The 143,585-nt window shown below is 47.3% G+C and overlaps 3 protein-coding genes across 13 annotated transcripts in view; all 3 read right to left on the bottom strand.

Annotated features, from left to right (window-relative positions):
- Positions 1-39,850, bottom strand: part of NDRG3 (NDRG family member 3) — a 69,977-nt gene extending 30,127 nt beyond the window's left edge. The window contains exons 1-5 of one of the 10 annotated variants that reach the window (XM_057701294.1): positions 30,133-30,180; positions 25,907-25,952; positions 20,932-21,033; positions 17,981-18,085; positions 12,397-12,432 (exon numbers count right to left, since the gene is read on the bottom strand). In XM_057701294.1, coding sequence (XP_057557277.1) covers positions 12,397-12,432; positions 17,981-18,085; positions 20,932-20,988 — 198 coding nt within the window. In that variant the 5' untranslated portion in view covers positions 20,989-21,033; positions 25,907-25,952; positions 30,133-30,180. Of the gene's footprint in view, positions 1-10,116; positions 10,190-12,396; positions 12,433-17,966; positions 18,086-20,931; positions 21,034-25,906; positions 25,953-30,132; positions 30,181-39,633 lie in introns of those variants that run through there. The other 9 variants (XM_057701292.1, XM_057701295.1, XM_057701297.1 and 6 more) reach the window with 9 other exon arrangements.
- A 7,992-nt stretch (positions 39,851-47,842) lies between these two features.
- On the bottom strand, positions 47,843-62,394 carry DSN1 (DSN1 component of MIS12 kinetochore complex). Of its 2 annotated transcripts, none has more exons than XM_057701303.1 (11): positions 62,278-62,394; positions 60,606-60,648; positions 60,049-60,375; positions 57,971-58,044; positions 56,875-56,947; positions 54,886-54,973; positions 52,860-52,919; positions 52,386-52,460; positions 49,900-50,047; positions 48,900-48,987; positions 47,843-48,328 (listed from the first exon to the last, which is right to left on the bottom strand). In XM_057701303.1, the coding sequence occupies exons 2-11, from the start codon at positions 60,631-60,633 to the stop codon at positions 48,225-48,227; spliced, it is 1,065 nt and encodes a 354-aa protein (XP_057557286.1). In that variant the 5' UTR covers positions 60,634-60,648; positions 62,278-62,394; the 3' UTR covers positions 47,843-48,224. The 2 variants fall into 2 exon arrangements, with proteins under 2 accessions (XP_057557286.1, XP_057557289.1); XM_057701306.1 differs by having other exon boundaries at positions 60,049-60,148; positions 62,278-62,362.
- A 3,172-nt stretch (positions 62,395-65,566) lies between these two features.
- SOGA1 (suppressor of glucose, autophagy associated 1) lies at positions 65,567-142,560 on the bottom strand. The gene is made up of 15 exons (XM_057702270.1): positions 141,608-142,560; positions 122,918-123,142; positions 116,763-116,921; positions 104,943-105,005; positions 103,093-104,277; positions 100,969-101,115; positions 98,664-98,789; positions 97,260-97,490; positions 90,768-90,872; positions 89,610-89,777; positions 87,788-88,039; positions 86,671-86,742; positions 85,604-85,674; positions 82,946-84,296; positions 65,567-73,660 (listed from the first exon to the last, which is right to left on the bottom strand). Exons 1-15 carry the CDS (start codon positions 142,280-142,282, stop codon positions 73,508-73,510), a joined length of 4,983 nt encoding a protein of 1,660 aa, XP_057558253.1. The 5' UTR covers positions 142,283-142,560; the 3' UTR covers positions 65,567-73,507.
- Positions 142,561-143,585: the final 1,025 nt, after the last annotated feature.

The following is a 143,585-nucleotide window of genomic DNA, read 5'->3' as shown; positions in this document are numbered from 1 at the left end:
GAGAATATATTTGCAACTGGCTACAGCAAGGAGATCAGCAAGTTGAGTAAGGAGCCAGATAAGACCTGGGGAAAGGAAAGTTAAGGAAGCAGAAGATATGAAGAAGTTGCTGGGTAAAAAAGGTAGAGGCTTCAGAGCCTCTAAATGCATGTTCAGCATTTAGATAAGTTCAGTAGCACCTATGGGTGTATCTGCCTAAAATATCTCCCCTTTCCTGGGAGCTGCCCTTCTGTGTCATCCATACAGTACAGGAGTGGCTCCTGGCTGCCTTGTTTGTAGACTGTAACTTTATGGCCATGGCTCACTGGAGTTAGGTGGGCATTTGGTCCACACTAGGTCAGCATCCTTCCCTGAGAATTTGTAATTGGGACTAAGAGATTCCATCCTCAGCTTGGTTCTTCTCTTGAAAGTGAAGTAAACTTGGGGCCTTATACTAGGCATTTCCACTGCTCTAATTCCTGGTTCCAGCTGTGTGTGCTATTACGTTCTGAGCCATCCCTGGAGTGCCTCTGGTTTAAGCTATTTGGGTGGGTTGGTTCCCTGCATCCTAAAGGATCCTAACCAAGGCAATGAGTAAAATTTAAGATGTAGCCAGAGCAGAGCTCAGGAACTGAATAAAGCTGGGACAAGATGCATTCAGAGCTACTGGGACCAGCACTAAGAGTGGTTGCATGGAAAAGAAAGAAACTGTAAAAAAGTAGCTGAGATTTATTCTAGTCTTCTTCAATGTCTATATTTCTTAAAAATAAATTATCACACCTAGCCTAGTGAACTTTTGCTGACAAAGTCCGTACCTATCTCAGGAAGTCTTACAGTAGATAAGACAAGATAACTCTGTCAATAAGAATCCCAACAAAGACAAAGGGCTTCCAACTTAATTTCCTGTCTAATAATGAACCTCATCGGAGACTTGGCTTCTTCTCTCATGTGGGGCACAGAACAATCTTACACGAATTGAACGTTAGTGTATCTCAAATCATAGGGCCCAAACTGGAGCAGATGTCTCTATCAAATCAGACCATAAGTGACTCAATATTTCTGCTGTTCTCTATTACAGATTGCTACCTCCTTTTCAAGCCTATTCAAAGACTTGAAAAGGGAGAATAAGAAATGAAGGAAACAGGTACTGTGAACTGGCTATGTAATAAAGTACAGGGTTTAGATGGGAGGAATATAAAGACATAAACTCCTGTTGCTGTGTGAGCATTTCTCGTGTGGTAATGTCAGACTTACTGAGGAACCCCCTCCACCACCACCATCAGGCTCATTCACTGAACAACTACGTATCTACTGAACCCCTACCACCAGACCCTGGACTAAGCTCTGGGCACAAAACAGTGAACAAGAAGATGTGATCCCTGCTCTCACAGGGCTTATGTTCTACACAGGGAGGCAGGCAATAAACACACAAATCAACCAACCCATAACAGCAGCTTGTGGTCAGGGCTATAAAAGAAATAAATAGGATGCTGTGACAGAAAATTGAGGAGGAAGACATTAACTCTATTAGCAGTCAGGAAAGTACAAATTAAATTCAATGAGATGCAATTCCATACATACCAGAACGGCAAAAATTTTTAAGTCAGATAACGACAAAAAGATATGCACAGATACATATACATATATACATATACACTGCAGCCTTATTTACAGTGTCAAAAAATTGAAAGTAGTATAAATAGTCATCAATAAGCAAATTGATAAACAAATTAAGACATTCATATAATGAGATGCAGATAAAAATGAATGAACTACAACTATAAGCATTAATATACAGAGAAAATCCTAAAAAAACAATGCTGAGTAGAAACACAGAAGGAACTGTATGTGATATATAACTTATGTATGTAGATTTTTTAAAAAAGCAACACTAAATGAATTGTATATGTTTACATACATATATTTAAAGTGTAAAAACTTGGAGAAGGAATATACACTAACTTTAGGACTTGATTCCTTCTAGGAGGTGATATATTCTGAAAGTGAACTTAAGGAGGCTTCGATCTCTCTTATGTTTTACTTCTTGAGAGAAAGAATAAAGAGGGAGAGAGAGAAAGAGGGAGAAGCCAGCCCCTGCCAGATGAGTGACAATACAGGAGAACCCAAACTGAAGAGAATGCACAATCTGTCATCTTGACAATCTAGCTGCCGGATCCTTCCTTTTGTCATATCTAAGCCTTCAGTAGTCTTGTGTAAATATCCTGGCTTGGTCTCAGCTGTGCTACTGAGAACTGAGGAAAAAAACAATTCACACTTTCGCCCTAGGGTTAGCAGGACCTCCTAATACCTGGTGATTGATGGGGATAGTGTATGGGGGAAAAGGGGGGATGCAGGGGGCGGCAGTGAGCTCTCAGAGAAGTTCAGAAGGACGATGCAAAGGGAGATATAACAGATGGGGCAAAAGAGAACACATTAAAAGCAGCCAAGGCAATAGGGCAAAGTAACTACTTTGTCATCATTTCATAACCTGGACGAAATTCAGAGTTAAAATTGGCTTACAAAATTTCAACTGTAGGGAGATCTCAGCCCCTACCTCCCCATAACATGCCCTCAAATTGTATAGCGACCAAGGTATCAAAAGGCCAAGAGTCCTGGGCCCTATCTGTCAACCCTCTTGCCCTATTTGGAGCAACCTTTGGTTGTCAGTATCTCATACAGTTTCTCTTCATTTTCAAAGTAATATGAAAAGAAAGGAGACACTCACCTCCATGTGGACTTGTAAATATATCCTTTGTGACCTTGTGTGTGAATGGCTTGGACAAGTCTCTATCTGGAGATGAGTGTGCAGAGACCTTGGCTATGGACTGATTCAATAGTCAGGCCCCTGCAGGGGTGATGCTGCTGTGCTGCTGCCACTTTTCTGCTTTAGTCAACTAACACCTGCTGCACAGGCTGTTTCTCCAGTTACCTCACCTTCCCCCCAGCATTCTAAAGGCTGTGACTGCACAATGAAAGTGTCTACCAGGCTCTCATCACGGATCTTTCCCAGCACTCTCTGATTACTTACCACCTCCAAGGCTATGTACTTCTTAAACAGGATCCCTTACTCTCCAGGCTTATAAAACAACCTGAAATCATACTGGTTCCCAACACACTTCTCCATCCTGGACTGCCTCTCCCTCTTAATCAAAGATACAGTTTGTCTTTTTAAGACTTTAAGAGATTAGGATATTACCATTAATTGATAATCATCAATGCTCACCTTTTTTTCTGAGTCCTTTTCCTTCAGCTAAATGTGCTATCACCAACGTTGCTACACTATCTGACTCGTCATACCTCTCTGAATTTAGTTAAACTCTGACCACATCATGTCTGTTAGTGCTTCTTCCTCTCCCTGGCCAGTCTGAAACAGTTTAGGTAAACTTGTAGGACAACATACTCTTGGAAAACTCAACATTCTTATTAGTATGAATTTTATTCTGTTTCTAATAAACAGGCTACTGTCTGAGACTTGGGTATCGTTTTCATTATTTATTACACAGGAAATTTTAATATAATACCCCCACTACCTTACCCCTGTGTAGTGGTATAAAATTCACTTGCATGACTTCATTTAATCTCACAGAAAAAGAATCTGCCTCCACAATTACTCAGCCTTCTGCCTACAAGCAAATCACATTTTCCTTTTTAAGGAAAGGAAAGTTCTAGAATACATTTTCCCTGACTCTAGCCTCAGCTCTCTCCCCTCTTCTTACATCTTTCAGCCTAGTTAAATCAATATTCTTTCAGATATCTACTTTTACTTTTCAACTATCCACACTCTCAGACTTCCTATAAATCATGCTCTTCATCTGAAAGCTTCTTTTGCAATATGTCAACACAAAATCTATCTTTTCCTATCTATCTTTTTCAAAGCCAACTCCAATATCTTCACACAGCCTTAGCTAACAATGAGGAGAAAAAGGGTGAATGACTATTTAACCCACATGCAACAGCCCAGAACATCTTCTGAACATGGATTCTCTAGTCCAGGTAGGAAGGGGTCCAGGTTTGGCCAATTCAAACACCCCAATCTCTGGCCACAGCAAACGGTCCGGGGATGTGCATGTGACCCCCACACACGTGACCCATGCTAAGCCAACAAGATTCCCCTGGCCTTTTCCCTCAAGTTACAGGTAAAGACCTTCTCTTAGCAATGAGGCTGCTAAGTTGGAAGGATATGAATTTTGGGCAGTTGGCAGCTGTCATGCCCATGCTGTGACAGAGCTTGTCAGAGAAATAAACCCTCTAGTGACAGGGGAAAAGGGAACTGAGATTGGGGGTGGTGATAAAAAAAGTCTTAGCTTTTTCTATAAGATTCTTTTTTTCTCCCCAAATGAGAATAAAGTGACCGATATCCTTAGAACTTAATAATCTCCCTCTTCACCACCCCCCAAAAAAACCCCTAAGAAAATCAAATCAAAAGGGGTGGGTGTGCATCTCAAAGGTGGGGGGGGACCTGTGAACAAAGGCCATCAGAAAGGAAAAGCGGAAGTATGGGTAGGTAAGCAATAATACTAGCTTTCCTGGGGGTGAGTGGAGTATACAATGGATAGCAGTGGGACATGAGGCTGAAAGGGGGACTGAGGCCATATTCACATCCTTTGAGGCAAGGGGAGGTGCATGGAACTGGTCAAGCTCTCTAACAGACTGAAGCAGGTGGCTGAATACCAGCTCTTTCCAAACAACTCTTTTCTGTGGAAAAAATGTTCAGTTATTTACTTCACTTAATTCTTATTTTGTAATAGTGCCCATTCACCAAGTGATCTGTAAGAGTTTAAAGCTGTTCAAACCCTTGAGAAGAGGCAGTCACATCCATACATTTGAACTGTGGTACTAAAACCCAATCCTCACAGTACGGTTCTATAAATCAGTCCTCTAAAGAGCTACTGCAATTAAACAGCCAGTGTGAAATTGCCCAGCTCTTGGCCAGGCCTGGAGTTCTTTATCCTAGGAGCAAGAACTCCATTCTTGTGAGTTCACTCCATTATCAGCATATTCTACAGGAATGATATATTCTGGCAGACAGCAGCTTTTCATTCTCCATTAATATTTATTGAGTACCCCTCTGGTGAAAGTGGAAGGCAATTTGATAAGATATGCCAAGAGCCTTAAGTGTGTTCATTCCAAGAATCCACCTAAGGAAATAGAAGCACATATACAACGTGTATATAAAATTTATGCAGGAAAATGATCAGTGAACTGAAAATATTATAAGCAATCTAATTTCCAAAAATAATGGAACAGTTAAGTCATGGGCTAGCCATATGATGAAATAACAGGCAGCCATTAGAGGTATTTTTTTTTTTTTTTGGGCTGTGCCACGTGGCTTGCAGGATCTTAGTTCCCTGGCCAGGGACTGAACTCAAGCCCCAGCAGTGAAAATGCCAAGTCCTAACCACTGGACCGCTAGGGAATTCCCCATTCGAGATTATTTTTATATGAGTTTTAAAATGACATGTAAAGGAGATTGTGTTCTAATATTAAGTCAGAAAAGGAGATATATAATTGTACATCCAGTGTGACCAATCATATAAACTTTAAAAATTATTAAAAAAAAATTAGATACACACACAAACATACACATCTATCTCAACACAATATATTAACATGGTTGTCCCTGGGTTCTAGGATTATGAGCTTTTCTCTAGCTACTTTATAATTCTCTGTGCTCTCCAAATATTCAACTATGAGCATGTACTCTTTTGATAACCATAATATAGAAGTAAAAACTGTAAAGAAATATAATAAAATACGGTTATCTTTAGGTAGTCAGATTATAGGCAACCTTTATAATTTTCTGAATTTTCTAAATTTGATTATACACAAGTGCTATTTTTTAACATATAGCATATTTACTCAGATGATATGCACACATTAAACACTGCACATGAAGTTTTAGAAATATGTGAGACAGAACAATGATGATACTTACACAAACGTAGTGATTACAGCTTCATAATAAGTGTGTGTGCATGTGAAGAAGCATGGGAAATGTCCATAGAGAGAGTTGTTTGAAAATGAAAAGCAGTTTTTGTGATTAAAAATCTTCCAACAAACAAAAGTCCAGGATCAGATGGCTTCACAGGCGAATTCTATCAAACATTTAGAGAAGAGCTAAATAACACTCATCCTTCTCAAACTCTTCCAAAAAATTGCAGAGGAAGGAACACTTACAAACTCATTCTATGAGGCCACCATTACCCTGATACCAAAACCAGACAAAGATACTACAAAAAGAGAAAATTACAGACCAATATCACTGATGAATTTAGATGTAAAAATCCTCAACAAAATACTAGCAAACAGAATCCAACAACACATTAAAAGGATCATACACCATGATCCCTGGAATGCAAGGATTCTTCAGTATACACAAATCAATCAATGTGATACACCATATTAACAAATTGAAGGATAAAAACCACATGATCATCTCAATAGATGCAGAAAAAGCTTCTGACAAAATTCAACACCCATTTATGATAAAAACTCTCCAGAAGGTGGGCACAGAGGGAACCTACCTCAACATAATAAAGGCCACATATGACAAACCCACAGCAAACATCATTCTCAGTGGTGAACAACTGCAAGCATTCCCTCTAAGATCAGGAACAAGACAAGGATGTCCACTCTCGCCACTACTATTCAACGTAGGTTTGGAAGTCCTTGCCACAGCAATCAGAGAAGAAAAAGAAATCAAAGGAATCCAAATTGGAAAAGAAGAAGTAAAACTCTCACTGTTCGCAGATGACATGATACTATACATAGAAAATCCTAAAGATGCCACAAGAAAACTACTTGAGCTAATCAATGAATCTGGTAAAGCTGCAGGATATAAAATTAACACACAGAAATCTCTTGCATTTCTATACACTAACAATGAAAGATCAGAAAGAGAAATTAAGGAAACAATCCCAATCCCATTCACAATTGCGACAAAAAGAATAAAATACCTAGGAATAAATCTAACTAATGAGGTAAAAGACCTGTACTCAGAAAACTATAAGACACTAATGAAAGAAACCAAAGATGACACAAACAGATGGAGAGATATACCATGTTCTTAGATTGGAAGAATCAACATTGTGAAAATGACTATACCACCCAAAGCAATCTACAGATTCTATGCAATCCCTATCAAACTACCAATGGCATTTTTTACAGAACTAGAACAAAAAATCCTAAACTTTGTATGGAGACACAAAAGACCCCGAATAGCCAAAGCAATCTTGAGGGAAAAAAATGGAGCTGGAGGAATCAGACTCCCTGACTTCAGACTATACTACAAAAATATACTAATCAAGACAATATGGTACCAGCACAAAAACAGAAATACAGATCAACGGAACAGGATAGAAAGCCCAGAGATAAACTATGGTCAACTAATCTATGACAAAGGAGCCAAGGATATACAGTGGAGAAAAGGCAGCCTCTTCAATAAGTGGTGCTGGGAAAACTGGACTGCTACATGAAAAAAGAATGAAATTAGAACACTCCCTAACACCATACACAAAAATAAACTCAATATGGATTAAAGACCTAAACGTAAGGCTATCACTATAAAACTCTTAGAGGAAACACAGGAAGAACACTCTTTGACATAAACCACAGCAAGATCTTTTTTGACCCACCTCCTAGAGTAATGGAAATAAAAACAAAAATAAATAAGTAGGATCTAATGAAACTTAAAAGCTTCTGCACAGCAAAGGAAACAATAAGCAAGAAGAAAAGACAGCCCTCAGAACAGAAGAAAATATTTGCAAATGAATCAACAGACAAAGGATTAATCTCCAAAATATATAAACAGTTCACCCAGCTCAATATCAAAAAAAAAAAACAACCCAATCAAAAAATGGGCAGAAGACCTAAACAGGCATTTCTCCAAAGAAGACATACGGAGGGCCAAGAGGCACATGAAAAGCTGCTCAACATCACTAATTTTTAGAGAAATGCAAATCAAAACTACAATGAGGTATCACCTCACACCGGTTAGAATGGGCATCATCAGAAAGTGTACAAAGAGTAAATGCTGGAGAAGGTGTGGAGAAAAGGGAACACTCTTGCACTGTTGGTGGGAATGTAAATTGATACAGCATGGAGAACACTATGGAGGTTCCTTGAAAAACTAAAAACAGAGTTACCATATGACCCAGCACTCTCACTACTGGCATATATCCAGAGAACATCATAATTTAAAAAGACACATGCACCCCAATGTTCACTGCAGCACTGTTTACAATAGCAAGGTCATGGAAGCAACCTAAACGCCCATCAACAGATGAATGGATAAAGAAGATGTGGTACATATATACAACGGAATATTACTCAGCCGTAAAAAGGAACAAAATTGGGACATTTGTAGAGACATGGATGGACCTAGAGACTGTCATACAAGGTGAAGTGAGTGAGAAAGAGAAAAACAAATATCGTATATTAATACATATATGCAGAATCTAGAAAAATGGTACAGATCAGCTGGTTTGCAAGGCAGAAACAGAGACACAGATGTAGAGAACAAACACAGGGACACCAAGTGGGGAAAGTGTGTGGGGGGGCAGAATTGGGAGATTGGGATTGCCACATATACATTACTTATTAGAAAAAAAAATCAAATTGTACACTTTAAATGTATGTAGTTTATTGTATGTCAATGATATCTCAATAAAAGTTCTTTAAAAAAAAAAAGAAAATTGGGCTTCCTAGGTGGCGCAGTGGTCAAGAATCCGCCTGCCAATGCAGGCGACACGGGTTCACCCCTGCTCCAAGAAGATCCCACATGCCGTGGAGCAACTAAGCCCGTGAGCCACAACTACTTAGCCCATGTGCCACAACTACTGTAGCCTGCGCGCCCAGAGCCTCTGCTCTGCAACAAGAGAAGCCACTACAACGAGGAGCCCGCGCACCACAATGAAGAGTAGCCCCCTGCTCGTCGCAACTAGAGAAAGACTGCATGCAGCAGTGAAGACCCAACACACCCAATAAATAAGTTAATTTTAAAAAAAAGGAAGAAAATTAAAAGCAGTTTTGTGTACTTTTGTAAAATTAAACACTGGTTCCCCCCCACAACATTTTATCATGAAAACTTTCAACCATACAACTAAGTTGAAAGAATTTACAGTGAACATCTGTATAACCACCTGGATTCTACCATTAATATTTCACTATACTTAACTATCATACATCTATCCATCCCTCTATCCATCTTATTGCTCCACCTTTTTTTTTAAGTTGAGGTACAGTTAATTTACAATATTATATTAGTTTCAGATACACAACATAGTGATCCAAAATTTCTGCAGATTATACTCCATTTAAAGTTTCTATAAAATACTGGCTGTATTTCCTGTGCTGTACAATATATCCTTGTAACATTTATCATATATAGTAGTTTGTACCTCTTAATCCCCTAGTATAATTATTTTTAAAGCAATATATCACATACACAAAAAAGCTATAGCATTTGTCTCAGCTCTAATTCCAAATTTTTAAACAATCTCATAAGTAGAAGAAAATTAAGCAGCACTGAAGTAGATAAATGGACAATGAGTCTGCTGATTCACTGTTTCAACTGGCAACAGGCTTTCTCCTTCCACATCAGTTCTAAGCATATCACCTCTAAGCACCCCTTCCCTCATTACTCTTATATCCCAATATAACTGCTACTTGCCTCAGGGGAGCTATAAAGTGGTGAAGTCACTAGGACAATCAAAGAACCAAGAGAAACATTACAATTTTAATTATATTTTCAATTATTGGGAGGAAAAAAGCATGTAGTTGATTAGTAAAGAAAACAGAGGGGGAAAAGGCAGTTCAGGCTGAAGTTATGATCTCTCATGGTTGTGATGTTAAGATTGCTTCCTGGAATATCACCAAAGATTCCTTAGAGATTCTTCTGAGGCAAGACAGAGACCAGGAGAAGCACGGATTAACTGGCTTCAGTTAGCCTCGTGCAACAGTTATGCTAATGAACACCACCAATGCCAAGGCTGAATGCCTTTCCATTAGGTGACAATGCGGGGAGGCTTTACATTTGTTCTTCTTTGTCTCCTAAGAATCCCCAGTAGTCTCCGGGAGGCCTTCAGGCAAACCGGGCTACTCTAGACTACTCTAGACAAATCATGTCACAGTTCCTACCTCGTAGGCCTTCTATCATCTGTCGCTAGACTCCTGACCCAGACGCCCACAGTGTCCAGAACACCACATAAACCTTTAACAAAGAGACAGATGAGAATGAAGAGCATTCATGAGTGTTGAGAGGAGAAAAAAAGAAGGGCCTATGATATTTTCTTCTTTAGAACACAGAGAACCTGTACATTCACAAACAGTGACAGACATGTGACAGTGATAAATACTTGCCAACATTCTATTTGTATCAGAACTGAACTAAAAGTTATATTTAATGAGGCCAGAACATGTTAAAAAATTAGAGCATCACTCAAAAATAGAGAATTGTTGCCAGACTATTTTCAAGCCTTAATGTTAAAAAGTCATTGGTAATTATATTTCTAAAACTCAACTTCATTTATATCTAAGTATTTTATGTGTGAAAAAAAATCCTAAAGGATATGTACCAAAATATTAACACTGGGGAAATAAGTGATTTTTACTTATTTCCTTTTGGGTATTTTCTTATCTATTTTGCAGTAAGCATATAATTTTTTAATATTCCAATTTTTTGATGAGGGGCGCTCAATTTGATGAAAATAAATGCTTCCACACTTTTAGGTAGGAATACACATACTATTTCTGGAATCCCTCACCTTGAATTTTACTGTCACCCTCTCTCAAATGATCTCCTTCTAGGTAAATTATATCAAATATTAACAGCAATCAAGTTCAACTGGTTCAATCTAGGATCCAAACCATAACTGAAGTTAGATCACATTAAAAACAACTAAACCTAGACTTGATTGCCACCATTTACCAAAAAACGACTCCTTGGGTTTTTGTTTCTGTGGGTTTTTAATGTTTTTTTGGCTGTGTTACGCAGCATGAAGGGATCTTAGCTCCCGGACCAGGGATCGAACTCGAGTCCTCTACAAGTGGCAGCGCTGGTCGTAACCACTGGACCAGCAGGGAAGTCCTGACTTCTTCTTTTTGAGTAAAGGGTCTATAGCAAATGATTCCCTAACAGCACTAGGCTGATTATGCTGTATATGTAAAGTATACCAAATAGTCACACCAAGAGGGGTCTGGCACTGGGATTAAAAAGTCTGCAATAATACTATGAGCCTGCCCCTCTAAAATGAGTCTCAGTCTCATCTGTCCTACCAAGGAACCTCAGCTTTACACACAACTCAACTCCTTGCCACATCTCAGCTCTGGACATTTCTAGGTGAGAAAGAACAGTCAGTGGAATCAGGACGAAGGGGGTTTTTCAACTCCAATTCTACCCAATGGCAAGTTACGAAACCTGATTCTCAATTTCCTCATCCGTAATAAAAACCACCTTGTGATAATACTCCAAGGATTAGAGAGATGTATGTTTAGTATCTATAGTAGGTACCCAGTAATTATGATATAACTGGTTTGCCTATGAGGCAGATATTAGTTCTTCCTTTTGATGCCAATGCTATATGGGGAGATTCCACTGTACTTAACATAAAATGCATATCTGAAAATAACTATTTGCCTGTGGGTGTACAAGTTGGCTGAATCCTGGACACAAGGAAGTTGGTTTCCCTGTACCTTCCTTTCCTGCCAGTGCCCTCTGAGTCTACTTCATGTTGCTTCTGATAGCCACTCTCACGACATCTACCCCAAAAGTAGGAGAGTCAGGCTGCACGGGCTTATAAGGTACTCATTTCCATGCACGCATTCCTTCTTCCCATTTCTTTCAGGGCCAGTCAACAGATAAAGTAGGGAGATGGAGAGTTGCCGGTTCACTTTATTTTCAAATTGGCAATAGAGCTACAGGCAAAAGCAGACGAAGACAAACAATATCATTTGGCAAAATACTAATGTCAGGTTGAGTTTTGCGTTTCCAAAGATAAAGCCAAGAGATATCTGCATTTTGTATTAATAAAACTTAATCCTGTCTTTTTCTTTTAGGAAAAGATTTTGTCGTTGGTTAAGTCTCCCCTCCAAATTGTCCCTCCCCCACCTTCCCTGCAGTGAGGTGACAACCATTTCACACCTGGGACTAGAGTTTCCAATATCATTTGGGGAAAGGAGATCTTCATTACAAAAAGACAGCTCCACCCAATAACCTACAACCATAGAACAGGCAGCTGGCACCTTTTTGAACACAACAGCAAGTCATTTTAAATAAACTTGATCCAATGACCAAAAGAACATGAAGGAGTCATGATTAGCTTTGAAGAGAGATCCACCTCTTTAAGACCACCAGCACGGGGAGGGAAGCAATGCAGAGATCCTGTACACAGCCCTCCTTAGTGCTTGTACAGTCCTTACCTGACAGTCAAAGTCCTGGAAGTTTCGTGTACCATTCTGTCAACAGAAGGCAGAAAACACAGTCAGTTTCCCCATGTGGCTTCCCCAAATGTGCAGCAAATTCAGTTCACAGTGACAGCAGTGCAGGTGCATCCTCCTGGTTGCCATAAAACTAAAATGGTTCTAATCAATAGACTTCAGAGGTGGCTGGGTGGGTTCCTAACACATGTTAGTAAAAAGTGTGTCTTTAGAGGTGGGGTTACACTTTGGCAGGCTTCCTGTGAAGATGAAGGAAAGGAGCATGGTTTCCCAGTAAAGTCTGTAACTTCTTTGTGTCTCCCTACCTAAGGAGAGCAGTGAGAGCTTGTGGGAAGAGAGAAAAACATGGGTCAGACTCTGAGAGCACATTCACAACCCACATGGGAGGAACCTGGGAGGAAAGGAGCTAGAGCCCAACCCTGAGAGGTGCAAAGGAAGGCAAGAGCCAGAGTACCCACGACAGGGAAGCAAAGAAAGGATTAAAAAGAGAACAAAGATATAGATGGATCAGAAATGGAAGATCTGAAATTTAACAAGGAAGAAAGGCAGTGTCACTGAAGGAGGGAAAGAGAGATAAAACAGAGTTCCTAATACACTGGTATATCCCAGGAAACTGCTAATAGGAAAAAGGACAAATCACTGAATCGTTTAAAAAGTAGAACACAGTCAAAAGATCCAAGGAGAATTCACCAAGCTTCTAAAAAGAGATTATATCATCCTAGTAATGTTTGATTGCAAAAAAAAAAAAAACCAATGGCAATGACTCAGAGGCATTTTTGTAGCATTTCAGATGCCAGAGTTGCAAGAGTATGACGTAAGAGTATAAAAAGGGTAATGAGTGATGTATTTGGGCGGAAAATAATCTTCTGACTTGATTTTTCATAAAGTAAAAGCTCCTCCCCTCTCATTATTCAGAAACTGTGTTATAACATATCTGTCTGCAACAGCTTCCAGAAGGTGTGGAGCTGTAATAATAATAAGCACCTTCCCAAAGCTGCTCTTTCAGAGAAGATCTAGGCATCTGATGCCAAGGGAGTGCTAAGCAATCCCACCCCCTTCAAGAAGATCCTCTTAAAAACAGTTCTGAATCCTACCACCCACACTGCTGGCAGGACAAAACAGAGGTTAAAGGCACAGCCCAGCATCGTTTCAAAAAAAAAAAAAAGGCCAAAGAAACAAACCGTCCTCCCCATGAGAGGAACTAGTAAAGTCAGCTGGGATGATGCAGAGTGGCATTATCCAGTACAGCAGCCACTAGCCACACATGTCAATTTAAACTAAAATTCAAAATTCAGTCTCGCTGTCACATTAGCCACATTTCAAATGCTCAACAGATACACATGGCCAATGGCTACTGTATTACTGGGCAGTGCAGATACAGAACATTTCCATTTATTGGACAGCACTGATCTAGAGACAAAAAACTTTCATGGTGGGGGTATAGCTCAGTGGTAGAGTGGTAGAGCAGTAGAGACAGAAAGCTTTTGAAGGAATAAGGTTATGGATGAGCAGCCCTTATTTCTGTAAAGTCACAACACATTACCAATCACAGAGAGACTTAGGTGACACTGAGAACAGGAGAGACAGTGGTGGAGGCAGCTAGTCTGAGGTATTAGTCCTGGCATGAAACCAAGTTCACAAAATAAAATCTGATGCAGTCACAGCATAGAACGATAACTAAGATGCCATGCAGATGGGACTGTGTAGCATATTTCCAAGGGATGCTGCCACTGGTAAAAAGGATCATAGTGTTCCATGGTTCCCACTAGCCCCATACAATTCCTGAGAACTCCTTCAGAGAAGTCATTGTGTTTAATTTCTAGTGAGACTATGAGAAGCAGAAGGAAGGGCCTTCTCATGGACTAAGGTAGATCACTGTAGTCGGATATACATGACCAGCTAGTGAGTCCCTGGTCGCTGATTCAACTTGCACCTTCTACCACACATAGCACAGGGCTGGGTGTAAGTCAGGTACGTGATATACATTTATAAAATGAATAAACCAATGTAACAAAATTAAATGCTGCAATATTTCTGTTAAGACTTTGAGTCGAAGACAACAAAAAATTCCACTGCATTCCAGTTTAAGTCATGATACGGTCATTAAATGAAAATAAAATAGGCTACAAAATGGTCTTCAAAGTTTGACCTCAACTACGTTAAAATATGCACTAAAAAGACTATAAGAAAAATACCAAAACATTAACAACAGCAGCTACTTCTGAATAGACAGATCATGGGTGATTGTAGTTTTCTTTATAATTTTCCACAATGAGCATGTACTTTGCCTTTTGTAATTAAAAAACTAGAAAAAAGGACTTGTATGGCACAAAAAATATGTTTGTAACTTAGTATTTTGTAATATACAATTTAAAGATTCATTTACTCTTTTTAGAAATAATTTATAATGATGTCAAAACAGACCATATTAGAGCGTCACTCTTACCAGGCTCCCAGAGATTATTTAGAAAGATTAGGGAAAATCACTCTAGTCTGAACTAAAATCTTGGTCCTGGAACACAGAGACACAAATTCTGATGAGCAATCTGAGAAGCAGCTGTCCCTGTATGCATGTTCTCTTCCTCACGATCAAGTGATCACAGTCATGAAGCATTTTGTGAGGCCCTGAAGCCTGAGATGAGCACAAAGGGAAATGCCAAAGGCAGAAAGATGCAATTCTCTCCAGAAACCAAAGTGATCTTTGTTGAGAGCCTAGCAAATAAACAGCTGCAAGCTCTGTATGCAATATACACAGCTAGACTCCCAAAGAAAAGGTATTAACAACCAGAGGAAGACTAACACTTGTAGTCTTGGCTTTTTCTTCTTTTTTTTTTGTAAAGGATGCCAGATCTTCTTGTAGAATGGCTTCAGGCTTCACAAATGATTGATCATCCTGGAGATACGATATGACTGGGTCAGTCTGACCGTGTTTGGCGTCCAGAACTTCCGAATGAAGATCATTAGCTGGTCCCCACTTGAGTGTGGTCAACTGAAGCCAATTCTCTGAACTCATTAAAAATTCAATACTACTCATTAGGTAGATTCTGAAAGGAGAAAGACCTCCCTGGGGCATTTCCTTGGGGACTTATTTGTCTCTGATATTTGTGGTACATGATTCCATTCCAACAAAACTTCCAGAAGTTTCAGGCTCTAGGTGCTTTCTTTTTATTTTCTGTCTATTTTGAATATACCTTTAGTTCCATGTTCAGAGAGATTCTTGCACTAAGCAGACTTAAATAGCAGAAATGGATTCAAGAAAAAAAAAAAAAGAATAATGTGGAGGAAGAGAAAAAAAAGAACAAATCAAGGAAAAAGAGAAATCATTACTGAAAGTTGCAGTCAAGGTAGAAGCCAGCTAAGGGGAGTGCTTCCTGGTGGAGGCTCAGTGCCAAATGCAGAAGGTAAATGAAGCAGCTCAAGAAAGTAAACTAAAAACAAGTAATTCTGTAAATCAACTATACGTCAACAACAATAATAAGAAGGATAAGAACAACAATGAAAAACAAAACCAAAAACAAAACAAGTAATTCTCTCAGTTCAAGCCTGGAGAACAAGCAAAAAGCAACCAAGAATATGTCAATGTATGAAGAGAAGTATGAAAAAAGGGAGGAAGGCAAGGAGGAAAGTTAAAAAAAACAAGTAGCTGCTAGAGAGAAAAGAAATGTAATTTCCCAACATAATATCTAGTTAAGAGCCACATATAGTTTCAAAACACAGAAAGCAACAGATACAGTGGAAAGAAAGACAAGATACGTTAAGACCTTAGAACCAACTAACAACAGGAAGAGATTTGGGGCAAATCTACCTGTTCTGTGAACTTGATGTGGGGGGCTGTGTCTGATTCACCACTCTATTCCCAATTCTGACACCAAGTAAATGCAATGAACATCATTTTGGAAGAGTTTACGAGTATCTCAAAATAGAGATCCTCAATTTGAGTGAAAAATGAATACCAAACAGGAAGGGTTACATCCAAATGATGAGCTCAGAACTACAGTGAGGAGTTGTTGTTAAAAAAGTAAAAGTTTTAGAAACAAGATAATTAAAAACAGTCAAAGAGAAAAGAATATGGCATTTCTACTTAAAAAAGGACAATAATTCTTACAAACAGAAAGTAGAAAGATGGGGAATTGTACAAGCAATATTGCACTTCACAAATACTCTTTAATGAAAATGTCAATAAACCTGTATTGTCTTTTTAAAAAGACCTTAGCATAAACCCCTTGGCCTGTCTCTTTGCCCCGGAGGTTACAAAAATGCTCATCCCTGGGTTCTCCCTGCTTCCTCTTATAATATCCTCCCTAGAGGGTCTACCTCACTTTCTACTGTAACAAACAAAGCAAATAACTTGTTTCTGTTCCCCCCACTAAATATTTATTCCCCTTCTTGATAGGTCCTCAATTCTGCTGAAGCCAATTGTGGTCTACCATTTATTTTCTTAAGCCTGGTCTTTGGCTTTCACAGGCTTGGCAGTATCTGAACTAACAGTAGGTAGAGGAGGGCAGGGAAAATGAAGCACAAACCAGTCAGCTCTCCTGCTTATACAGGGTCTGTTGGGTAAAAAGGTTGGAACAACCAGCTACGAGACGCAGCATATGGTGGGAAGAGCCCTAGGCCTGATCCAGGCTGAAGTCAACAGCTGTGGGGTCTAGTCCCGGCCTCACGACCTCACTGGACACCAATGTTGGACAAGTCATATAACCTTTCTGAGCTTCATCTGTAAAATGGAGTTAAAAATACCTTTAACTACTGACTTCACAAGAGGTTAGGAGATTCAAATTAGATAGTATTTGTGAAAATGCTCTGAAAATGGTTAAATGCTATTTTTAAAAAAATCATTTCATACTCCTGTGCAATTTCTGTCTCCAAAAAAACAAACACAAGTGCTGGCAGGTGCTTCTTTTCATCACTGGAGCCAAAACAAGTATGGCAAAATAACCCACTTCTTCACAATTCTGAGCTGTAGACAAAATCACAGGCATACTAAAATTAAACGGGAAAAGTACCAACAAATGACAAGAGAAAAGTTAACATAAGCCTCGCTTAAAGCTATTTTGAGAATGCTTCCTTATAGTCAGCTCAGGACAAATTTCTGCATTATAGGTTGGGTCTAGACTTCCTTTAGCTCCCTGGAAGGGCACAGCGATGTCTCTGGCTAAGAGTGTCTATGAGGAGAATGGACAGAAAGATGAAGTGAAATAATACTCTAGGCTTCTCCTTAAAGAGAGAGGGCAAGCCTCAAAGGTGATGCCAAAACATCTATAGGGTGAACATAGTGGAAAGGCCTCAGGTTGTGAAACAGGAAAGATCTGGGTTTCAATCCTGGCTTTGCCACTTACTGACTGGGCAAGCCCGTCTTTCAGTCAGATTTTCATCTGTTAAGTGAGGAATACTATCTACTTCAAAGGGATATTTTGATGATTAAGAGAGAAGGTATGTAAAGCACCTGGCACATAAAAGGTGCTTAATAAATAATAGCAGGATAGGCTATTAGGCAAAAATAAAACCTCCCCGAAAACAAAAAATTTCAAGATCTCTCCTCCTATTCAAACCTGGAGGCTTATACCCTAATAGCAGTGGTTCTCAACTGCGGAGAGTCTGCCCGCCAGGAGACATCTGACAACGTCTGGAGACATCTTTGGTTGTCATGACTCAGGGGTGCTACTGGCATCTAAAGGGTAGAGGACAAGGATGCTGTTAAACACCTTGCAATGCACAGAACAGTCTCCAACAACAAATAATTATCTAGCCCAAAACATTTATAGTGCCAAGACTGAGAAATCCTGCCCTATAGCAGGCATTCTTGGGTACGCAATCTGAGTAAGCTACTTTAGCTTTCTTAGCCCTAGTTCCCTCGTCAGCAATATGCAAATAAATTGATCTGTGTGTCCTACATCGCCAGGCCTTTGGGAGGATCAAATGAAATAATGGATGAGAAGCATTATCATCATTATACTTTTCAAAATGTACGCAATAGCACCCACTTACTGGGCAAAGATAGAAGCACTGATACACCGGGGGAGTGTGGGGTGTGATGGGGTAAAATTCTTTGGGAATGATACATCTGAAGGGGGCCTCTTGCCAATCTACTTCTATAAGGCTTGGCTGGAGTAGGGGAGTGCTCATGCTCATGAACTGTGATGGGCTAGGAGCACTTCCCAGGGAGAGAAGGGAGTGAGATGGAGCGTGGGAAGTGGGTAGGAACAGCACAGGCATATCAATGAAGAGCTAACAGATGCTAGGAAGTGAGACAGTGCTTGCTATCTTAGACTGCTCAGGCTGCCTGAGTGGCTTAAACAACAGAAATTTATCTTCCCACAGTTCTGGAGGCTGGAAGTCCAAGATCAAGGTTCCAGCAGGGTTCAGTTTTTGGTGAGCGCTCCCTTCTTGGCTTGCAGATGTGTTCTCACCTGGCTGCGTGTGGGGGTGGAGGTGTACCTCTCTCTTTTCCTCTCCCCCACTCTTCTTCTAGGGCCACTAGTTCCACCGGATTAGGGCTCTACTGTATGACCTCATTTAACCTGAGTCACCTCCTTAAAGGCCTTATCTCCAATAGTCACATGAGGAGCTAGGACTTCAACATATGAATTTTAGAGGGGGATGCAATTCTGCTCATAGCACTTGGGCACACATTAGGCATAGCCAAGGAATCACTATGGCCTCAGAGATGAGGACCCAGATGTTAATTCAATGCTTTTCTATGGTTATGGTCACTGAATCTTTTCTTTTCCAGCTGCCTTCTCTATGAGATATCCAGTCAATTAACTCCTGCAACTCTTTTTTTTTTTTTTTTTGGCTGTGCTGAGAAGCATGCAGTATCTTAGTTCCCAGACCTGAGATTGAACTCGCACCCCCTGCAGTGGAAGCACAGTCTTAACCACTGGACCACCAGGGAAGTCCCTCCTGCAACTCTTCATGTAGGTGCCTCAGGCATCCTGTGGACTTCCAGGGTCAGGGAAGAATCCTCCTCTTATTTGTGCCCCAGTCCTCAAATGTCTGAGATCCACCAGGTCATGGGTTTCCAACACTGTCTAACCAGAATCGCTTTAGGCTTTAGGCATGGCCCTCAATTTCGGAAGCTTTTCAAAAAGTTCACCCTGGACCAATTCAATTAGAACCTCTGGAGGTAGGACCTAGGCATGGGTCATTTTTAAATCTCCCAAAGTAATTCCAGTAAGCAGCCAAGGTTGAGGACCACTGATTATAGACAGGTGTGTGAGTCCTGTTCCCCTCCCCTCAGATCTCAATTTAGTTGTTCTAGAGTGGCACCCAGGAACCTGTGTTTTTAAACAGTTCCCCAGCTGATTCTGATGATCAGCCAGGTTTAGGACAGGCTACTACCTTCCTGAAGCTAAACTGCCTACCCCCACCTGCCTTTATTCATTTCTTTGGTTATACATAAACTTTACAGATGCAGACTTTATTTCCTTCTTCCTCTTTGTGGCATATCATTTTGGGGACAGCCCTTCACATGCACCAAATGACAGTGTTTAAAGGAAAAAGTTTTCTGAAAACATGAAGGGAAACAGCAGAGGAAAGCAAATGGGGGTTTAAAAAAATGTGTGCAGCTTGCCAAAAGAGAGAGCAAGAAATCTGGTGAAAGATAAAGGAAGGAGTGGGAGTGGGGATGGAAATGAAGTCACAGGGATGAGAATGGGGTTGGTAGGTTTCAATAGCAAATTAATGAACACATAGTAAGCCAACACCCCAGAAGTTGTAGGTGAAGGTCCTTGCTTTGGGCAAAAAAGATAACAGGCCCCTATCCCGACCTCATCCATCTTTACCCTTACTCTCCATTAATACTTCCCCCAGAAAAGGATTCAATGGACTCATCCACACCAAGCTAGAAGAGTATTTTAATAGGGGACAATAGCAATTAACCAAAAGAATAGGGCTTAAAAGAAGGAATTTCAGGCACATTTACTGAACGGAGGGGGAGAAGAGAGAGGATAAGCCCTTCTTAGCTTTTTGGTAACTCCTAGTATCACAGCACTGGTTACCTGCTGAATCCTAATGACTCTTAACTCTGATGCTCACTGTGTAGTCCTCTGACAAAAACATAAAAATGAGGAATAGTATCAACATCCAGGCACCCCTGATGAAAACCTCAACTAGACAGAAAGGTCACATCACAGACTTGACAAATTCTAAAGCAAGCACTGCAGCCTGTGTAAATCACCAGCCACGGATATTAAGTTTTCCTTACAGAAACTGAAAGTCAAGACACTTGGATTCTAAGTCAAACCCACTCTCATACTTTCTGCTTAACATCTCTGTCTGTAAAACAGGAAAATTCCAAGGATAAATTGATTGAATTTGGCCTGTGGAAACAAAAGTAGGAAGAAAGAAAGGGAGGCAAGACATCAAGAAGAAGGTTAAGAAATACACTTTTAAAAGAATTCTATCCATAGAAAGTCAAGTTAAATACATTTTGAGTTAGTTACTATTCAGATAATGTAGAAAAAGAACTAATCACAGAAGACTTACATATATTTTAGTGACAACAGCAGTCTTTACCTTATCATTTAGAAGTGGTTTGATCTCTGTGAGTTGAACATCCTGAAGTTCATCCATGAGGACAGATGAGAGTAGAGGATTCTCGAAAATAAATTAGTAACTCTGAAACAGAAGAGAAGTGAAGCAAAGGCTTAAATAAGGGTTTGGAAACATAACAGTCACACTACATCCATTCACTCAAATATTAGAGCTTACCATGTGTCATGCACTTGCTCAAGATGCTGAAGACACAGTAGACTCTAAACAGACTCTACGGCAAACAGACTCTAAAGTGGCCTCTGTGATCTCTGTGCCTCCTGGCATTCACACCCATGCATAATTCCCCACTCTGCTGAGTGTGGGTGGGACCCACGCCTTGCTTTTAACCATTAGAATATGGCAAAAGTGATAGAATGTACATGGGCATCTGTATATTGTTACATTACAAAATATTTTAACATCTGTCTTGTAGAGATATTAGCTTTGAAGAAGCAAGCTGGCATATTGTGAGAAGGCCATGTGGCAAGGAACAGCCTCCAGGCAAGAGCAAGAAACTAGGACCCTCAGTCCAATCACCTGCAAGGAACAGAGGGCTGCCAACAACCATATGGGCCTGGAAGCTGATTCTTCCCCAGTCGAGCCTCAGATGAGAAGCTAGCTCTGACCGGCACCTTGACTGCAGCCTTGCAGAGGACCCAGTCAACCCAGCCAGACTCCCAACCCCCTGAAACTGAGATGATAAATGTGTGTTGTTTTAAACCATTGAGTTTGCAGTAATATTTTTATGCAGCAACAGATACTCAATAGTCTTTGCCCTCATGGAGAATCCATTTTAGTTACCAAAGATGTATAAGTAAGAGAACAACATGCTCAGAGTTGACACTTCAGAAAGCAACAGTTTGGAGAGTGGAACAAAAACTGAAGGTTAATGCTGTAGCCTAGGATAAACAGAGAGAGGAACCAAGGCTAAGCTCACTAGCCTTCACCTGGGGAATCACAGCAGTAGAGGGAGAGTATGGTAGGCAGCCTCCACCACGGCCTCCAATGAGCACAATGATCCTTGACTCCTGATATCTGCACTCATATGTAATCTCCCACTCAAATAAATCAGGGGTGGCCTGCCTAAGTAACAGAATAGGGCAGAAGCAACAACATGTGACTTCTGAGGGGACAACATAAAAGCGATTATAGGGACTTCCCTGGTTAACACTCCGAGCTCCCAATGCAGGGCGCCCGGGTTTGATCCCTGGTCAGGGAACTAGATCCCACATGCATGCCATAACTAAGAGTTCGAATACCACAAGTAAGGAGCCAGCAAGTCACATAAGGAGCCTGCCTACCGCAGCTAAGACCCAGCACAACCAAATTAATAAAGTAATTTAAACAACAACAACATAAAATTTTTTAAAAAGGCATTATAGTTTCTGCATTAAGACACTGTAGTCTTAAGTCATTAGCTCTGGGGGAAAACAGTCACCATATTGTGAGGACATTCAAATAGCCCTCTGGGTAGAGGAATCAACTTGTCAGTACCAACCTACCAGCCATGTCAGGGAGCCACCTTGTAAACGGATTCTCCAGCCCCAATCAAGACTTCAAATGACTGCAGCCCTGGAGACGTCAGACTGCAACCACACGAGAGATCCTGAGCTTGCCCTTTGTAAGCCTGCTCCCCAGTTCCTGACCCAGGACCATGAGACACAATAAATAACTTTGTTCTGGAGTGATCTGTTACATAGCAATACATAACTAATACAGAGAGGGAGAAGTCAGGGAAAGTTGGAGTGAAGAGGCAGAGCCTCCATCCTACTGTACAGGAAGCCATGGGGAGAGGCTGCAAATACTGGACACTGCATGCAAGTGATTCCCACCCAGACTTCAAAGCTCTTGGCTTCATCTCCTCTGCCTCAGCCCTGCAGGAAAAATGCTAATTCAATGATTTGGGAATTTAGACATTCAACAACCACTTAATGAGTACTCATTATGCAAAGAATTATGGATGTTATGAAGAAGGTCCCTGCTTTCCAGGAGCTTACTAAAGAGTAGAGATGACAGCTATCTGTAAATCTAACTACAAAATGAGAAATAAAGAGGACCAGAGGAGGGACTTCCCTGGTGGTCCATTGGTTAAGAACCTGCCTTCCAATGCAGGGGACTCGAGTCCAATACCTGGTCAGGGAACTAAGATCCCGCATGCCGTGGGGCAACTAAGCCTGAGCACCACAACTACTGAGCCCATGTGGGCCATAACTAGAGAGCCCACGTGCCACAATTACAGAGCCCATGCCCTCTGTAGCCCTCACGCCACAACTGGAGAGAAGCCCATGCACCACAGCAGAGGATCCAGCACACTGCAACGCAGATCCCGTGTGCCACAACTAAGACCCGATGCAGCCAAAAAAAATAAATAAATAATTAAAGGAGCAGAGGAGAAAAATTATTTCTGATTGGTGGGAATCCTTCACAAGACATTAGTTTATTATATTAATCCATTTTTCTGTTTTTCCCTCCAGAGACAGGATGTATGGCTTTGACTTAGCTATGGACAGGGTATGTGTTCCAGGCAAGCTCTTAGCTATTAATGACCAATACGCCAAAATAAATCCTGCTCTCAACTATGACTGTGTTAAGGCTGACTAACGAAAGCTCTTCTACCATTACTTCGAAGAACTCAGAGGGTGCTCAAACTACGAACCCCACATGCCAACCACGAGGACCCCAAACATCTGTGCCACTCAGAGAGCATAAGCCCGATATTTAATCTCCTTACAGGACGTGGTTCTTTTCTCAGATCCCAGGCACCCTCTAAACTTGACTGAGCTACTGAATACCCAGAAACTGAATTTTTATTTTATTTTATTTTATTTTTGTATCGGTCACACTTCAAAAGGGGATGAGATGGCTTAGAACGTTTTATCACAAATTTCAGTCAGCATCTAAAATTTCTCTTTTATAGCCCCCACTTCGACGCAGTTAATTCCCAAAATATTGGCCTAACTGGGATCAACTCGCCATGTTCGTTAATCACACTATAAACTGTGGCTACTTTTCATCTGGACTTCACTATTCATCAGTAATTTTAAATGACAATTTTAAAGTTCTTTCTCCTATTATAAAGGTAATATGTGCTCACTTCAGAAAATGTGGAAACCACGGAATAACGAAAAGATATTTTACTCACAGTCCTTCCTTCTAAAAACAACCACTGTTAACATTTTTGTCCATTTCCATGTAAAATGGTGATTTCCTGAAACTGTTTTTCCAATCTGCCTATTTTATTCCCTACTTTAATTCACTCACTTGGAAGCAGGGCACTGCAAGATGTTAATTATTCAAATGTGACTCCGTGTGGAGAGGCCTGTCAAGGAGCCTCAGGGACAGAGGGAAGCCCAAGGTGCCTCCAAAGTGACGCATTCACTTAGTGTTCCCGTGCATTTTTTTAAAGATGAAGAAAAATGCAGTTTCTGCTAGGACAAATACTTAAACAAGGGCACAAATTAAATAAGAAGCCTGTCCCTATCAGCCAGGCCCAATGAAGTCAATGCAGGACACTGTGACTTAGGAACTGGCAACAAGACAGATGTTCACCTTCCACATTACAGGGGACCCAACACGTTCTTCCAGAGACTCAATTTTTGCTCAGTGTTCACTGCCCTGAACCCTTGCCAATGAGCAGTTTTATAAAACCTATAAGAAAACTAAGATCACATGGTGGAAAACTCCATCTCCAGATCCCTCAGCTACACAGACTGGCTCCCTCCTGGGGATCTAAGGCCTGCAGTGCCCTCATCTGCACAAATGATATGGCTGCCAGATTCCATCTTGGTACTAAGGGCTATTAATATTTTTAAAAGGCTAGTAGGGATTTTATAAACTGTAGCAGATAAGAACTCTTTTCCAGTTTTATGAGATACAGGAGAGAGTGACAAGTAAAAAACAGCCATCCTCAAACTGAGGAAGCAAGCCTTGTATCAAAAGGCTAGAAAGGGAAAGGGGAAAAGTATAATTCCTACTCTGGTCCTTATAATCTAAGGACCTTATGTTTAATCCTCCTTGTCCTCCCAGGAGTTATGTTTAACACTCCTCTGAGGTAGATATCTTCATTTCTTACTTTACAGGCAAGAAACTTAGGCTTAGAGAAGTTAAGTGACTTTTCCAATATTCACATCTAAGTAAGTAACAAGGCAAGGATTTTAAAAACCTTTGCTTTTCCCTCTATACCATAATGTCAATGCCAGACCCCCATCTACTGGTTATAGGACCCGGGGCAAGTCTCTTCCACTCTACCCACAGAGACACCTCCTTGAAATAAAGGTAATAGAAGCTTAGAGCAATCCTGTACTGCCATTGACTAAGATGCCTCAGAATGAAGGTTTGAGTTATCACACCAGGACAAGAACCCTCACTATCTCAGTAGCTAGCTGAGGACAAAGAGCACATGAAATGAGTAGGGAAACGTGAAGCAAAATCCCAGCTACTACTGGCACCCATTTTCACAAACGAGGGCTATTTTCTTGCTTGTTGTCAGAACAGTGACCCTAAAACTTTCATGTATAGTCTCACCTGGGCATCCTGTTTAGGATCTTAGGTATAATCAGCATTGAGCAGTGAGAGTCTAACACATGACCTCGTCAGCTGAGGAGGAGTGGGGATCATTTGAGGTGAAGGTGAAGAAATGAAGGGCTTGATCATTAGCAACAATCCCTAATAGAAGTGCTTCCCTGGTTAGGCGCAGTGGTTAAGGATCCGCCTGCCAATGCAGGGACACAGGTTCGAGTCCTGGTCCAGGAAGATCCCACATGCTGCAAAGCAACTAAGCCTGTGCGCCACAACTACTGAGCCTGCGCTCTAGAACCCATAAGCAACAACTATGAGCCCATCCCAACTATGAGCTGCAACTACTGAAGCCCACGTGCCTAGAGCCCATGTTCTGCAACAAGAGAAGCCACCTCACTGAGAAGCCCACGCACCACAACGAAGAGTAGCCCCCACTCACCACAATCAGAAGAAGCCCACGAGCAGCAATGAAGACCCAATGCAACCTAAATAAATAAATAAATTTATTAATTAAATTAAATAAAAATCCTTAACAGAGATGATGGGGATGGGGTAGACATAGACTCTTTTAATCTAATTTCAGCCTGCCTTCTAAAACGGATTTCAGTAAATTAGATCAGATTTTTAAAAGATTCAAAAGGCCAGATCAACTACAGGGGGAATACACTGGAGGAAGAGAGAAGATTCACCTTCTAGCTGAAAGGTGACAAGAGTCCAACCATGCTATTGGAATCACAGATATAAAGAAAAACGGAGATCTGGGGTATACAGTTGGTAAAAAATACCCTGAGATCAGAGAAGAGTCAGATTTTGCCAGGGTTTCTTGGGATAAAAGAATGATGGCACAATTAACAGAAATGGGAGAACTGAGAAACAATAATACAGAAATTGGTGAAAAAAACTATTTTGAACTAGAGCTGAAATTTGGGCATCCAAAAGATACACAGGTAGGAGTGAGAATTAGTGAGGAAAATCTGTAGGCACTTACCAAATCAGAGACAAGGAGGAGCTGCAGGCTCTTGGTTCTACCAACTCAGCGATAGAAGAGAAAGTAGAACCAGTAAGAAACAAAGAAAAAAGGGCTTCCTAGGTGACACAGTGGTTAAGAATCCGCCTGCCAATGCAGGGGAAACGAGTTCGATCTCTGCTCCAGGAAGATCCCACATGCCGCAGAGCAACTAAGCCCATGCGCCACAACTACTGAGCCTGCGCTTTAGAGCCCGTGAGCCACAACTATTGAGCCCATGTGCTGCAACTACTGAAGCTCACATACCTTGAGCCCGTGCTCTGCAACAAGAGAAGCCACAGCAATGAGGAGCCTGCGCACCACAATGAAAAGTAGCCCCCACTCACTGCAACTAAAGAAAACCTGCGCACAGCAAAAAAAGGCCCAACACAGCCAATTAAATAAATAAATAAATAAATAAATATTTAAATAAATAAATAAATATTTTTAAAAAAAGAAAGAAAAAGAAAGCTCAGAGATGCAAGAGGAAAAATAGAAATACAATGTCAGGGCTTCCCTAATGGCGCAGCAGTTAAGAGTCTGCCTGCCAATGCAGGGATTACGAGTTTGAGCCCGGGTCCTGAAGGTCCCACATGCCACTGAGCAACTAAGCCCGTGTGCCACAACTAGTGAGCCTGTGCTCTAGAGCCTGTGAGCTACAACTAATGAGCCCATGTGCCACAACTACTGAAGCCCATGCTCCACGACAAGAGAAGCCACCATACTGAGAAGCTGGCACACCACAACAAAGAGTATCCCCCACTCACTGCAACTAGAGAAAGTCCACGTGCAGTAACGAAGACCCAACATAGCCAAAATAAAAAAAATTTAAAAATAAAAAAAAAAAAAGAAATACGATGTCAAAGAAGCCAAGGAAGAAGACAGATTCATATGGGAGGGGAGGGAAACTGTCAAATGCTAAAGCGAAAAAGAGGAGGAGGAGGACTGAGAAATGGCCATTATTACGAATTCTCCAGCGGTCCAGTGGTTAGGACTCCGAGCTCTCACTGCTGAGGGCCCACGTGGGTTCAATCCCTGGTCTGGGAACTAAGATCCACAAGCTACGTGGCATGGCCAAAAAAAGAAGAAAAAAGGGGGCCCGTTATCTTTTTTTCTTATTTTTAAAAATATTTATTTATTCATTTATTTATTTTATTTTATTTTTGGCTGCATCAGATCTTAGTTGCAGCATGTGAGATCTTTTTGTTGCAGCACACATGCTTCTCTGTAGTTGTGGCCCACGTGCTCAGTAGCTGCAGCACGTGGGCTCAGTTGCCCCACGGCATGTGGGATCTTAGTTCCCCCACCAGGGATGAAACCGGCATCCGCTGCATTGGAAGGTGGATTCTTAACCACTGGACTGCCAGGGAAGTCTTGGGCCATTATCTTTTGACAAGAAAAGTCAATGGCATCAAAATCTAGGAAAAATAAGATTTAGTTCTCCATGCTAAAAAGTCCATGACTGTGACTTGTTAAACATCTAGAAAATGACATTTCTGAATTTAAATGCAAGCAAAAATGACCAAGAGAGGCACCAGTGTTCTTTGATACTGAGTCAGCACTGAGAGTGCCTTTAAAGATCATCAAGGTTAACTACTGCACCAAAACCCTGATTCTTCTAGTCATGGAAAGAGCACATCAGATGTGGACTCTAGATCTAGGTGGGCCGCTACCTAGCTGAGTGGCACTGGGCAAAGCATTTTCCCTTTCTGGACCTCAGTTTCCCCATCTGTCAGGAGGAGAGGTTGGGCAGGATGACATTTTAGACCCCTGATAAGACTGATATTCTGTGACCCAAAAGCTCCCTGTAAATGTAGTACTTTACATATTTCCCAGGGTAAGCACTCCCCTATCCTCCGCCTCATAGGGCTCTTACTATAATCCTAAAAGGTCACCCAGTTATCAACCTAATAAGGTTTCAACGATTAGCTGAAGGTCACTCAGCAAATCAGTGGGAGGGCGCAACTGGCCCGACTCCAGGGACACGAGGGTCGCAGGCATTTATCGCACCCTACGCTTACTCAGAAAAAGCTCACTGAGATTTTCAGGGCTTAAAAACACTGCTTTGTTACTTTAAAAAGACAATAAAGGACTATTCATAGTATTGGCTTTCTAAACTAGCTGTCTTATTTTGTTGCTTTTCCCTATGACCAAAGTAATTTGTTTGGTCTTCACCATGCTTTGCCAGAATGTACTGACACCAGGCCACTAGTCTGTATTCTAAGGGCAGAATCAGTCACTTTTGGTTTTGGCAAGATTGCAGACAGACAACCGAAACAGAATGAAGGCAGCAAACAAGGGAGGCACACTAAGGAGACTGAGCTGGAAGGGGTCAGCTGGAGCTGGTGCTGAAGCAGTTATGACTGGAAAGCTGCCAGAAGTGGCCAGAAGACTGGCTGGGAAAGTAGACAGTGGTGCTCCTACAGCAAGCTGACTCATGTCCTCTCTTTTTGCCTATAAACCACTGGCTGAATAATTATCACAGCACTTTACAATTTACAAAGCACCTTTACATCTAACATCTCATTAGATTATCACAATGGCACTGTGAGGTAAAACCCTGGGGCACCGCATCATTTCTATTACAGAAATGAGGAAACTGAGGCTTAAAGAGGTGAAATGGACTGACCAAAAAACACAACTAATAAATGCAACAGCTCGAACCGAAACCCAATTTTCTTCTGATCCCAAATGCTTACGCTATGCCCTGTACCACACTTCCTCCCAAGTTATCACAGATGAAAAGACCTGGGGGTAAAAAGGAGAGAAATTCAGCTGACTGCCTCACTGCGCCCATCCCACACTAAGGACTTCTTTATCTCTGGTCCTAAATTATACTGTGCAGTTAGGATCTGGACACAGGCTCTAGGATTAAACCTTAATATGAAGTTAATAACAAGAAAGCCCAGATTTGGAACTGGAGTCTGCCTTCACCCATTAATTCAATTGAGCAGGGGAGATTAAGACTATAAACAAATCACTGCAGTTCAAGGCAGGATAAACGTAAGCCTATGAATTGGACAAACTCTAAGGCATTTTCTCAACCTCAGCACTACTGATCTTCTGGGCCAGATAATTCTTTGTCCTGGGGGCTGTCCTGTGCATTGTAGAATGTTTAGAAACATCCCTGGCCTCTACCCACTAAATGCTAGTAGCACCCTCCTCCAACAGGTGTGACACCCAAAAGTATCTCCAGATATTGCCAAATGTCCTCTGGGGGGCAAAACTGCCACCAGTTGAGAACCACTGCTCTAAGGGTTACAGAGGTTTAGGGCAAATGTCAGTTAATGCAGGATGTGGGTGCTAAGAAAAAGTTTCATGGAGGAGGTAATATTTGAACTGGACCTTGAAGAGTAGGTAAAATTCCTATAGGTCAGGATGAGAGAATAAAAGAAGGAATTTCAGAAATGGAGGAGAATGAAAAAGCAAGACGATGAAAAACATTGCTGGAAAATGTTCCAGTGTGGCAAGAGCAGAAGTTTGCTGTTAGTAATAGGTGATAAAGCTAAAAACGTCCATTGGAGTCATGTCACAGATTGCTATCCATCAACTAACAGTTACAAGATACACACACATAATGAAATAGCCAACAATACAAGATACTACATAGATGTTTAACAGTATACAAGTCAAACCAGTAGTATTTCCATGTGTCTCACCTTCCCAGGAGGACATAATGTTGCCTGAGTATCATGTCCTACACTCCATCTAGTGTTCACTGCACTTAGAGTTAAATGAAGCTCGGAACCAGTGCAGGTGGGAGAAGTAACTAAGCACTGGGATGGTCAGGACTTTCCCAGAGGAATTGAGTGGTGGGCCTTGAATGGATATGTTCTGGATAGCTGGAAGGGAGGAGAGGACATTCCAGGTGAGGACATTCGACCTGGTAAAGAAATAAAAGTACACAACAAAACCAAGAGACACCAGGAAGAACAATGCAGCTGGGAAAGAAGACAAGGCTGGTCAGAACACAGAGCATATGAATCAGACTTTACTGTGTGGACAACCACTGAGGGTTCCTGAGAAGCAAAATGACACAGCTGTTTAAAATGTGACATCTTGTCCAGTAACTTTCTTAGCTACACATTAGAAAGACCTAGTGAACTTTGAAGATTGTCAATACTCAAGACTCAACCCTAAGGATACAACTGGGCTAAGACAGGGCCCAGGAATTGTTTTTAAAGCTCTACAGGTGATTCTTACATGCAGCCAGGGTTGAGAACCACTGGTCTACAGTCATGCCGTCATTCTCAGATGAGAAAAGAGGCCTAGAAATTTAAGTGGTTTGCCTAAATTCACATAGTCGGTTGGGTATGGGGCTGGGACCGGCATCTAGACTCCCATTCCAGACTCTGAAAGATATTGCAGAGTCCTGGGCTAAATTCCATACTTCGGTCTTTAAGAAGCACAATCTGATGACCTGACTCTCAAGTTTTGCCAGGGTTAAAGCCTGAATTAATCGAATCACAAAACTATTGACTTAAGCATCCTCTCAAGTGTCTAGGGTAATGGATGTTGGTTTCATTGCTGTCTCCTGAGGGCCCTTAGGAAAGGGTCTCAGGAGACTCCCCAGAAAGCCAGATAAACAAACCAAACCACCCAGCTCTGTGGAAGAAACAATGACTTTTTAAAGTACAGCTCACTAAGCATTTGCACCACATAAGGGAAGTCTGGGTTACTCTTCATCAGAAAAATACTCTCAGAGATGCTATGCCATAAGCAAAGGTGTGGGGTGGGGGGGACTGATTCAAGGCAGCTGCTGAAGCATGCTCCTAGACCCTCCAGGCCTCAGCCCCGGATAAGGGCTATCCACACACCTTGTGCTTTTCTGAAAGGAAAAGAGCCGCACCCCTCACAACAGGCCCACCTTCCTGTTGTGTCACTCCTGGATTCTGGCAGCAGGTGGTAAACGGGAGGTTTGCAGAGACTGCCAAGCTGGAAATCTGAGTCTGCTTGTATAATCATTCTATTCATTCCAGGGCACTGGTACAGATAACTATTAGAACAAAGCAACACACACCTAGCGGCATTCTTGTTAATCCCAGAGACCCATCAACCAGTTGAAGCTGCAACGAGGGGCTCATACTCAAGTCACTCTAGAAGCAGAAGCACTACCCTTTCCCTTCAACTCTTGAAGGCTGAGGCTCAGGACAACCAGAAAGCTACTGCTGGCAAGGCTCTGGATGTGCTCTTGGGATGGATTCCAGGTTCCTGCCAGCTATATGACAGAATCCCTGAAAACAATTTGTTCTTTAAGACAGCCTGATAGGAGGTAAAGGACAAATAAGAGCCCTAAAAGGCAATACTCATATTAACTTGATGTTCATAATATACTGATCACTTGCTCTAAGCCAGATACCATAATAAGCACTTTATTTATCCATTCCTTATTTCATTTTATTTCCCAACACATTTATAAGATAGTACTGTAATCCTTCCCATTTTACAGATGAAGAAACCGAGGCTTGGAGAGGTTTTGTAATATACCAAAGGTCACACAGCTAGCAAGTGCCAGAGTAAGGATTTGAACCTGAACAGCCTGCAGCTAGAGCTTGGGCAGGCCTCTATAAACAACTTTTCCCACTTGATGCCAACTGACCATTAATTCTTCTACTTATTTTTTTCAGGTTTGGCTACTGGAGTCTATCAGAATCGTAATGATCAAAGAATTTCTGAAAATTGAGAAGCACCATACAAAGTCTAGGTATTATTATTATTACCATCATTATTACTTTAATGAATAGGAGAGATCTGCACCTATCTGGGGGTATTTGAAAAGCAATTACCCTGTGGACTGTCTATAATCACCCAAAGTTACATTTTAGTCAATACCCTGCTTAAAACTGTGTCCCAACAGAAAGGTTTAAAAGAATCAACATCTTCAAAAGTTGAACAAGGTCAGGAGAGGCCTGGTCCCCAGAGCTTTCACAACTGCAGGGATAAAGAGATAATAGTCTGATTCCTCTCTTCTCCTTTCTCTGCTAATTATTAGGGTTTCACATAAAATAGTTTTCGAGCTAAAAAATTTCACAATTTCCAAAAGCATTCAATTTTTATATGTAAGTTGAAAGTTCACACTTTAAAGTGTAGAAGCACTGTAAGGATAAAACTGTCCTTTCTTATAAACAACTGTGTTGAAAGCAAATAGTATTTCTGGAAAGATTACCATATGACAATTACCAATTAAATGAAAAGCTGTCGTGTCTTCTCCTCTTAAGTTATTAGAAGTGGCAAGCATGTTTTTATGAGCTAAATTTTCCTTATCCTGATTTATGAGTTTTGGGGCCATCACACTTACAAACTAACTACTGGCTCCAAACCTGAAGGCATTAACTTTAAAAAGATACTACAAAACTTATAACAACAACAACAACCAAAAAAAACCTTAATACCCCAATGTTCATTGCAGCACTATTTACAATAGCCAGGTTATGGAAGCAACCTAAATGTCTGTCAACACACGAATGGATAAAGTAGATGTGGTACATATATACAATGGAATATTACTCAACCATAGAAAGGAACGAAATTGGGTCATTTGTAGAGACATGGATGGACCTAGAGACTGTCATACAGAGTGAAGTAAGTCAGAAAGAAAAAAACAAATATCGTATATTAACGCATATATGCGTAATCTAGAAAAATGGTACAGTTGAACTGGTTTGCAAGGCAGAAATAGAGACACAGATGTAGAGAACAGACATTTGGACACCAAGGGGGGAAAGCGGGGGCAGGGTTGGGGTGGGATGAGTTGGGAGATTGGGATTGCCATATAAACACTAATATGTATAAACAGATGACTAATAAGAAAAAATATCAAATTGTACACTTTAAATATATATAGTTTATTGCATGTCAATTATATTCATAATAAAATTCTTTTTAAAAGTAAAAAAAAAACACTTTAAAATAATTAGTAATAAAATCAAGTATGAAGAGTGGCTGTATCAGAAATTTATACTTGGTCAATTGAAAACTCAAACTGTAGACTGTGGGCATTTTTAGGTGGTAAAGGGATGACAATCAAATGATATAGCTAAACCCCTCTATTCAGGAAATTAGTTTTCATTTTCTATATTAAATCTCTATATTAAATCTCTTCTATATTAAATCTAAAAAGTAGCAACTCCAAACAAAAAGTGCAGGAAAAAGCTGGCTCCATATCACATTCTCTACCAAGTTTAATAGCATGGCCTATTAGGGACTTTCCTGGTGGTGCAGTGGTTAAGAATCTGCCTGCCAATGCAGGGGACATGGGTTTGAGCCCTGTTGTGGAAGGATCTCACATGCCATGGAGCAACTAAGCCCAAGTGCCACAACTACTGAGCCCACGTGCCACAACTACTGAAGCCCACACTCAGAGAGCCCATGTTCCACAACAAGAAAAGCCACCGCAATAAGCCCGCGCACCACAACGAAGAGTAGCCCCCGCTCACCGCAACTAGAGAAAGCCCACGTGCAGCAACAAAGACCCAAAGCAGCCAATAAATAAATTAACTAATTTTTAAAAATAGCATGGCCTGTTAGTATTTTAATTAGTGTCTACCTAGAATTCAACTTAGAATGCAATAAAGCCATATTTCTTTCAAAATACACCCCACTCAGCCATCAACCACGGGTATTTATTTAGGATGGATAATATGTCAAACTCTGTGAGGCACTATGGGAACATGACAGAATTTTGAGTTGACTGTACCAACCTTTCGCAGAAGAGATAAGATCAAAAGACATAATACCCACTTTTGTATGGCATTTAAAAATGTCCTCCAGTTCCCTGGTGGCCTAATGGTTAGGATTACGGGCTTTCACTGCTGTGGCCTGGGTTCAGTCTCTGGTCGGGGAACTTAGATCCCATGAGCCACGCAGCACAGCCAAAAGAAAGAAAAAAAAAAAAGTCCTCCATACATCTCAGTTAATTTCATGTCAATAAGTAAGAGAATAATTAATGGCAAAACTGTAGGTAAGTATAAATACAATAGAATTAACACTGTGGTTAAAGAAAAAAAGTTCATTTACCAAAGAAAGCCCTGGTAAATACTCATACTAGATCTAAGTTAAGTTTTTGTGTGCTATTTTCAAACAGTCTCTTAAAAAAAAAAAAAGGGTCTTCCCTGCTCGCTGGTGGTCCAGTGGGTAAGACTCTTTGATCCCAATGCAGGGGGGCCCTGGTTCCATCCCTGGTCAGGGAACTAGATGCCACACGCATGCCGCAACTAAGAGTCCATATTCCGCAACTAAAAGATCCTGTGGGCCCCAACTAAGACCTCACTTGGCCAAAATAAATATAAATAAATAAATATTTAAAGAAAGAAAGAAAACTCTCATTAAAAAAAAAAAAGTGGGTTGGGGGGATGGTTTATAAAGGTCTTTCAGAATAGATGACTAGACATCCAGTTCTGCAGTAAACCCAAATGTTATCTTTGAACTTGAAAGTCCGCGACACAGCCCTTCCTTTCATCATCTCTATTCAGCCTTGTCAATTTTTCTTCCAGAATCTCCCGTTTGCCCTTTCCTTTTCTTTCTGACTGTCCTCACTTCTTGCCTGGATTTGCTCATTCATTCATCATTTACCAAGTGCCTATTATCTGCCATGCACAGAGCTAGGCCCTTGTCCTTGATCTTAGGAAGCTCATATGATACTCAGCAGAGCTGCTATCTGCCCATCTCGATCACCAGACTGCAAGCTTTAGCAAAGACTTTGTATTTCCAGAACCAGCAGCATCTGGCATACAGCAGACACTCTAAAAATGTTTGTTGTATGACACGAGATTCCTTTAGCAAGTTCTTTTTTTAATCCATAAATGTTTTGGTACGTATCTTCAAAAAAGACTTACTTTTCTTTCCTTTTTAAAACACAAAAGCAGTACGTGCACAATGCAAAGACAGTATAGAAAGGTATGGATTGAAAAGTGAATTCTCCAACCTCCTAAATCCCACTCCCAGAAATGACTACTATTACAGTCTGAAATGTGTCTTTCCAGAACTTTCCTATGCTGGTATATAACACACACGCACGCACACTCTTTTGGGAACAAGTTCTTTGACAGCTTCCGCCTCTAGCTTCTCAACTTTCTAATCCAGCTCAAGTTCTCAAAGTGCTGTCCCTGGATCAGAATCGTCAGCATCATCTGGGAGCTTGTAAGAAATATAAGTTCTCAGGCCCCACGCCAGACCTACTAAAGAAGAAACTCTGGAGAGAGCCCCACAATCTGGGTTTTAATTCACTCTCCAGATAATTCTCATGCACACTAACGGTTGAGAATCACTGCTCTAATAGTCAAGCCACCCTGGTCAAGCCGGTTTTTTTTTATTGTCCCTTAAACAGTTTATTGTCAGGCATTACAATCTTGCTTTGGTTTTACCACCCCACTTCAAAATGCATTCCTTGTCCTTTTGATTAATTCTGATCATACCAATCAAAGCCCAGAAAGCCCTCGATCCTCCCCAAAGTGCTCTCAGTATCACAGCTCTTACTGATCCCTCTTGCTCCTCCCACTCCCATGACATACCTAGTTCCTATATCATACAATCTCACAATCAGCTACGCACTGTCTCCAATGTTGGAGAACAGTTCTTTACTCTTCTTCAACAGACCATAAGCTCCTTGAAGACAGGAATCGTATTTTTGTCACCCCACCTTACCCCTGTTCTAAGCACAAATTTTAATAAAGTTGCTGGTCTTTAAGCATGAATTCACTGAGAGAAACACTGATAAACTTTTAATGGATAAAAAGTCTACATTCAAGTTGTAGCACCAGTTCTGTGACCTTGGACAAGTTCGTCTCTTAGGATGAAGTCTGTAAAAGCAAGACAGCTGCACTCAATGACTTGATGCTTCCTGTCAGCCTTGAGCAATGTATGACTTTACGAAATGTCCCACGTTGGAATATCTTATCCATTATACTTGAGTATACCATTATACTCACATTGCTTTGCTAGTAACCTCTTTGAACAAAAACTGAGAATCTTAACACCATATCCAGCACCATGCCTTATGTATAATAACAGCTCAATCTGTTTGCAGATGACTATTTTTAAAGTTTGATTTATGTAGAGAACCTAATGCATAGATCTACTGCCTCCCAAAGGGCCCTTTCAAATATTTATTGTTATAATTATTATGAAATGATTTATGGTAAAAATTGTGATTACGCTGATAACACTGGGGCAGTCAGCCACCTAAAGCAAAGGAATGTAAAAATGAATCTTACATTATTTAGGGACAGACGAAAAAGCTATAAGCCTCAGGCAACCTTAGTGCAACACGCAAATAAAAACTGCCCTGTACACTTAGGTGACATATACACAACTCCACGTTGGGAATAAAGAGGCTTCTCGATGCAGGACCTTTTTCTGCAAAATTTCAGACACAAGAGGGTGGACTAGAGACCTCTGAGTGGCCAGTGATGACCAGAAGCTGAATCTAAAGACAAGGACAAGATGGCCAACAAGCACATGAAAAGATGCTCAACATCACTCATCATCAGAGAAATGCAAGTCAAAGCCACAATGAGGTATCACCTCACACCAGTCAGAATGGCCATCATCACAAAATCTGGAAACAACAAATGTTGAAGAGGGTGTGGAGAAAAGGGAATTCTCCTGCACTGTTGGTGGGAATGTAAGTTGGTACAGCCACTATGGAAAACAATTTGGAGGTTCCTTAAAAAACTACAAATAGAACTACCATATGATCCAGTCATCCCACTACTGGGCATATACCCAAAGAAAACCATAATCCCAAAAGAAACTTGTACCATAATGTTTATTGCAGCACTATTTACAATAGCCAGGACATGGAAGCAACCTAAATGCCCATCAACAGATGAATGGATACAGAAGATGTGGCATATATATACAATGCAATACTACTCAGCTATAAAAAGGGATGAGATGGAGCTATATGTAATGAGGTGGATAGACCTAGAGTCTGTCATACAGAGTGAAGTAAGTCAGAAAGAGAAAGACAAATATTGTATGCTAACTCACATATACGGAATCTAAAAATGGTACTGATGAACTCAGTGACAAGACAAGAACAAGGATGCAGATGCAGAGAATGGACTGGAGAACTCGAGGTTTGGGGGGGGCGGGGGGTGAAGGGGAAGCTGAGATGAAGCGAGAGAGTAGCACAGACATATATATACTACCAACTGTAAAATAGATAGCCAGTGGGAAGTTGTTGTATAACAAAGGGAGTTCCACTCGAGGATGGAAGATGCCTTAGAGGACTGGGACGGGGAGGGTGGGGGGGGGAGTCGAGGGAGGGAGAGAATACAGGGATATGTGTATAAAAACAGATGATCGAATTTGGTGTACCCCCCCCCCCCCAAAAAAAAAGACAAGGACAGCAAAGGGAAATTGAAGGGCAAGAAGGAGGAACAGAAGGGCAGCAGGAAAGCATCACTCTCTGAGTAATGAAAAAGAGCAGTGGAAATTCAGTGAGTCTTTACCAAGGGCCTACTGTGAGCCAATCACTTGAGCCTGCAAAGATGGTCCCTGGCCTCAAGGGGCTAATAGTCCTAAGAGTAAGAATGAAGCCTGCCTGCCTATCTATCTATCTATCTATCTATCTATCTATCTATCTATCTATCTATCTAATATATGTATGTGTGTTTATGTAGGCTGCAAAAACAGCATTTTCTTGCTTTTGGAGTACAACTGAGGTGTTACCGTAATAATGGTAATAGTAATGTTGTTAATAAGAGCTCATGTAATTTTACTTGGGAAAATCAAGCAAGGAAGGCTTCATGGAAAAGGTGGTAAGTTAATGGAGCTTTGAAGTGTGGAAGAGGATTTGCTAAAGAAGAAAAAAAAAAAGTATGAGCTAGTTATTTTGGGGAGGAAACATTCACGTATTTTTACAGCTGTTCCTTTGGGACTTTAAATCAGTGAGGCTTCTTAGATCTAACATTGCATTGTCAATGCTCTCTTTCTCTTTTCACTTCATCTTAAATGAGACGTTCAAGCCAAGCACAGGAATACAGCCAGAAAGCCCCAGGACAACGGGAGTGCTCCCAGATTTGCTCTGTCACCTCCAAATTCAACCAGCCCAGCTATCCCACTCTTACCCTCCTGACAGCCAGAAAAGGAAGGTTAATAATATCCTCTGGGGGCAAAATCTGGATGCAGGCAGACAAGGCTTATCCCCGTTCTGCCAGTAAGCCACAGGGAGAGCTTCCCTGCCTCCGAAGCCATGAGGCTCCTAGTTTACCTGTGACAGGGAGGCCAGCACTGCAGAAGAGAAGCTGCATGAAAAGGAAGGAGGACGCGTTGGATGGCGAAGCGCTGAGATACTGTGATAATCTTAACATCTTTAGCAAGAGCCCTGGCACACAGCAAGCTCTGGATGAACATGAGCTCTTATTAACAACATTACTATTACCATTATTACGGTAACACCTCAACTGTACTCCAACAACAAGAAAATGCTGTTTTTGCAGCCTACTTTCATGACGTCGAAGAAGCAACTCCGGAGATGCAAGTGTATTTCAGATTTTCTTTTAAAGGGACAAGATCAAATTCCAACCGCACTAGCCTGAGAGCCCCAGACCTTCAGTTCAAGAGCCATTCCAGCCTCTTGTTTGGTGCATGACCTTGGGCAGGGCACTTCACCGCTCTGTGCCTCAGTTTCCTCACCTGTAACGTGAGGCTAAGAAGCGCCTCCCTCACCTGGTCGTCGCGGGGTCCAGCCAGAGGGTATTCTTTGTGGCACTGGGACCCCACAGGTGCAAAGCGGGGGGCCCATCTTCCAGGCCCCCCGGGCGGACGGGGCAGGCGAATTGCCCGACCCCGAGGCCCACCGAGCTCCGCCGCCTGCAGAGCAGGAGCGGGAAGGGGGTCGCCCCTGCGGTGGGTCCCCGAGGCTGAGGTGTTGGGCACCCAGAGGCTCGGCCGCTGCCGCCTGCACGCTGTTGCCGGCAGGCTCGCCGTGGGCCCCGCCGCCCAGGTGGGTAACGGCCCAGAGAGGCCGGGCTGCCCCGGGTCCCCAGGCGAGGAGGGCGGAGGGCGCCCGCACACCTGGAGGAGGATGGCAGTGCTGACCCGCTGCCCGGCCGCTCCTGGGTGATGAGGCCGGGAAGGTGAAGGCAAGGGGAGAGACGACGCCGCGGGCAACGCGGCGCGCCCCCCGCCAGCGGGGCTGAGGCGCTCGCACTCACCTGAGGTTCCGGCACCCGCCGTCAGCGCAGCAGCCGCGGCGGCGGGAGTGGGGCTGGGGAAGTTCTGCGCCCGCGCAGGCGCGCTGAGGACGCCGGGCGGCGCATGCGCGCTGTGCCCGCCCGCCCGGGGAACTATGGAGAAGACGGTGGCTGAGCTGACGCCATCTTCGATGTAGTTTCCATCATGATCGGTGATTTCCGTTCCCCCTGGCCAACGCTGGTGTGAAAGAATTGAATGGAAAATAAGTAAATCATAAGTTTTTTAATTGCTGTGTTGTTCTTATTACCCATTAGGGTTCTTGGCATCCTTAGTCAATAGAAATTGATCAGAGGCCAGACAAGAAATTCAGGGCTTTATTGGGGCCCCTGTTGCAGCAGAAGGGAGCGAGAACAAGCAAGGCGGGGGTTGGGGGGGGGGGGGCTTGTTCCTTATATAGGCTGAGGGTAGGGGTGTGTCCAGGGGTCCTGCTGGAGGGGTGGCTTGGGTGGTTTGCCCACCCCTTAGGTGGTGGTGTGCACAGCGGGCATGTGCAGTGCCCTGCTTTTGCTTTGGGCTCTTCAAAAGTGGCAGTTGGGTTTTTTGGTCTCTTTGTATCTTTTGTCCAGACTTTTCTGCAACTGTGGAAGCACACAGTTATTTTCAGTCCCACACAGTGTCTTTGTATTTTGTTTCTTGAGGAGAGGTGTGTCCAGGTGTAAGCATTGCAGCACTGCAGCAAAGAGTCCCAGGTCCCAGCCTGTCTCATTCTGAGTAACATGTTGAAATCTCTGGTCCTTCTCCCTCCCACCTGGGGAAGTGAATCATTCTTTTGTCCCAAAGTGCAAGAGTAGTATGGCTAGCGATGTGGATAAGCCAAAGGGAAGCCATAAAGAGCTTCCTTTAGGTGAAAAGATGAAAGTTCTCAACTTAAAGAAAGAAAAAAAAAAGGCAAAACTCTACCCTGAGATTGCTAAGATCTACAGTGAGAATCAATTTTCTATCTGTGATATTGCAGGAAAAAGAAATTTGTGCTAGCTTTGCCGTCGCACCTCAGATCAGAAAAGTTAGGGCCACAGTACATAAAAAGTGCTCAGTTAGGAATGAAAAGGCAGGGGCTTCCTTGGAGATACAGTGGTTAAGACTCGGAGCTTCCAATGCAGGGGGCCTGGGTTCTGTCTGTGGTCCAGGAACTAGATCCCGTATGCATGCCATAACTAAGAGCCCACATGCCTCAACTAAGACCCGGTGCAGCTAAATAAATAAATAAAAACAGTGAAAAGGCATTAAATTTGTGGAAGACGCGAACAAAGTACAGATTTTGATTGACAACAACATGTTGCCCCAGAAAGCACTGAGCCTATTGTCAAACCCAAGTTTATGTATCTGACACCCAGTGAGGCCAAACAAACCTAAACGTTGGAGTTTGGAGCAGACGAAGGTTTACTGCAGGGCCAAGCAAGGAACAATCAACCTGTGATCAAAAGACTCGAACTCCCTGTTGGCTTTCAGGGAAGGAATTTTAATGGCAACATTTGTGGTTGAGGGCTTGCAGGGTGCATAACTTTCTTCTGATTGGTTGGTGGTGAGGTAACAGGGTGACGTTTCAGGAATCTTAATCAACTTTCTGGTTCCAGCCTGTCTGGGGTCTAGTGCTTGTGGTCAGCACGTAGTCACCATCCTCCACCTAGGCCTAGGAGAACAAAGCTTCTTTCTGCCGACAAGAAATAGGGACGTGCAAGGGCTTTTGTTCACAGGAGGGCCCCACGGGGGCCTGCTCAGTTTCAGGCCTATATAAAGACTTCAACAAGGGATCCTCTGAAGCAAGTGACCCCAAGCCATTTTCTGCAAGTAAGGGACGGTTACACAGATTCAAGAATAGTTTGGACTGAAAAATAGAAAGATTACTGGAGAGGCTGAGTCTGCCAATGAAGAAGTGATACCCAGCAGGACCCTGTGGGGCTCCTGGGCACAAAAGCCCTTGTATCCCCCATTTCTTTTTTTTTTTCCTCCCACACTGCACGGCTTGCAGGGATCTTAGTTCCCCAACCAGGATTGAACCTGGGCCCTTGCAGTGAAAGTACTCGACTGCCAGGGCTCCCCCCCTCCCCCCCCCCATTTATTTCTTAAAAAAAAAAAAAAGATTAATTTTATTATTTTTAATTTTTGGCTGTGTTGGATCTTCATTACTGCACATGGGCTTTCTCTAGTTGTAAGCGGGGTACTCTTCGTTGTGGTGTGCAGTTTTCTCATTGTGGTGGCTTCTCATTGCAGAGCACGGGCTCTAGGCATGTGGGCTTCAGTAGTTGCAGCACATGGGCTCAATAGTTGTGGCTCACAGTCTCTAGAGCGCAGGCTCAGTAGTTGTGGCACACTGGCTTAGTTGCTCTGCGGCATGTGGGATCTTCCTGGCCCAGGGATCAAACATGTGTCCCCTGCATTGGCAGGTGGGTTCTTAACCACTGTGCCTCCAGGGAGGCCCCCTTGCCCCATTTCTTGATTACAGGAAATAGGCTTCATTGAGCCTCCCTGACCTTCCTGAGTTGCAAAAGCAGATTCAAACAGTTGCTAATTAGGGAAGGGAGACAAGGGAGGAACAGTCAAAAGAAATAACAGTGCAGCCTTGGGATAGGGTCTTGGTTACCCTTCAAGGGATATATGTAACAATATCTTGTTATCTGCTATTTTGCAGATACTGAAACCCCCACCAGGTGGGAGAAATTAAATGCCAACAAGCATGTAAACCCCAGACTGGTTGGAACCAGAAGATTGATGATGCTGACTCCCACTTACTTCACCACCAACCAATCAGAAGATTGTCCACGAGCTGATCATACCCCCTTTGAACCATTACTATAGAACTTCTCACTACCCCCTTCAGGTTGGGACACACAGTTTTGAGGGCATTAGCCCACTGTGGCCCCCTGTGCCTGACAAAGCAATAAAGCTATTCTTTACTACTTCACCCAAAACTCTGTCTCCAAGAATTAATTCAGTATCAGGGTTCAGAGGTTGGATTTGGCTTCAGAAACTGTTGCCACATTTCCAGCAGAGGTGAAGAATTTGATTGAAGAGAAAGGATACCATCCAAAGCAAGTCTTCATGTGACGAAACTGGGCTGTTCTGGAAGAAGATGCCCAATAGAACCAAAAACCATCTGGGATTTTGGTTTTATTTTAAGCACGAGCCACCCATTCTCCTTGCTTGGCCATTGCAGTAAACTTTTCTCTGCTCTGAACTCAGACGTTTGGGTTTGTTGGGCCTCATTGTGTGTCAGGAACATGAACTTGCATTCAGCAACAAAGCTACCTTCATAAAAGTGTAAAGGAGGCACTAGGTCATAAAATATGGAAGGACAGATTAACTCTGTTACTATTGGCAATGCTATACAGCATGTTAAAGGCAGAACAAAGAATCCACAATCTCTAAAAAAACAAAACCAGGAATTATCTGCCCATATTCTGACAACAAAATCAGGTGAAAGTTATCTTGTTTATGAAATGGTTCCACCAGTGCTTCATTCCAGAAGTGAAAAACATTTGGAAAATGAAGGGTGGGAATTTAAAATCCTATTACTAACAGGCAATTCTTCTGGTCATCCTGAATCTGCAATGAAAATGAAATTGTCAAAGTTGTATTTTTACCTCAAATACAACCTCATTGCTTTAGCCACTTGACAGGGCATTATTCAGTTTGTCAAGGCCACATACACACACCTGATATTTGATCACATTTAGTCAGCAATTAACACAGACTTTAATCTGGGCATAATGCATTGCTGGAAGTCATTCACTATTGCTGATGCGATAACATTCATCAAAGCTGCAGTGAATGAATTAAAACCAGAAACTGTTTTAATTTCTGGTTGAACTTAAGTCGTGAATGATTTAAAGCTTACTAACCCACTTGATGGAGAAGTTAGGAAATTCGTTTACATAGCAAGACAAGTTGGTGGAGAAGGACTTGCCAGCATGCTTGATGAAGAAGTGGAAATGAAACAGGAGGGAAGGGGGCAGGCCACAACCTTTGAAAGAATGACACAGCCTGAAGACATAACATAAACTGATTAGAATCAAATGGGCCCAAGATGGTGGACAAGTCGACTTCCAGATGCCATGGCAGTTCTAAGGTTGACTATAAAGATCAAAAATGGGTGGTGGCCCAATTTCTGGAAATTCCCGCCCCTTTCCAGAATCGCTGGAATACTCCCACTCATTAGCCTATAAAATTACCCACCCTTACAAAAACCGACAACCCCCATACCTTGGTACCTTTTCTCACCTTCTGAGATGGCTGACACTCTATGCAGTGTGTTTCTCTCTAAATAAATCCACTTCTTTCCTATCACTTTGTCTCTCACTGAATTCTTCCTGCAATGAGCTATTAAGAACCTGAGCTTCATTAAGTCCTGAAACCAGGTGTGTGATCTCAGTTGGAAGACCTAGGGTTTTGGCCAGGTTTGAGTCCCGGCCACGTGGGTCCAAGTTCCAATCTGAGGTGCATGGTTTCAACAGAACATATTGAAGGCCATCGAGAAGTGTTAGCAAGTGAGTATTTGGAAGAACCTGTGGAGCCATCTACAGAGGAAGGTGAAGAAAGTGAAGCAGAATCAGCATTGTGCACCTTACTGAAATTTGCCAAAGTGTTTCGAATTTCACAATTTCAAAATTATGGAATATGATCCTCAGATGAAAAGAAGCACTGTAGCCACTCATGATCACAGAAGGATTACAATCTCTGCAGCAACACTTTAATGAGTTAGAGACAACAACTCCAATTATAATGTTCTTTCAAAAGCTTTCAGCAAAAAAACCTTCAACTATTCATCTTGGACCCCCAACCATCAACATCATCTGTTCCTGACATCCAACTATCAATTGTCATGGCTCGAAGATCTTCCTTCTGGTCAGAAGTTCAATTGTAGCCTAATGCTATGTCACAATGCCTCACTTCATCACATTGGCATTGTATCATCTCACATCATCTGTGAGAAGGGTGAGTACAGGACAATATAATACTTTGAGAGAGTGAGACCAAATTCACCCAGATTTTATTACAGGGGACTTCCCTGGTGGTCTAGTGGTTAAGCCGCCACACTTCCAATGCAAGGGGTACAGGTTTGATCCCTGGTTGGGGAACTAGGATCCCACATGCCACATGGTGTGGCCAAAAAAAATTTTTTTTAATTTGTTTAAATAAACTTTATTACAGTATACTGTTATAATTATTCTATTTTACTATTGTTGTTAATCTCTTAACATGCCTAATTTGTTAAACTTTATTATAAGTATATATGTATATATATAGGAAAAAACAGCATACATAGGGTTTGGTACTATCTGCAGTTTCAGGCATCCGCTGGGGTCCTGGAGTGTATCTTCCTCCGTTATGGGGCGAGTACTGTAGTTTTCTTGCTGCAGAGTCTCCCTGGAGAACCTTAAACTAAAACTGTTCAGAGGGAGGGGAATTGAGTACTGTGCCTGGCTGGCTTGTCCCATTCTGCCGAGTTGCATCCTTATGAAGCCCCTAAGAACACTTTACAGGGCATAGCATCCTCCTTTGACATGGGCCCAGAGAGGTACCCAGGGTCACATGGCACGTAGCACAGTGCCTGGCATTAGGAAAGGGCTCAGTAAGTTTTTGGTGAATGAACCAGTAACTTAAGAACTAGATATAGCACAGGGAACTCTACTCAGTGCTCTGTACTGACCTATATAGAAAAAGAATCTAAAAGAGTGTATATATGCATAACTGATTCACTGTGTTGTACAGCAGAAACTAACACAACATTGTAAATCAACTATACTCCAATAAAAATTAAAAACAAACAAAAAAAACTAGAATCCAAGACAGGGCTCCTAATTCCTAGTCCTCCATTATATCGCCTCTACTACAACCACCAGCCACACCGTCTCCTTTTTTGAGTGCAACATGAGAAATGGAATTTTTTTTTCCAGAGTGATTACATTAAGCTTAATTACCCCCAAATTTAAAGAATACCAGAATGTAAAGGGCACATTCCCTTCCTTGAAAGAGCTTATAATTTAATTACTGTTTCTCTTTAAAAAACAAAATTAATTTGGCTGCGTCAGATCTTAGCTGCTGGCACGTGGGGTCTTTTTTTTTTAGTTTCAGCATGTGGGATCTAGTTCCCTGACCAGGAATCAAACCAGGGGCCCCTGCCCTGGGAGTGTGGAATCTTAGCCACTGGACCACCAGGAAAGTCCCCCATTTGCCCTAATATAGTTAAGAGAGTATCTTGCTTTTAGTCAGTGATACTTTTTTTTTTCCATTTGTTTATTTATTGGATTTTTTTTTATTGGCTGTGTTGGGTCTTCATTGCTGCACACGGGCATTCTCTTGTTGAAGAGAGTGTGGGCTCCTCATTGTGGTGGCTTCTCTTGTTGTGGAACATGGACTCCAGGAGCATGGGCTTCAGTAGTTGTGGCACATGGGTTCAATAGTTGTGGCTCACAGGCTCTAAAGCACAGGCTCAATAGTTGTGGCGCACGGGCTTAGTTGCTCTGTGGCATGTGGGATCTTCCCAGCCCAGGGATCGCACCCATGTCCCCTGCATTGGCAGGCAGATTCTTAACCACTGTGCCACCTAGGAAATCCAGTCAGTGATACTTAACACTGTTCTAAAATTATGTTATTTAATCCAACCCCTATAGCATTCCTGTGATACAGATTCTATCATTCTCCCAATCTTACAAATAAGAGGTTAAATAACTTCCTTGGTCAGTTAGTAAGTGGCAGTTAGGCTTTTAACACATAGGTGACACGCCTGCTATGTTACAGACACTGTGAATGACTCCCCCCACTCATCCACTGCCAACTCCCAGCACAGGCTGTCATTCCCCACCTGACAACAGCAGTAGGCCAATTGGTCTCTCACACCCACACATACTTGCTTCTGTCTATTCTCCAAACAGCAACTGGAGTGATCTTTTTTTTTTTTTTCTTTCTTTCTTTGGCTGCTGCTGTGTGGCATGAAGGACCTTCGTTCCCCGACCAGAGATGGAACCTGCGTCCCCTGCAGTGGAAGCGCTGAGCCTTAACCAATGGACTGCTAGGGAAGTCCCTTATCTTTTAAAATTAAGTTCTGATCCCATCTCTCCCTCTCTCAAAACCTTCTGGTGACTTTTGATTAGCTTTGTCTCAGGCAGCTCTTACACTGACACTTAGCATTCCTGCTTAACTAGTCTTTTTTTATTTACTTTTTTTTTCAATAAGAGATGATATATGTATATAAGGGATGTGTGATTTCCAAAGAGATCCTTCTGTAAAACTTCTTGTAGACAGGGCTAATATTTTTTTTTTCTTTAAGAACTACTATTGAGATACAATTGACTAGTCTTTTTTTTTTCAGTATCCCAGAATGTTTTATTCTCTCTTCTCAGACCTTTGTAAATGCTGCTCCTGTTATCTCAAATAACTGCCCTATTTAACTCCTTTCTCTTTCCCAAGTCAACTAAAACATCACATATGCGGAAAAGGGGTCTCTTCTTGTTCCCTGTCTCCACTAAACTGTGAGCATCACGAAAGGAGGTCCCGAGTCTGTTTTTGTTCTTTGCTCTCTTCCCAGTTCCTAGACCTGTGTGTGACATATAGCAGGGGTGCTGCAAATATATGAAAGAATAAGGAATATAGGTCAAAGCAAGGAGATATTATCACCTCTCACTAACTGGTGCTTAGGCCAAGGCTTAAGACTTAGGATAATGACTGGGTATTTAAGCGATATGGGTTTTGTCCTAATAGGAGGATCAGAGAATAAGAGAGATTAACAATAAGTTAGTTGGTGTTTCACTGGCAGTTAATGCTGAGGAGTATCTCCACACTACTGTTCGCTTCGGGATCCTGGCAAAGAATAGTATTTTCTGCTAAACCTTCTGTGCCTTTTCATTTTTTTATACACTCAAAATATACACAAGCTCAAGCAAAGGTTTTAAATTTAAGTATGTGCAATCTTATAATGCAGATTATTAACAAACATGGAGAACAATAAAAAGAGGCACTTAACTCCTTTTTGCCATGAACCCAGGATTTAGGATATCGACTCAATATTAAAAGCTAAAGCACGCTACAGACAACAGCTTAGAGAGGAGTGGTATTTCCTTCAGTGTGGATATCTGGTGAAATGATTTATATATCCACACGGTGCAAACAATGCTCACAACCCCTCCACCTAAAAGCACCTTCAAAGCCACACTGGAAGTCGGTCTCTTTCCCTTTACGACCAGAATGACCCCTAACATGTTTACTGGATTTGGTCCTGAATGACTCTGGGTTGTTTCAAAACCTGAAAAACATCTTCATAAGAGGAAGGTTTCTGATCACAAAGGATATTTAAAAGAAAGCGCCACTCGTTCTGAAGGTCATTCCGAAGCAGAAGTCTCAGGCATTTTGCACATTCTTGGAAAAAGTTTGTATGTGACATTCTTGCAGATGCATCATTTTAAGAAAAAAATGGAAGTGCTTTATAGTCAGCCAGTTATCTTCAAAGGCAGCAGGGCAGATGTCACAGCTCAGTCTGCCGTGCAGTTGCTGAGCACTGGGGCACTCTTCCGTTTCTCTCCTCTAGGGCACCTTGTGGCAGAAAAGCTGCATAAGGTCACTGACAAGATTTAGAGCAATGTGTGCTAGGTTGCTTCCGTAGCTGAAGCTTGAGCAGTTTTCGAGCTGGTGAAGGATCTAACTGTTGCGTGCTTCTCTTCCCTGCAGAGAAAAGGAGCCAAAAAATAAATTTCAATTGAATTCAAATACCACTTATTGAAAACTGACTCTGGGGACACTGTACCAGACACACAGAAGGGCATTCCAATGACAAATTAGAGAGCGTCTGTCCTCAACGAGATGGCAGGCTGGTAGGAAGGCCAGCTGCAACTACAACCACGATACAATTCGATGACTAATGAAATGAAGGTATGTTTAGCAAGTAATTTAGGGCTGGAGGTCAGGAAAAGTGATGTGTCACTTAGTGGATTCTTGAAGAATGAAAAGGGAGAAAAGGCAATGGGTATTTCTTAAGTCTTGGATTTACCCAAACAACAGTTTGTGGTGATTTAATTCTCAGTCTACTGTGCTTCTGTGGAATTAAATCTCCAAATTTCCCATCAACTCTGAGTACTCACAACACAATAGTTATTGTTGGTGGGGGGGTGGTGCTGGAGAATCACCAGATACAGGCCTGACCCTCTGAGACCACACGTTTTGAAGGGCAGTGTGTATCTGAAGGGCTATTAGGTATAAAACAATACAAACTCTAGTCCCCTTGAAACAGGCTTACCGAGCTGTACTGACACCTTCCGGAAGCACTGGGTACTTTCATCCATAAAGGCGTGCAGCTGCTTCACAGATCCTTGCAGTTCGTCCATCTGCAGACAAAAGACAGCTGTGAAGTGTTAGGGTCCATGGCTTCTCTGAGGCTCCTCAAACATGTCAGGTGAGCTTCTGCTCAGGAGCTTTGCTTCTGCTGTTCTTTCAGACTGGAATGCTTATGCCAGACATTTTGCTTGCCCCTCCACATCCACACTCCACTCTTCTCCACACTGCTCTACGCCCCACCAGGCTGGACCTGAACAACCTCCAACAGGATTGCATGTCCTCTGGCTTCTGGGTGGGCCTGGGCAAGGGGGAGCCGAGTGGGAGGGAGCTGAATGAAGTCAGGGTATTTTTACCTAGGCCTGCTCCCGGAAGGGTTATCTTGAGTTTGTTGTGTCTCTCAACTGAAGGTCATGGCTCTCTCAAAGCAGCCCACTAAATGAGCCCCCGCTAGGTGCCACAGTAACTGTTCCTCCCTCCAGCTGACAGGCAATAGCTCAGCTGCTCCTAGGCCCCAGTTTTTTTCACTTCACTTTTGGTTTCCTGAAACGCACACCTTTAATATTCAGCCCCTCTGCAAATAGACTCTCCCTGAATTATCCTATATCAAATGCCACCTGCTTTCTGTTAATACTTGGGCTGATACACTACTACTCTCCAAAATGTCCTCATGGATCACTTCCTCATTCCTTTCAAGTCTATTAAAGTGGCACCTGAGCAGGGCCTTCAACCCCTCTATATAGCAACCTGCAGACCTCCTTGTACATTCTCTCCCTCCACCTGATTCATTAGTACTTATCACAATTTGTTCATTTCTTTTCTTTCATTGTCTCTCCATGTTTCTTTCTCCAAGGTAAAGTTAAATATATTTATCTAATTACACATATTCACCGGGTCTTTTAATTTCCAAGGATGATCAGGTAGCAAACAGAATAACTTGACCAAAGAAACACGACCCAACTCACCACCAACTCCATACAGTCAAAGACTTTATTCTGGTTCCGTAATATTTTCTGGTAGTCAGGCTTTGTATTAAGGACTTCACTCTGGGAAGACCCAAGATATGTTGTAGGTTCCACTTCAACTTCAGTATTTTTGGTTTCAGTTGATCCTCTAAAAATAAAACAGCTTTCAAATGATTTTATAATCATTTTCTAGGGAAAATAGTAAAGATTACCTAGGAAAAAAAAACTCCTAGGAGGCTTTCTTAACCTGAATCAATATTCTCCCATCCCACTCTAAGTATAGGCTCTCTTATTTACTTTTTTTTTTTTTGGCACACGGGCTTAGTTGCTCTGTGGCATGTGGGATCTTCCTGGAGCTGGGATCGAACCCGTGACCTCTGCATTGGCAGGCGGATTCTTAACCACTGCGCCACCTAGGAAGCCCCTAGGCTCTCTTATTAACAAGAGATTCTGAGATAATGAACCAGTATGACTATTTTTTATACCACTGGACTCCAGGAAATGCTAGGTTAGTTGACTCCACCTAACAATAACGTGAATTTACAAAAAGGACTATACTTGGGGTAAAGCCAAAGCTTGCTATTCTGAAGTTAATGTCCGTAATCTTTTACCAAAAAGATGCTGGCCCGCTTCAATTGTCTAAAATAACCAAATATAGGGAACTCCCTGGCGGCACAGTGGTTAGGACTCTGCCCTTTCACTGCTGAGGGCGTGGGTTTGATCCGTGGTCGGGGAGCCAATAAGATCCTGCAAGCTGTGTGATGTGCGGCCAAAAAAACAAACCAAAAACAAACAAACAACAACAAAAAACAAAAAACTGAATATAATGGACAGTTCATGAAAACTGATGATGACTCTTTAGTAACAACTACTACAATTTACTGAGTGCTTACTGGGTGCCAGGCACAGCTAAGCACTTTCCATTTCACCTCATTTAACACTCACAATAACCCAGTGAGGTAGGTGGTAATAGTATCCCCATTTTCAGATGAGGAACTTCAGACTGCCCAAGCCCACAGAACTAAGGAGTAGTTAGGATCTGAACAGAAAGTCTGCTTCCGGAAGCATTCCTCTTAACTAGTAAGCTATGCCCCATCGAAAGTTTTTATTTTGAAACTACTATCTTATACATTATCTTCATTAATAGAACATTTAAAGGGTGAAGAAAGTAACTAATAACCATCAATGCTTGGATTCGGGAAGTTTCTCAAACTGTATTCCCCAAAGCACCTCTCTACTGAGAGGCCACTTTTGCAATTACTATTTTGGCTAATGTTTTATAGTTATGTTTCTAGCTAAGATTCTGTTTAGAAAAAAAGCTTAAAATCAGGGCTTCCTAGGTGGCGCAGTGGTTGAGAATCTGCCTGCCAATGCAGGGGACACAGGTTCGATCCCTGCTCCAGGAAGATCCCACGTGCTGTGGAGCAACTAAGCCCGTGCGTCACAACTATTGAGCCTGCGCTTTAGAGCCCGTGAGCCACAACTATTGAGCCCATGTGCTGCAACTACTGAAGCCCACGTGCCTAGAGCCCATGCTCTGCAACAAGAGAAGCCACGGCAATGAGGAGCCCGCACACCACAACGAAGAGTAGACCCCACTCACCACAACTAAAAAGAAAGCCCGTGCACAGCTAAAAAGACCCAACACAGCCAATAAAATAAATAAATAAATAAATTTATATATATAAAAAAAGCTTAAAATCACTGGTATGGATGAAATAAAAACCTAGCACTTTCCCATTTTTAAAAAATATTTAATATTTGTTGGCTGTGTTGGGTCTTCGTTGCTGCACGTAGGCTTTCTGTAGTTGCAGAGAGCGGGGGCTACTCTTCATTGTGGTGTGCAGACTTCTCTTGTTGCGAAGCACAGGCTCTAGGTGTGCAGGCTTCAGTAGTTGTGGTGCGTGGGCGCATTAGTTGTGGCTCACGGGCTTAGTTGCTCCGTGGTACGTGGGATCATCCTGGACCAGGGATCGAACCTGTGTCCTCTGCATTGGCAGGCAGATTCTTAACCACTGTGCTACCAGGGAAGCGCCTTTCCCATTTTCTTATGCCTTCAAGACCCAGACAAAGATCCTCTCTCTCCTACACACCATCTTTCACTACCTATTTCATGGCTATGTGAAAGACATGAAAGGCCTGGCCAGGGTTCTCACCCACACCCACAACTCAAAGGCCATGTGTTCACTGAAGTCCCTTGATGTTGTTCTTGGCCCTGCCCCAGGTTGCCAGGTACAGGGCAGAGATGTGCCTGTTTCCCCCAGGATATGGAACGGCAGCCAAGGGCACAGAAGAGAGGCAATTCTGTTCTTTGACTGAAAATAGTGACAACTTTCCCTTCCCTTCCCCCTCACTTTCCAGAGATTTGATGAGTTGATTGGCCTGTAAGAATGGATTCATCATTCAATCCGTGCTAAAAGAACTGAAATCAATTCAAATCAAACTCCACAAGGTAAAAGCTTCCTATTTCCTGTCATAGACCTAACCTGGATATGATTTCTTCAGCCTCCTCCTGGTAGCGCAGCAAGAGCTGATCCCAGCTCTGACGTTCCAAAGAAAACCTACAGGATCAGAAAAAACTGAGTTAATTTTTGATCATCTCATTCTGAATCACTCAGGGCAACAATAAGTACAATAGGTGTCTTCTCTGGTTCTAAGATGTGAATAAAAAGGTCATAAAAAGATTAGAAAACATGACCAATTCAGAGGATATTAACTTAATCAAAACAAACATGAGTTCTTAACATCAAATCCACATCCTTAGTCTGTAGACTCTATTCTATGAAACTGGCCATCAGTACAGCCCATAAAATCCCAGTGTGAAGCTGTCTAATGTCCAGTGTGGATACACAAGTATTGACACATTGAACAGGATGTTTACGATTCATTTTTCCCAGGTTTAGTTAATTTCCCCAGATGAATTTAGATTTTCCAACAAAGGTTTGCTCATTTTCACTTACTTTGTTATATATTCCTTCATCTCAGCCACTGATGTTTCCAGAGTCAAATCTGATGCTCTTCTACAACACAGATAGGATGATGAGATTAACACACACTTTCCAAGAGCACTTGCTATGGACACCTTACAAAATTTCAGTGGCAATAAAACATGTTCAGAATTTAGCTTTCAACAAATATTTATTCTGGGACTAGGTAACAGCTTTCTCAGTGGCTTCTTCAACATCTATTTCTCTCACAAGTTCCAATTTGCACACGGCCAGATTAACCTTTCTTAAAATATTTGTTTAACTTTTTTCCTTGCTTAAAAATTCTGTGACTATCCACTGCATTCAGACGAGAAGCCAAAACTCCTTAACCTGGCACTTAAGGTTCTCTGTGTTCTGGCTCTGTCCAGCTCATTAACTTTGATTCCTACTTTTACCCTTTATCTATTCTGTCCCATTTAATGCCACTCCGCCACAAATATCTGAAGGTTTCAATCTCCAAAGTTTTGTTCATGCCATTTTTTAGCCTCTTCCCCTCCCACTAAATCAAAACCTTAACATCGTTTAAGGCCCAACAATACCATCTTGTCTCCCCACTTAAATTGAAGCTATCAACTGGATATGTTTTACTTAAACCAATGCCTCGGCTCTGCAGGGCGATTAATTCTAATGGAAAAACAGGAGGCACTGAAGTGGCAAAATTTTGCAGATGTACTTGGCACTCTACCTGGCAAAGGCAAATCAGCTGTGTCACCTTTCATGTTTTTCTACCAATGCCTGTGACAAACAGCCTCTGTAACCTCTGGCTGAGATGCAGCAGCCTGTGGTTTAAATATACTGCATTAAGAAAAGCTTTGTTGAGCTAAAATATTTTTCATTTCCTGAATAGCAATGTTAATTCTAAGAATCCATGGAAAGGTATTCATCTGTGACATCAAAAGCGTAGGCCCAAGTTATATGATTTGTTACAGGCAGGAGGTAGAGGGTTGGGTGCTGCCCCTGCAGAGGAACCACCAGTTTCAGGGTGGGACTGCAAAATTTCTCCTAATATTCTTGCTTGCCAACAGCTAAAGAGTGTAAGTTTATCTCCAACCTGCATGGCTAGTGAAGATCTGAAGAATGTTTTTACTCTCATCTTTCCATGGCTGCTTCCTTCTCACCATCCAGGTCTTACAGGTCTCAGTGCAAAGGTCAAATCACTAGAGAACTTCTCTGAACACCCTAAAGTTGCCCACCCCCTCAAGTCACTATCACATTTATTGACTTCTTAGATTATCACTATCTGAAATTGTTATTTTCTATGTATTTGTTTGACCATCTTTCCTATTACAATGTATAAGAAGAGAGATCTCGTTTCATTATCACTGTATCTCTAGCTTCTAGAAGAGCCTGGTACATAGGAGATGCTGGATGAACATTTGTTGAGTGCATGAACAACTGTCTAATTAAAGTAAAAAGCCTTATTTCTCCAAAGAAGACATACAGATGGCCAACAGACACATGAAAAGATGCTCATTGTTAGAGAATTGCATCATCGCTAACTGTTAGAGAAATGCAAATCAAAACTACAATGAGGTATCACCTCACACCCATCAGAACGGCATCATTAGAAAGTCCACAGGGAGGGACTTCCCTGGTGGTCCAGTGGGTAAGACCTCGCACTCGCAGTGCCTGGGGCCTGGGTTTGATCCCTGGTTGGGGAACTAGATCCCATATACCACATGCCACAATTAAAGATCTTGCATGCTGCAACAAAGACCCTGCGTGCTGCAACTAAGACCTGGCATAGCCACATAAATAAATAAATATTAAAAAAATTTTTTTCGTAAATAAATAAAAATAAAAAGTCCTAATTCGGGGCTTCCTAGGTGGCTCAGTGGTTAAGAATCCGCCTGCCAATGCAGAGGTCATGGGTTCTATCCCAGCTCCAGGAAGATCCCACATGCCGCGGAGCAACTAAGCCCATGTGCCTTAAAAAAAAAAAAAAAAAAAAAAGTCCTAATTCAATTATAATTCTGGACCAAAGGGGAATTGCCCTTACCCTTCTGAATCTTCAAAACATTTCTGTAGAGTTCCATCACTTTCCAGTTTGTTTGCAAAATGTTTCAACTCTTCAGAAAGAGAAGATGCTAGAGAGAATAAAATTATATATTGTAAAATAAATGGAATATCCATCAACAGAGAAATGGTTAAGAAGATGCAGTACGTATATACAATGGAATATTACTCAGCCATAAAAATGAATGAAACTGGGACATTTGTAGATACATGGATGGACCTAGAGACTGTCATACAGAATGAAGTAAGTCAGAAAGAGAAAAACAAATATCATATATTAACACATATATGCAGAACCTAGAAAAATGGTACAGATCAACTGGTTTGCAAAGCAGAAATAGAGACAAAGACGTAGGGAACAAACATATAGACATCCAGCAGGGAAAGTAGGGGTTGGGGTGGGATGAATTAGGAGACTGGGATTGCCATACATACAATCTGAGCTGAGGTGGTCTCAGCTCTAGGGTCCCCTGTTACATTCTCGCCCATTCAAAAAAAGTGGTATAAATATGCAGGAAAATTTTATCTTTTTTCTTTGGGTAGGTAAAGATAAAATGAAAGACAACTCCTCTTTATAACATTTATAACAGTGGTTTTTACACTTGACTGGTGAAAAGGCAGTTAAAAAGATGTATCTGCACTGACATTTCATTCTTTTCAAGAGATTTGATCTGCTGGCACTGGGTGGAAGAACATATTACAGAAGTCAGTTAATGGTCAAGAGTGTAATGAGAAATGTTGGAGGCAAAAAAAGAATTATGGGCATGAGGTAAAAACAGGTCCCTGCTTAAACGTGGAAGAGTTCACAATTAAATTGAGATGAGGAATGCAGAGGGGAAAATATATGTGAAATAGCTATCAAAATAACCTGGACATATCTACTCCAATTATGGTGATAGTGCAGCTCTGAGATAAACAGCTTTAACCGGCAAGTAAGTCTGAGTCCATGTAGTTTCTAGGTCTTTTAAGTGGGTAACACTGAGTATTTCTGATCTGGATGACTGTGTAATGACACTGTAAGGAAAACAGCTACTTTCTAGAAAGCTGAAAATTGATTCCTAGGCAAGAATATTTGTAACTTTCGTCACAAACAGCTAATTTCCTTAATATATAAAGAGTTCCTATAAAAATCAATATAAAAGAGCCAATATTCCAATTTTTAAAAATGAACAAAGGACATGGACAGACAATACAGAGAAAATAAAGTACAAATGGCTCTCCTCTAAAAATATGAAAAAATTGTTATCCTCTTCAAAAGAAAAAAACAGATTAAAAGTACCAAAAAAAACCTTTATCACCAATTAAACTGTAAAAAATCTAAACTTTTAGTTATAGTATAATTACACTAGTTAATTCCAATCTAGAAATTTATCTTATTTTAACTTGAATATGTGCCAAAGGCTTGTATAAAAAGGTATTTATTATCCATTCATTGCAATAGCAAAAGACTGAAAACCCCAAAAGTCCAACAATAAAGAACTGGTTAAATCAAATGTGGTACATTTATAAAATGGAGTATCATGTAGCTACTAAAACGTCAAGACAGCTCTATAAGTGTGATATGGAACTATCTGCAAGATAAATTAAGTTAAAAAAAAAAAAAAACCCAAGGTAAGGAACAGTGTAGAGTGGATTAGTCATTTGACTTGAACAGATAAATGTTTAGAGATGCAATAAATCTCTCTGCAATGATACAAAGAAGCCGGTGGCTGTGGTTGCCTCTGGGAGGAGAGGAACTGAGACTGCGGTCACAGTGGAAGAGAAGCTTACTTTTTACTTTTAGACCTTCTGAACTTCATAAACATATATTCTTATCTTTTTAATGCAATTCCCCAAAAAAGGAGGGGAGCTGGTTTTGTGAGGCAGCAGTTCCTGTAAATGGGGATCCTGGGATCAACTCACTGATTCAATTGATCTTAATAGAAGGTACAGACCAAGGTCAAAGCTCACTTGTCTAGTCTTAGCAACTTACCTTTGGCTCTAAAACTTTCAAGACTGAAGCCCTCAGTGCCCCTTAGGAAAGGTTCAAGTTTCTGAACAGAGAACTAAATAAAGAAAAGCATTTTCAGTACAACAACCAAGATTCCCCAGGTCAGTCGTGAATTCATATAATTTTATGATGTTTAATAAATGTGAGTAAAACATAATTTAATTCTACACCTAAGATTTTTCATATAAACAAAACAAGAAAATAAAAAGGTAAGGGAAAAACTCTTTGTTGCCTAGACGATATGATTTGATTTCTGATTCACAAAAAAATGGTCATTTAATTCATACATATGACTTGCTTATGTCTAAACAGATGTGATCACTAGTTAGCCACATAATACCCACTTAGAATGCAGCCAGACCTCAAATGTCTGCTTAAACTTAGATTTGACCTCCACCCACTTTAAATTCCCATCATATGCAGCCAATGAGCAAAATACACCAGACCGGGGAAATCGGACTGTTCACTGCTCAGTTAGTGGCAGTAGCACCAATGGGACTGGTAGAGACTAGTCCAGAGACAAGTCAACTGCTGGAATTAAATTTGGTTTTTAAATTAATCTCACTAGAAAGAAACATCTTTTTACTCTTTACGGATAAGTCACACAGTACTGATCTCTCTTTGGAGATGTCACGGTTAACAGCTTTAAGGAAAAAAAAAAAGAGAGAAAGAAAGCATTTTCCTGAGACTTCCTTGGTGGCACAGTAGTTAAGAATCTGCCTGCCAATGCAGGGGACATGGGTTCGATCCCTGGTCCGGGAAGATCCCACATGCCTTGGAGCAACAAAACCTGTGCGCCACAATTACTGAGCCTGAGCTCTAGAGCCCGCGAGCCACAACTACTAAGCCCGTACGCCTAGAGCCTGTGCTCCACAAGAGAAGCCACTGCAATGAGAAGCCTATGTACCGCAACGAACAGTAGCCCCTGCTCGCTGCAACTAGAGAAAGCCTGCGCAGCAACAAAGACACAATGCAGTAAATAAATAAATAAATAAATAAATAAATAAATAAATAAATAAATAAATAAATAAATAAAAAAAGAAAGAAAGAAAGCATTTCCCAATCCTGAGACTCTCACCTGAAAACTGGAAAGCAGGAGAGAGCCCAGCCGCTTGCTTTCTGCTATGTTGACACTGATGGATCTGCAGAGCTCTGACATAAAATATCACCACATTGAAGAAGCTGGGTATTCACACAGTTAGAACAGTAAAAAAAACCTGAAAAATTCCTCCCCTCGATGCAGTCCAACTTAAGAAAACCCAAGCAGCCTTCTCTCATTAAAGGGAGAATTCATACATAGTCACATCTAATGTGTTCAGGATCACCAAAGAATGAAATTTATCCACCTGGGCATCCTAACTTTAACAAGTTATTATAAGAACCTCTTATGTATTACATTAAAATCTTGTGTTCCTAAACAAGGTGGACAAAAAAATAATTTAACTTCTTTTTATGTTTTATATTCACCATTTGAATAAAGGAGATGGGAATATTTCAGTATTTTTATGACAGGCACTGCAACGTGCTTTAAATACACTGTCTTCAGAATCTTCTTACAAACTATGAGTTCCATTTTACAGATGGGGAAACTGAAGCTCAGAGGGGAGAGAACCTGTCTGAAGCCAGAGACTGGTGGGGCCAGAATTCAATCCTGAGTTCATCACCAAAACCTGTGTTTTTCCCACTAATACCATGCTGCCTCTCTATAAGGACCTAATAATAACCTTAATAGTAATTTGATGAAAACTTGCTATCTAAAAGGCATTTTATTAAATGCTACACACACCTCATTAAAACTTGAGGCAAGTATCTTATCAATTCCATTTGACAAACGCTAGATAATAGGCCACACAGTGAGTCAGCCCAAACTGAATGGGCATTTTACACAATTATACCACTGAATCCTCAAACAACTAAAAGATGTAGATACTGTTTTTTTCAATTATGTTCATTTAAAAACAATTATTATACAGCAAAGGAAATTTGCTTTGTGAATTAGGAGAGATACATGTCTTTCTGCCCTCCAGCTTCAGCTAGCTGTGTTTTCAAAGTTCTTTTGTGCCCTCTTTTGATTACTTCTCCTTGCTTTTTGTCATGAAAAACAGGGTACCTTCTGCCTATAACCAAGGAAACTTGGCAAGTGGCTGGGAATAACCAGGAGATAACAAATCTTATTATACATCAGTAATTTTCTATTACACAGAATTTAGGTCCACATGCTCTGGAACAGAGATGAAGGTAAGGGTAATCAGGAAACTGAAGTCTCTTGGCACATCTAAGGAGTAAAGCGTATGAGCATAATTGTGGTCGCAATCTTCTAATATGCTACATGGCTGTTTTTACCCAGATTTCCTTTTAAGCATCAGAACATCTGGAAGTGAGGTAATGTCTTTAAAATAATCACAACAGCTTAACACTTGAGCTATTTATTTACTATGTGCCAAGTACTGTGTTATATATCAACTCATCTAATTCTCACACAACCCTGTGAAATAGGTATTATTTCATCCCGTTTACTGATGAGGACCGTAAGGCAAAGGAGGTTAAGGAACCTGCTCGAGGTCACACAGCTAGTAACTTCTTCCTGGAATGTGCAACTTCCCACCTTAAATCTTGTACTTCAGTGCTTACTGAGATGCTATTATAAATTCACACAAAATCACATTCAAATACAGCATGTCTAAACTCTAGGTTTTTACCCTAGATCTTTTTATATGCTCTTCCCTCTGAGATATTTTCAGTTATAAAGCCTAAAATCAGGTAGCAACCCATCTACCTTCTGTTCTACTTTTGGATATGAGGCAGAAAGCCACAGGAAGAAATCTTTACTTCCAGTAGAGGTGAATGTTGAACATTCACTCAGCAGAGGTGAGTGTTGAACGAATGTAAATCAGATTTTCTGTCCATGATATAGATGACAATGGGTAGATAATAACATGATATCAATAGCAATGATACTGAATACTTACTAGGTGTTTGACATCAGTACTTATAATCTTAAACACTCCTATAAATGAGGAAACTGAAGCTCAGAGAGGTGAAGTGATTTGCTCAGTCACATAGCTAGTAAGTAGCAAAGTCAAGTCTATCTTTCTGCCATACCTCACTGCCTCTTATCTGAGCTGGAACTCCAGTCTTATGTACATAGCACCCCACCTGTAATGCCCTGATGAAAGGGAGGCAGTGACTTCCGCCGGTTCGTTTCTTTCATACTTGCTCGCCGCCAGGACTGCCTCCTGTCTTGATGACGGGCAGACTGCTCTCGGGGGGACAAACAAAGGGACCTGGATTGAAGTCTTTCCTGGTGGCTGAGGTCACAAATTTCCCCTTTTTTAGGGCTAGAGCCAAGGTGAATTTGTCCTTTTGAAATGCCTTCAGTCATCTCCAGGGAGGTGGATGATTTACAACTCGCTTTTGCAGGGCTGGCATCTGGTTCCAGCTGATGATCATGAGTCTTAGATGCCACTGGCTCCTCTTCTAGCACTTGTTATAAAAAAGTCAAAATACAGAATCAAACCCATCACAATTAAGTATCTGTACAAAAAAGTGGAAAAAGGAAACGTATGCCCCAGATCATGGAAACACTGAGGAAGCATCTCTGCAAATACATGAATAAGTGATTTCAGATCCTCCAGGAGCCAGGAAAGTATGTAGGTAAAGCTCAGGAACCTGAACCCAAGGCAAGAGGTACTGAATTTCACTACAATACTCACCTTCTACAATCTCTGATCTAGAAGTCATCTTGGGTGGAGAATTCTGAAAATAGGAAAACAAGGTGATCTGTTCTCCACATTTCAGTCCCAGTCTTGCTGGGGCTTTACTATCTCAGAATCCGTCTTGTGCTTTCTAGTCTCTTTGAACTGCCCCTCTTTGCCCCATGAAATTCTACCTGCCTAACAACGTCCAGCCCAATCCCAACTCACCCACCTCCTCCAGAGAACATCAGCAGGGCTCATCACCGCCTGCTCTGAATTTCTACATAATTTATCACTAGAAATACTCATATCTTCCTTAACACACACCCCATCTTATTTCCCAATTATTTTGTTTAACAAGTGCTTAATTGCATAATTCAACTGATGGAATTACGATCTGCATGGTCTTCAAAACATGAAAAATCATGGTATCCTTTATTTATTAATTCTACAGATCCAAAGGCCGGCCCATTCTACTTCCAACAGTCTCTAAAACTCTTCCCTGTTTCCAGTTATCTATTTAGTTCAGCTCTCATAATTTATACCACTCTCCCCACCACTCCCAAGGAATCTAACAGCCTCTCCACTAGCTTTTCTTACATGTAGCATTGCTCCTCTCCAATCCATTCTTTAGACAGCAGCAGAGATTCCTTCAGTGTACTCAAACACCTTCCAGAAGCTAGTCCCAACTACCCATTCCTGCTTTCTCCTGCCACTCCCATTCCATGCCCCACTTTTGAGTCTTTGCACAAATTGCCCGTAAAAACTTATTCGGCCCGGCCAATTGAGCTCAAATGTGAAGATTTCTCACACCACTTCTCTTTAGCAGAGTTGGCTGCTCCACTCTTAGGTTTCCCTAGCACTGGCTGTAAAGCCTCTTTACATGTCTGTCTCCCTGGCCAGGCTGTATTCTTAGTGCCTGTTACAGACCACTAGCCGACTGGAAAAGCGCAGGGACACGACGGAAGCACCTCCACATCTTCCATGCTTCCCCCTCCCTCGCGACAGAAATTGGGGGCGGGGCGGGGCGGTACTTAGCAAAGAGAAATGAATATATGTGAAGGGACAACATGGCAAAGAAAACAGAACAATGAGGGGTAGTAGGTCAAGGATCTAAAAGAGAGCCTGCATAAAAACAGCAACAAATGGTCACCCGTCAATGCTTATTACATGCCAGGACCTGTGTGTTTATGTAAACACTCATTTCCATCCCTCTCCTGTTTAATCGTTCCCACAGCTCTGTAACAAATATCATCAATTCCACGTTGCAGACAGGAAAACTGAGGTTCAGAAGGGCCAAAGCCTGGCCCAAACTAGCTATGCGGCTAGCCTGGAGCAGAGGCAAATTTCGAACCCTGGCCTGCGACCCACTCCCCGCCTTCAACCACTGTTTTGGAGTCTAGACCGCGGGCTCTACAAACAGGCCCCGAGCGAGAGGCGCCGCCCGCCCTCGGGTCTCCTCTTATCCGGAGGTGGCCGCAGCGCCCCACCTAGTCCCCGCTGTCGGGGGTGACGACAGGTCAGGTCTGGGCCGAGGTGTCCGACCCCAAAGAGGCTGGTGCCGGGGTAAGCGGGGCCCCGTCGGGGGAGAGGTCTGCGGCTTCCTGCTCTCAGAGCGACGCCCGTCTAGCCCAGAGCCTCCGCCCCCGAAACACTAGGCCGCAGGTCACTCTCCGCGGCCCCGGCTTACCCCTGGACGTCCTGCGCCAAAGTGACTGCTCCTTCCTGGTCTTGGCCAGCTGTGCGATCCTCCTCCCGCGCCGCCGCCGCCGCCACCTGTAAGTAAAACTCCCGCCAGCCAAGGGCGCATGCGCGGCCCGCAGCCTCCAGGGCTAGCTCACGCGCACGCGCAGAACGCCGGCTTCCCTCAAGGCGCATGCGCAAACCGGTGTTCAGGGTTCCTGCTGCTCCGCCCACTTTGTCCAAGTTCTTCCCGTCGCTGAGGTGCCGAAAGTTGCCCTTTCCCGGCTACTCAACGCCCAGGGAGTCACTAACTGGGCCCCTTCACACCAGCGTGTCCTTTGCGACCAGTATGCCTAGAGCCTTTCTAAGGTGGGGAACAGAGGCCCAGAGAGGTACTTGCCGAAGGAATACAGTGCATTAGCGGGTGGGCAATGATGGCCTGCCCCGGTGCGAGGCCATGGTCCCCCCTCCCTTTATCTTAGCTCTAAAAATGTGGACCCTGACTCTCCCAGGGCGGACTGGAAGCACTTTTCCAGTCCTGCTCTAGCACATTTTCTCATCTTGTGGCCCTTTCTATACTTGGCAAAGTTCAAGAACTCTACAACCTTCATTGCAAGCCACGCCTTCCCCAAACTGCTTGCCTAGCTTCTCATCACTCCCATTGCTTCTCCTTTGCTCAGGCCCTTCCCTCTGCCTGGGAACCCTTCCCTGCTCATTCTTAGCAAAATTCTCCAGTTTTAAGCCTCGGCTGAGGATTCATCCCTCAGAGCCTTGTCTGAGGTCCCAGGCTGAAAAGCAGATGCTCCTTCTGTGCTCCTAGGAGCCCAGCCTGTGCCCAGTCCAGTATCCCTCTTTGGCTTGGGGGCTCCCCGATAGCAGACCCAGCATGATGCCATCAGAATGTCCCCTTGCATGTGCAGTCCTTTGGGATCTGAAACCACCAAGTATTGAATTACAAGCAGTCCACAAAAACTGAAAGAAGGGCTGGTGAGCAGCAGCTGCAATGTGACTGTGGTCATCCTTCCATAGCAGCTGTGGTCCTTGGAAGAGTTTTCTGGCAGTAGGCAGAATTCTGCCTTCCTGAAGTTTCCACCGTCTCGTTCCAGCATGTTGGCTCCCAACAGACATCTGAAAGCAGAGATTTGCTCTTTGTTCCCTGAATATCACTTTCTGGAGCCCAGTTCCTTCTCTGCTCACCCAGCTCCTTCCACTACTAACCTGCGTGTCAGTATCCCAAGAACAGAACACAGCCAGAACTGGCTGTCCTGGGGCACAATAGGTATACTGCTTCATGGAATCCAGACCCAGTACATCCTCTATGTCCTTTCCCTGCTTTCATTTCTTACGTGGCTCCCTACTGTCCACAGGATGTGGACATTCCTTCCCTCATAAGGCACTGTGTGATCTGACCTAGCCTCTTTCATCACTCCCCATGCCAGTGACTTCTTTCAGGTCCCCAGTTCCGCTCTGCTTTCTTTTTACTAGGCTTACACACATGCTGTTTTCTCTCCCTGGAACATGTCCTCTCTGTCTCCTGCCTACAACACACCACCATCTCCTTCATCTGGTCAGCATCTCAACCTTAGGTATCAGTTCATATATCCCTCTGCAGCCTTTCCTGATTCCTCTTGGCTCCCTAGCACCTTGGGCTCCCTCTGGCCATTGACGCTGGCTTTCCTGTCTTTCAGACCCATATATTGTTATCCTCAATGCCTAGCACAGGCCTGGCTATTGTTAGGTCCTCAAAAAAGAGATCTGTATAGTTTTCATGTGGTTGTTGGCTTTCAAGATGGCCCCCAATGATCCCCACTTCCTGGTGTTCATGCTCTTGTACAATCTTCTCCCACAAGGAATAGGGCTAATCTGTATAACCCATAAGCTATTGCAGAAATGATAGTGTGTGATTTTCAATATTTAGTCATAAAAGACATTGTAACTTTTAGCCTGCTCTCCCATGTATCACTTGCTGTGGGGGAAGCCACCTGCGATGTTGTGAGGATGCTCAAGCAGCCCTATGGAGAGGTCCACGTCGGGAGGAACTGAGGCCGCCTGCCAACACTGACTTGTTGGGCATATGAGTGAGCCACCTTGCGACTGGATCTTCCAGCCCGTCATGCCTTCACATGATTGCAGCCTGACTGACACTTGACTGCACCCTCAGGAGACCCTGAATCAGAACTACTCGGCTCCTGAATTCCTGACCCACAGCACCTGTGATATAATAAGTGTTTGGGGATAATTAACTATACTGTAATAGATAATTAATCCATGTCCTTTTTCTTTTATTTATTTTTTATTTATTGGCTGCATTGGGTCTTGGTTGCTGCGCACAGGCTTTCTGTACCTGCAGAGAGTGGGGGCTACTCTTCATTGCAGTGTGCAGGCTTCTTATTGCAGTGGCTTCTCTTGTTGCGGCGCACAGACTCTAGGTGCACGGGCTTTGGTTGTTGTGGCACGTGGGCTCAATAGTTGTGGCTCTTGGGCTCTAGAGTGCAGGCTCATTAGTTGTGGTGCATGGGCTTAGTTGCTCCTTGGCATGTGGGATCTTCCCAGACTAGGGCTCGAAGCCATGTCCCCTGCATTGGCAGGCGGATTCTTAACCACTGCGCCACCAGGTAAGCCCCCATGTCCTTTTTTATGATAAATTTTTGAAAGTCTTTTGTAGAAAGCTTCACTTACTTTTTTTTTTTTTTTTGGCTGTGCTCTGTGGTTTGCGGGATGTTAGTTCCCTGACCAGGGATCAAACCCGTGCCTCCTGCAGTGGAAGCATGGAGTCCTAACCACTGGACCGCCACGGAATTCCCTCAATCCCAGTAAAAAAAAAATATATGTGTATATATATTTATTTACTTTATTTTGGCAGCTCCAGGTCTTCGTTGTGCCACATGGGATCCTTGTTGTGGCATGTTCAGCTGCAGCACGCGTGTGGGATCTAGTTCTGCAACCAGGGGTTGAACCCAGGCCCCCTGCATTGGGAGTGCAGAATCTCACCCACTGGACAACCAGGGAAGTCCCTCCCTCAGTTCCATTTTTGATGATTCTGTATTTATTTCTCAGTGGCCATACCACCCTTCATGGGAGACTTTGAGGTGTCAGCTGTCGGTAGCCGGGAACCCCTCCCTGGTGGCTCCTCCCAAGTGACCCAAAACCAGCCAGTTGGCTGTGGCATTCCCAGGGCTCACCTCCTTCCAAGGCAACTGGGTGCGGGGTAGAGTCAAGTTTCAAATCTTGTGGGGACCCCACCCACCCGACATGAGAAATCAGAGAAGAGGCCAAGTCCATGGAAACTTTTCATATGACATACTTTATTTCCAATCTACAACCATTAAAAACCCTTTGTAAGTTTACACTGTACAGTTATTCTCATGTCTGAAATAAGACACAGGGACAAGGAGAGCTGGCGGATTGGACCACGGTTGTCCTAGCACCCAATCCATCCTGGGAAGGAGCCTTTTGAAGACAGGAGTAGGGAGGAGAAACAGCAGACAGGAGAGGTGGACAGTTTGGCCCAAGGATGCCCTTGGTCCCTTCCCTCCCAAAGGCCTTTCCCTGGGGGATCCTCTAGAGCCCACAACTGCAGGGTCCACACCAGGGAACCAGGATGGTCAGGAAGGGGGCTTCACAGTATTGGCAGGGGTTGGGGAGGGGGGCCAGGATGAGGAGGAGGGACAGCTTCTGGCTCTCTTCCCCAGCTGCTGGGGGTTGGAGCTGTTTTTTGGCACTGTCTACAAGGTCTCCCTGGAGGTGGGAGAAGGAGGAAGAGGAGCTGGCTGGGGGTTTAGTATTCTTTCTTTGAGGAGTTAAGTTTCTTTCCATTTGAAGAGAGGCCATAAGCCTATGGTGAGGTTCCCGAGGGATAAACAGTCAGTCTTTTGCCAGGGTCTTTTGTCTTCTGCCCGCCCCCCACAGGACCCCCACCCCCCACCTGGCTGGCACAACCCTACACAACCTTTCGTAAAACCCAGACAAGCAGGAGAGGTGGGCAGAACTGGAACCAAGCCAGGTGCAGGGAAAGGAAAACAGTATGCCTTTTCCCAGCCCCCCAGTTTCCAGGAAGAGGAAACTGTTTTGCTTTAGGTAGGGGCAGGGAGGGTTCCCAATCTCTCAGAAGTCCAGATGAAGTTGGTATTTCCCACCTGTTCCTGGTCAGGACCAGTCTCAGTCCGTCACCAGGCCACACTATTTGCTGGTCTAGATGAGCAGGTGGCAAATTCCTGTGTATATCAGAATCCCCTGGAGGGCCTGTTAAACCCTCGCTTGCTGCTCCCCCATCCTCAACCAAAGCTCTAATTCTGTAGGTTGTGAATGGGGTCAATACTTTGCATTTCTATCAAGTTCCCAGGTGACGCTCCTGCTTCTTTGAGAACCTCCAGGCATCTCACCCTCAGCGACCTGGTGCCCCAAGACAGTGCCAGGGAGCTGGGCCACAGCTGGCAAGGCCCTGCCTTAGAGGCACCAAAATGTCTGGGAAGCTGCTGGGAATAGACTTGTGGTGAACCCCCTGTGCGGAAAAGTAAACTAAGGCACAGAGTTAAGTGGCAGAGCTGAGAGAGGAGCCAGGATACCAGGGCCTAGTGGAGAGAGGATGGTGAGGCAGGACCCCAAAACACGGGGGGTGCTCTGGGACCCTAAGGACCATGCTCATGCTCATAAAATCATGCAACCAGCCAAACACAAAGAAGTTAAGACGTCTGCCCAGACCTGGGCCAGGTCTCCAGACTCCTGGCTGAGGTTCCTTTTCATGGGAGCAGTTTGGGTGGTATCCGAATGGAGACTGACCAGGTGGCCAGGCCCTGACGACTTCGGCCGTTTAGGATGCTTAGGGGAAACCAAAGCTCCTTTCCTTAGAACCTGGGATCCAGGGGGCTGGTGAAGGGCAGGAAGAAAGAGGAATAGGGCTGATGGGATAGACAAGGTAGGGTCCAAAAAGAGTGCAGGAGGGGTAGGGAGGAGCCCTGGGCAGGGGACTCAGGCCCAGCGTCACGGCACCAGTCCCCTCTGGTTCTTATGTCTGTGGACTTTGCGAACTGCAAACACTGTTGGGAGGGGTAAGGAGGAGTGCTAGGGTGGGCTACAGGTTCTGCCAGGGCACGCTGTTCCAGAGGCGGTGAGGTTCAGGGGAACGTGGAGAGGATGGTGGGATGTCAGACGGACAGACAGATGGCCAGGGAGAGAAAAACCCAAGCCAGGCTGTGTCTGCTTTCCAAACAAGGCCATGCAAGTCTGGACAGAATAGAGGAGGCCACAATGGAGGTCTAAGTCCCCCTCAGTTCCTGGTAGAAAGTGCTGGGGTCTTGTCGGGAGGCTGTGGACAGAAGAAAATGGGGCTCAAGGGTGGGATTCAGGGGGGATCTTTCTGGCCTTGAGGGGGGTTACTGGGGCCAAGCCCAGCCTGAGGTGTTGGAGAAAGGTGCCCCCTTTGGTGTGAGAAAACACAAAATAAAACAGAACCCTGGACATACAACCAGATCTGAAAGCAGACAGTTGAAATTGGGAGGCCACAGACACGGGAAGATGGAAATGTGAGGTTGAGGGGGCGGGAAGGGGGTTGCTGAGGTTACAGGGAAATCCATGGGTGGCTAACAGAGGTGGGGAGGCCATTCTGGGAGAGCTGAGGGATGGGTGCTACAAAGAAGCCCAGGGCTCAGATGAGGAAAACCTAGGCGTGGGTCAGGGCCACTCGGTCTGCGGGTGGGAATCAGCCGGAGAAGAGGAAGCAGGAGGAGGTGAAGCTTTGGAGGAAGATGATAAAAGAGAGGATGGGTGGGTGGTGGGAAGCAAACAGACTGAGCCCAGAGAGAGGAAGGGGTTCAACCAAGACCACGGAATGGTAGATGGGGGTCTCATCTCCATGGGGATGCAGAACCTGCTGGGAGTCGGGAAACCTGGGTTCCGGTCCTGATTCTGCCTCTAACCTGCTGTCTGACCTTGGGTGAGCCCCTCTCTCCCTTCTCTGGGCCTGATTCCTCATCCAAAAATGTGAAGGGGTTCGACACAGAAGGACAAACACTGTATGTATGATTCCACTTATATGAAGTGCTTAGAATAGGCAAATTCATAGAGACAGAAAGTAGAATAGAGGTTACAGGGGCTGGGGGAGAGGGATGGGGAATTACTGTTTAGTGGGTATAGAGTTTTAGTTTGAGGTGATGAAAAGTCCTGGAAATGGACAGTGGTAATGGTTGTACAACATTGTGAATGTTTTTAAAGCCACTTAAAAATGGCTAAAACAGTAAGTTTCATGTTATGTATGTGTTGCCATACAATTAAAGAAAAAGTGAGGGGGTTGATCCAGTTTATTACCCTTTCTATTCACCAAGACTAGTGAGGGGTGTGTCACCCCCAGGGCCAGGGCACTTAGGGTGCTGGCCTGGGGAGAATGAGTGTGGTCAGACCACTTCCCATTGGTGTAGAATCTTATGTTTTCCCAAGTAGATTCACAGGCACAGTATTGTATCTGGTCCTCAGCACAGCCATGCGAGGTAGGGCATTCTCCCACTTTATAGCTGGAGGAACTGAGGCACAGACTAGCCACATGCTCTGGGGCCAAGGTCCTTCAAGTTGGTGGCAGTTTATTATTATTTTGAAAATTGTAACCTGGGAAACATCCTTGCATCTTAGGTTCACACTGCAACCAGCTTAGTGGGCTTTGAAGAAATGACACATGCTCTAAATTAGCAGTAGAAGAGTTTGTCTCCTGGGGCAAATATGGTTACTTCCCATGACAGAATGACGACAGTTATGAAACCTGATGTGCTTCCCTTTTTACTGTGGCTGCCAGGAAACTCAAGAGTAAAATTTAATTGCAGGATTATGGGACTAACATCCAGATAGATCTTGGGAATGATAATTCCTCTTGCTTTTTGACCTTTTTTTCTATTGTCTTACTGAAGCTTATGACTAAGATCGTGAATTGCCTCTGGTGCTTTTTGGAAATTCTCAGCATAATTAACCCAAATCAGAGCTGGGTTGAGGACCTGGTCCCCTAATGCCCAGCTCAGTGCTCTTTTTAAGATATAACATCATGGTTATTTAGTTAAAAGAAAGATGGCCTAATGATCAGGGCTGTGAACATCAATGGTGTGCCCACTGGTACTGAGGATCTCCCTGGGAGTTTGTTAGATACGCAGATTCCTGGCCCAAAGGATGAGGTGGGGCCCAGGAAGCTGCATTTTGGGCATGCCCTCAGAGGATTCTGATGCAGGGGGTCCCCACACCACCCTCTGGGATGCACGAGTCCAGTGATTCAGAGTGGACTGGTTTTATGTCTGAGCTGGGCAGTGGCACGTTCTGGTGTCCTGCACAAAGCCCCCAGCAGGGCAGTGGGTTGACACAACAAGCAGAACAGAGTTGGGCTGGGAAATCCCGTGGACCCAGGTTCCAGTCTAAACTTGATGACTTCCCAGTTAGGTAACTCTGGGATGAGACCTGCACCTCAGTTTCCTCATCTGTAAAATGGGAGCACTAACCCCTATCTTGCCAAGGTTGCCTCCCAGAGTTGGCCCTTAGAAGTCTGAGGGAGATATGGCATGGGGAAGCAATTTCTAAATAGCAACGTGCTCTAGGAGGGGTGTATGGGGGTGGGGGCTGGTGGGGCTGGAAAGCTGGCAAAGCTGCACGGGGGGTGGGGGGGCATTCTAGATGGCAGAGGAGAGGCAGGAAGGGCCTGGAAGTTGGATGGGCAAGAGGAGAACAGGCCAGGGGATGAAACCATGAAAGGTGCGTGGGGGCAGGCACAAGGGAGCCACATGGCAGTAAGAATGTAAGAGGGTCAGGTCTTGGGCCCTCAACTTTGTCACCTGGGAAGAGCAGCTGGTAGAGGAGTGTCCCCAGGGAGACCAAGGGGAGGGGCCGTTTTGAGCAAGACCTCTTGGAGGGGTTTTTAAAATTGGTCAGCCTTTGGTGGGGAAAAAATTGGGGGGGAAAGGGCTGCCAGGGTGACAGGGGCTTGGATACTGATGCCTTGTGCATGTGTGATCTAGGGACCACTGATGTGTCAAAGTGGTTTGGTTTTCATTTCAAATACAGACATCACTGCCCCCAGGAGGGTCTAATTTGGCTGTGGGAAGAGCTCAGAGATAAGAAACACAAGATCGTCCAGTTTGGAGTCAACCATGCCAACTAGTCTCCCGTTTCCCCTCAACCAACTGGTGCCAACACAATGGATCCAAGCCTAGGGGTCTGTAGGGAATTAGGGCCCCAGGGTTCCTTGGGACTTTGGCTGAAGAGAATAGAGATGGAAGGAAAGGAAAAAGAAGGATAGAGGAGGAGGAAGAGAAGGAAGAGGAAGTTGCTAGGAGTAAAAAGGCAAGGGGTAGCAGGAAGGGGAAGAAACAGGAAAAGGGCAGTGTTCCTTCCTGGGACCCAGTGCTCCAGGGGAGTCCCCACAGCGGGCCAGGCAGTTTCTGCTTTGGGAATGTTACCAAGACTTAAAAAAGCATTTGAAAAAACAAACAAACTTAGAAATTACATTCCAGGAGAGTAGAGAGTTTTTACAAACCAACCCCCCACCCCAAAAAAGAAAACATAACCAGTTACTAATTAAAATGCTAGAAATCAAACCAAACCAATATTTACACATAACATTTTCAACCCCATCAAGCCCCACGTCAGAGGCTTCTGTAGGAACAGTGATGAGTGACCTTGCACAGTGGCATGCAGAGGCAGGAGGAAGGGACTTTATTGAAAACCAAGGTCTGAGGCCTCCGACACTGGCTGAGGGCTGGGCGGCCAGGTACTAAGACCAGAATGCAAGGACGATCTTGGATGAGAACGACATCTTGGATGAAAACGACAGTAAGGCTGAGCGGTCCGCAGGGTTCAGGTTTCACGAGGATTTCTCCCCAAGGCTAGAAGCACAGCCTCCCTGGCCCTCTGCAGCTCGGGGAGGTGGCAGAAGGCCTCTGGTGGCTTGTGGCCTTATGTGAATCCCCTCACTTGGAGATAACCTGGGAGGGGCCCCCTGACCTCTTGGGTGGAATCAGAGGCATCCCAGAAGGGACTGGCCTGCGGCTCCATTGGCCTGCCCGCTCTGCCCTCACAGGTCACTATGGCATGAGGAAGTGGCTGGTTGCACTAACATGACCCCAAAGTTCTGCCAAAAGGGAATAGAGATAAAGGAATTTGGGTAACTGGTCCAGGTGCCCCAGAAAGGGCAAGACTGGGAGCTGGTGGGTGGGAGCGCAGATGCACCTCCTGAGTCCTGGGGGCAAACCAGCAAAGCTGTTCACTTTTGGTCTTTCTGATGGGGAATTCACAGATAAGCCACTTTATCCTGGTGTTTCCACTCTGAGCCCCCAGCCAGTTACACGCAGGTGTGCGGGCGTGTGTGCAACTAAAATGAGTTCACTGGCACCAAAGGGGAGGCCATCTGAGTCCCATCCCCACCCCCCACCCCCTGTCACCACACTGCAATGAGCCACGCTGCAATCTGTCCGATGGCTCAGGCAGCTCATATGGGACATGGGGAAGGGTGGGCAGTGCAGTTGGGGCTGGGAGACGAGCTAGGAGAGTCCATAAGGCTAAGGAGAGAGGCTGGTGAAAAGGCTGGTAGGCTGGTGAGAACTGAGGCAGGCTGGCAGACACTCTCAGATCCATGTGCAAAGCTGCAATAAACAACCCTCTCGAAGTTCAGTCCTGTTTTCCTGCGAGTTCTCACTTAGGGAACTTGGAGAGCTCTCCGTGCTCTTGATAAAGCCTTAGTAATCCACGTTTGACTCATTAAAATAAAAAAGGTGTCAGAGGGAGGGAGGGAGGAAAATGAAAATGAAAACGGAAAATGTTTGGGAAGTGGTGACGTTGGTCCAGCCCTCCACCCTGTCTGTGAGCATTTACAGACTCACGGCTGGGGGCTGGGCAAGTACCGGGTGTTGAGTATAAAGTGGTGCTCTGAGGCCAAAGGGTCAGCCGTTTTGGGGGAGCAAGCTGCAGGGCTCCAGCTCTGCTGGGCGGCCCTCCAAACCTGACCAGGAGACCAGAGCTTGGCTGCTGAGTTATTTCATCCACATGGGGGACCCCGTGCCCATCCGTCGTGTTAAAGCCTTGCATTGTCCCGGTGGCGAGAATACATGTGTCAACCTCCAATAAATTACCTTAGGGGCTTTGGGGTAAATTAAATTATTAAAATAAACTAAAACCACCTTAAATATTTATAGTAAGAAAAATTCAAATAAACAACCTAGGCAAGAAATGTGTTTCCAGGCCCCAGTCTGTTGCCATGTCCTGTGGCACCCGTCTCTTGGAATGCTCCTCGGCCTGATCTGGCCAACTGGGAGTCTCTCACTGGGAACATCTTTGCCCTCCACCAGCCACAGGATGTAAACACAGTGGAGATGTGGTGCCCCTCCAGGGTGCTGGGGAAAGAGTCCCCAGCGATCAAGGCAGTGGGCAGTTAGGCATTTATTTATCTGTGCACCAGGTCTTGAGATGGACTCTACCTATTTCTGTCCTCAAGGAGTCTCCTGGGAAGGTTGGGCCCCCCAAGTCACCTTGGCAAGAAAGGCAGTTCCAGTGGCTCCCTGACCCTGAGCCCCACACACTTCTACCTCGTCTTCTAGTTCTTGCTGCTTCCAGGCTATGGGCAGGGAGATCCAGGGCTCCAGGATTCCAAGCGGATACTTGACCCTGGCTACTGCCCTATCATGTCCCCTACAGCTGCGGCCATCCAGAGCAGCAGGGCTGGGAGAAGGGGGTGGTGGAAGGAAGAAAGGGATGGGGTGATGCCCAGCTCAGCTCCATCAAGAACCCCACGGTGAGCCCTAGAGTAAAGCCTGTTCTTCTCATGGGTGTTTCCTCCCCATGAAGAGGGATGTGTTTGGCAGGGAACATCTCTGTGAGCACTTTTCCCTGAGGGGCATAGCCGGAAGTGTATCCTTTCCTTGGCTCTTCTGAGAAGTGGGTGTGGACAGAACCAGGCAAGGCTCCTTCCCTTACAACCCAGGGATCAGCCCCCAAGGGATCTCTCTGGAGAGGCTCCGAAGCCCAGTTTTGGCCTTTCTCCCACTCGCTGCTTTCCCCTGGGAAGTCAGAGATCACCACCCAGCGGTCAGCAGGAGACCCCGCTTTACCTGGATGGGAAAGCTCTTCTGTGGCAGTGGTGCAGCTGCTGCCCCTCCAGGGCAAAAGATGCCGGGGGCACGGGCCCCTCGCCTCGTCTCCTCTCCACTGGTTCCCTTCGGCTGGTGCCCTTTAGCTGTTCAGGGACTGGGCTGGTTGAGGTGGGAAGCTCGGCTGCTCTGTCACTCGCTGAGGGGGGCTGCCCTCTCCTCCCCACCCCAGCCGGACTCTGAAGGGTGCAGCCTGCACTTGGAAGGAGACTGGCGGACGGCAGAGCGGGATGGCCGGGCGAAGCAGGAGGCGAGAGACTGGGTGCTACAGTCACACACAGCATCCTGGGAGGAGGGAGGAAGAAGTCAGGAGGAGCCAGGAGGCACTGACCCCACCAGGGACTGGGTGGCCAGCCAGGCAAGGAATCTGGACTCAGCTGCACCCAGGGACCAGTTCCCAGGGGCTGCAGCCCCTCTCTGGACCAATTTAAAAAAATTATTTTCTCCCATTAGAGCAGTAACGAATGTTCATAAATTTACATCCCAGAATGTAATACATTCTGGAATATACAGAGAAGAAAGTAAACGTTGAGCCCTAAGGGATCTACAAGTTTTACAACATAATTTTTTAAGGATATTTTTTACTCTTTTTTTTTTTTTTTTTTTTTGCCTTTTTAAATACTTCTATATCTAGCTAAGTTTTTGGTAGTACGGACAAAATATCTTTCATACTTTCCTTTCATCCCTTTCTTTAATACACTTCTATTCCTTTCTTTTTCTTTGCATATTTCCAACCACATTACGCTCTTCTGTTCCCCTTTCTTCCAGCCATTTTAAGTGTATTTTATCTTAACATACTTATAAGCAACACTATCGGTCTGCTCAGACTCCTTGCTCTATTCTCCAGATGATGCACTGCCTTGGTATTAATATTAGGCTTTTGTCTTTATCTTAGTTCTTAGTACAGTTGTCTAATTACATTCTGAGACTCTCCATTCTCTCTGGTGGTACTCCAGCTCATTTCTATATTTGATCCTAGCTTACAAAATCTCCCTGGATTGATGTTTGTATGTGTAGGGTGTTATTTGTTGTTTGTTTGCTTTTGCTTTTGTCTCTGATTTGTTCTGTTTCAGTTGTCAATTTCTGCTGGGTTTCTCTCTGAATATCTGACAGCACACTGGGGTTCTGTCAGGTCTTTCTAGAGCCTTATGTCCTAACGGATTCAATAATTGTGTGTCTTATACATGTATGTGTTTCCTAGACTGAATATTCGTCTAATCCAATACTTGGACATTAGTCTGAGGCTTGGACAGTCTTCTATAAACACCTCTATCACCAGGACAAGCAACCCCAAAAGCTTGGACAACCATGAGGAAACAAAGAAACACCATGCAGGCAAAGGAGCAGGAAAAAAACCCACAAGACCAAATAAATGAGGAGGAAATAGGAAAAATGCCTGAAAAAGAATTTAGAGTAATGATAGTAAAAATGATACAAAATCTCGATAACAAATTAGAGAAAGTACAAGAAACAGTTCATAAGAACTCAGAAAAACAAACAGCAATGGATAACAAAATAACTGAAATTAAAAATACTCTAGATGCTCTAACCAGCAGAATGACTGAGGCAGAAGAACGAATAAGTGAGTTGGAAGATAGAATGGGAGAAATAAACGCCACAGAGCAGGAAAAAGATAAAAAAATAAAAAGACTAGAAGACAGCCTCAGAGACCTCAGTGATAACCTTAAACGTACCAACATTCGAATTATAGGCATCCCAGAAGAAGAAGAAAACAAGAAAGGGTCTGAGAAAATATTTGAAGAGGTTCTAGTGGAAAACTTCCCCAACATGGGAAAGGAAATAATGAACCAAGTCCAAGAAGCACAGAGAGTCCCATACAGAATAAACCCAAGGAGAAATACACCAAGACACATATTAATCAAACTAACGACAATTCAACACAAAGAAAAAATATTAAAAGCAGCAAGAGAAAAGCAACAAACAACATATAAGGGAAAACCCATCAGGATAACAGCTGACCTTTCTACAGAAACTCTGCAGGCCAGAAGGGAATGGCAGGATATACTGAAAGTCCTGAAAGAGAGAAACCTACAGCCAAGAATACTCTACCCAGCAAGAATCTCATTCAGATTTGAGGGAGAAATCAAAAGCTTTCCAGACAAGCAAAAGTTAAGAGAATTCAGCACCACCAAACCAGCCTTACAACAAGTGCTAAAGGAACTTCTCTAAGTAGGAAACACAAGAAAAGGAAAACACCTACAAATACAAACCCAAAACAATTAAGAAAATGGTAATTGGAACACACATGTCAATAATCACTTTAAATGTAAATGGATTAAATGCTCCAACCAAAAGACACAGACTGGCTGAATGGATACAAAAACAAGACCCTTCTATATGCTGCCTACAAGAAACCCACTTCAGACCAAGGGATACATATAGACTGAAAGTGAAGGGATGGAAAAAGATATTCCATGCAAATGGAAGTCAAAAGAAAGCTGGAGTAGCAATACTCATATCAGACAAATGAGACTTGAAAGTAAAGACTATTAAAAGAGACAAGGAAGGGCACTACATAATGATCAAGGGATCCATCCAAGAAGAACATATCACAATGGTAAATATCTATGCCCCCAATATAGGAGCACCTCAATACATAAGGCAAATGCTAACAGCTATAAAAGGGGACATCGACAGTAACACAATTATAGTGGGAGACTTGAACACCCCACTTACATCAATGGACAGATCATCCAAACAGAAAATAAATAAAGACACACAAGCTTTAAATGACACATTAGACCATCTCGACTTAATTGATATTTATAGGACATTCCATCCAAAAACGACAGACTACACTTTCTTCTCAAGTGCACACGGAACATTTTCCAGGATGGATCACATCTTGGGTCACAAATCAAACCTCAGCAAATTCAAGAAAATTGAAATCATATCAAGCATCTTCTCAGACCACAACGCCATGAGACTAGATATCAATTACAGGAAAAAAACTGCAAAAAATACAAAAACATGGAGGCTAAACAATTCACTATTAAACAACCAAGGAATCACTACAGAAATCAAAGAGGAAATCAAAAAGTATCTAGAAACAAATGACAACGAAAACACAACAACCCAAAACCTATGGGACGCAGCAAAAGCAGTTCTAAGAGGGAAGTTTATAGCAATACAGTCCTACCTTAAGAAACAAGAAAATGATCGAATAAACAACCTAACCTTACACCTAAAACAACTAGAGAAAGAAGAACAAAGAAACCCCAAAGTGAGCAGAAGGAAAGAAATCGTAAAGATCAGAGCAGAAATAAATGAAAAAGAAAGGAAAGAAACCATAAGAAAAATAAATAAAACTAAAAGCTGGTTCTTTGAGAAGATTAACAAAATTGATAAACCATTAGCCAGACTCATCAAGAAAAAAAGGGAGAAGATGCAAATCAACAGAATTAGAAATGAAAAAGGAGAAGTCACAACGGACACCTCAGAAATACAAAACATCATGAGAGACTACTACAAGCAACTATATGCCAATCAATTGGATAACCTGGAAGAAATGGATACATTCTTAGAAAAATACAATCTTCCAAGACTGAACCAGGAAGAAATAGAAACCATGAACAGAGCAATCACAAGTACAGAAATTGAGGCAGTGATTAAAAATCTCCCAACACACAAAAGCCCAGGACCAGATGGATTCACAGGCGAATTCTATCAAACATTTCGAGAAGAGTTAACACCTATCCTTCTCAAACTCTTCCAAAATATTGCAGAAGGCGGAGCACTCCCAAACTCATTCTACGAGGCTACCATCACCCTGATACCAAAACCAGGCAAAGATGTCACAAAAAAAGAAAACTACAGACCAATATCACTGATGAATATAGATGCAAAAATCCTCAACAAAATACTAGCTAACAGACTGCAACAGCACATTTAAAAATTAAACACCACGATCAAGTGGGGTTTATCCCTGGGATGCAAGGATTCTTCAATATACGCAAATCAATCAACGTGATACATCATATCAACAAATTGAAGGATAAAAACCATATGATCATTTCAATAGATGCAGAAAAAGCTTTTGACAAAGTTCAACATCCATTTATGATCAAAGCTCTCCAGAAAATGGGCATAGAAGGAAATTACCTCAACATCATAAAAGCCATATATGACAAACCAAAAGCCAACATTGTTCTCAATGGAGAAAAACTGGAAGAATTCCCTCTAAGAACAGGAACAAGACAAGGGTGTCCACTCTCACCACTGTTATTCAACATAGTTTTGGAAGTGTTAGCCACAGCAATCAGAGAAGAAAAAGAAATCAAAGGAATCCAAATTGGAAAAGAAGAAGTAAAATTATCACTCTTTGCAGATGACATGATACTATATATAGAAAACCCTAAAGACTCTACCAGAAAACTGCTAGCACTCATTGATGAGTTTAGTAAAGTAGCAGGATACAAAATTAATGCACAGAAATCTCTTGCATTCCTATACACTAACAACGGAAGAGCAGAAAGAGAAATTAAGGAAACTCTCCCATTCACCATTGCAACAAAAAGAATAAAATACCTAGGAATAAACCTGCCTAAGGAGGCAAAAGATCTGTATGCAGAAAACTTTAAGACATTGATGAAAGAAATCAAAGATGACATAAACAGATGGAGGGACATACCATGTTCCTGGATTGGAAGAATCAACATCGTGAAAATGACTGTACTACCCAAAGCAATTTACAGATTTAATGCAATCCCGATCAGATTACCAATGGCATTTTTCACAGAACTAGAGCAAGAAATCTTACGATTTGTATGGAGACGCAAAAGACCCCGAATAGCCAAAGCAATCTTGAGAAGGAAAAATGGAGTTGGTGGAATCAGGCTTCCTGACTTCAAACTATACTACAAGGCCATAGTGATCAAGACAGTATGGTACTGGCACAAAAATAGAAAGGAAGATCAATGGAACAGAATAGAGAACTCAGAAGTAAGCCCAAACACATATGGGCACCTTATCTTTGACAAAGGAGGCACGAGTATACAATGGAAAAAAGACAGCCTCTTCAATAAGTGGTGCTGGGAAAATTGGACAGCAACATGTAAAAGAATGAAATTAGAACACTTCCTAACACCATACACAAAAATAAACTCCAAATGGATTAAAGACCTACATGTAAGGCCAGACACTATAAAACTCCTAGAGGAAAACATAGGCAGAACACTCTTTGACATACATCAAAGCAACATCCTTTTGGACCCACCTCCTAGAATCATGGAAATAAAATCAAGAATAAACGAATGGGACCTCATAAAACTGAAAAGCTTTTGCACAGCAAAAGAAACCATAAACAAGACTAAAAGGCAACCCTCAGAATGGGAAAAAATAATTGCCTATGAAACAACGGACAAAGGATTAACCTCCAAAATATACAAGCAGCTCATGCAGCTTCATACCAAAAAAGCAAATAACCCAATCCACAAATGGGCAGAAGACCTAAATAGACATTTCTCCAAAGAAGACATACAGATGGCCAACAAACACATGAAAAGATGCTCAACATCACTCATCATCAGAGAAATGCAAGTCAAAGCCACAATGAGGTATCACCTCACACCAATCAGAATGGCCATCATCACAAAGTCTAGAAACAACAAATGTTGGAGAGGGTGTGGAGAAAAGGGAACTCTCCTGCACTGTTGGTGGGACTGTAAGTTGGTACAGCCACTATGGAAAACAATTTGGAGGTTCCTTCAAAAACTACAAATAGAACTACCATATGATCCAGTAATCCCACTCCTGGGCATATACCCAAAGAAAACCATCATCCCAAAAGAAACTTGTACCATCATGTTTATTGCAGCACTCTTTACAATAGCCAGGACATGGAAGCAACCGAAATGCCCATCAACAAATGAATGGATACAGAAGATGTGGCATATATATACAATGGAATATTACTCAGCTATAAAAAGGGATGAGATGGAGCTATATGTAATGAGGTGGATAGAACTACAATCTGTCATACAGAGTGAAGTAAGTCAGAAAGAGAAAGACAAATATTGTATGCTAACTCACATATACGGAATCTAAAAATGGTACTGATGAACTCAGTGACAAGAACAGGGAAGCAGATACAGAGAATGGACTGGAGAACTCGAGGTATGGGAGGGGGCGGGGGGTGAAGGGGAAACTGAGAAGAAGCGAGAGAGTAGCACAGACATATATATACTACCAACTGTAAAATAGTCAGTGGGAAGTTGTTGTATAACAAAGGGAGCCCAACTCGAGGATGGAAGATGCCTTAGAGGACTGGGGCAGGGAGGGTGGGGGGGAATCGAGGGGGGGGGCGTCAAGGAAGGGAGGGAATATGGGGATATGTGTATAAAAACAGTTGATTGAACCTGGTGTACCCCCAAAAAAATAAAATAAAATAAAATAAAATTAAAAAAAAAAAAAAAAAAAAAAGAAAGTAAACGTTGTCCATGAAAGATAAATTCTCAAAACACTGCACACACATACATTTACCAAAATGATCTCAACCCCTATAGTCTATTTTGTAATTGCAAAACATGAACACTATCATTATGTATGTCCAGATTTCCTTCTTTTTAATGGCCATATACTATTCCACTGAATGGAAATAGCTTAATTTATTTATCCAACTTTTTTTTTTAATGTCTATTTTTGGTAGTTTCTAATTTTTTCCTATTACCAACACACAGGGATAATGATTAAAAGTGCTGCTGTACATTATTTACAATTGCCGAGAGATGGAAACGTAAGTGTCCAACAACAGATGAATGGATAAAGAAGGTACAGTATATATATATAACAGAATACTACTCAACTACTAGTACATTTTGCCATTTGCAGTGACATGGATAGGCTTGGAGGGTATTATGCTAAATGAAATAAGTCAGACAGAGAAAAGACAAACACTGTATGATATCACTTATATAGGGAACTAAAAAATACAATAAACTCGTGAATATAACAAAAAAAGCAGACCCACAGATACAGAGAACAAACAAATAGTGGTTACCAGTGGGGAGGGGAAGGGGGAAGAGGCAATATAGAGGTGGAAGATTAAAAGGTACAAACCATTATGTATAAAATAAGCTACAAGGATATATTTTACATTACAGAGAATATGGCCAATATTTTATAATAACTATAAATGGACTATAATCTTTAAAAATTCTGAATCACTATATTATACACCTGTAACTTATATAATATTGTACAGCAACCATACTTCAAAAAAAAAAAGTGCTGCTGTAAAACTCGATTGCTTGGTTCAAATCCCAGCTCAGCTACTTACTAGCTGTGTGACCTTGGGTAAGTTATTTAACCTCTCTGAGCCTTGAATTTTTTTCCCCCCTCTAAGATGAGAGACGTGATCCCTTTCTCAAAGTTGTTGTGAGGGTCACATCAGATATATGTGAAGCATCTGGCACAGTGTCTATTAAGTATTCAGTAAATCTTAGCAACTTTTATTAATAATGCAATATATTTCTTTACATACATGTCCAGCTCTGTTAATATTTCCACAGGCTACATTCCTAGGAGAACTACTGGGTCAACGGGTAATAAGCACATTTAAATACTGAAAAACATTTGGATCAACTATGAAACCAACATTCAAAATACAGCCAGCTTTGTACCTCCGTCTCTTGATGTAGCTGTGGTTATATAGGTGTGATGATTAAGTTTATGTGTCAACTTGACTGGCCCACATCAGATATTTGGTCAAACATTATCCTGGGTGCTTCTGCAAGGATGCTTTTGGACGAGAGTAACATTTAAACTAGTAGACTGAGTAAAGCAGATTGCTCTCTCTAACGCGGGTGGGGCTTCATCCAATCAGCACTGAACAGACCACAGAGGCTGACTCTCCCTGAGTAAGAAAGAATTCTTCCTGCCTGTTGACCTTTACGCTGGAACTACATCAGTTACATTTGCTATACTGGAGCTATACCATTGGCTCTTCTGGTTCTCAGGCTTTTGGACTCAAACAGGAAGTAAACCATTGGCTTTCCTGGGTCTCCAGCTTGCAATATAGTAAATCAATCTCTCTGTTCCTCTGTTTCTGTCTCTCTCTAAACACACACACACACACACACACACACACACACACGCATGCACACACAGGCTATTGTTTTTGCTTCTCTGGAGAACTCTAATACAATGGGTGTTTTCAGTTTGTGAGAATTCAGTGAGACATTTTTACGATATGTTCAGTATGTATATTAAACAATTTTTTTAAGTTAAAAAATAGGAATATATATATAAAACTTTTTTTAAAATGCAGCCAGAGAATATAAAGTGAAGTAAAGCACTCACCACCTACTCCTGAGGGTTCTAGAAACTGGACAAAGTCTTTGGAAAGACAATTTAGCAACACTTATCAAATATCAAGCTTTAACAATTTATAGTCTTTTATCCTGGAATTCCATGTCTGTAGCTCAAGCCTAAGGAAATAATCTGCAATACGGAAAAATGCTTTTGTGTCAAGATGTTCACCACAGCGTGATGCATAATAGGGAAAAACTAGAAACCAGCTAAACATACCATATGTACAAATCACATTGGTCAATCCCAGCCCACGCCACCTCTCTATGCTTCCACCTACAGCCTTCCTTCCCTCCGTGCACTGCAGACCACCATACCACCCCTGACCACAGCTGACTGGACCAAGAGGGGTACACTGGACTCTAGTTAGACCAATCAGTTTCTTCCTGAAATGTGGAACTGGGACAGAGGGATCTGACTCAGTCTTTCTTAGGTGCTTGAACTGGAAGATGTTATAAAAGTAGAGTAGGGAGAGCCCGCCTGGACCATATGCAAATATTTACAACAGAGACAGAGGGAGGAAGAGGACATCCGAGAAAATGAAGCTCAAGAGAGAGGAGAGGGAGACAGAGCAGTCACTGGGACCTTCACATCCCTGCCCTTGAGTTCCATGAAATACTCCACAATTTCCCTTTCTGCAAAGCTAACCTGTATGCGTTGTTTTACTAATGTGTACATAATCCTTAACTAAATCTGAAATTGATATCAGGAGTGGAGTGAGCAGCAAAAGAGTCTCAGAGAAAATGGAAGCACTTAGGGATGGAGTCTTGGTGGGGTGAGGGCAGTGGTGTGCTGGTAAATGTTTAATAACTGGTTTCCCAGGAGTAAGAGGAGAAGCCCTGATTTGCAGCATTTCCAATTTTCACGGAGTAAATCCTCCCACGGGTGGCTGATCTCAGAGTACTAAGGTGACACCACTGAGCACAGAGATGTACACGACTGGCTCTCACAAAGCAGAGGAGCTGGCTCCAGCACACTGCTGGGCGGCGAGAGGGCAGTGAGCAAGCCTATTCCCTGCAAGGGGAAGCGGCTGGGTAAGCCACGCCCACCAGTCTCCTGTACTCACACCGTGTGTCCATCAGGTCTGCTGTTCCAAGTCTGGGGCCTTCCAACCCCCGTCCCAGACCAGCACAAGGACTTTTTGAAACACACAAACCACATGCCTGAGTTTGAAAATCAAGAGTTTGGGCCTTATAAGCCAATCTCACCTCCCAAGAAAAAGGGCAGACTCCATCCACCTACCTCATTGGGAAGGACCGTGGCTCCATCTCCATCGCGAGGGACCCCATCCTTCCCCACCTGGGGGAGCACACAGAGCCGGACCTCCTCGCTGCCGCCTGCCTTGGCCGCTTTCTTGCTCAGGATCCTGGCCATGCCCTCCGGCTGGTGGTAGCTGGCGGGGGAGAGGGGCTCCGGCTTCTTGGCGCCCTCCTCCCCCGGCGCCGACGTGGGGCTTGGCGCCCGGCCGCACACGTTGCGGAAGAACTCCTGCACGATGCCGTACTTGGGCGGCTCGGGCTTGGCCCGGGCCTCGGACATGCCCAGTTTCCAGACGGACTCCGTGCTCCCTGAGTGCTCCACCACGCTGAAGAGGCTGGACAGCCCGTCGTTGATGTTCCTCAGCACGGGGCTGTCCCGCGTGGTGGTGGAGCGCGCCCAGGCCGAGCCGTTCTGCTTGCCCTGGTGCAGGTTCCACAGGCTGCGGTCCTTGGCCCCGTCCAGCTTGGACACGGACCGCCTCTGGAGCTTGGGCGAGCCGTACTTGGGCGAGCAGCACGGCCGCTCGATGCGCGAGTGCACCTTGTCCAGGGAGGAGGAGATCTGCTTGCCGCGCACGGACACCAGCGAGGCGCTGCGGGGCGTCCAGCTCTTGCCGTGCAGGCTGCTGCGGGGCGGGTCGGTCTGCAGGCCCACGCTGACCGTGCGGATGGTCTGCGTGCCCACGCTGGCCACGCCCACCGTCTGGCTGGACGTGCTCTTCACCTTGCGCTCCAGCGAGCCCGAGCGCATGGCCTGGCGCACGCAGTTGGTGATCTCCTTCATGTCGTCGCTCATGTTGCCCGACATCTCGAAGTCGTGCAGGGCCGCGGGGAAGCCGGGCCCGGCCGCCGACGGGCCGCCCCCGGAGCCCCCGTCCAGGCGCTGCCGGGAGAAGTTGCAGAGCCAGCGGCTGTAGGAGCTCTCGGCCAGCCCGTCCGCCTCGGCCGACTCTTTGGGCTTGGCTGTGGTGAAGAGGAAGCCGGGCTCGATGATGATCTTGCCCTCCCTGTCGTGGACCACGGGGACGCCCAGGCGCCGGGCCACCGGGGGGCTGTAGTAGACGCGGATGCCCGTCTTGTCGGGAGCCGTGTAGCTGCGCTGCATCTGCCTCCCCGCCGGCTCCTGGCAGCCCAGGGTGCCCAGGCGGTTGCAGTCCCGTGGCGAGAGCCCTGGCTGTTCCGGGGCAGCCTTCTCTGGGTCCACTGGCTGGGGGCCCACAAAGGCAAAGGCAGAGCTGTTGGGCAGCTTCTTGCCCCGGGCGGCTTCCCCTGCGAGGTAGGGGGAACAGTCCAGCAAACTTTCAAACTCCGACATGGAGGAAACAGATTTGGTCCTGGGAAAAGCAGAGAAGGAAGGGCAGAGTTAGTGGAAGATGCCTCACTGGGACCAGGCACTCTGGTCTTCCTCTCTGGTCCGGTCGCTTCACCAGGCTGGGACCACCGACAGTCCTGCTCACCTCTTGTGGAAGATGCTGTCGGAGCCCCACCCCTCATCCCCTCCACACTCACACCTACACAAGCAACACTGCATGCTCTGAGCACCCGCCATTCTCCACCTGAGGGCTTTTTTCTGTCTGCAGGAGCACACCTGGCCTCCACCCAGAGGAACCTAGAAATTTCACATGGTTTATGGCCCTAGATGCAGCCCTCAACAAACAGTGGGTGGGGTTTGGTGGCTTGGTACCAGCCTCCTTGTCCCCCAGGTTGGAGAACTCATGCTCCTCTCTGGCTCCCAGAGATGCTATGAAACTGAGCTCCAGCTGCCCACGTGTATCCTGGTTGATAACGCCTCCTTCGTGGTGCCTTCCCTTACCCGGCTCACTTCCAGGCTTTTCCTGGAATCCCCTCGCACATATACCATTTGCACTCAAATCCTTGCCCCAAGGTTTACTTTTGGGGGAACCCAGTCTAAGACACCATTTAATCTCTGGCCCAGACCCGGCACATGTGCTGTCTGGTGACTGTAAGTGCCAGGCATATGTGACAGCATTGCACATGTCAGACCATTCAGCCCTCTGACAACTCTAGAGGGCAGTTTCTGTTATCCCAGTAAGTAGCGATGGCAAGTATAGCCCAAGGGCACAGAGCTAGCAACAGCAGTGCTGGAATTCACATTCCATACTCTGACTCCAGAGCCACCCTCCTACCCCGGGGCCCACCTGGTTTCAGGCTACTTGCATGGCCCCTGTGGGGTTCTGTTACCCTGACTCTTTTCGTAAGGTTTCCTGATGGTGGAGACCCGGTCCTGATAGCCCTGGGGGTTTCCCTGGCTATAGCACAGGGCCGGGCCCAGAGGGTGCTGCTCACTAATCCCAGGAATAGATGTCCAGCTGGACTCTCCCAACTCCAGAGACAGGAAGAACCCCAGAGGAGCTCAACAGTTTCTCTCCTAGCTAGGACACGCTGGGGCGCCAGTATTCCATGCCTAGAATCAAAAAAATCACAGGCTTAAACTGCCATCACCCAAAGTTTCCCAGCTCCTAAGTGGCTTGGGTTCCATAAAAACCATATCCCAGTGTTCTCCCAATTCAGCTGAGATGCAGTCGTGGGCACGCGGGGCGGATGAAGAGAAGAGAGGCAAAGGGGCAGTGCAGCCTGCAGGATGGGGCTGGGGCAGAGCAAGGGGAGGGGCTGCCAGCACCTCTTTAAGCCAGTTCCCCCAAGCTCAGCTTCAGAAACAGCCTCCTTGTCGTGGATCTTCTCACTGCACGTCTGTCATGGAAAAGAGACAGGAAAGGGTCAGTCTGACCACTAGCACACAGAGGGAAGGTAACAGGAGGGCAGTGTGAGAGCTGGCCCCGAGCTCCATGCCTGAGTCTCCTCCTGTAGAGCAGGTGTGATGTCAGCACTGATCTAGAACACTCATTGGTCAGTTTCTGGCTACAGCGCATCTAACCCTGCCCCCCTATAGGTATGTGATCCAGGCTTGGCCATTCGGCGGTCCAAGAGAGAACCCAAGGAAAGACAGTCTGTTTAGAACTATTCTGAATGTAGTGGCAGCAACAAAGCACCCAGTAGCCGCACTGCTCAGTTGAAGGTGAAAGCAGTGACCTGAGGTCCTGCTGGGGGTTTGCCCCACCCTGGTTCCAGAACAGGTCCTGAGACCTGTACCAGGTTTCTGAACCTGCATCACCAGCCCTCTTGAGCCCCTGATGAAATCCTCTCCTGCTTCAGTTCCCCAGAGTTGGCTTTTGTTGCTTGCAACCAAATCTGACTAACACACCACCTCCCCAGGCTGTCCTGAGCAAGGGCCCGTATGTTCACTGTTTGGTTACTCAGTGTGTTGCTATATGGACGGTGCCCCTGAGGCTTAGGAGCAAACTTCACCATTGATCTCCACAACCAGGGCTGGGCAGAGAATGTGATTCTTATTTTACCAATGAGGCAACTGGGGCCCAGAGAGGGAGAGTGACTTGCCCGGGATCACAGCTCTTTGGAGGCTCTGTTTTTGACAAAGGTACAACTGAAACACAGAGAGACACCTAGCCTTTGTCCCAGGCATGGAAGGATGGAGCTGACAGGGGGCCCTTCACAGGTCTCACGGCTGGAACCATGAAGTAGAGACCCCAGGATTGAGGAGCCCAAGGGGGTGATGGTGTGTGACCTGTGGGACAGGACTAGCATCCTCCTTGTCACACTCCCCACAAGTGAGGGTCTTTCTGGTGTAGCCAGGGGCACCAAACATGGGCAGCCTGCCACACGGCTTACCTCTTTCCAGCTGTTGTCCTGCTTCTCCAGATCCGCGTGCTTCAGGACCCAGGGGTCAGCAGCCTTCTGTAGCTGGGCAAGAGTAAGGAAGCTGGTCACGTACAGGCAAAGATGGTGAGCAGGGCCCTGTTCTGTGCAGGGCCATTCCCCAGGCTCCCCTGTGTAGCCCAGATGACCCAGATCATAGATTCGGAGCCACCTTCCCAGTGGGCAGCACCTCTGAGCCAGCAAAGTGGGTTTGGCAAAAGACCATGAAACCAACCACTTACAGGCATCCTTATAAGTGTCATTATATCCAGTACAGTAATAGTTGCTATTACTATGTTAATTCATGCTGCAATTCTTAGAACAGCTACATCAGCTAAGCAGAAGCTGAATGACATCTAAGTGGTGTCTCCACACTAGGTATGCTAAGCAGCAATTAAACTAAATGAGACTGGCTTCTGCATTCTGTCGTGAACAGCTCTCTATAAAAGAGGCAAAGGGTAAATAATATGTATATTAGAATTTAATTAATGATAAAAAATCTGTGAATGTAAATTCAAATAGCAAGAAAGGAAGGGAGTGGGTTGGAGTATGCTTTTGTAGTGTCTGAGTCTTATATAAAGATGAAGTCATGATTTACATAATTGAAATAAAAAATAAAACAAAGGAAAAAGTCACAGTGGAGCACAGCAGTTTGATAAGCTAGGTGCCTGTTAACTGTAGTGGGACTGTAATGGTCAATGATTGTTTTTCCTATTTCCCCCTTTTGGTCAGAGGGCTCTAATTTTCATGGGGAACCAGCCTTGGTACTTCCCTCTTGGTTCTGAGGTTTTGGCAGGCTCTAGGTGTGGGCACGTGACTCACACCTGGCTGATCAGAGCCTTGTGGAAAAGGAAAACTCACTTTCCTTTGAAATTGCTAAGCTGTGAGGCCATATTTGAGGACGGCTTGCTTCAGAGTAAAACACAGAGGAAAGCAGGCCTGCGAGACTGGCAGAGAGAAAGACCAGGTCCCTGCTGCAGTCTCTGAGCGCACAGATCCAGCTATACCTGAAGGAGTCCTCCCCCTGGTCTGTGCCTACAGCAACGTCCCCCTTGTGGCTTAAGCCAGCTTGGGCTGGGACAGGCCTCACCTGGCTCAGGCGATTCTGCAGCTCCTTCACCTGCTGCTCCACCTGCTGCTTCTCGCCCTGAAGCCGCTCCACCAGCTGCAGCTTCTCCTGGCCCCAGTTGTGCTCGCTGATCTGCAGCTGCCGCGTCAGCTCCATGACTGCGCTGTAGGACTCAGCCAGGAGGTGCTGCTGCTCCTCCCGCTCCCGCTGCAGGGCTGCCTTCCAGTCAGGCCCTGCCCGATCCCCAGCACCCTTCCCAGCCTTCAGCTCCATCTGCGGAAGGAAGAGCAAACTGGGTGGCTGGCACCACGAGGCCCCTCCCCTCTGCCCTCCCTCGTCCCTGCCCAGGCACCAGCAGGGGGTGGGGGAGGGAGCGCCCCAGGACCCCTCACCCAGGAGCCTTCACTGACCTCTTCGGTGAGAACTAAACTTTTCTCACAGTCAAGGCTTGTGTGGCACAGTTTCTACACACCAAGCTCCATGCTAAGGGCTTTTCAGGCATTATCTGTGCCCTCAAGAAAACTCAGCAAGATAACTACCCTTTTCAATATTTTACAGAGGAGGAAGACGTTCAGACAGGTTATCTGTTCCCGGTCACACAGCAACAGTGTGGCAGGGGTTCCTAGCTAGTGCTTCTCATGATATTTCGTCAACACTCACCAGTGTTTAGCAGGGTTTACACTTAGTTGGGGACACGCACAGTCACCTAAAGAATGTGGGGGGGAATCACCCGAGCGTGATGGCTTTCTCAGCCCCAAACCTCGGAGGATAGGAGGTAAACATACAACCTATAGAATCAATGCGCCCCGCACTCCCAGGCTGTGGTCAGATTCCCATGGAGGGAGGATGGCTGCCACCTGGAATGGCTGGGGTTGGTGGGGGGCAGTAGGGGCAGTGAATACTCTGGAAGGTGCAGATGGGGCAGGAGCTGTGAGATCTGCAGGGAGGGCTGGGATGAGAGAATGATGGCACCAGGAGACCAGGAGTCTGAGAACTGGGAAGAAGGTGGGATCACGGTCCTCAGGAGCCAGGAGGGCAGAGGAGCCAGGGGAGGGAGGCTCAGGTCTGCCATGGACTAGCTGGGTGACCTTGGGGAAGACACTTAACTCCTCTGTCCTGTTTTGTCACTTGCCCAACAAAGATAATCAGTGTACCACCTCCAAGGGGCCCGTGACACCTGGGAAGGCAGACTGAAGCAGGGGCTGGGGGAGGACGCTGGGCCCTGCAGAGTTTTGATGTTGGATGGGGATGGGGTGGTGACAGCATTCTCTCTGCGTGGGAGGAAGCCCACCCTCTCACTTCTCAGGCCAGAGTAGGGGGCAGCAACTTGCCTCCAGGCATACAGCAGAGACCAAACGCCCAGGGCTCCTGGTTAAGGCTCCTTTGATCATCTGGGTTGTAGGGAGGGGAGTCTCCCAGTTTGGGTGGAAGGAGCAAAACAGAGCCAGGTTGTAGGGGGTCAAGGGGATCCTTATGAGGACAGCAGGCAGAAGAAGTCTGGGTGTGAGGACGAAGCACGTCACCACGTTCAGACAGGCATCGCAGTGTTCTGGCCTCACCTGTGAGCCCACGGTGTGGCAGAGGTGCCTGTGATGCCCCTACGCTCCTTTGTCAATCCCTCACCTGCTTTCCCTAGCCCACAGACTCCCAGTCCCCACTGTTTCTGGTACCCTTGCTGTGTGACTCTAGGCAAGTCTTGCCCTCTCTGGGCCACAGGGTAAGTGAAGGGGTTCCCAGACTTCTAGGAACATGACTCGGGCATCCTGCTCCCAAATCTGACAGCTGAGGCCTTGGCAGAGAGGGGAACAAGGAGGGGGACATCTCTGACATGTGGGAGACTCACCAGGGCAGCATGGCTCTTGAGCTCTGCCCGCTCTGTCTCCCAGGTGGCCTTGGCCTTGGCAAACTGTTGCTGAAGCTCAGTCAGACCACGGCGTTCATCCCGCAGCAGCCAGCATAGCTCCTTCAGCGTCACCTTCATGTCAGCCAGTGTCTTGATGTACTCATTGGGCTGCAGATGGCGGCAAGGCCTGGGTCAGGAGTTTTCGGAGTGGCAAGCAGAGGAGGCTGGGCTGGGCCCTCATTCAGAGTCTACCCTAGGACTCTACCAGGCCTCAGGCAAGTCCCACGACCTCTTCGGTCATCTTCCCATAAAACAGGCATAACAAGTCCAGCCCTGGCCACCTCCTAGGCTGATACATGCCCCAGCCTCACAGAAACACAAAATTCTGTAGTTACAGCATTTTTTCAGCCTATATCTGAGCTAGGCCCTGGCTTCTCTGAGGCTCTGCAGCATCTAGGCCTGCATCTGTCTCCCTGCCCAAGATCTGCCTTCTCTGACCCACCACAGGCCAGATGGGGAGTGTGAACCACGGAAGCTCCCCGACTGCCGGACTCTGGCCCAGTCGTCTCTCCTGGGCCCATGACCTATTTCCCACCTGTAACCCAGCTTACTGTGGGTGCCCCTGGGAGCCTGACCCCACTGCTCTATACTACCCCATGGCTTGATTTGCGGGTTCCTGATCCTGGGCCACAAGGCCCTTCTTCATACAACTCACTCTAGCCTGATGTCCCTGCCCTCACTATATACATCCCAAGCTGCAGCTAGACTTAGAATACCTTGCCACACTTCTGTGTATACAGTTCTCTTGGTACAGATTGGCCCTTTCCCTATTCTCTATTAGGCAAGCTCCTATTCATCCTTCAAAACCTGCTGCCTATGACCCCTTCTCTGTAATACCATCCTCTATACTCCCAACAGAATGAACTGCTTTCTCACCTGAGACCCCGCAGTCCATCATCTGACCCTCTATCACTGCCCTGAGGAGGTGACTAACATACCCCACGGCACTGAGCATCTGGGGTCAGTGATGAGGCAATGACCCTCTGCAGCTCCACGCCTGGTATAGGACTGGGGTCAGAGAAAGCAGCAAGATGTGACCAATAAACAGACAAAGGAACAAACAGACACGGCAGGACTGGAAATGGGCTGAGAACGCACCGTGTTTTGGGTCCAGCTGTCCCCCGTGCAGGTCTTGTTATCAGAATGCTGAGCGTTTAATTCCTCTTCCTCCATTAGCAGGTACAACTCCTTCATGCTATTTACCTATTTTTTTAAAAACCACACTCAACAGGGGGTGGGAGGGCATCATGCCTGGGGGTCTGACCCTCGGGGGAGGGAATACAGGCCAGTGGCCCAGATAGAAAGGGGGCGGCACAGCCAGGCAGAAAGAAAGAATGGGGGTTTATGGACCCAAGGCACCCCAGCTGGGCACTGATTTCCCAATTTTAGCTTTGACCCCTGGGCACTGTCTCAGCCAAGGAGCACAGCTGGAGGAGAGTCAGACCCTTTTGGTCCCCCACACCATCTCTTCTGCCCCAAGGACCGTGAGGCATTCCTGAGAGCTACTCAGAAATAGCTATGCTGTCAAGGTAGGCACTGTGGCTGGAATAAAAGGGCCACAAGGCACCCTCATAATTACAGATAAGAGCACCCAGAGGTTTGTGTGGACAGAAGGGACCCTTCCTGGGAGGGGATTTTGTTGCTGATGGATTCTGGGCAGGAGTCCAGAGCCAGACCAGGGTCTAATTCACGATGGCAGTGAAGCAGCAGAAGCGGTGCTCATTCACCATTCATTCATTCAACAGATATTTATTGACCACCTACCACGCACCAGGCCCTGTGTTCAGAGCTGGGGATACATCAGTGAGCAAGACAGACAAAAACCCTGGTCGCCTTTAGCTTCCAATCCAGTAGCAGAAAAACAAACAAATATGTGAAACACTATACACGAAATGTCATTAAACACATGGAATGTTCCATGATAATAAGTGCTATGGAGGAAAAGGGAGCCGGGAAAGGAGCTAGGATGTGCTGCACTGTGTGGTCAAGGAAGGCCTTAGAGAGGAGATATCTGGGCCAAGACCTCAAGGAGGTAAAAGAATAAGCCATGTGAATACCTGCAGGTTGAGAATTCTGGGTTAAGGCTGCAGCCAATGCAAAGGCCCTGAGGTGGGAACATGTCTGTTAGAGAGAGAGCAAGACAGCCAGGGAGGAAGTGAGAGGTACGGGACCAAGGCTGGTTGACCAGGCTTTGTAGGGACTTCGGCTTCTACTCCGGGTGACATGTGAGCCAGGGGAGGACTGTGCCGAGGAGTCCTCCCCTGGCCTGACTTTCAGTTTTACGAGATCATTCTAGGTGCTGTGTTAAGATACTTAATAGGTTAGCAACAGAGCTCCATACTGCACAACACCAGGGGGCACCATCCACGTGGAGTACATGCTGCCTGGCACCTCCTTGCTTTGAATAGAAGATGCTCAGTGGAAGGGTGCTAGGGCAGCGGCAGGGAGACCAGGTAGGAGGCTACGGTAATAATCCAGGCAAGAAGTGATGATGGCTCAGATGGGGGTGGTGAGGGGTGGGCAGTGCAGCTGGGTCAGATTCTGTAGACGCTAGATAGATTTGCAATGTGCAAGAAAGGCCAGCCAAGCGCCTGGACAAGCTCCCCAAGGCAGCAGGCGAAGGTCAAGGAGAGACGCGGCCTGAGGTCTGAGCCCTGGGGACTGTGATGTTGAGGGGTCAGTTCAGGGAGAAAAGGAGGGTCCAGCCAGGGAGACTGAGAAGGAGCAGCCAGTAAGGTGGAAGGAAAACCAAGAGAGTGTGGTGTCCTAGGAAGCAAATGAAGAAGGGTTTCCGGGGTCAGGGCGGGCACTGAGGCTGGAAGTAAGTGGGGTGGAGCAGGGCCTACGTGAATAAACACCCAGTTCCGTCCCTGGTCACCAGTATCGAAACACACAGACTTTTGATTATCTATATACTCAGATGCACAATTCTTTCTCTGAAATTCTTTGGGGCCAGGTATGCTTGGAATTCAGAATTAATCGGGATTTAGAAAGATAATACGGTAGCTACACTGTATCTTGTATAACAGCCCCATCTGGTGTAACACCCTATGCTCATAGACTCCAATATTTCCCCTTCAGACATGTGAATCCTAACATGAAATGGGATAAATAAAGGTTTTGCTGCCAAATAAATGTCAGGTCAATTTTTTCCAACTGAGTTAGACACAACAAAACACAGTTCTCAGAACTTCTGAATTTCAGAATTGAGGACAAGAAATCAAAGATCTTTATAGCAGAATAAGGATGATAGTTGTTTTTGCATCATAGGGTATATGTAAAAGTGAAGTGCAATTATCCACTTAGAGCATTTAACACAGTGCCCAGAACATTATAAATACTTAATATGTGAGGATTATCATTCACATATACAGTTTTAATTCTGCATGTATGGACACACATATTTTTTAAAAGTATGAATGTAGGGACTTCCCTGGTGGTGCACTGGTTAAGAATCCGCCTGCCAATGCAGGGGACACAGGTTCAGTCCCTGGTCCAGGAAGATCCCACATGCCGTGGAGCAACTAAACCCAAGTGCTATAACCACTGAGCGTGCACTCTAGAACCCGTGAGCCACAACTACTGAGCCAATGTGCCGCAACTACTGAAATCCGCGTGCATAGAGCCCGTGGTCTGCAACAAGAGAAGCCACTGCAATGAGAAGCCCATGCACTGCAACAAAGAGTAGCCCCCGCTTGCCGCAACTAGAGAAAGCCCACATGCAGCAATGAAGACCCAACACAGCTAATAAATAAATAAAAATAATTAATTAATAAAAGTATGAATGTACATCAAGTTTATTATTTACACAGATTATATTCTGTTATGTACTTGTTTATATGTATTTTATACACATGGGCTTTATATCATTATATATGTGTGTATATGTATTTTTTACAATGTGGGTAGTTATGTTTCTTATTAATTATGTCTATTTCAGTAAGTATGTATATTTCTACTTATTAGGCATATATATTATTTAATTCTCTATGCTTACACCTTTTTTTTTTCCTAAAGTAAGTTTCTGTTTCTCTCTGTTATTCCAGTACATTGAAATGGCTAGAAAGATGCAGAGTTTGCCTGAGACAAACTGATTTAAAATACAGGCTATGTGGCCTGCAGGAAATTCATTTTGGTGGGGGGTGGTGAGGGGAAACATCTTCACTAGCAGCCAACTGGGCTTCAGCTGCGGAAAACAGTGTAGAAGTTTCCCAAAAAATTAAAAGCAGAACTTCCATATGATCTAGCAATCCCACTTGTGGGTATACACCCAAAGGAAATGAAATCCGGATCTCTCCGTGCTCACTGCGGCATTATTCACCAGAGCCAAGATATGGAAACAGCCTAAGCGTGTGTCTAGAAATGAATGGGTAAAGTAAATGTGGTATATACACACAAGGAAATATTATCCGGTCTTAAAAAACAAGGCAATCCTGCCATTTGTGGAAACACAGATGAACCTGGAAGACGCTATGCCAAGTAAAATAAGCCAGAGACAGAAACACAAATACTACAAGATCTCACTTATAAATGGAATCTAACTAAGTCAAATTCATACAAGCAGAGAGTAGAATAGTGGTTGCCAGGGGAAGGCAGAGGGGGGAATAAGGAGTGAATGGGTAAGAGTTTCAGTTTTACAAGATGAAGAGTTCTGGAGGTGGTTGGTGGTGATGGTTACACAACCATACGAATGTACTTAATGCCACTAAACTGTAAACTTAAAAATGGTTAAAATGGTAAACTTTATGTTATGTATATTTTACGATAATTAAAAAAATTTTTTTTTTGTTTATTGAAAAAAAAATGGGCTTCATCCAGAGGCTTGTGTGGGACTTCTAAACAGGAGGGACAGTCCTAAAGCAGACACAGGCTTCAAACAGGGGTCCCCAGGTGTCACAAAGGGTGATGCTCGAGGAGCAGCCATCCTGGGCTTTCAAGGTGCTTCTCACAGGGGTGCCTCTGTGTCAGACATTCCCAGGCGAGGGCAGCAGGGAATGTGCTCATCTAAAGATGGTCAGGGGACTTCCCTGGTGGCGCAGTGGATAAGGATCCGCCTGCCAATCAGGGGACACAGGTTCTATCCCTGGTCTGGTAAGATCCCAAATCCAGCAGAGCAACTAAGCCTGTGAGCCACAACTACGGAGCCTGTGCTCTAGAGCCTGTGAGCTACAACTACTGAGCCCCAAAGCTGCAACTACTGAAGCCTTTGGGCCTAGAGCCCGTGCTCCCCCACAAGAGAAGCCACCGCAATGAGAGGCCTGCGCACCGCAACAAAGAGTAGCCCCTGTTTGCCACAACGAGAGAAAGCCCGCGTGCAGCAACGAAGACCTAACGCGGCTAAAAAATAGTACAATTAATTAATTAATTAATTAATAAAAATAAATAAGTAAAAAATAAAGATGGTCAGCAAGTCGCTGTGGAGGCCCTTGGGAAGGAAGTGGGTGGCCTGCAAGAAGAACCATGAGCCCCGAGGTGGGTAGGGGAGGGAACTCTTGCTACTGATTCAGGTCTAACAGTATCCCCTGCTTCTGAAACATTCAGGCTACTCTGAGGGACCCCGAAAGGGGTACAACTGGGACTTCCACTGGTCCCCATTGGCATTCCCATACTCCAGAATGAGTAGCTTGAACCAGAGAAGGGCAAAGTCTGGGTTAGACCAGAGGTACCTGTACCCAAAAGGTCAAGGCCAAGGTGAGCAGTGCCACTCAGGTGGATATGACAGGTATAACGTCCTCGCACATACCCTTCTCTTAGCATTGTTAGTGTGCCGATCGTGACAGGAGGGAGGGGATTTGACGACAAAGGCTGAGGGACAAATGGGCCATGTGAATCCTTCCCAAGCTTCACATATTCCCAAAGCTCCACTTGTCATGTTTCCTGCCACACCCAAATACTACCTGTACTATCAGTAATGGTTTTAAGTCAACCTACTCTTTCTAGTTAAATAAACACACCTAAAAAAGAAGTTGACATTATTACTAAAAATGGAAAGCCAGTGCCCATTATCATTGTCGAAGGTAATATTAAAAATAAAATAGAGGGCTTCCCTTGTGGCGCAGTGGTTAAGAATCTGCTGGTCAACGCAAGGGACACGGGTTCGAGCCCTGGTCCGGGAAGATCCCACATGCCTCGGAGCTACTAAGCCTGTGCGCCGCAACTACTGAGCCTGCGCTCTAGAGCCCGAGAGCCACAACTACTGAGCCCATGTGCCACAACTACTGAAGCCTGTGCGCCTAGAGCCCAAGCTCCGCAACAAGAGAAGTCACCACAACGAGAAGCCTGCACACTGCAGCAAAGAGTAGCCCCAGCTCACCACAACTAGAGAAAGCCCACACACAGCAACGAAGACCTAATACAGCCAATAAATAAATAAATTAATTAATTAAAAAATTATAAAAAAATTAAAATAAAATAAAATAGGTATATTTATAAGTGAAAAATAAGCAGCAATAAAGAATGAACTACTTGGGACTTCCTTGGTGGCACAGTGGTTAAGAATCCACCTGATAATGCAGGGGACACAGGTTCGTGCCCTGGTCCAGGAAGATCCCACATGCCGTGGGGCAACTAAGCCCATGTGCTGCAACTATGGAGCCAGCACTCTAGAGCTTGTGAGTCACAACCACTGAAGCCCGAGTGCCTAGAGCCTGTGCTCCACAACAAGAGAAGCCACCACGATGAAAAGCCCGCACATCACAACAAAAAGTAGCCCCCGCACAATGCAACTAGAGAAAGCCTGCATGCAGCAATGAAGACCCAATGAAGCCAATGAATAAATTATTTAATTAATTTAAAAAAAAGGAATGAACTACTTTTATATCTAAAATGTGGATAAATCTCTAAGAATTGTATTAAGCAAAATCCAGGCATAAAAGACTACACGCACTTATATGAAGTTCTAGAATAGGCAAAAATTAATCCATGGTGTAAGGAGTCAGAATAGCGCTGACTGCTGGGGTGGGCATATCACCTGGGGCACTCGGGAGTCTCCTGGGGCACTGGAAACGTGCTCATTGTGATCTGGGTGATGCTATACTACATATCTGTGGGGGGTAACCTATAAAACTCCATCTGCTGTACACTTAAGATGTGTGCACTTTACTGTATATAAGTTGTACCTTAAAAGGGTGAAAAACATTAATATATACTATATTTGCCTATAATGCAAAAACAACAAAATCAGATGGTTAAATGCATCTAGATACTGTTGCCAGCTGAAGACTCAGGTTTGTTAAAAAGGGAAACCAACAAATAACAGAGAGGTGTTAAAGACCTACTGGCCCCCAAGGAGACTTCCTCCAAGCAAGGCCGGGACCAAGTCTGCCGTCTTCGCCACTGTATCCCCAGCACCTGCCGCAGCACCCAGTTAAGAGCTGGTTCTCCACAAACTGATGCTGAATGAATGAATGAATGAATGCAGGGATGGAAGCGGCAAGCTGATGGCTCGTATCTGAGCCTCAGGGCTATGTCAACCCAGCTGGGTGTCCCTCCTGTCCTCTCTCCTCCACCCCACCCCCACCCCGGTCCCAGACCCCGGTCCCAGTCCCCGGCGGGGGTGGGGGGAGAGGTGGGGGGCTGCGGGAACCATACCTCAAGGAAGTCATCTCCCTCGCTGGGCAAAACCTTGCCCTGCCGCCAGCGCTTGAGGAACCACCTGAGCTTCATGAAGAGCAGGAGGAAGTTGTGCTTGAACTGCTGGGACTCCTGCACCAACATGTTCTTCTCCTGGCTCCAGAATTTCTGCTCCAGCCTCCGCTGCAGGCTCAGACTCTGCAGCTCAAACTCCCGCCGCAGGAGCGCCCTCTGCTGGTCCTCCTTCAGCTGCAAGGGGGACAAGAGCGTGAGCCCCCCCAGCTGTCTGGGGGACCCTAACTCACCCCATTCCAGGCCTCAGACGAGGGCAGACAGGAGATCTCAGGTGGTAACTGGTGGTGACCCCTGCCAGGGATTCCGCCACTAGCAGCTCATTCCGTTGAAATAAACACTTCCCTCTGCTACTCCAGGGAAGAGAAACTCACAAACACAGCAGCAATCACAGTAACATTCTGTGAAAGAGCTGGGATCTGAATCCAGCTCTGTCTGATTCTGAAAACCATGACATTATCTAAGGAGCCCATACTGGGCACTAATGCTTCACATGACCTCTCACATTTAATGAGGCACCTGGGAGGGTGAGCAATGATGGCAGGGAGGGGTGACCCACGGGCAGCACGAGGGCACGCTCAGGGTGAGGAAGGCTGACGACACCAATACCCTAGGAAGCAACGCGGTGTCATGGCCCAGAGAATCCCAGCCCCATCTCGCCCTGCAAGTGCAACCCTGGGCAAAGTGCTTCAGCCCTCTGGGAGTCAGTTTCCCCACCTGTAAAATGGGCACACCTCACAGGGGAAAACATGAGGGTGAAAGGACACGATGTGTGGAAAGTGCATTTGCAATCCTGACATACAGTAAGGGTTTAATAAATGCTTCCTACTCGCAGAACTACCATCTTGATTACCAGCCAGGTCTACGAGCCCCTCCACCGCCACACTTTTTTCTAAAATATTTATTTATTTATCTACTTATTTATTTATTTAGCTGCTCTGGGTCTTAGCTGTGGCACGCAGGATCTTTAGTTGCGGCATATGGGATCTAGTTCCCTGACTAGGGATGGAATCCAGGCCCCTTGCACTGGGAGCTCGGAGTCTTAACCACTGGACCACCACGGAAGCCCCCTTGGCCTTTCTGATGCAGATTTTCAGCTCTGATGGCGACAATATTTCACAGATGGGAAACTGAGGCTCAGAGAAGAGACAGGATGGGCCTGAGGTCACACAGTTCAGGATTCCAGCCCAGCACAGCCAATGCATAAGCACCACTGCAGCATGGGCCAGGAAGACACAGGTTTCCCCTGCCGTTCCTGCCTCTGAAGACCCATGGGCTGCTAAGGCTTCTGCCTTTGGTTCAGGGAACAGAGGCTGCAGGAGGTGTGGGAGAGCACTGGACACTACCCACCTGCACCATTTTCTGGTTGAAGTTTTCAGCCTCCTCCTTCCGTAGCTGCCGCTCCTGGGACAGCTGCTCTTGTAGGCCCCGGAGGCTGTCGTGTGCTTCGGCCAGCACCAGCTGCAGCTCCTTGATCTGGGGTCGAGAGGAGGGACACAGATAAGGAGGAGGGAGAGAGCAGGAGGAGGACAGAAGCTGCAGTCAAAGGACAAGAGTCGCAGGAGAGCAACAGCAGTAAGTCAGACCCGAGCTCTCCTTCCAATATAAACCAGGCACGACGGCTGTCCCTACCTCGGTGGGTTGTCATGACAACAAAGTGAAATGGTGCACATCAAACCTCGCTATTGTTATAATTTTAACTTGATAACCTCTTGCAGAAATTTATTTGAAGCAAATAATATACTATGAAAACTAAGTTTAATTCATAAAGCTATTTGTCTTACTTATAATTGCAATAATTTACAAACAACTAAGTTAGTTGGGATCAAACATATGTGTTTAATGGGTCTATAGTTATGTAAAAATCCATTCAACTGCACACTTAAGGATACTGCCCTTTGGAATTCTCTGGCTGTCCAGTGGTTAGGACTCCTTGCATTCGCTGCAGGGGGCCTGGGTTTTCAATCCCTGTTCAGGGGACTAAGAGCCCATGCAAGCCGTGCGGTGCAACCAAAAATTAAAAAAAAAAAAGGATAGTGTCCTTTATTGTATGTATAATGTTATAGAAAAACATAAAGGACATTGACACACAAACTAAATGGTCACAGTGGTTAACTACGTAATAATCTTGCCATTTTTTTTTTTTTAGTGAATTTTCTTTCTTTCTTTCTTGGCTGCAGTTGGGTCTTCATTGCCGCACGCTTTCTCTAGTTCTGGTGAGCAGGGGCTACTCATTGTTGTGGCACTTGGGCTTCTCACTGCAGTGGCTTCTCTTGTTGTGGAGCATGGGCTCTAGGTGAGCGGGCTTCAGTAGTTGTGGTATGTGGGCTCAGTAGCTGTGGCATATGGTCTTAGTTGCTCCAAGGCCTGGGGGATCTTCCCAACCAGGGATCGAACCTGTGTCCCCTGACTGGCAGGTGGATTCTTAACCACTGCGCCACTAGGGAATTCCCCATAATCTTATGATCTTGACTTTCTTGTTTATATCCTTATGCAACACTGCTTAGGGACTTTATTACAGTTATTTGTTGTTTATAATGACTATGTAATAAAACCTTATTAAAAAACAATAAAACTGTACATTTGGGGGGGTATGCACTTATAAGGGTTTGTAGCTAAACAGGCAAAAAAAACCTATTTTGTTGGAAGTCAGGATGGTGACTAGATGGGGATGAGAAGGGAAGTTTCCAGGGAAGGTCATGCTCTGTTCACTGATTTGCTCGCTGATCCATCAGCTTCACGGGAGCTTCTCCCCTTGCACAGTTGGAGACTGACCTCCCTGGGACCATAGTTACCTTCCCAGGGATGCTGAGAAGAAAAGGATGCTCAGGCTGGGGCACACACGGGGCTCTCCATGTTCAGGAATCTCAGGGAGGCACTATCCAGTCTATAGGAGCCTTTTCCTGCTTCAGGTTCATTATGAAGTGCTGGGGAGAGGCTCAGTAGACTTGAGAGGAGCTCAGAACTACCCAGAATTCCTCAAGGACCAGGGAATCCTAGAAATTCTGCAGCCACCAGCCACTCTAATCCTCCCATGTTACAGATGAGGAAGCTGCATTCAGAGAGTGGGAACATGCCCGAGGCCACAGAGCCATGCTGGCAGGTCCCATGAGGCCCAGTGATGTGTCATCACTCTCCTCCTAATCCTCACCCAACATGGACCAGGCCTTAAGCTAAGGCTTTTCATGTATTTAATCCTTTCAACAATCCTATGACACATCACTTTTATTTTGAAGGTGAGAAAAGTGATGATCAGAGAAGTAAAGTGACACAATTTTACAACCAGTATATACAGATCCACAATTTGAACCTAGTCACCCTGACTGTAGAGACTGCTGCCTTCCTGCTAAAGAAATTACTGTTTCCATTAAATGACATAAATTATTAAATTCCCTCTGGAATTCAGTAGTATAGGAGACTAAGATCAATTTCCTTGGATGAGTTTATAAACTTCCTTTCATCAGGCCCTGAGAGCGGCCCAGACTTCCTTGTTTCCCTTTTAGTTCTTGCTGCCAGGAAGCCTGGAACCGAAGGAAATACTCAAAACCCATATCGTCGCCAGCTACTATTCTCCAGGGATCACTCTGCTCTGGAGCAGCCTCAGCCACTCTCCCCCGCCCTCCCCCCGCCTCCGCTTGCTCAGGCTGATGCCCACCTCAGAGGCATAGGAATCATTGTCTTCAGCGCGGTAAGGCCTGAAGCTCCGGCTGGGGTCGGGCTTGGAGTCCAAGTCGCCAGTGCGAAAGGCCTCTCGTATCCTGGGCTCCCATTCCGGCAGGTCCCTGAGGTCAGGTGGCTGCATCTAGAGGCACAGGTAGAAGAGACTAAAGGTATCCATGGGGAGGGGCACACGGGGGTGCCAGAAACAGCGCCCACTCCAGGCCTGTCTCTATAAAAGGCTCTGACCGCACATTTGAGGGCAGGGGCCTACGTGGATTCACCTCCCTAGCCCAGCACCAGCCCTGGCTGGCGCACTGCGACCACTGCATGAATGTTTGTTGAAAGGCTGAATGACTAGTGGTGAGTGAAAACACTGATTCTGTGAATGCCTGTCCTGTGCACCAAGCTTCTGAGCCAGCCTCAACTGTCTTCCCGCACGTGCGGCCCCAGCTCACTCCTACCCCAAGGAGAACCAAGGGCGAGACCCCACAGGAGGCAGCCTGATTGCTTAAAAAAGCAAGATCGAGCCAGATCCGTAAAGTACAGATTAAAGAAATTAGTTGTCTAAAAGAAAGAGCTAAAGCTTTCTGTACGGACACGGGAAGATGCCTCCCCTTGCTGTTAGGATGAAGATCCAACGTCCCGATGCACTCTACATCTCAGCTGCACTCCTTCCCTTAGTCCTTGGACACATCCTGCTCCTTCTGGCCATGATACCTTTGCACAGGCTGTTCCCTCTGCTTAGAACACTCTTCCCCTGGTAACCCATCCTTCTGATCTCAGCTCAGATCAGCGGTCCTCCCTGACCCAGGGTCTAGGTCAAGCTCCTTGCTCACAGAACCAAGCACCTTTCCTAGTGAGCCCTCATCTCAGTTTGAGATTTTCCATTCACTGGCATGATATTTTGATTAACATCTCTCTTCCTCACTGGATGATATAGGCTGGGGGGGGCGGGAATCATAACTTTACTTGCTTACCATGGCACCTCCAGCACGAAGAACAAAACGTGTACGAACAATAAATACAGCATCATAAATAAATGAATAAATAGGTACACTACACAAGAAGAATAAATTGTGTGGTAGCAGGAGGTACAACATAAAACAATTTGGGGCAAAAACAAATATACGAGAGTACATGGAAAGAAAGAGTTAGAAGGGCATGCTGTAATGATGAAACATTCTAGATCTGCACCACTTGACACACGCAGCTACTGAACACTTGAAGTGTAGCTGAACTGAAGAACTGAACTGTCAATTATATGTACTATAATTTTTATTTAATTTTAAGCAGCCCACATGTGGCTACCACATGGGACATTGCTGCTTCAAACTGTTAATAGCAGAACCTTTAAGGAGTAAGAAGCAGGGAGGAGGAGGCTTCATCTTTCTACCTGAGGCACTTCTGAAACTCTTTGAATGTCTATGGATTACTCTTGCAGAGTAATGCTTTTTTGGGGGAGACAAGTGCTTTTGCTATTTTAATTTTTCTAAGTAGTAGTTCATAGACATCAAGGCTGGAAGTTCATTACCTTTAGAGAGCCAACTTTCTTGCCTTTGTACAGGATCTGACTGACGCTTTTTTTTTTTTTCCAACAATACTCAATTTAAAATACAACATTGTGAAAGAAACAGGAAGAGAAGAAAGGGCGACCTGGCAAAAAAGAGAGGGCTTCGGAATGAATCCCTGAATCTATCAACAGTAAATGACTAAGCAAACTGTGGTATATTCACCCCATGAGATCATAATCAGTCATGAGAACCCACAAATTATTGCCACCTGAGACAATAGACAAAATGGTCAGTGAAAGAAGTCAGGCAAAGGCGAGCGTGTTCTGTGTGATTCAATACATGCAAAATTCAAAGACAGGCAAAACTGAATCAAGAGAGGGGTTACCCTTGGGAGTGGGGATAGTGGCTAAAAGGGGGCCTGAGCTTCTGGGGTGCTGGCCATGTTCTGGCTCTTGTCCTGGGTGGTGATTACCCGGGTGTGCTCACTTTGGGAAAATGCACTAAGCTGTATACTCACGCTTGGCGTGCCTCTCCGTTTGTACGGTTCAGTAAAAGGTTTATGTATGTATTAAAAAAAAGTAATAGGGCCTGTGGCTGGGACATCTTACCTGGAAGTCTGAGCCAAGGTCTTTGGCCAGAAGCATCTCCTTGGAGGGCCCCTGGGAGCCCAAGGGCGGCAGCGGCGAGAAGGGCTCTGGCTGCTCCTTGTTGCCCCCGAGGACCGAGTCTGCCTTCCGGGTGAAGGCGTTGAGCTCCTGCTGGAGCAAGCTCAGCCGCACCAGGAGGGCGTGGATCAGCTTGGCGTCCCTGGGGCCCTCGCTGTTGTTGTCGGGGGCCTCGTGCAGCCGAAAGTCGGCACACTCGTTGTCCAGATACGGGCGGAGGCCGGCCGTGAAGCCGTTGGCATCGGCCACCAGGACGTCGATGGCCTTGCTGACCAGGGCGGCCTGCTCCCTCAGCCCCGGCAGCGCCTCGGCCTCCCGGGCCCGGCAGAGCCGGGAGCCGTGGGGCGCGTGGGCCTCGCCCAGGGCCGCGGGCACGCACTGGGCGGAGTCCCCGGCCTCGGCGTCCGTCTCCAGCATGGGCCGCGTGCTCTGGCAGGAGGCGAGGTCGCAGCGCTGGAGGTTGGAGAGGAGCACCCGGTTCTCGTACTGCAGCTTCTTGACCTTGCCGCTGAGCTCGCCGATCTGCAACTTGGCGGCCGCCAGCTCCTCCTGCGACGGCTCGCTGAGCACGGAGCAGCTGTCCTCCGACAGCGTCATGTCCAGCTCGTGCTCCGAGCGGTACTTGGCCAGCTCGCTCAGCAGCAGCTTGTTCTGGTCCTCCAGCTCGGCCGAGGAGCGCCGCAGCAGCTCGGCCTCCTCCTCCACGAACTGCAGGTGTCGTCGCAGCTCCGCCAGGCTCTCCCCGCACTCGCCAACGCCGCCCAGCGCCGAGAAGGCCAGCCGGGCCTCGGGGCCCCCGCAGCCGCCGCCGTGATCCTTCATGTCGTCCATCTCGGCCCGCAGGCCACGGTTTTCCACCTCCAGCTCCACGATGCGGCGGCTCAGCAGGTTGGCTTCCTCCTCCACCAGCTTCAGATGCACCTTGAGCTCCGTCTCCCGCGAGTGGGGTGCGTCCGCCAGCTCCTCGGCCGACAGGGCGCCGTCCAGGTCCCCGTAGAGCGAGCGGTACTTGAGCAGCTCCTCCTTCATGCCGTCGTTCTCCTTGGCCAGCTTGGTGAGCTTCTTGCACATGAGGGCCGACTCCTCCTTTGCAAAGTGCAGCTGGCACTTCAGGTCGGCGCTGTCCTCCTGGGGCCCGAGGGGGAACAGGGAGGAGGCACGGCCCAGCACAGTTAGTGCCGGGAGGTTCAGCCTCCGCATTTCAGGGAGCCCTAACTGCGTGCCTGGGACACAGCCCTGACCGTCAAGGAGCTGGGGGTCCAGAGGGGAGGCCGAGAGGGCCACATATATATTGCAGCACAGCTGGGGCACCACGTATAGCCTGGGGAGTCCAGGAGGGCTTCCTGGAGTAGGCGACATTCTGCCAGTGTGACTGTTGCTGCTACTGCTACTACCTTTACCACTGCCATTTTCTCATCTGTAAAAATGGGGGCAATAACACTCCCTCCCCTCACAGACTATGAAGAAAATTAAATGAGAAAATATATAAAAAGTGCCTGACACTCTGACCATCCAGGACCACTAGAAACTAACTGTATTCTATGCGTGACCTGTGCTACATGTAGCACTTTATCTAGCAGAGCATGTGAGAACCATGGGCTCAGGGTGTAGTTTTGGGAAGTAAAGTAGGCAGCAAAGCTAAGACAATGAACAAGGGGAGAAAGGAATAGAAACTGGGGAGGTGTGGGCACCTCTAGGGACTGCCCCGGCCCCTTGGAGTTAGGCCTGGGGCCTTCAGACTAAAAGCTGCCACTGGGGGCTGCACAGGGGCTTCGGAGGCTGACAGGAAGTACCTGCACCGAAGGCTTCTTGTCTGTCTTCCCCAGGGAGCGGGTTCCTCTTTTCTTCAAGGAATGCTGGAGGGAGATTAAAAAAAATTGAACTGAAAGCTCACGAGGGTGATGCACATCCAGAGAGCAGTCATGATGCCTAGGGTTCCGCTGAGGGCCCCTCCTCTCCCAGCCAGTCCAGCCCAGCCATGGCCAGCCTCAACCAGCACCAACTGCTGAGCCAGAGGAGTCTCAAGACCACCCAGCGGGCCGCAAATGGGGAACAGGCCAGAGGCACTTGAGACAATTCTGAACCCACCTGCCCAGGGTTCCTCCCTTCTCTCCCACCCCAAAATTGTGATCAAGTTGGCCTGACCCCAAAACCCGGAAATCTGGGTTTCTGTACTTGTTTATCTTTCATTCATTCACCATAGATTTCCGGAGCCCCTATCACGTGCCAGGTATAATTAGGCATGGAGAACACAGCAGGGACCATGACAGACAGGGTACTCGAGGTCCGGGATGTTGAAGTGTTACGTCCAGATCCTCTGTTTAGGATTGGGGCACTCATTCCCCCAGATAAGACCTCGGAGCTGAGTCCCCCTCCGAGCCATCACCATTGGCTGAGGGCAACCACTTCATTCAAGGTCATGTGCCCTCCCTGGGTTGGGGTGCAGGGGAGGGGGAGCGGGGTGGAGGGAAGCCCACATCCAATGACTGGTCCACGCCCCCTTTCCACTCCAGCTCCAGAGCTCCGCATGGTATCAGCTGAGGCCATTGGTGTGAATGTTCTGCAGCTTGGCTTCTCCCTCAGCTGTGATCCCTGGTGGTGTTATTCCAAAGGGGCTGCTTCCATAAGCCTCCTGCATGCAGAGCTCCATCTCAGGGGGATTCCTGAGCTCATGGAACTGGCATGCTAGTGAGAACTCTAATTCAGAATGGATACTAATATACAAAATGAATATGGTAAAACAAATCATAATTATACAGGAGGCTTAGAAATGATGAGGAACTGATCATTTTTTACAATTTAAATGGTAGGTTTTCATGCAGATTAAAGCAAAATAAGCCTGTAATAGTCATCATGATTCAAAAACACAGAAGCAATAGGGGAAGAAATCAATACATTTGATTAGATAAGGAAATTCTACCTGGGAAAAAAATACCCTAAGAAGAGTAAAAACAGAACTAACAGGGAAAAAATATTTGCAATGTATTACACCGATGAAGGGTTACCCTCTTAAATACGTAAAGAGAATCACAAAATAGAGGAAGAAGTCCAACAAACCTATAGAAAAAAGGGCTAGAGATATGAAAACCAGTTCACATGCAAAGAAAGGTAGATGGCTCCAGCCACAGGAAGATGCTCAACCCTATTCATGGTAGAGAAATGCAAATTAAAACTACACCGAGATACAATTTCTCACCTATCAGATTGGCAAAATTCCAAACATCTAACAACACGCTATTGAGGAAGCTATGGAGACACGGGATCACTCGTATATCACTGGCAAGAATGCGAAAGGGCACAAGCCCTATGGAGGGGAATTTGAGGAGTTGTTATAATGATCATTTCTGAATTTTCTCAATGTTTAAAAAAGTCACTCAGATGCCTGAGTCCATTAAACACTTCTTCCCACGTGAGGGGTGATTCATGTTAGTGGCATACAAAACCACCCTTGGCTTGCATTTGACTTTAAAAGTCAGGCAGGGTACTTCCCTTGTGGCGCAGTGGTTGAGAATTCGCCTGCCAATGCAGGGGACATGGGTTCCATCCCTGGGCTGGGAAGATCCCACATGCTGCAGAGCTACTAAGCCTGTGTACCACAACTACTGAGCCTGCACTCTAGAGCCTGTGAGCCACAACTACTGAGCCCACGTGCTGCAACTACTGAAGCCTGTGTGCCTAGAGCCCGTGCTCTGCAACAAGAGAAGCCTGCACACTGAAAAAGAGTAGCCCCCACTTGCCACAACTAGAGAAAGCCCATGTGCAAAGTGATGAAGACCCAGTGCACCCCCCCAAAAAAAAAACGTCAGGCAGGTAATTTTTGACCATGCTCCCAGGTGGCTTGAATACATGTGCTTCCCGCCCCCCCACCTCTCACACCCCATCCCTGAAGGTGAGAACCACTGATCTAATCGAAGCCCCCACTTTACTGAAGGTGAGAGAGAGGTCCCACAGCAAAACCAGAGCTGACCTGGGACCAGTTCTTGACAGAGCTCTTGTTCTAGCTCCAAAGACGGGGAAGGAGAAAATGTGCCCTCTTGGACAAGGGCCAGAGTGGAACCAGCACAGTGGTTCCCAACCTGGGTGCACCTTGGAATTACCCGGAGGAACTTAAAAACAAAAAAGATGCCCAAGGTCCCAACCCCAGAGAGTCTCACATTATTGGTCTGGGTAGGCTCCAGGCATCGGTAGTTTAAATAGCTTCCCAGGTGATTCTAATGTGTAGCTAAGGTTGGAACTGCAGAGCCAGGGAGATGAACCCCAAACAGGCCCTTAAGTTTATCTTAAAGCCCGATCAAATCCCAAAGAGAGCTTTTGAAATGCAAATGAGGCAGGAAGCCAAAGGCTGATATTTCAGACGCCGGGTGCCAAGAGCAGGGAGCCAGTATGTAAGAAGGACTGACGGGGGATCTTTCAAAAGCAAGGAGGAAAGAGTAGGGAAGGAGAGGTGAGGTGACGGCCACAAAACAAGTCCTTCCACAAAAATCACCTGCCACAAATGGGGCCTGGGAAGGGGACTCTCAGAGAGAGGCCCCCTCCTGGAGTGATGAGGTGGGGGCTCTGGAGTCAGGTGGTCAGGCTTGCAGATCTGGGCCTGCCTATCAAGTTGATGGGCGGGGCTGTGAACCCCGCAACACTGAGTTTATGAACCCAGGTGAACCCCTTCCTCTCCCCGAAACTCTGTTCCATCATCGACAAAACTGAACCAGGAATTAGGTGACCACTGAGCAGACTTCCTGGAGGAGGGAAGTGGGGTGACAGGAAGGGGAGCCAGGGGTCTCCAGGGCACCAAGAGGTCCCAGCCATCACACATAAAGGAGTGAGATGATATAAAGCCTAAAGCCATTAAAAAGGACAGAGGGAGAGTGAGATTCACTGACAAGGTAAAATCTCTGAGACACCTTGGTAAGGAAAGAAGGAAACTGCAAAACAAAACCTGCAACCCAAATGCCCACCAACTGATGAATGGATTAACAAAACACGGCATATCCACACAATGGAATATTAGCCACAGAAAAGAACGAAGTCTTTTTTTTCCTGTTCTTTTTTAGAATTTTTATTGTGATATAACTGACATACAATAAACTGCATATATTTAATGTGTACAATTTGATATTTTTTTCTTCTTAGTAATGTATATATGGCAATCCCAATCTCCCAATTCATCCGATAAGAATGAAGTCTTGAGAGATGCTATAACATGCTTGAAAACATCATGCTGAGTGAAAGAAGCCTGTCACAAAAGGCCACATAGCATATGATTCTATTTACATGAAATGTCCAGAATAGGCAAATCCACAAAGGCGGAAACTAGATTAGTGGTTGCCAGGGAGGAAGAGGGAATGGGGAGTGACTTACGGGCTTGGGATTTCTTTCTAGGGCAATGAAAATGTTCTGGAATTAGAGGGTGGTGATGGCTGTACAACTCTGAATATCCTAAAAACCACTGAACTGTATCCTTCAAAAAGGCAAACTTTATGGTTTGTGGATTATATCTCAAAAAGCTGTTATTAGAACACGTTACCATTTTTATAAAAACAAGACGTGTGTGCATGTGTGCATACATGCATGTACATGTGCTTGGTGGGGGAATGTGGCCTAAAGAAGATACACCAGGCTGATAACAATAAGAGTACAGGGAACTTGCACTTTGCACTCTTCTTCCCCCACATTTTTTGGGAAGGAGGGAAGACACAGTCCTCCAGCATTTTCTCTTTAAAGTTTTTAAAAAGTATACAATATTTTAAAAGCTAAATTAATATATAGACACATTCTCACTGTAATTCTATACCGCGCTGACAAAGCAGACGTCCCCCTGTTTATACCCCCACGCCTTCTCCTCCTGAGGGTGACCACAGCTGAGGGTCGGCTGGAGCCCCTTCTAGACCTCTGGCTCTGTGTTTAAAATACTGAAATAGATGGTGTTCTTTTAGACTTTCTTTCCTTCTTATGTTTAACTTGACTCTGTGATCTTTGATTTTTATAATAAGCACCTTAAGCAGAAGAAAACCCCAAAACATCCAGCATTTAAAAAGATAGTCTGTGTTCATGCTGCATTATTCTGTATGTTACAGAAACTGTGCATGTTAACATAATCCCAGCTTTATTTAAAAAAAAAACACACAGAGAGAGAAATAGACATCGTACAAGCATAGAGAAGAGCCTGAAACGACACAAACCAAACCAAATCATGGGTTAGGCTGAGACAGGAATTGAATTGAGAGAAGTGGTTAGGGGAGGCTTTCTTCTTTTATTTTATGTACGGTTATTATTATTTCTTATACTTTGGAGAACACACTCACATAGTTCAAACTTCAAAAAAATCCAAAAAGGAACGCAGTGAACCCAGGAACCAGCTCTCTCCCCCGAGGCAACCAATGCAACCAGAGTCTGATGTGTCCACCCTTAGAGGTATGCCAGGTATGCATTTATATGTTTTTGTAATGAAATTTTTGCTTCACTGAGCTTATATTACTTATTTAGTTTAAAAAAAAATGCATATATACATTTCAATATGTGTGTGTGTGGACATAGAAAAACTTATTGGATGTACAGCATATTGGGGAAAGTACTCCTGCCCAAATAGTAATTTGGTAATTACTCAGAGGAATTCCCTCTGAATATTGGATTACAGGTGAAACTTTTTCTCCTTATGGTTTAATTGTATTTCCTCGTCTTTCTTTGCTAGGCATATATTACCTGTCGGTGGAAGGGGAAAGTTATAGTAAAATGTTTTAAAAAATGTGCTTTCCCCAAGAAAAGTCATGAACACCACTCTAACACCTTTCCAGAGGGTGAATTCTGAGCGCCCACTGCAAAGGAAAGATAGTGGGCACAGAAGAGGGGCCAAGGCAGCAAACCCTTCCAGGACCAGAGTGGTTCCACCCTTTTCTGGATGGAACTGCCCCTGCCCCCACCTCCTCTAAGCCATTTGGGCTCCCACACTGCCCTGGGCCTCTGGAGGGAAAACAAGGCAGGCTCACAGAGCACAAAGATCTTCCTCCCCTCTGCAGGGCAGCAGCTGGCCAGGCAGCCTGGGGGACCATGGTGCCCCTCCAGGGAGCCTGTGCCTGTCAGAGCCCCTTTGTGGAGCCCCCAGGGGCAGGTGTTCTGGCCCTGGGCCTCGGGAGGGTGGGATGGGGCAGGACAGGACAGGGCCCGGGCGCCAACAGGAATGCCCGTCACAAGTCCCGGACCGCGAGGGCACAGTCCTTGGCCTGGCACACAGCAGGGGCTTCCCCACCCACCAGCAGCTCACAAGGCCGCCTTTGAGCAGCTAGGGTGCGTCTCTAAGCATCCTTGGTCTAATGGCTCCTAGTAGGAGCAGGAGCTCTGGCCCCCCTTGCCCTTCTATGGGAGATAAGAAGATGGTACCCCCACCCCTCCAGCCCACATGGAGAGGCTGTCTGAGCACAGCTTTGGGGAGGGCCCCCTACCTTCCAACACCTTCCATGCTTCTAAGCTGCCAGGAAACAAAGACCAACCTTCAGGGAATAAAATGAGCCTTCGGCCAAAACAGTTGAGTAGACTTTCACCCAATTTAGAGGAGATATTTGGAAAGGTCTCACTGAAGACAGACTGTGCTCTGTGTACAAAATCTACCCCAAGGGGGCACCTGGGGTAGGGGTGCATCTCAAAGACTGAGGCATTCTTCTTCCAGAGCAGCTGAAGCAGCTAGAGAGGCGGTGTGGCTCCGGGCTGGGGGAGACCATTTGTAGGGAGGAAACAGAAAGTGGTTTGACATGGATCCCAAATCAAATCACTGGGACAGATGCTGCCAACTGCAGGCATTGATTTGCAACCTAACTGCTCCTTCCATGGGCAACCGGCAGCTTGACAGGGAGAGCTCCTTGCTAGAGGCAGCAGAAGCATATTTGCTGAACTAAGGTAAATGCTTCTCCAGGCCCGCAGCCATCGTAGAGGCGGTGAGGGTGATAACACTGATGCTCAGTATTTACCAAGCCCTTACTCTCCACTAAGCATTTTACCTGCTTGTCTGGATTAATCCACACAAACACCTCTGAGACTCAGGGATTCGTAGTCCCATTTTAGAAATGTTTAGAAATGAACAAACTGAGCACTGGAGCAGTCACACGGTTTGCCCAATGCTACAGTTATTTGCAAATAAGTGGCAAAGCCAGGATTCAAACTCAGGCCCGTGTGACTCCAAGTTCGAGTCTGCCCTGCAGCTCACAGACCACATCTAGGCTGCAGTGGATGACGATGCCAGCAGAACAAAGATCTGAACCCAGGTGAACTGATGCCATGGTCGGTGCCCTTCCTACCCCCATGAGAGTGGGAATCAGGACAAGAAGCCTGGGTCAGAGAAGGAGGTACTTGTTGGAGTGAGCGGCCTCTTCAGAGGTTCCAAAACACAGCAGGGTTTTCTGAAGGTGCCCGGATGGGGCAAGGAGGGCAGGGGCATCACTGTAAGAGTTGGTGTGGCTTTGGGAGATGGAGAGTCTTGGGTGAGGATCCCATCCTTGTCTTCCCCCTGCCCCATCTGTATACAGCAAGTCCACTCCGAGGTATACACCCAAGAGAACTGAAAACATGTTCACACAAAAACCTGTACACAGGGACTTCCCTGGTGGTCCAGTGGTTAAGACTCCATGCTTCCAATGCAGGGGGCTTGGGTTCGATCCCTGGACGGGGAACTAAGGTCCCACATGCCGCGCGGCATGGCCAAAAAAAGAAAGAAACAAACCTGTTTACAAATGTTCACAGCAGCATTAATGGGTCATAACAGCCAAAAAGTGGAAACAACCCAGATATCTATCAACCGACGAATGGACAAAATGTGGTCTATCCACATATAACATTACTATTCGGCCATAAAACAGAATGAAGTACTGATACTTGCTTCAACATAGGGAAACCTTGAAAACACCCTGCTTAAGTGAAAGCAGCCAGTCACAAAAGACCACATATTGCATGACTCCATTTGTTTGAAATTTCCACAATAGGCAAACCCACAGAGATAGAAAGTAGATGAGTGGTTGCCAGGGACTGGAGGGAAGAGGGAATGGGGAGTGACTGCTAAGAGGGACCGGGTTTCTTTGGGGGCAACAGAAATGTTCTGGACTCGATATGGTGATGGTTGCACAACATTATGAATATATTAAAAACTATGGAGTTGTACACTTTTAAAATGGTGAATTTTCGGGATTTCCCTGGTGGTCCAGTGGTTAAGAATCCACCTTTCAAGGCAGGAGATGCAGGTTCGATCCCTGGTAGGGGAACTAAGAGCCCACATGCCACAGGGCAACTAAGCTCACGTGTGGCAACTACTGAGCCCACACGCTCTGGAGCCCGAGCAACTAGAGAGAAGCCCGCGTACCGCAACAAGGAGCCTGTGCGCCACAGCGGAGAATCCTGCGTGCTGCAACTGACCTGATGCAGCCAAAAATAAAAAATAAATAAAAAATAAAATAAAATGGTGAATTTTATGGTATGTGGGCTATGTTGCAATTAAACAATTCCTAAGAGAAGTACCACCTATAAAATGGGGACAAAATGGGAATTCCTTGGCGGTCCAGTGGTTAGGACTCTGCACTTTCACTGCCGAGGACCGAGGTTCAGTCCCTGGTTGGGGAACTAAGATCTTGCAAGCCATGTGGTGGGGCCAAAAAATAATAATAAAATAAAATGGGGACAAAATCACTATGTACCTTGGGAGGCTGTTGGCTACGCAACATGAAGACACACATAAAGTGCTCAGTGCAGTGCCTGGTACAGAGCAAGCACTTAGACACAGCAGTTATGTCATAATAAATCCCATCAACACTGATATTGGCTTTCTGCCTAAAATGCAAAGACGGGGGAATGACACTGGATTGGGGAGACGGCTGGTGTTACGATTTTTGAGCCGCAGCCCAGCTGGCAATGGTGCCACTGCAGAGTACGGCTGGGGCAGGCCACCCTCCCTTCTCTCCAGTGAAGAGCCATCTCCATAGCAACCACATCAGCTCAGGCCAGGGGCTCCTGTTCCCAGCCGGGTGACAGCATCGCCACAGCAACCTGTCAGGATGGCAAAGGCAGATCTTGATGATGGGACTGGAGCAGCTCTGGCAGAAGAATTGCTAAGGGACCCTCGTCTCCATAGAAACCATATCAGGAAGGAGAGGGAGGAGGGAGAGGCAATCAGTAAATAAACACAGGGCCGTGCCTCCTTGCCCAGATCCTAAGACACCAAAGGGCACATCAGGGAGGGTTAGACCAGCCTCGCTGACATCGCCTTCAAGAGGAAGTGAACCAGTGTTTCTTGAGCACCTGCCGTGTGCCAGCACCACAAAGGGCTCTTTACATGCTTTACTTCATTTAAAATTTCACTAATAATAACCACCCCACAAAAAACCCCCAACTATAGCAATCATAGAATAAAAAGCGAAAGTCAGGACTTCCCTGGTGGCACAGTGGTTAAGATTCCGCACTCCCAATGCAGGGGGCTCAGGTTCAATTCCTGGTCAGGGAACTAGATTCCACATGTATGCCACAGCTAAGGAGACTGCCAGCTGCATTAAGGAGCCCACCTGCCGCAACAAAGACTCAGTGCAACCGAATAAATAAATAACTATCAAATAAATAAACAAACAGCAAAAGTGATTGCCTACCCTACTCCCACCACTTCTAATGCCTTGGTTCAGTGGGTTTTCCTACAGACTTCCCTCTAGGTTATGCATTTGCACATATAGACACATGCTTCAAAACCAGTTTGGTCTGTAGGGCTTTCCAAAATAATTAGTGGGATTGCACAATATGTATAGTTCTATAATTTTCTTTTCCTGCTTAACAATGTACCTTAGGGATCTTTCCACATCAGTGCATATGTATCTACCTATTTTTTTTTTTATTGGCTGTGTTGGGTCTCCTTTTTGCTGTGCGTGGGCCTTCTTTAGTTGCAGTGAGTGGGGGCTACTCTTAGTTGTGGTGCACCGGCTCCTCGTTGCCGTGGCTTCTCTTGCTGCGGAGCATGGGCTCTAGGTGCGTGGGCTTCAGTAGTTGCAGCACATGGGCTCAGTAGTTGTGGCTCACGGGCTCTAAAGTGCAGGCTCAACAGTTGTGGTGCATGGGCTTAGTTGCTCCACAGCATGTGGGATCTTCCTGGAGCAGGGATCGAACCCGTGTCCCGTGCATTGGCAGGTGGATTCTCAACCACTGCGCCACCTAGGAAGCTCCTACCTGTTTTTTTTTAATCGTGGGAAAGTACACCTAATATAAAGGGCACCATTGTAACAATTTTTCTTTTTTATGGCAGTAAAATATACATAGCATAAAATTTGCCATTTTTAGCCATTTTCAAGTGTACAATCCAGTGGCATCATCATCATTCACCTCCAGAACTTTGTCATCATCCCAAACTGAAATGCTGTACCTACTGAACAGTATCTCCTCAAGCCCTCCTCCCTCCAGGCTCTGGTAACCTCTAACCTACTTTTGGTCTCTACGAACTTGACTCCTCTCAGCATCTCATCTGAGTAGAATCATATAATACTTGTCCTGTTGTGTTTGGCTGATTTCACTGAGCACAATGTCCTCGAGGTTCACCACATTGTAGCCTGTGTCAGAATCTCCTTCCTTAAGGTTACACATACATTGTAAGTATATACTACATTTTTGTTTGCTCAATGAAGGACATTTGGGTGGCTCATACCTTCTGGCTACTGTGAATAATGCTGCTATGAACATGAGGGTACAAACATCTGCTTGTCTCCCTGCTTTCAATTGAGGTATATACCCAGAAGTGGAATTGGCTTATTTAGTAATCCTATGTTCACTTTTTCAGGAACTGCTGTACTACCTTATTCTTTTTAACTTCTTCATAGTGTTCTATGGTTACCCAATCTTACAAACGATCATGAACAGCCTCATAAGCGGAGTACTGTTATTATCCTGATGTCACAGATGAAGAAACTGAGACTTAGAAAGGGGAGGTGGGGACTTCCCTGGTGGCGCAATGGTTAAGAATCTGCCTGCCAATGCAGGGGACACAGGTTCGATCGCCGGTCCAGGATCCCACGTGATGCAGAGAAACTAAGCCCGTGCACCACAACTACTGAGTCTGTGCCCTAGAGCTTGTGAACCAGAACTACCGAAGCCCACGTGCCTAGAGCCTGTGCTCTGCAGCAAGAGAAGCCACCGCAATGAGAAGCCCACACATCACAACGAAGAGAGCCCCCGCTCAACTGCAACTAGAGAAAGCCCATGCGCAGCAACCAAGATCCAACACAGCCAATAAATAAATAAATAAATTTATTAAAAAAAAAAAAGAAAGGGGAGGTGGCTTCAGGGTCTCAGCCACATCTCAGCAAGGAAAGGCTGGGTGAACTCAGGCAACCTCTCCCTCTCTGGGGCTCCGTTTCCTCTCCTTTACAATGGGAAGAGGCTAACCTCCAAGGCACCTTCTGAAACCGTCTCTCTTTTTCACTATCAAGGCAGGCAGCAGTGAGACGTGTGAAGATGGTGCCCTGTGTTATGGGCCAGGCCATGGGGGGCAGGAGGTTGCCTGAGGGAGGGGGCCCCCACCCAGCCCTGGGCAGCCCTGAGCAGCAAACACCTCCCATCTCTACATTGCGAAGTCTCTGGCAAATCACACCAACGCACCCAGCGGGGAGGGCAGCTGAAGGATTGTTCTGGCCTCAGGGCCGTGGTATCTGTCCTGGAACACTGGCACGCCTGCCCTCGGGAAGGTGAGGACTGTGCCCCAGAACAACGTTCGATCCTAGGATGCCTCGTGAGCAACCGGACAGCTGAGGCCCAGCTGTGCCTCTGGGGCCAGAAGGCACCCGGGCCGCCTGGGACACAGACCCCTGGATTCTAGAGGATTCCAGCCCCTAGGCATCACCTACGCGGATGATTTCCAATCTGCACAGCCCACTGGGCCCTACGTGACCTTGAGGATATCCCTCCCTCCCTCAGGGCTGTTTTCTCATCCATAAAATGGGTACAGTCACAACCTCACTGGGGTTTTATGAAAATGATGGAAAGTGTCTAGCGTGGCGCTTAACAAGCTGTACACCTAACACAGGGGAAGAATGGGATGCCAGGTGGAGGGGCTCTCATGAGCAGAGACAGATAGGCTGGTGCCCGGGACACACACAGATGTGTCCCGGGAATGTGTGGAGACACCAGCCAGAGGCCCAGTCCCAGCAGTGACTTTATACCAGGCGGCAGTGCCTGGCAGTCCCTAAAGCATGTCCAGAAAATCTATCCCACTTAGTCCCTCCAATGACTCAAAGTATTACTACCCCATTTTATAGATGAGGAAACTGAGGCACAGAGGGCCAGGCCCAATGCCGGGCATCGCTGCATGTTTTCTCAGGTAATCCTCCCCCAGCTGTGGTTCTTTGATGGCTGACTGTCTCCTCCGTTAGTCTGTGGGCTCCTTGAGGACAGGAATTAGGTGTCTCTCACGTACCATTGTGTCCTTAGGGTCCAGCACATAGTGTACACAGCAGGTGCTCAGGAAGCATGTGCTGGAGCAGTGAATGAACAGACAGCTCTGCCAGGGAGGCAGAACCACGCAGAGCCAGGGGTTCGGAGACACTGGCTGGGTGGGGCTGGCACACGCTCGCCCAGCCCAGGCCTGGCCCTGCCGGGGTGGACAGGGCTCTCACCTCTCTCGGCCGCTCCAGCTCCGTCTGCAGCACCTGCTTGGCCAGCTCGGTCTCAATGAGCCGCTGCCGAAGCTCCTCATTCTCCTCCTCCAGCCGCGCCCGTTTCTTCTCCACCGCCTCGAGCTCTTTATGCAGCCGCACGGAGATGTCCTTAGAGACCTGAGCAAAGGTGGTGATGAGCAGGGTGTGAGCAGGCTGAGGGGCCGTCCCACCTGGGCCACAGAGCAACCCCAGGGCAGGCAGGTACTCTCATCACCTCCACTTAGAGAGGAGGATACCGAGGCACAGAGAGGTCAAGTAATTCGCCAAGGGTCACACAGCTAGGAAGTGGTAGAACCAAAACCCAAACCCAGGCACCCAGTGCTCCCTACGTCCACATCATAGTTCAGCCCCTAGAAAGCTATAAAGGCCCTGCCTGTTCTTAGCAATGCCTTACTTTTATCTGGGCCTTTTAATGCTTCCAAAAGCCTCCCCTGTCCACCCTCTTGCCTGGTTCTCACAAGAGCATGTGACATGACCAGAAGCTCATTTTAAAGAGAGGGGAAACCCAGTGCAAGATGGGCATCCCTAGAGCCAACTGAACCCCATCTCTGCCAGTGGCCAGCGTACGTTCCTCCACAAATTACTTCCCTACTCTGTGTCCTGGTCTCCTTACCTACCATAAATAGGTGCAGTAATAATAGCACCAACCTCATGGACCAACAGGAGGACTGAATCAGCTATTGCACAAAGGCCTGGCCCCATGCCTGCACAGTGAGCGCTGGGTGAGTGGTGGCTGCTGCCGGGAGGAGCCGAGCCCAGAGGGGGCATGACTTGCTGGAGGTCACAATGTCACACAGACCCCGAGGCCTGTTTCCAATTGTCTGGGATATGGAACATGCCCTGAATGACAAAGCCTGGGCAGATGTCCAAGTCATCCCTACAGAAGCTGGTAACGAAGCTGCAAACTCCAATGCCGCTTGCAGGACTCTGCTGCAACAGCACCCCCTTTCCTCGAGGACCCCTCTGCCCTGTCCCCTGCTGGCTGGGGTCACAGGGTAGGAAAGGGGCTCTCTTCTCCAGGGATGAGAACGGCCTTCCTGAGCTGGTAGATCACAACCAGCCTCCATGCCCGAGTGGACTGAGCACTAGCATTTGCTGAATACCTGCTATGTGCCCCATTCATTCATTTTCATCCCGATTCAGCCCCCGTTTTACTGGCAAGGAAACTGGAGCTCAAAGTGCAGATGACCTGCTCAGAGTCAGAGCTTGTGTGGGCTAAGCCAGGGGGAGCTTGGGGGCTTTGGCTGAGGGGCCAGCGTGGCCAGAGCGCCACAAGGGGCACGAGGGCCCTGCCAGCAAGAGGTCTGCGTAGGGCAGACAGCCCAGCGCCTCGTGCCTGCCAGTCTCGGAAATGGCCGTGGCACCTCCTCCCTGCCGGAAGGGAAGAGGGCCCTCCCTGGCTCTGCCTTCTGCCTGGGCCCAGGCCCAGCTCGGCACGGACCCCTTGGCAGTGTGCGAGGCAGGCCAGGAAAAACAAGGGCCAGAAAGGAAATTGAGCACTGCCTCCCCTCCTCCCTCCGTGGCCCGCTGCCTCTCTCCGCCCCTGAAGATCTCCTAGGACAGCCAGAAGCTGGCCCACGAGGCTCCTCCCACAGTCGCTCTAGGCCACCAAACCTTCCTCATCCACAAAGTGGGGGGGGCAGTCCGTCACTAGCAGAACGAGGACTCTGCGGGGGGAGAGCTAGATTCAAGCCTGATCCCAGCCCTCGCTGGGTGTGGGCCCCAGAACAGGTTGTCTCACCATCTGAAGTCTCGGTTTGGTCCTCGGTAACAGGGGGCTGACAGAGCCTAATCGGGAGGGCTGCTATAAGGAATAAGCGACATAGTGCTTGGGCTGGGGGCTGGACCAGAGCGGGTGCGCACAAGCATAGTGATTTCTAATGCGCTGTTAGGACGGCTGCTTCACCTCTGTGCACGGATTTTATCCGACTTGGCCCCACCCCCCACAACCTCACTCTTGAGTTTAGTGTCAGGCTTTTTGCTGGAGGTGGTCAGCCCTAGGTTTGTGGCCGTGGTCCCAAGTTTTAGGCTGTTAGGTCACCCAACGAGCCCCTGTCCTGATCAATACGTCACTGATTCATTGATTCATTCATTCATCTGCTTAGCCCCTGGAGGCAGGAATGCTGGAGCACAGAGGCCCAGGCCTCAGGCCACAGCTGAGCTCCTTCATATCTCTGTGTCTGGGTAGCAGCGCAGGGTCTGGCACACACTAAGTGCCTGATAAATGCTTGTTGGATGAACAAACAAATCCAAGACCCCCAACAAGCAAAACCGGAGGGAAATGAAGGAGTGAATGACTGCAACATGGGAAGCCGCACCTGCCCGAACTTGGCTGGGGATGCTCCCCCCGACCGCCCACACCCCCCATGGAACAGAGAGGGCTGTTCCCTGACTGGGGCAAGGGATCAGCCGCTGGGGGAACGCAGGGCTCCTCTCCCAACTATGCTTCCACCTGGGCCAGCTCCTCTCCATCTGGGGTTCACTCCATCCCTACCATGGCCTCAACGTGGGCAAGTGACCCCTTCCCACCAAGAAGTCGCAATCCATTGGCTTCCTGGATCCTCTCGGGTTCGTGAGCGACTCTGTGGACTTCATCCCTTCCGTGAGTCCCCAGCTGCCTTCTGCCCCATTCTCTATGGAACCCCTTCTCCGCCTGCCTTCTACCCCCAGGGATACTTGTTAACAAGGCCCAGCCCCACACAGCTTACGGACGTCCACTGTGGACCAAAAAGCCCGTCATCTCAGATCCCCGCAGAGGCCTGTGCCCCTGATGGAGGCCCACGGGAGCAAAAAGCACGCCTGCCTGGAGGGCAGGAGCCTTGCTGCCTGGGCCTGTCCCTTCCCCTCTCGGAGCCTCCGTGGTCCTGGGCCCCCTGGCGCTCACAGGCGATCCGGTAGAATCAGCTGTCACTACCCGAGCTTCCTCCACACGCCTTTCATCCCCTTGGAAAGTGACTCGATTATTATCCCCATTCTGAGGCTTAGAAACAAAAGGTCACTTGCTCAAGGTCACACAGCTAGGAAGCTACAGAACCAAGATTTTAAATCAGGTGGGTCAACTCTGGAGTCCTGCTCTCAGTCTGAGCCTGCTGTTGGCCTGAAGCTTGAAGACACAGTATGCTACTATCAATAATAAGAGTATTCATCATAAGCGCAGCAGTGGGCTCACTGTTGTCAGGGGCTCACAGGGCCCCACCTGCCTGTCTCATTTGATCCTCTCGATACTACGGGAGGCGAAGCAGCTGCAGCTTCCGGGAACCAGGGCAAATCCCCGAAGCACAAACAAATGCTCTTAGCCATGAGGTCACTGTTTACAGCGCTGGGGCCTGGCTCCTGCCAAATGCAACCAGCAGCCTCCAAGCCACAGCCACCTCGCTCACGGGCCCCTCGGCTCCTGGGCCTAAGGCTTTAAGGTGTCTCTGTCACTCTGAATCTTCAGGGAGGGGGATGGGAACCCTCACTAAGGAGCACCCCCTATCTAGGCAGCATCTGGGTTCTGTGTGGCTAAATCCTCCTGGGAACCTTGGGAGGGTAGAACGGTCACCCCCATTGTACAGATAAGAAAACTGAGGATCAAAGAGAGAAAGTAACCTTCTCAGGTCACCCAAGAATTAAACCCAAGGCCAAAACTTTTTCTCCAGCAACATCTGTTCCTAAGAAATGTTTTACTGGTGTGTCCTTGGGCCTCCCACAAGAGTCCCTTCAGGTGGGAATTTTCATCCTGGCTTCCCGGGACCTGATGCCCTCCCACAGGATCCCAGGCCCTAAGGATGGAACCTGGGAATCTGCATTGTGAACAAACCTCCAGGCTATGCTTATCCACCCAGGAAGGCTGAGATTCTGGCCCCCTTCCCTGCCCTGGTCCAGCCACTTGTCCCACGAGTGCCTTTTAAATTCTTCTCCTGAACAGTAACAGTAGCACCCCAACCAGCATTTTCTCACTTGCTGAGGCGCACCCGAGCCAGACTTTGTGCTCAGCACGCTCTTTACTTGAGCGGTTTCATTTTATCCTCACAAAAATCTCTACAGGTAGAGACTTGTTGCGTCTCCATTTTCCACATGGGGAAGCTGAGGCTCGGGGCTGTGAAGGCGCTTTCCCAAAGCCACACAGCAAGCAAGTGGCAGGGCAGGTCTCTGCCCCACCCCTGCCCTCCTCATGCTGGGCACTGTTCCTGCTGAGCTTCTGTGGGTCCCGCCAGCTGTGAGGACCAGGAGAGAGTGAGAGAGCCTGGGTGGGGGGGGGGGGGGAGGGCCAAGGTCCGCGGTTTCTTTCACGGCGCCCTCACCAATAACCTCCCTGCTTGCTAAAACCACTGGAGCTGCAAAAGCCCTGAAGATTCAACTGCTCTAAGCCCCCCATTTAACAGAAGGGAAAACTGAGACTCCAAAAGGTGGCCTCATGCCAGTCTGCTCTTGCTGGCAGAGCAAGTCAGAGGGTCCCCGGAGATACCCTCCCAGGCGGCACCCAGTCCCCTCCACACTTGGGTCCATGAAGCCCTCCCAGGTGATGCAGGAGAAGTCAGTGTTCTGTGAACCCCCAACAAAAATGCCCCAGAACATCCCCAGAGCATGGGATAGAGCAAAGTGGCCAAAGCTGTCCAGCCCAGGCCAGCGCGGATGAGCTCAGCGCTCCAGCTGCAGGCACAGGGAGAGGAGGGAGGGAAGGGGCCAAGCCAATTGCTGATTGGCTAGTTCAAATCCCAACAGAAGGGGCTGCTCCCCTCCGCTCAGACTCCAGAGGGCCTCCCCCCTCCCCACGCGACGCACACACCAGCTGCTCTCGGAGCCTCCGTGGGAGGAGCCGGCAATCCAGCCAGCCGGCTCCCAGCTCCAGCCTTCCTCCACCCCTTCCTCTTCTAAAGCTGACTTTTCTGTGTCCCTGCCCAACAGCCCCAACGACCTGGACTCCTCTAAGCTTCCAGGGCTCTCCCTCACCCCACACCCTCTCAATCCAGTACCTGGAATTTGAATATTTGTATAATGATTTATCCCAAGAGCTGCCTTCTCAGGTAGAGGTGCACTTTGGACTTGGAGATATAATCTTTCTGAGCTCAGTTTCCTCATCTGTACAGCAGACCTACGATCCCACTGGGTACACGGCACATGCAAGACAATGGGAGATGCAAAGGCTGGCGTGGGGCTGGTGCTCATTCTTCACCTCCCCTTGCGGGGGCCTCTTCCTCCAACATTCCTTCTTCTGCCTCAGGCCTGGGCTCAGAGGCCACCCCTGCAGGAAGGCTCCACAGGCCCCTAGGCTGCACCAGATGCCCCTACCCCCAGCTCCTACATCCCTGGATGACACTGGACTGAGTTCTGAGAGTAGGGGGCCAGGCCAAGTCCCCCTGAGTTCTCAGGCCTCAGGCTAGGGCTCACACAGACAGGCAGGGCAGACTTCTCTTCTGGAAGCCACCTGCCCACCTCCAGGCCATCCATATCCTGCTCTCTGAGCCTGAGAGCAGCGAGGTCAGGCAGCAAGCATGGGAGGCGGATGGATCTGCGCTCTGCCAGCTACACGGAGGGTCACATGACCTTGGACAGGTACTTCCTTTCTCTGAGCCTCCCTTTCCTCACCCAGAAAATGGCAATAATAATACTAATAGCTAACATTTTTGAGTGCCTACAGTGACCTCTTACCTACCTTATCTCATTTGATCCTCACAGAACCCTGTGAGGCAGGGACTGCTGTTACACCCATTTTACAGATGAGGAAACTGAAACTTAGGTGACTTGCTCAAAAGCATAAAATTCGGGCATATCGGGGCCAAGATTTAAACCAGCCTTATCCAACTCTACTCTCCATCAGCACAAGAAAGAAACCTCCATGGAACTGTGCAGGGACAGCTTGGAGCCCAGCACCAGGTGTGTGGCTGATACTCACACAGCAGCTGCTGTTAGCAGGATGCATCTTATGATACCATTTTGGGATATCCCTGGTAGATGGCCTATCAGGTCACCAAGGAGCCCCATTTTACTGATGAGGATGCTGAGGCCCAAAGAGATGATGGCACTTGCTCAAGGGCACACAAGCAGTGAGCTGACCTGGGTCACCCAGGCTCATGATCCTACCCCCAAGCAATGGCATCTATGAGGGTGGGGGGGGGCCCATGGCTTACCTTGACGTCCTGTTCCAGGCCACGAATGAGCTCGCCATCCACCTGGCCTGTCTGGGCAGCACGGAGGCTCCGGCGCTCAGCCTTGCGCAGCCGGTACTGCAGGATGCGACAGGTCTTGCTGGCCTGGTCCAGCTGCTGCCGCAGCTCCTGCAGCTGATACACATCCTCCTCCATATAGACATCCCGCATCTCCAACATCTCTGCACGCAGCTCCTCGATCTCGTCCTGCAGAGGGAAGGAGACGTCAGCTCGCTGGGCCCGATGGTGGTGGCCAGGGTGCTTGAGGGCAGGCCACACCCAATGCTGTCCTAGGCATCTCAGTGAGGCAGGGGAGGGGTCTGCTGTGTGGAAGACTGTGTAATGGCCCCCTGAAGATGCCCACATCCTAATTCCCAGCATCTGTGAACATGTTACCTTACATGGCAAAGGGACTTTGTAAATGTGATTAAGTTAAGGATCTTGAGATGGGGAGATTTGCCTGGATTATCTGGGTGGGCCCAATGTAATCACAAGCGTCGTATAAGAGGGAGGCAAGGGGCTCGGAGTGGGAGAAGGCAACGTGGCAGAGGTCGGGGTGAGGTACACTGAAGATGGAGAAAGGGCTGTGAACGAGGGAACGCAGGCAGCCTCCAGAAGCAGGAAAAGGGAATGGATTCTCCTCACAGCCTTTACAGGGATGCAGCCCTGCCGACACCTCGGTTTTCAGACTTCTGACCTCCAGAATTGTAAGATGATAATCTGGGATTGTTTTAAACCACTAAATTTGTGGTAATTTCCTACAACAGCAATAGGAAACTACGACACTGGGGAAGCAGAAGAGGCTCATTCAACGAGCATTTATGAGCACCAACTGTGTACCAGGCTCTATGCAAGCCCGGGGGTGGGGAAGGAGAGTGGTGACCACGCTGAACGTGGCCCTTTCTGTGTCGTCTGTGTGGAGCCGACGAGACACGCAATAAACTGACAAATAAAGAAAACCTTAGATACTATTAAGAGCTATGAAGACACAACACCAAAAAACCAAAACCGAAACACCTGGATAATATGATAGAGTAACAAAGGAAGGTACTATGTCAGAGGACAAGGTCGGGGAGGCCACCTCCAAAGGGACGTTTGAGCTGAGGCAAGAAGGACCAGCCATGCAGAGAGAGGCAGGGGGCAGTGTGTGCAAAGGCCCAGAGGCAGGAAAGAGCTCAGTGTGTCAAAATTCAGCAAGGCGGCCAGGGCAGCTCCAGGGGTAAGCTGAGGCCGGGGGAACTGACAGGAGTCAGCCACCCAGGGCCCTGAAGGGCTGAGTAAAGAATCCGAGTTTTGGTTTTAGGTGGAGGGGGCTGGAGGGGTGACCTCACTTCCTCAGGGCAGCTCTTGACCACCTCTGTCATCAGCTCCCAGATGTCCTTCACTTCCCCTTTGTCGTCATGAACACAGCAGCAATTCATTTTTTTTTTAATGCCTGTTTATTTGGTTGTGCCGGGTCTTAGTTGCGGCACACGGGATCTTTAGTTGCGGCATGCGGGCTCTAGTTCCCTGACCAGGGATCAGACCCAGGCCCCCTGCATTGAGAGTGTGGAGTCCTAACTGCTGGACCATCAGGGAAGTCCCAGCAATTCTTCACTTAATAGTTTGTCTCCCAGTTAGACTGGGGGGCTTCCCCACATCTACCTCACTCCCTGCTGTATCCCCCACACCCAGCACAGGGCCCAACATCCTGCAGGCTCCCAACAAATATGAACTGAGTGAATGAAGGCATGTCTGGTTAGGTAAACAACCACACAAAGACAGAGCAGCGCGAAACAAGACCCAGCAGAAGAAATGGATGATTACTATGTCTAATAGCAGATGTGAAATCTGAGTCACGAATGGGAATAATAACACCTACCCTTAGTGTGAAGAGAAAGCACCCAAGGATGGTGCTGATAGGACAAGTGGGGTGGGCCCCAGAAGCAAAAAAAAACCAAAAACAAAAATAAAAACAAAACCCCACCACTCTGCAGGCCTTGGAGAGGGACCACAATCCAGAGAGCTGGGTTCATCAGTCCTCCGAGCCTCCCTTTCCCCAAAGAAAACGGGTGGCTCCTTAAGGGGGAGTGGCCTGGGGTCATCCAGCGCCCCTGAGACTGGATGGGTCAGTTTAATTCAGGGACAGGGTTAGGAAGTGGTACCTTCAGGCCGGTTCTTAGTATTAAAGTTCACTGAGGTTTTTACATCCATCTGTGCCCAGTGACTCCTGAGACTATTTCTCAAATGGTTCTGCACTCAGGAGAGGAAGACAGAGGGGATGACAGGTATCTGCTTTGCTCAACCCTAACAGATACTGTCCCGTTCCCACCAGCAACTAGAGGGTTTGACCCCCACCTAGCACTACAGACTTGCTCCTAGGGGGGATGTTCAGTAGCACCCCCCTCCCCCACCAAGTGACTGATTCTGCCTGCACCAGCTGCAGAGGAATGGTCACCTCATCAGGAGCCCCCACCTCGACCCCAATACATGCACAGACTCAACCCCCCCACCCCCCACGATGCCGAGCAGACAGAGCTAAAAGTGGAGAAGGAGGAAGTGGGACAGTCAATGATCACACCAGTTCAAGAAATGAGGAAGTGAGGGGTCCACACGCATTTCGGCTGGCAAGATTAAGGAAGCATAAAGGAAAGAGCACTCAGGAAATATGGGCCATTTGGCTGAATCCGAGCTGAACCAGCTTCCAGATGGGCCTGAGTTCAAACCCTCACCATACTATTTACAGAACACGCTGACAGGGTGGATGTGGGGGTCAGAGTGGAGCTGAAGCTCAGGATGAGCCAAAGGGATGTGCAGGGGACACAAGAGCTAATGATGCTGGGCTACGTTAAAAGATGTATGACATTTAGATCATGGGAGGTGACATCCCTCAACACAGGACCACATCCAGGGCGCTGGAGTCATTTTGGGGGACCACTTATTTTTTTAACTTTTAAATAACTGATTTTTCTACTTATACCTGCAAAAGGATCATAGAAACAGTTTTGAAAATATAGAAAACATAAACCACTCATCATTCCTCCACCTGGTCACGAATCACAGTGGTTCTAAAAGCGTGGTCCCTAGACCAGCAGCTCTATCAACACCAGGGAACTTGTCAGAAACCCTCACGCCCTAACTGAGACCTACTGAATCAGAAACCCTAGAAATGGGGGCCCCTGAGTGACCCTAATGCAGGGTGTTTCCCTCCAGTCTTCCTTAAATGGGTGAGAGTCACGTGTCTCAGCACACAAGTACCCAGCCCAGAGCCTGGCACAGAGCAGGCTCTCAATAAGCACCTACTGAAGAAGTGGATGAATGAACGCTCTTTCTCGCATGAGCAGCTGTCCCTCCAGGCCTGCCCTCCACCACAGTCCATTTCTGAAAATGCAGGATGTGGCATTCAGGCCAACTCCATCTCTCCGTGGTGGCCAAGGGGGGCCCAGGCCCCCTGGGGGCCTGTCCCAGCTGCAGGCCGCACGCAGTCAGCCCCTCCTGGCACGGTCCACGTGGGAGGGTGAGTCCACAAAGGCTGGCTTGTGGCCCGCACGGCCGGGTCTGCTGGGACATGGGCAGCAGAAGCTGCTGAAGGCGGGACTCAGGCAGGGGCTGAGCTTTCGGGTCTGAGGTGGGGGCCGGGAAAGGGGCTGCTGGGACACGGGGAGGGGGGTTGAGGACAGGACCCTGCTTTCCTCCGGAGGTTCTTAGACCTCACTGAGCTTCCCAATCTCCTGGGACGACTCCATCCAGGGACTGTCGGATCCAACTGAGGGAGCTGGTAGGGAATTGCCAGGGGCGTGGGGATGGGGAGCTCAGCCTTCCCTTCAAAGACAGCTCAGGGTCTGCTGAGCCTCTCACCCCAAAAGCATGGCAGTGGGGAGAGAGGGGCCAAGCTCCACTGGACTCAGCCAGCCCAGTGGCTACACAACAAGGTTGTCAGAGACCCCCCAACATTGGCGGGGAAACCCAAACCTCATCCTCCACTGCAGACAGGAAAAGGCCACACTGCCCAGCAGTGCCCACCTCAGAGCCTGGGGCCCCCGACTCTCAACCCAGCCCGCAGTCAGAAAGGCCAGACTAAAGGAGCTGAGGAAAGGTGCCCAGGCCAGACATGGCCTGCCAGGCCCCCACATCCATTCCCTCTGGCCACTCCTTCAAGGTAAGCTCTCCTTCCCTTGGATCTTAACCTGATTATTTAACCTGGACTGAGAACGGGCAATGGACAGGGGAGTACGGGGGACAAGATCGGGCACCCAGGCTGCTGCCAGGGTAGTCAGCCTTTCCCTTTACAGAGAATGTTTATTTTGCTCTGATTATAAAGGTAATACCTGTTTACTGGAAAAAACTTGAAAAAAAAAAAAAAAGTAGGTAGGGACTTCCCTGGTGGCGCAGTGGTTGAGAATTCGCCTGCCAATGCAGGGGACATTGTTCGATCCCCGGGCTGGGAAGATCCCACATGCTGCAGAGCAACTAAGCCCATGTGCCACAACTACTAAGCCCGTGTGCCACAACTACTGAAGCCCGAGCTCCTAGAGCCTGTGCTCCGCAACCAGAGAAGCCACCGCAGTGACAAGCCCTCGCACTGCCTCGAAGAAGAGCAGCCCCCACTCACCGCAACTAGAGAAAGCCCGTGCAGCAGCAACAAAGACCCAATGTAGCCAATAAATTAATTAATTTTTTTAAAAAACTTAAAAAAAAAAAAGAAAAAAGCAGGTAGCTTTCTATCTCCTCCACTAGTTCTCACTGGTTTCTGCATTAGGTCCAAGCTTCTTACCCTGGAATCTACCCCTCCTTCCCCCATCCCCGGTCTCCTCCACACTTCTGTCTATGCCTCTGCCTCCACGTCCAGATACGCCACAACCAAAAAATAGCCACCACCTATCAGAAGGCTCACTAATTACCAGGCCCAGTCCAAACACAGTATGCACACAATAGTCTGACCCCTTACCAGCCCTGTGAGATAGGTAGGGAAAATGTTCCCACTTTGAGATGAGGAAACTGAGGCTCAGAAGTTTCCCAGAGCTGCTCAGGCAAAGGAGTGGAGGAGTTGGAATCCAAATAGGCCCTGCGACGCTGAGCCAGCGCATCTTAACTGAGTTGTTCTACTCCCAGGGTTGCTCGGGCTATTTCCTGTGCTAGAAAGGCCTCTGCCAGGCTAAATGATAATTTTCTCATCCTTCCAGAGTATTCCCTCCTCCCCCAATCTGATTTAAACCCCACCCTCTGAACTCCATTCTCCTCTTGTGCTAAGAACTTTAGGTTTGTATTCAACCGTTTTTAAGTCCATCTTCCCCAAGAGCGGGGGGCGGCGGTGGGGGGGGTGGCGGCGGCAGGTGCTAGGTCTGACTTGCGTCTGGTCCCCAGCACAGCCCTGGACAGGATGTGGGACAGAGCAGGTACCCATCACCGTCTATGTGTAGATGAATGAATGGAGTATGGCTTCTGCCCGGCCCAGCCTCTCTCACAGCCCAGAGAGGGCAGGCCCTCTTGATGCCAGCCCCAGGCCAGCTGCAAAGAGTCAGAGAGAACCTGGGCTGCTCTAGGGCCGGCCTCAGACCCCCATGCCACCCCAGAAGGATGGGCAGGGTCTGTCTACCCAGGGAACCTCTGCTTACCCACCCACTCCCTGCCAAGTACACCTCTGTCCACCCCCCCTTACACCCTCAATAACCCATGAGGTCAGCCTGCAGGAAGCAGCCTCTTAGGGGCGGACCCGCTCCCCGAAACGAATTGGTTCCCAGGAACCCTGAGGGATTTGGCCAGGAAGAGTCTCTTGGTCCACGCTGGGCCGGAGGACCAAACATGAGCTCACACTACCGCTAATAATAGCGTGGCAGCACGGGGCTTCACAGTTTACAAAGACATTCCACGTGAATCATCTCACGGGTCCTCACAGGAGCCCCATGGACAGGCAGGACAGGAATCACCACCTCTGTTTTAGAGGAGAAGAACCGCGGAGGAGCACAGGGGAGGTGGGCTGTGCCCAAGGTCACACAGAGACCCCTCCAAGGAGGACTCAGGTGCAGACTTCAGGCTCTTCTGTCTGCACCAGAATTCAGGGAGTCCATGAACTGGGATGGGAAGGGGAAAAAAAAAATCAGGTCTTTATTTTCACTAACGCTAACCAAAACTTAACACTTCCTTCTATTCTGGACAGGCCATGGTTGTATCAGCAGTACTTATAGCTTTGGCACCAAAAGCAACCACAGATATTTTCATATCACATAACAGTTGTTGCAGAAATGTCAAAATATTGTTTACACTCATCTGTACTTTGAAATTACAGCAGTTAACAGACCTGCTTCCAGAGCTTATGAGTTAATCAGCACACATATTACCATATCATCGTTTAAAAATATACTTTGATAACTTTATTTCAATGTGTTTGCTTTCCTTTATATTTTGTTTTAAACATTTAAAAACATTATTCTGAGAATTACTCTCAGCAGAGGGCTGAAAGGGGCACATGGCACAAAATAAGATGAAGCTGTGTTCCCTCTGGGGCCGCCTCATCTGTGGGGTCTGGGTCGTGACCCCAGGTCCGCAATCTCCACCATCAGGGCATAAAGCTGGAGAAGCAGAGCTCCGCTTTCAAGCCACATTTAAAATGTTCCAGGAAAGAATGCTTTCTGCAGGAAACCTACAGGAATGTAAGATGATTAATCTTTGCACAATGAGGACAGAAGGGAGGGGTTAGGTGTGGGGCTACTGGAACAATTGACGTGACTCCAGATGCCTGGGTCTGATGGAACTGGTCTGGAAAAGTAGATGGAGGGGCTGGAGGTGAACCAAACACAAAGCCCCTCTGCAGAAGCACAGCAAGTAGCAATGGGTGGGTGAACCCCAGCTGCAGCCCCCAGCTGGCCCAGAGGGGATAGGGAAGAAACTTGGGGGACAGGAAGCTCCTGAAGGCATGAGGAGGTAGCCTCTTACGAGCCACCAAGGAAGAGACTGTTTCCAAAGCAGAGGTCCCCCGGCTAACCCCCACCCAAGACAGTCAGGCCCCATAGGGCTTGGGTGGGCCCTGGGAGGGGCCTGTTCACCCAGAGTCCCCAGGGAACTCTGATCTGGGCCCTGCAGACCCCATTCTAGAAACCCTGGGATACCAAGGCTGGGTCAGGAGCACGGAGCCAGCGTCTCAGCCCACCCAGCTCCCACGGGGACCTGCACTGCCTCGGCCTCATCCACTCTGTATCTGTCTCCCATCTTCTCACCTCTCCACCTCAAATGCCACCTCCACCAAGAAGCCTCCCTAGCTACCCCAGGGCACAGCCATTTTGTATGAACAGTTAGTGGTATCTATGGAGGGCCAGATTCATCACCAAACCACTGGATTTGGTCCCCATGATGGCCAGTCTGCTCCCCACTAATCTGTTTTCCACTCAGTATATGGAGTGACTTTTTTAACCGTTACTCTCCTATTTGAAATCCTACAATGATCATCAAAATTTGGAAAAAAAATCAAATATCCTTCAACTGGTGAATGGCTAAATGGTGGTACATCGGTGTAATGCAATACTATTCAGCAGTAAAAAGGAAGGAACTGCTGATACCCACAACCACGTGGGTGAAGCCCAAATGCATTATGCTAAGTCAAGAAAGTCAGAATCAGCTGGCTACGTACCGTAGGAAGCCATTTCCATGACATTCTGGGACAGGCAAGACTATAGGGACAGAAAATAGATCAGTGGTTGCCAGGGGCTGGGGGAGGAGGGAGGAACTGACCACAAAGGGGCACAGGGGGAATTTTGGGGGCAATAGAACTGCTCTCTGTCTTGATGGTGGTGATGGTTACAGAGCTGTATGCATTTGCCAAAACTCATTTTACTGTATGTATATCAGAGCTGAAAGCAAAATAAAAGCCTGACCTTGGGACTTCCCTGGTGGTCCAGTGGTAAAGAATCCACCTTCTAATGCAGAGGTTGCAGGTTTTATTCCTGGTCAGGGAACTAAGGTCCCACATGTGACGAGGCAACTAAGCCCCTCCCCTACACCTCCCACTACCGGCTCCACGTCCTGCTTGAAGGCTGCACTTAAATGCCACCTCCTCAGAGAAGCCTTCCAGACCCCTCTAGGCCCATCGTGTCCATCTCAATCCTGTGTTTCTTTCATGGAGCGTATCACAGTTCCCAGCCGAACTGCATCCTTGCGCAACTCCAAACCTTACCCAAATTTATCACCTCCTTCCCAGGTTCTAGGGACCTGACCCACCGATAAGCAACAGACCCAGGAAGGATGACAGCTGAGCTGAGGGACCCAGAACCTTTGCCCTGCGGGGCCCTCTGCCTGGCCCGCCTTCTCCCACACTGCCCCGGCCACCACAGTCCCTCCCTCAAGCCAAAGCCCAGGCTGCCTGCTCATCTGCCACCCTGGCTCTGGCCCAGGCCACTCACCCCGGCCCGGAAGGGCTGACCTGCAGGGTGGGCCAGCCGTGGCCACAAGGGCGGCATGCCAGCCCCCCGAGAGGCCAGGGCAGCCATCTGCTGTCCCTTCTGCCTGTCCTCCAGGGTCTGTCAAGGCTCCAGATGAGATCATCACACTTGGACCTTAAGGAGGGCAGAAGGCTCTGCAGAGCTCCACTTCCCTCCCAGCTCAAAAGCCAAGACTGTGGAAGTAGCAGCAGGAGGAAGGGAACCTAAAACTCCATCCCTTCCCAGGCAGCGACACTGAGGCCTAGAGAGGGACTGGGGACAACCCCATAGTCCCCCAGACTGTCCAGAGTCAAGCAGGGAGGAACTCCGGGCTCCTGCCTCCCAGCTTGGCCTCCTCGCATGGAGGGTGGGCTCTAGTTTTAGGAGAGTCAGGGTCAAAGGTCCTGGAGAAGGAGGGCCAGGACCCCAGCCAGGCATGGCCGTGCCACACAATGTCCCCTCCCGCTGGCAGGAGGCAGCCTGGTCCCAGTGACCCACAGGGTCATGAGGGAAGATAGGGTCCTGGACTTGCCCCTCCAACAGCAGTAAATAATGACGGGCGCTGAGCTCGCCAAGCGCTCCCCCTGTGCCAGGCACGTGCCAGGCAGCACACGTTATCTCACTGTATCCCCAGCCATCCCCCTGGCCTGGTGAGGAACTGAGGTCAGAAAGGTCAACTCAAGGTCTCCTGTTAAGTGGTACAGCCAGGATTTGACTCCAGTTTGAGCTCTTGTACTCTTGTAAACTCAAGACAGTCTCTATAATGGGACAATAGTGAGAATACTAACAGCTAATATTTACAAGGGCTTACCATGTGCCAGACACTGGGCTAAACTCTGAATGAATGTCCATTATCCCAATGACAGTCCCTTTGAGGCAAGCGCCATTACTTTATGCCCATTTTACAGACAAGCAAACAAAGGCTCAGGACGATGAAGGCTCCAAAGGCAATCAGAAGTGAGCCTCCCAGATGTGGCACAGCTCTCGGCATGAGACCACAGATACTCTCTCTGGCGGGGAGCTGTGTGGGGTCGGGGAGAGGAGATGTCCAGAGACCATGCCCACCAAGGCCAGGCCTGGCTTGTCACCCCATTCCAGCCCTCACTCTCCACAGCAGGGAGACCTCCACAGCCCCTGATGCCTCTGGCGGGTGCTCACAGCCGGGATACCTGACAGTGTCCCTCCTGTCCTTTCTCTGTTGACAGGAAGGAAGGCAGCATTTGGATCTGGATGTGTTTAAAACATCCCCCAAATGGCCGCTGGGCTGCAGCCAAATCTCTGAGCGGGGAAAGAACAGGATTCAGAGGTCTACGGGGAGGGAAAGCGAGGTCGGAGAGTCAAAGGAGCGGCTCTGGGTGGCACAGCCTGAAGCTCCAGCACACCCCAGCACTGCACACCTTCGCGCCTTTGCTTGCACCATTCCCCCTGCAAGGCATCCTGCAAAGAGCACCATGATACCCCAGTCCTTCTGCCTCTTGACACTTACGGGCTGTGTGACCTTTGGCAAGCCCCTTAACCTCTCTGAGCCTCGGTTTACTTACACCTGTGTAAAAGGAAGGGGGTCCCACCCTTGTAAGATCCTTGCCCTCATGCAGAGAACATGGGGAGAGTGGCTGGCATGAAACCTGTAACTATCCAATAAATAACCTACTTACTGTAGAGGTACATGCCCCAAAGGATCCTACAGGAAGTACCTAGGTGCCTAACACAGGAGCATGGCCTGGAGATGAAAACATGAAGGTGGAGGAGGAAACCAAGGGAGGCGGGAGGGAACCACAGTACAAAGGCCCCCACAGTGGGAAGAATGCAGGGACAGAGGCTTGGGGTACATGGAGTGCTCAGAACTTGGGTGGAGCAGGGGTGAAGTGAGGCTGAGAAAGGCAGGACCACACAGGCCACCCAGCCACTTGGACAGGGCCCAGGAGAGGTGTGGAGGGGAGAGAGGCTGATGCGATTGACTCAGAAGATCCCATGTGGATCTGGGCAAAAGCAGGGGAAAGATGTTGAGCTGGTCCAGCCTAGCCACAGGACCCTAAACAGTTTTTCTACTGGAGCCTGAGCTTCTCTTTGTGATGTAGGCAATGGGAGACTATACACCCCAGTCTTAGAATGGGGGACCCCAAAGGCAACCCTCCATCAGCAAAGGAGTATCTCTGGGTTAGAGTCTGCAGCACTGACCTGACTTGGGGCAGGAGGGAAAGGGGGGCGGTGCGCAGGGAGAGATGTGTTTGGGGATACCCTCAGTGCACTTCAGCTCCACGCACACCTCCCAGGCCCCTGCTCCATGCCAAGACCCACATCCGGAGCCAGGCATGGCCCCTGTCATCAAGGACCCAGGGCTCAGGGCAGTCAGACCCAAGCCTGCTGATAATGAGCAATGAGGGTACATGGTTGCTGAGTCCTTATAGGCCCCAGCTAATCCTTACATATGTGCTTTCTCTTATTTAATCCTCAGAGCAACCCTGTAGGGCGAGTACTATCAGCAACCCCATTTTACAGATGAGGAGACTGAGGCTCATAAAGGCGAAGCTTATAGAGGAAAAGGCAGAACCAGGATTCAAGCCCAGGTGGGCTCGGCTCTAGACCACAGTGCTTTCCACCACTTTGGACCCCAGAGAAAAGAAAGGCTGGCCTACTGCTCCTGCCTTCTCTGACTCCCTGCCATTTCTCAGGGAGGCCAGGGCCATCCACTGACCTGTGGGCCTCCAGTGAATGCCAAGGCCAATCTGGCCCAGAACAACCCAGAGTCTCTGGCTCCTTCCCCACCCCAGCTCCAAGTTCCTTCTAGCACCAGAAGGAAGAGAATGTGACTGCAGATGAGGTCACGCCTACGGGGCACCCAGGGGAATGCCCTTAGTAACAACCCTGGCTGCTAGTCAGGCCTCTGCTTGGAGCTTAGCCGAGCCCCTCCCCTGGGGAACTCTCTCTGCCCCAGCGGCTACACCGGATGCGGGGCTCCCACCCTTCTGCTGTGCCCAGGACAGTGCTGGATGTGTCATGTACCTGAACGCTAATCCTCCCGAGTGCTCTGCAAGAAAGGGATTAAGTTCCCATTTTACAGACAGGAAGACTGAGGCTCGATGAGGGGCCTTGCACATGGGGTTCATGAACAGGGAGAAGGTGACAAAGCAAGGTTTGGCCCCAGACCTGATCCCAAAGGTGGGATTTGCCCACCTCCCTCCTGAGGCCCCTGGGCCTTGTGCCAGTGCTACAGACACACAGAATGGAGGCAGCTCCAAGCCTTGCTATAGGTCAACACGGCCCCCTCCCACCAAGGTGCTCATAAGGCCTCAGCTCAGCTCAGCATTCAGTGCTCTTCCTGAGCAGCCCCAACTCCCCTTCCCAGCCTCTCCCGCACCGCCCCTACCCGCCACTCCCTCCAGCTCTTCTGTTTTAAGCCTGCAGTCGGCCTGCAGCCCACCTGCAGACCCTGATCAGTGCCTTTCATTCAATCATGCAACAAATATTTACTGAGTCCCTTCGATGTGCCAGGCACGGTTCCAGCAAATGGACACGGAGGCAGTCATTCAAGGCTAACTCCTCAACTCTAATGCCTCTTCCTCCAGGAAGTCTTCCAGGCCCCTCCTCTGAGTGCCCACATGTTCTCCAACCTCCTCTACCCTGGCCTCCTTTACCCAGGCAGAACCAGGCCCCCCCTTAGGGAAGGCAGTGGCATGGCTCTCCACAGTCCCCAGCAAACAGGGAGGGGGAGGAGGCAGGAGATGAGGGCCAGCAGGAAATTCTGAGGAGATTAGAAGGGAGTTGCCCCTGGGCAATATTTCTCCCAAGGGCAGGCCTGACAATTGCTCCATTTTACTCAGCCCACTGGGCCCAGGCCCAAGTGCTGGGTGTCCAGGGCCTGAGGGCCTTTGCTGCATCTTCTCCACCTTGGTGACCTGCCAGCCCCTTATCTGCCTACATACCACTCAGCCCCAGCCAGGCTCCTAGGGCCCCCCAGATCCAGGAGGTTGCAAAATCAAGCCCCCACCACACTCCTCACTGTTCCCAGCCGCCTAGTGGAAGGAAGCCTCGTGGAGGAGCCGAAAACAGTAGTTTGTACACATGAGCTCCAGGGAGACACGGGCCCGGATTTCCTGTGTTTCTGTGTAGCTGAAATGTCACAGCCTGCGTGTGTGTGTGTGTGTGTGTGTGTGTGTGTGTGTATCCCGGTGTGTGGGTCTCTGGCAAATGCTACAGGTCTGACATCTGAGTGCTCTGTGCTCGCATCCTGCTATGATGTACGTGGCTACGTGTCTTGTCTGTGTGTGTCTCCTGGGTGTGTGTCTGTGAGCCCCGGGTGTGCAAGGGCCTCTACTGTGCGCTCTCTTCGAGGGAGAGGCAGTGGGGGTGTCTGGGGGATGAGCTGTGTCCGTGCCTGCCCGGCAGGGGCTGATCTGTGGATTTCTGCGGATGCCAGCACCCGTGTGTAATGGCTGTGTGGGTTTGTGTGTGCGCCAGCACACGCACGTGTACTTCCGATATGTCTGAGGGTGTCTCTAGGGTGTGTCCATCTCTGGGACATGCCCAAGTGTATCTGGGGGTGTGTGAGGGTGTGTTTCGGAGCCGGCAGTCTCCTAAATGGTGTGAGGCTCTGTTGTGCCTGTTTGGTAACTGTGGGTGTGATGAAACAGGAGGTGGTGTATCTTGCACGGGTTTGTGTACTTCTCTGAGCAGGTATCCTCTCTCGTACGTCTGGAGGTGTGCTTCTGGAAGCAGAAAGCACAAGCATGTCCCTGGATGTGTACGTGAGACGTGTGTCAGTGGTCATGGATCTCTGAGCACGTGCTGTGAATATGTGTACGTGTGTTTGTGTGTGCAAGAGAGAGCGTGCCCAGGGACACAGGCCAAGCCCCTCTGCAAGGAATGCCGGGAGCCCTGGTAGCTTCGTGGTCCCCCTAAGGCCTCAGCAGCAGCCGCCTCACATTTTCCATCTCATTTTCCGTCTTGCTGGAGCGGCCCCCCTTCCCCCATGACAGGCGACCGGCCGAAGATCCTTAAAGACCCAGTTCTCAGAGCAGCTTCTTTGAGGCCACTTCTCAGCTGCCACAGGGAGGGCGGGGACTCAGGGCAGGGACTAGCCAGGAGCTTTACTGACCACGATGACCACCCTCTCCCCCACCCAGTGGCAGAGAGACTGGAGCCCTCCCCCTACAGCTCCCAGGAGCTGAGAAGAGCTTCACAACTTGCTGGCTTCACAGACGCCTGGCACAGGGCCTGATACCGTGGAGGCACTCAGAAAATATGTGTTGAATGAATGAATGAATGAATGAATGAATCAATCCATCAATGCCTGGAGAAGCAGGTAAGGGAAAGGTGACAACTGGGACAGGCACTAACATTTACTGTGCACTAGATCTATATCATCACTTGGAAAAGGGTTCCCACGACCCTGAGGCAGGCATGCTTATCTCCCATTTTTCAGAAGGAAAAACAGAGACTGAGAAAGGCTGAGAATCTCACCCAGAGTCACACAGCTTGTAGCTGGCAAAACCAGGCGAGAACCCTGCTCTGTGAAACTCGGAGGCACGGGCTACCTCCTGCATGGGAGGGGGTGGAAGAGTGACTGGGGAAGGGAGCTCCTTGGGGTTGTCTAGCGAAGTTCCCAAGTATATCAGCTGTGCAACCTTGGGCACATTACATAACCTCTGTTTCCTCATCTGTCAAATGGGTCTGATCTCAGAACCCTCCACACAGGACTGCTGTGAGGAGTAAAGGACTTAGTTAACCCAGAGCCGGGCACACTGGAGATGATCTAATAAGTGATAGCATTTGTGAGCAAGAACCATATAAGGTTGGGGATCAGCGGTCTGGGGGCCCCCAGGCCGGCTCTAACATCCCAGTACTCTGGATTCCTACCTAACCATTATCTAACCCTTAAGGCTGGATCCAAACTCCCATCACTTCCTCCAGGATCTCAGATCCCTGGTCCCAAACACACTCTGCATCGGGACAGGATACGTATTCCTGCACACGCATGCAGGCACTTGTCCCCCACACACCGCCTGCGGGTTCCAGGTCCTCGGCCCCAGCAGATCTTGTCCTCTCCTTGCTCCCAACAAGTCTTAGCCTGGAGCCTGGTGCACAACAGAATTCCTCTCAACAACCTATGTCCCAGACCAGACACAAGCTCATGCTCCAGTTAGACTGCAGAAAGAAGATGATCCAGGGTTAGACCAACCAGGTTTGGAACCCTGGCTGTGTGACCTGGAGCCTCCATTTACCCAGCTGTACAATGGGAACTGGAGGTGAATTAGATGCTGCCTCTGGGCCCTTCTGGTTGACATCTAGATTAGCTGCACTTCAAACACTCACCTGTAGGACCTCCAAGGGGGGTGGGGAGGCCTTGCTTCGGGGAGGCCTTGCTTCACGGAGCCCACACAGCATGGGATGTGATCACACCTTCCTGTCCTCCCTGGAGCAGCTCCTGATTTATTAACATCCTAAAGCTAAGGGGATCCACCCTCTTGGCCTCTCCCAGTTCCCTCAAGAATGAAGACTCCAACATCCTATCTGCTCATTGGCTAACAATAATAATAATTCCCTAAAAGGTGCAGGGTTTCACTGCTTGCAAAATGTTTTCCTGTCTATTCACACCTCCCTGATTCCTGAAAACAAGCCTATGAAGTTGCCCAGGCAGGTTCCATCATCTTAATTATACAGATGAAAAACAAGAGCTCAGAGAGGCCAAGTGACTTGCTCATGGCCACACAGTAAATGGCAGAGTCAGGTCTCTAAGCGAAAGCCAGGTCTTTGGCTTAGAGACCTGACTTTCAGAATCTTCCATCCACACCCGGTGGGTTCCCAGCATGTCCGCAAATGGTACATGGGCAACAGTTAGTGGTGATGGGGAAATGGAGGACCTTAGACCACCAGGGTTTTGAAGGTCAAACAGTCAATGTGTCTGCCCTGCAGCCAAAGCTGCATCTTGGAATCCTGGAACCTTAAAATTTAATAACCTTCAGACTTCCTTGGCTGGAAGGGACCCTGAGGTCAGGCAACTCAACATAAATCTCCACCTAAATCTCCCCCTAAATCCTCCTCAAGTAATCACAACCACCACATTTTGTGCACTTTACAAGCTGCTTTCCACAAACCCCATGTCTTTATCCAACGTTCAAGGTTGAATAACTCTGAAGAACTCAAGTGACAGTAAGCCACTCCTTTCTCCATAGCAGCTCCTTCTATCATCTCATTGGGAGAGAGCTGCCCCATTTTCACTTTCCCCACTCGGGCCCTAGAGCAAGCCTCATGCCACAGGACAGCTGCCGTCACCCGCAAGGCCTTCCCCAGTTGACGGTTCCCAGTGCCCTCTACCAGCTGAGAGGTGAGCTAGAGCAGGGCCCCACTGGACTCAGTGGGACTCAACCCAGGCAGCACAAGGCCTGCCAGGGACACGCTAGGGATCTGGAGTCCTTCTCCTGGTAACTCAGTTCCTGCATCTTAGAAGCAACATGGCCCAGAGGGGCAGAAAACACGTCAAGAGTTCAAGGTACTCGTACTCCAAGCCTGGCTGCCTGGAGAACTGGCTCTGGGACCTGCAGCAGGTCCCCTCCCCACTGTGGCCACAGTTCACCCATCTGTAGAATGAACAAAACAACACCTCCTGTAACAGCCTCTACATTTATGGCCCACATCCACAGCCTCTAGATTTTCATCTCACCTCTGTGAGGCTGGCAGCTGGAGAGAAGTTCAGCGACTGACCCATGTGTACACAGTGGTAACCGTACCATCTGGTCCTGCTCACCTCTCCATCCAATCTCCTTCCTCTCTCCAGCCTCGGCGCGGCTCCTTAAAATCCACAGGCTTTTTCCTACTTCCCTTAGCCTGGAATGGTCTTACTCCAGCTCCTTATTCACCTGGCTCCATCTCATCCTTCAGCCTCCCCAGTCCCCCCCACCACGTGCTCTTGGCACACTGTGTCCCTCCCCACCCTTATCGTGATCTGTACGGTGACGTAGTGTATGACTATTGTTTAATCCCAGTCTCCCTCACTAGCCCAACAGCTCCATGAAAACAGACACTTCATCCTCACCCACGGCTGGATCCTCAGATCTGCGCTACTGCCTGGTACACAGTAGGCATTAAATAAACGGTTGGTGACTACACGAATGAGGGGCCAGGACTGCTTCGGGTGGGGAGGAGGATCTATTCTGCCCCCACGGAGTCTGCAAGAGAACATGATAAGCGCCCACGGAAAGGTGTCACATACCACTTGAGAACAGCAGTGATCGAAATTACCCTCATCTGAGGCTCACTACATGCCAGGCGCTCTAGTGGTGTTTGCACACATAACTCATTTAACCCTTAAGGCTGGAAGACGTGTGATGCCCCTTTTTCAACAAGGAAACTCGGGAGCAGAGACATTAAGTAACTTGCCCGAGATCACAGCCAGGAAGGCACAGACCGGAGATCTAATAGTGGCCTGAGGCCTGCACATGAAGCCAGAAACACTGAACGAATGGGGGAAACTGAGGCTGTGCCCTGACCCAGGCAGTGGGAGGTCCCCAGCCAGGCCCTGGCCCCTGTGAGACCTTACTCTCAATCCCCAGCCTTATGGAACTATTTTCCATCTTAACAGTCATGGGTGGCTCCCAGGGACTCCAGAGCTCTGCCCGATGACTTGCTGGGATGAATAAGAGCCCATGGGTGTCAGTGCGCGAGATTCTAAGCAAAGCTCTATGGCCCATCTTCCCTCGCCATGGGGAGCAGTGGGGGCCAGGAGGCAGGAGTGAGGAGCTCAGGGTCCGAGTTTAGAGCAGCTCAGGCAGGGAGTACCAGAAGCAGCTCAGAGCACCACCTGGGCAGGGCCAGGCCTCCTCTGGCTTGTCTCCCTCTTCTTACCCATCCTCCACTGGTCTTCTCCTCACCTCTGGCTTTTGAAGACTATAGGAGCTGACTTAACCCCTGACTGTCAACACTGAATAGGGCCTTTAGGAAGGCTGACCCTCCCAATTAACAGATGAGAAAACTAAGGCCTGGCCTGAGGAGAGATTAGATGCTAAAGGGGTAGATTATTCTGATTCAGACAGACCCTGTCCTTCTATTCTACAACAGTTACTAAATGCACACTGGATAGCAGATGCTGGGGGAAACGGGGAGGGGGAGACAGTTAAGCAAGACCTTACAAACTCTAATGAGAGAGAAACCCTTTTGGCCGGAAGAGCTATAACGCAAAGGTAAGTGTTGCTGGGCAGACATAAATTAGCAGTGCCATGAACTTGGCGGCTCTTGGCCAGGGCTGCTCTGGGTGTTGTGCCAGGACATCAACTGATAAGAGTACGTAACATTTCAACCTCTTTCAAACCATGCCCAGCCAGTGGTGGTAGAACCCATGAAGCTTCCCAGGCCAACGTCAACACAAGGGCTGGGCTGTCCCTAAAGCTGCCTCAGTGCCAGGCAGTCGGCAGATGGAGCTTAGCCTGCACCCAGTAGGTGCTCATGTCCACTGAAAGGGTGAAGGCCAAGCCTGCTCTCCCGGGGAAGCTCTCAGGTCCCTACACGCCCAGAGGAAAGGCCCCTTTCAGATGTCAGCTTCCCTCCTCTCACTGGGAACACGGGAAGGACACGGGTACTGCCGTGGGGCACCAATGCCGCTGCTGTGTGTACAGGGCCTGTCCCAAACTGGGCAAAAGACAATACCCTGGGGTTTAGGAAGCTGCCTCTGAACTGGTTCTCCCACGACATCATCCTCCCAGGCTGCGGGACCGTTAGACTTGGCGGAAATCGGACTCCAGCCAAAGGGATGTTCCCAGATGTCATGCTTTCAAACGGGACCCGCCCTGGAAGGCAGGCAGGGACAGGCCTGAGCCAGGAAAGCCCTGGGTAAAGACTCAGGATGGTGTTCTGGCCTCTCCTTGGCAGAGGATGGCCACAGGTCTCCCTGGCAGTACTGCACACCAGTGCCTGTCCCGGAAAGGAGAGCCACCAAAGGCCTGGCCTCTGCCCTGGAGGTGGGGGCTCTGAGCAGCTGAATTAGAGGTCCAGCCCCTCACTGAGTACCCACCCCCATCCCAAGTACCGCATCTAGGCATCCTCCAAAGTACTTTTCCTCAAGCCCCCCTCCCCAAATCAGAGCCCTTCGGTCAGTCTCCCCTTCCAGGTTCCTCCCTCAGGACGAGGTTTCCCAGATACAGCGGGAAGCAGGATGTGAGGGAGCCCCTGGGGGTTTAGGCCCTCTTCCCACCTGGTGCGGTGGGACAGCAGGCCGGCTGGTGCCTCAGGCCGGTGCGGCTGACACCCGCGCCTCCCCACGGCCTCCCTGTCCCCCCGCCAGCCCCCCCACCTTGAGATAGTCGTTCTCCGAGCGCAGCTCCTCCAGCTCTCGCACGAAGCCGCCGGGCCCGCAGTCCAGCATCTCCTCGGTGAGGTCGGAGAAGGCGAGCGAGGCACTGAGCGGCAGGCGGCTGCTGCCCACCGACGACGCGGCCACCGACGGCTCCTCGGGGGAGGCGGGGGGCCGCGGAGGCTGCTGCGCGGCCGGCGCGGGCTGGGGCGGCTGCCCGGTGCGGGCCCCCGCCGGGCCCCCGGCCGCCGACTCCGCGTCGCTGCTCAGCGCCAGCTCCAGGCCCAGCAGCCGTGCCTCCTCCGACGCGCAGTCCGACACCTCCGAGCTGCTGTCGGTGAGGCTGGGCGGCGGCGGCGGCGGTCGCGGCCCGGTCCCCGCACGCGGACGGCCCTTGGCGCGGACCCCGGTGCGGACCCCGGCTACCCGCGTGCCTGCGCCCCGCGCCCCGGGCGCCACCGCACGCCCCTTCTTGTCGGGCCGCGCCGAGGACGCGGCGCCGCAGGCAGCTGCGGCGCCCGGGCCTGGGCCGCGGCGGCCCTTGGCCAGCGACCAGCCGGCCACGTCCTTGGGCCGGGCCGGCGACGGCGCGCGATGGCTCTTCTTCCTCTCCGGGGCGGGAGCGGGCGGGGGGCCGCAGCCCCGAGCCGGGGACTCCCCCGCCGGCCCCTCCATCGCGGCCTCCCTCGGCCTCAGCGAGCGGCGCGCATGGCCCGGGCCCGCCCGGCCCCGGCGCCCCGGGGGAGGCTCCTGGCGCCGCTCCGGCCGCTGGGGCCACGGCTCCTCTCGGCCCGCCTCAGCTCCGGGGCCGCGCTCCGGCCCCGACCCCCGCCGCACGGCCCCTCCGCCGCTCTGGGCTCGGAGAGCGCGGCCCGATCGCCTCCAGGCGCCCCGGCTCCGGCTCCGGCTCCGGCTCCGCCCGGCGCCCGCCCCCTCGGCCTCGCCGCGCCCCCGCAGCGCGCCCGGGCCCCGGCCGCCGGCGCGCCGATCGCTCTCTCGGGCTCCGAGTCCGGCAGCGGCCCGGGCCCCGGCTCCGCCCGGCGCGGCCCGCCCCCCGCGCAGCCCCGCCAGCTCCCCGCCCCGCCGCCTCGGCTCGGGGGCGCGCGGCTCCGCGAACAAAAGGCGGACGCGGCGGGAGCGGCAGGGAGGGACACCGGCAGCGAGCGAGGGAGGGATCTGCGAGGCAACAGCGACCCCCTCGGGGGTCAGGCGGGCCGGGGCTGCCGCGGCCCGGGCTCCCCGCGCCGCTCCGCCGCCGCCCCCTCCGCGGCCGGCCTGGGGAACGCACCCGGCGGAGGCGCCCCCGCTCCCCGCGTCCGGGCAGGGCTCGCGCGGGCGGCGGCAGGGGGGACTCCCAGGCAGAGGCCGGGCGGACCTCAGCTCGCCGGAGCCAGCATCCATACACACGCCGGGCACCTCGCCCCTCGCGGCTGTGCGGAGCGTGCGCGAACTCCGCCCCCAGAACCTCGCAGGGCCGGACCGGTTAGCCCAATGTACGGACGCGTAAACTGAAGCCTAGGGAGGACAGGCGGTCAGCCCACGGTCAGCGGCGGGGCCGCGGGGATGGAAGCCAGACCTCGCGCCTCCAGGGCGTGCTCCGGGTCCTCTGGCTTGGCTCCCTTCTTCACAGTCGTGGGGAGCGTCGGGCCCTGGGTGTCTGCCCGGCTCTGCACGGCTTGACCCGCTGTGATCCCAGGCCCACTCCCTCCTGCCCTGACCCCGGTCTCAGGCTCTGCACGGCTAAAACGGAGGCGACCTGGTCTCAGGAGTGAGACCAGCGGATGCTTTGGGCATAGGTTTTGGCTCCCGTGGGGGCTGGTCCGAGCTGGACGCGGTTGCCTTGATCCCCGCAACTTCCCCCGCGAGAGCAACTCCGGATGACCCCGGGGCCCCGGCTCTGGTGGGTGTCGTTTCTTTCCTTCCAGAACTGTGCTCCTGTGTTGTCGGTTTTCCCTGTGTCTGTCAACCTTCCCCGCCC

The sequence above is a fragment of the Hippopotamus amphibius genome, chromosome 12 (assembly GCF_030028045.1).
Source record: "Hippopotamus amphibius kiboko isolate mHipAmp2 chromosome 12, mHipAmp2.hap2, whole genome shotgun sequence".
Taxonomy (NCBI): Eukaryota; Metazoa; Chordata; class Mammalia; order Artiodactyla; family Hippopotamidae; genus Hippopotamus; species Hippopotamus amphibius.
The sequence above is the reverse complement of the archived record's forward strand: the minus strand, read 5'-3'. Positions and strand labels throughout refer to the sequence as shown.

Excerpts from the sequence above, each read along its gene's own strand:
- DSN1 (XM_057701303.1), bottom strand. The coding sequence starts at position 60,633 with ATGACTTCTAGATCAGAGATTGTAGAAG. Across the intron at positions 56,948-57,970 it reads TCCTGCTTTCCAGTTTTCAG|TTCTCTGTTCAGAAACTTGA; the intron begins GTGAGAGTCTCA and ends TTCTTTATTTAG. Across the intron at positions 54,974-56,874 it reads TGAAAGTTTTAGAGCCAAAG|CATCTTCTCTTTCTGAAGAG; the intron begins GTAAGTTGCTAA and ends TATTCTCTCTAG.
- SOGA1 (XM_057702270.1), bottom strand. The coding sequence starts at position 142,282 with ATGGAGGGGCCGGCGGGGGAGTCCCCGGCTCGGGGCTGCGGCCCCCCG. Across the intron at positions 98,790-100,968 it reads ATGATTCCTATGCCTCTGAG|ATCAAGGAGCTGCAGCTGGT; the intron begins GTGGGCATCAGC and ends TCTCGACCCCAG. Across the intron at positions 85,675-86,670 it reads AGGACAACAGCTGGAAAGAG|ACGTGCAGTGAGAAGATCCA; the intron begins GTAAGCCGTGTG and ends TTTCCATGACAG.